The sequence below is a fragment of the Bos mutus genome, chromosome 9, assembly GCF_027580195.1.
Source record: "Bos mutus isolate GX-2022 chromosome 9, NWIPB_WYAK_1.1, whole genome shotgun sequence".
In the NCBI taxonomy this organism is placed as follows: domain Eukaryota; kingdom Metazoa; phylum Chordata; class Mammalia; order Artiodactyla; family Bovidae; genus Bos; species Bos mutus.
In genome coordinates this window covers 74,772,575-74,916,753 of record NC_091625.1, presented here as the reverse complement: position 1 = coordinate 74,916,753, position 144,179 = coordinate 74,772,575, and the positions used below count along the sequence as shown (strand labels likewise).

The 144,179-nt window shown below is 40.3% G+C and overlaps 2 protein-coding genes across 2 annotated transcripts; both read right to left on the bottom strand.

Annotated features, from left to right (window-relative positions):
* Window positions 1-54,349: 54,349 nt before the first annotated feature.
* On the bottom strand, window positions 54,350-57,572 carry SLC35D3 (solute carrier family 35 member D3). Its single transcript, XM_005899099.3, has 2 exons — window positions 57,074-57,572; window positions 54,350-56,076 (listed from the first exon to the last, which is right to left on the bottom strand). The coding sequence occupies exons 1-2, from the start codon at window positions 57,513-57,515 to the stop codon at window positions 55,247-55,249; spliced, it is 1,272 nt and encodes a 423-aa protein (XP_005899161.2). The 5' UTR covers window positions 57,516-57,572; the 3' UTR covers window positions 54,350-55,246.
* Window positions 57,573-63,284: 5,712 nt separating this feature from the next.
* PEX7 (peroxisomal biogenesis factor 7) lies at window positions 63,285-142,140 on the bottom strand. The gene is made up of 10 exons (XM_005899100.3): window positions 141,864-142,140; window positions 140,039-140,096; window positions 138,451-138,601; window positions 127,649-127,726; window positions 127,154-127,262; window positions 115,264-115,370; window positions 113,267-113,380; window positions 111,244-111,299; window positions 83,448-83,547; window positions 63,285-65,132 (listed from the first exon to the last, which is right to left on the bottom strand). The coding sequence occupies exons 1-10, from the start codon at window positions 141,991-141,993 to the stop codon at window positions 65,064-65,066; spliced, it is 972 nt and encodes a 323-aa protein (XP_005899162.1). The 5' UTR covers window positions 141,994-142,140; the 3' UTR covers window positions 63,285-65,063.
* Window positions 142,141-144,179: the final 2,039 nt, after the last annotated feature.

Here is a 144,179-nt window from a genome sequence, read left to right as displayed (position 1 = left end):
GTCACCATCCCTGAGGGATCCAGGCTGTGCCTGTGTCTTGTTCTTGGATGCCAGTAAGATGGCATCTACTGTATTTTTATGAAAACTTCCCTATTGTTAGACACTACAGGATGCCCAGTCATTGTCCTTTCTCTCTTCTTTACTAAAAGAAAAGTTATTCTTTTCAGGGGAACCACATGCCACCTCCCAGAATTCCTTACATCTAAAGGTAATTATGCAACTCAGAGCCAACAAAGAGTAATCAGAAGGCTGCTCTTCCTGATACACTTATGGCGTTCTTTCTGTTCCTCTTATTCTTACCAGGAAAGTATACCTGAGGCTGGAGGTAGAAAAGCCATCTTGCAATCATGAAGCAATTAGCAAGAAGAAGGTAGAACTGAAACACAAGAAGAAGCTTTACCAACCCCAAACCGTTAACTCCTGAATGTCCTATTGTATTAGAAACATAAATTCTTTTGGTTAGGCACTGAATCTAGTTTTTATTATATGCAGCCAAATGAAATCATAATTGAGATATCCTTTTGCTTATATTAGCTTGGGTGGGTTTTTGTTCCTTGCAGCTTGCTAGTTTTGTACCATCCATAGCCTATCTTTTTCCTACACAAGGTGTTTTTACTCCTACCAATCATTACTTGCAGCTCTTAGTTACAAGGCTACTCTCAGTCTGCCCAGGCTGTTGGTTTTAAGAGCTGTAACTGCAGGGGAATTTACATCCCCTTGGTGCTATTTGTAACCTTTGCCTTACTCTGGATGGTTTACCTTACTGGAGGATTAAGAAAGAGTTATCCCCGTGAGATGTTCATAGAACACTCTTACACAATCCCATTGCCCAAGTTCTGCTGGGACATTTCCTAATAAACTACTTTTCCATGGATCCTTATCTCAGGGTCTACTTCTGGGAAACAGAACCTAAGATGCAGTCCAAAGATTCTGAATAGAATACATACTATCAAGTGCTATGGGCTGAATGTTTGTGTCTTCCGAAAATTCTTTTGTTGAAATCCTTAATCCCCAGTTTGATTGGTGGTGGTAAACAGGTAGCTAGACCCTAAGTGGGGAGTCCCCATGATTGGATTAGTGTCCTTATAAAAAGAAAAAGAGATGTGAGATGTCAATCTGTGTGTGTGTGTGTGTGTGTGTGTGTGTGCGCGCGTGCGCATACACGAACATGCCGAGAAAAGGCCATGTGGGGACATAACCACATCTCAGTCTCAGTTCAGTCATTCAGTCATGTCTGACTCTTTGCAACCCCATGGACTGCAGCATGCCAGGCTTCCCTGTCTATCACCAGCTCCTAGAGCTTTCTCAAACTCATGTCCATCGAGTCAGTGATGCCATCCAATCATCTCATCCCCTGTAGTCCCCTTCTCCTCCTGCCTTCAATCTTTCCCAGCATCAGGGTCTTTTCTAATGAGTCAGTTCTTGGCATCAGGTGGCCAAAGTATTGGAGCTTCAGCTTCAGCATCAGTCCTTCCGAAGAATATTCAGGACCTGATTTCCATTAGGATGAACTGGTTGGATCTCCTTGCAGTCCAAGGGACTCTCAAGAGTCTTCTCCAACACCACAGTTCAAAAGCATCAGTTCTTCAGTGCTCAACTTTCTTTATAGTCCAACTCTCACATCCATACATTACTACAAAGTAATGCAGTAAAGTTAGCAAAGTAATGTCTCTGCTTTTTAATATCTTTTTAATATGCTGTCTAGGTTGGTCATAGCTTTTCTTCCAAGGAGCAAGTGTCTTTTAATTTCACGGCTGTCGTCACCATCTGCAGTGATTTTGGAGCCCAAGGAAATAAAGTCTCTCTCTGTTTCCATTGTTTCCCCCTCCATTGGCCATGAAGTGATGGGACCAGATGCCATGATCTTCATTTTTTGAATGTTGAGTTTTAAGTCAGCTTTTTCACTCTCCTCTTTCACCTTCATCAAGAGGCTCTTTAGTTCTTTGCTTTCTGCCATGAGCGTGGTATCATCTGCGTGTCTGAGGTAACTGATATTTCTCTTGGCAATCTTGATTCCAGCTTGTGCTTCATCCAGCCCAGCATTTCACATGATGTACTCTGCATATAAGTTAAATAAGCAGGGTGATAATATACAGCCTTGACATACTCTTTTTCCTATTTGGAACCAGTCTGTTGTTCCATGTCCAATTCTAACTGTTACTTCTTGACCTGCATACAGATTTCTCAGAAGGCAGGTAAGGTGATCTGATATTCCCATCTCTTTCAGAATTTTCCACTGTTTGTTGTGATCCTCACAGTCAAAGTTTTTGGTGTAGTCAGTAAAGCAGAAATAGATGTTTTTCTGGAACTCTCTTGCTTTTTTGATGATCTAATGGATGTTGGCAATTTGATCTCTGGTTCCTGTGCCTCTTTTAAATCCAGCTTGAACATCTGGAAGTTCATGGTTCACATACTGTTGAAGCCTGGCTTGGAGAATTTTGAGCATTACTTTGCTAGTATGTGAGATGAGTGCAATTGTGTGATAGTTTGAACATTCTTTGGCCACCCAAGATGAACGGGTCTTGGTGAAGAGTTCTGACCAACCATGGTCCACTGGGGAAGGGAATGGCAAACCACTTCAGTATTCTTGCCTTTAGAACTCCATGAACAGTATGAAAAAGCAAAAAGATAGGACACTGAAAGATGGACTGTCCAGTCGGTAGGTGCCCAGTATGCTACAGGAGAAGAGTGGAGAAATAACTCCAGGAAGAATGAAGAGATGGAGCCAAAGTGAGAACAACAGCCACCTGTGGAAGTGACTGGTGTTGGAAGTAAAGTCCAATGCTATAAAAAACAATATTGCAAAAGAACCTGGAATGTTAGGTCCATGAATCAAGGTAAATTAGAAGTGGTCAAACAAGAGATGGCAAGAGTGAACATCAACATTTTAGGAATCAGTGAACTAAAATGGACTGAAATGGGTGAATTTAACTCAGATGACCATTATATCTACTACTATGGGCAAGAATCCCTTAGAAGAAATGGAGTAGCCGTTGTAGTGAACAAAAGAGTCTGAAATGCAGTACTTGGATGCAGTCTCACAAACGACAGAATGATCTCTGTTCCTTTCCAAGCAAGCCATTCAATATCACAGTAATCCAAGCCTATGCCCCAACCAGTAATGCTGAAGAAGCTGAAGTTTAATGGTTCTATGAAGACCTACAAGAACTTCTAGAACTAACACCCAAAAAAGATGTCCTTTTCATCACAGGGGACTGCAACACTTCACATAACCATATAAACCCTCACTAAGAGTATGACAGGCTTCCCTTGTGGCTCAGCTGGTAAAGAATCCACCTGCAATGCAGGAGACCTGAGTTCAATCCCTGGGTTGGGAAGATCCACTGGAGAATGAAAAGGCTACCCACTCCAGTATTCTGGCCTGGAGAATTCCATGGACTGTACAGTTCATAGGGTCTCAAAGAGTAGGACATGACTTAGAAACTTTCACTTTCACTTTCAAGGGTGTGCCAGCACCCTGATCTGGAACTTCTAGCCTCCAGAAACATGAGAATTAAACATTTTTGTTTAAGTCATCTAGTCTATGATACTCTGTTATAGCAAACTAAGATACTAACAAATTTAAAAGTAATTTAAAAGCCAGTCAGTTTTGATGTTTGTTATACATTCAAGTCTTTAGTGGGAATAAAGATATCCTTCTTTACATCATGCATAGCTCCATCCCTCTTCACATATCCCGTCTGATAGCAGCCCAGGAATTTTTAAATACTTCAAATATAATGTGATACTCCAAATAAACATATATTTATTAGTTTGAAATTCATAAAAATATCAATAACCTCAGATATGCAGATGAAGAACCTTTTGATGAAGGTGAAAGAGGAGAGTGAAAAACCTGGCTTAAAACATCAACATTCATAAAATGAAGATCATGGCATCCAGTCCCATCACTTCATGGCAAATAGATGGGGAAACAATGGAGACAGTGACAGACTTTGTTTTCTTGGGCTCCAAAATCACTGCAGATTGTGACTGTAATCACCATGAAATTAAAAGATGCTTGCTTCTTGGAAGAAAGCTATGACAAACCTCGTCAGCATATTAAAAAGCAGAGACATTACTTTGCTGACAAACATCCATCTAGTCAAAGCTGTGGTTTTCCAGTAGTCATGTATGGATGTGAGAGTTGGACTATAAATAAAGCTGAGCACCAAAGAATTGATGCTTTTGAAGTGTGGTGTTGGAGAAGACTCTTGAGAGTCCCTTGGACAGCAAGGAGATCAAACTAGTCAATCCTTAAGGAAATCAGTCCTGAATATTCATTGGAAGGACTGATGCTTAAGCTGAAGCTCCAATACTTTGGCCACCTGAGAGCCAACTCATTAGAAAAGACCCTGATGCTGGGAAAGATTGAAGGCAGGAAGAGAAGGGGATGACAGAGGAAGAGACGGTTGGATGGCACCACTGATTCAATGAACACGAATTGGAGCAAGCTCCAGGAGATAGTGAAGGACAGGGAAGCCTGGTGTGCTGCAGTCCATGGGGTTGCAAAGAGTCAGACATGACTGAGCGATTGAACAACAATTTCATAAGAAGCAAATGTCACTATTTTGATACTGAAAAGATGAAGATAAAATAGATGATAGCCGGGTCTTCCCTGGCGGTCCATTAGTTGGAACTCTGCACTTCCACTGCAGGGGACTCAGCTTCAATCCCTGGTCAGGGAGTTAAAATGCCACAAGCTATGCAGGTGGCAAATAAATAACGTTAAATTAAACTAATAGATGTCAGTCAAAGTGTTGATCGAGGGCTGTCTTTCATACCTCACAGCCACTGCAGTTTGTGGGGAGCACTCCAATCTGGCACTGGCTCTAGAGGGAATGCAGCTTGTTACCCTTAACCTCCTCATCACCTCCCAACACCATACTTTCTTGATCCTAAACTTTGCTGCTCTTTGTTGGTCATTGTTGGCGTTTTAGACTTTTGTTCTATGTGTAAAAGAAAATTGAATAGCTTTATTCACAGCCTGATTCTCTTTTACCTTGATGCATGGGTCATGCCCTTGAAAGGCTGGGGATTATTTTTAAAGGCCTGAATCAATACTCTCATTGAGAAAACTGGACCATGTGGGCTTGCAAGCTCAAGATGAAAAGCTGAAACCCTTTCCAACAGCTCAGTTCCTAAGGCTGAGAGCAGGGCAGATGGCTCAGTGTCCCTCGATATGATTTGATTACCAGCCACTGCCAGATGCCCTGTCTAGGGTACGTGAAGAAAAGCACAGACAGATCACTGGATTTACACGGTTTAGGAAGCAGATACTCTTTCAGTTCAGTGACAAAGAAGCAAAATGCTGCTTCAGGTTTTAAGAAAACACAACTGCCACTTCTGAAGAGTCAGGAGCAAAAGGAGGGTACTGCACACACCCCCAACATGCAACACTACCTAAGGGACTTCCCAGGTGGAGATAGTGGTAAAGATTCCACCTGCCAATGCAGGGGACGTAAGGGACTCAGATTCAATCCCTGGGTCAAGAAGACCCCCTGGAGGAGGAAATGGCAATCCACTCCAGTATTCTTGCCTGGAGAATCCCATGAACAGAGGAGCCTGGAGGTCTACAGTCCATGGGATCGCAGAGTTGGACACAACAACAGCAACAAGGGGTGGGCAGATCATCTAAGTCACCCCCCTGGCCGGACCTCTGGACACATCCCTATCCTCACCCCATAAAAGTAAGAAGTAGTGAGCAAGCAAGGGAACTGTGTTTGTTCTCGCTCGTCCTGACTGTAGCAGGGGCCCCAGTAAAGCCTGAATTTTTTGTCTGGCCTCTGATCACTTCCTATTGATTAAGGAGGCCAATTGGGTTTCCCAGGTGGCAGAGTGGCAAAGAACTCACTTTCCAATGCAGGAGATGAAAGAGACACAGGTTCAATCCCTGGGTTAGGAGGGGTTAGGAGGATCCCTTGGAGCAGGAAAACCCACTCCAGTATTCTTGCCTGGAAAATGAAATAGACAGAGGAGCCTGATGGGCTACAGTCCATGGGGTCACAAAGAGTCGAACACAATTGAGCTCATACGCACACAAGGAGGCCAATAACTCTGGTCAGTAACAAGTCTTCTAGGGGCATGTATACAGATCGTCCTGCAGAGATAGTCAATATGTTTTGACTCAGCACTTTTCTGACTTTTGCTTTCAGCCTGCCAGAGACCTACCACTGAAGGGAATTTAAGGCAATTTAACATGCCACACACCCCATTAGTCTGGGGTACACTTGGCTTTCTGCTTTACCCTCCTGTCTCCGTTTCTCCACCCAGAATAATTACTTGATTTTGGAACATAGGCTTAGCTTTTTGCAGTCCTATGTCCCTTGCTATCAGGTAGAGCCAGTGGGAAGAAATGAGCTTCTGCTTATGGATTTATATTTAACAATTTATATATGGTCAACTAGCCTAGTGATGCCATTTGACTATATTAATTATATTCCATCAAGGCAAGATCTATGAAGCTTATGAGACAAATAGTAAGTAGACAATTTGCAAATAAAATGCAAATCTACCCCAACTCAGTCACAAACCAGGAACAGTAGATTAAAGACACTGAAACCCTGAGTGTAGTTTATTTTACAGATCAAAAGGGATGGTAGCCAATTTACTCCAAATTTGGTACCCTCTAATATACAAGAATAGTTTCTTTCCTGTATTTGGTCACTTTGCAAATGGCAGGCACAGTGAATTGGGACAACTTCATTCAAAGAACCATTGACCTTTTTTGAGGAGTAAAGAGAAATTAGAATAATGGCAATGAAGATTATCGGAAAATTTTTTCCAGTCAAAAAAAAAAAAAAATATCTCCCCACCCTCTATACAACCTACACACACACAGCATCTTACAAGCAAAAATTCCTTAGGCCTTCATTTAAGATACTATCAGAGATACACACCAGTGATTAGGTGACTAATTGCTTTGCTTTTATATTCCAGCCAGATGTACTAGAGAGGCAAGAAGAGGCAAGAAGATTCCATTATTGAATCTTATGGAAGAGAAGAGAAAAAGATCACCTTAGAGTATTAAAAAGTCCCCCAGGTTGGAGGAAGTCATCTAAAAGCCAAATCCTGCCTGGAGTCTCAGTCTGCATATTCCTGACCCTGGTTCCCACAATCTGAGATTCTCAAAGAACTCTTGAGAAGCCAAGCAACTTAAAGGGCCCATTTAAAGCATCAAAACTAAAGCTGGTGTGTACTATTTGCTCTGAAAAAGAAATTCAGAACATTCAGATATGCAATAAAACCAATCATATTACACACGTATATTGCCAAGATACTAGCAGTCTCTTGAGCCAACTTTGTCATTTTTGGATTTATGTTACATCAGTTTAGAAAACTAATTTAGTATACTAGGGCTATTATTCTACATTAAGCAAGTCAATTTTAGCAATCTATATTTACAGAAAAATAAATTAGAATGGGTAGCCTTTAAAAGAAATTTTTTATCTGTGAAAATAATACATGTGTAGTGGGTAGATACAGAAAATAAATGGTAGAAAATAAAAATCAACAGTAATTACAGCAGCAAGGGAAAACCCATGTTGACATTTTGAGGTATTTATCTTCAACTCTTTAATGCTCATATATCTACTCATGTATGTTACCTAGAGCCAGACATCCTGGAATATGAAGTCAAGTGGGCCTTAGAAAGCATCACTATGAACAAAGCTAGTGGAGGTGATGGAATTCCAGTTGAGCTATTTCAAATCCTGAAAGATGATGCTCTGAAAGTGCTGCACTCAATATGCTGGCAAATTTGGAAAACTCAGCAGTGGCCACAGGACTGGAAAAGGTCCCAAAGAAAGGCAATGCCAAAGAATGCTCAAACTACTGCACAATTGCACTCATCTCACACACTAGTAAATTAATGCTTAAAATTCTCCAAGCCAGGCTTCAGCAATAAGTGAGCCGTGAACTTCCATATGTTCAAGCTGGTTTTAGAAAAGGCAGAGGAACCAGAGATCAAATTGCCAACATCCGCTGGATTATCGAAAAAGAAGAGAGTTCCAGAAAAACATCTCCTTCTGCTTTATTGACTATGCCAAAGCCTTTGACTATGTGGATCACAATAAACTGTGGAAAATTCTGAAAGAGATGGCAATACCAGACCACCTGACCTGCCTCTTGAGAAATCTGTATGCAGGTCAGGAAGCAATAGTTAGAACTGGACATGGAACAACAGACTTGTTCCAAATAGGAAAAGGAGAACGTCAAGGCTGTATATTGTCACCCTGCTTATTTAACTTCTATGCAGAGTACATCATGAGAAACACTGGGCTAGAAGAAGCACAAGCTGGAATCAAGATTGCCGGGAGAAACATCAATAACCTCAGATATACAGATGACACCACCCTTATGGCAGAAAGTGAAGAGGAACTCAAAAGCCTCTTGGTGAAAGTGAAAGAGGAGAGTGAAAAAGTTGGCTTAAAGCTCAATATTCCGAAAACGAAGATCATGGCATCTGGTCCCATCACTTAGTGGCAAATAGATGGGGAAACAGTGGAAACAGTGGCTGACTTTATTTTGGGGGGCTCCAAAATCACTGCAGATGGTGATTGTAGCCATGAAATTAAAAGATGCTTACTTCTTGGAAGGAAAGTTATGACCAACCTAGACAGCATATTGAAAAGCAGAGACATTACTTTGCCAACAGAGGTCCGTCTAGTCAAGGCTATGGTTTTCCAGTGGTCATGTATGGATGTGAGAGTTGGACTGTGAAGAAAGCTGAGCACCGAAGAATTGATGCTTTTGAACTGTGGTGTTGGAGAAGACTCTTGAGAGTCCCTTGGACTGCAAGGAGATCCAACCAGTCCATTCTAAAGGAGATCAGCCCTGGGATTTCTTTGGAAGGACTGATGCTAAAGCTGAAACTCCAGTACTTTGGCCACCTTCATGTGAAGAGTTGACTCATTGGAAGAGACTTTGATGTTGGGAGGGATTGGGGGCAGGAGGAAAAGGGGACAACAGAGAATGAGATGGCTGGATGGCATCACTGACTCGATAGACGTGAGTCTGAGTGAACTCCGTGAGTTGGTGCTGGACAGGGAGGCCTGGCGTGCTGCGATTCATGGGGTTGCAAAGAGTCAGACACGACTGAGTGACTGAACTGAACTGAACTGAACTGATGTACAGTTATCCTATTGTTTTTGCAGGTCTTACATTTAAATTTATTTTTGAATGTGTAAAACATACATTTGGCATTAAAGTCTAATTAAAGTACACCAACTGTTCAGAATTTTTTACGTTTTTCCTATTGTTTCTTTAGTGCTTTTTTATTGATATTTGCGGGGAGCTGCCCGTGAGAATGGGGTCCTTTGTCTGAAGGACACAGCTCTGGGAGCTGCCTCAGTCCTTGAGGGTTTGCTTGCAAACATAGCTCTCTGTCCCCCCACCCCAGAGATTAGGCGCTTATTTACTGCAGGCACCTGGAGTTCCGTGCAAACTTCTCATGCACAGGGAAATGTTATCTGGTGTAAGAAATAGTAACAGAAAAAAAAAAAAAGAAATAATAACAGGGAGCCATTCCCATGCTCTCAAGATTTCTTGTGACTCTTTGTAAGATGTATAGGTCAACCAAGAAAAAATGTCAACTGTCTTGTCTTTCTCACGCTTCTCTGTATAAATATAAGATGCTGAATAAAGTTGGTGTCAGACTGCGTCCCTTTGTGGAGACGTGTCTGAACCTCTCGACCCCATCTTTGTTGTAGTCTCTTGCTTTAGTTTCTTTTTTAGCCCCGCCATGCACATTCTCGGGACCTGATCGACTTTGCCGGCAGGCACTGGCAGATATTGAAGAATTCTGCATATGTTTTTCATTTTTAGTACAAGTCTTTTCCCTGTTTAGAATTTATTTGATCAACTTTTTTAATTTTAAAGGTTTCTAACAAATTTAGACAAACATCTACTACTGCTTCTATAGTTAGAGTCTTTGATCTCCTAGGATGATCATTTTTCTTCTATTTTTTTATTTTACTTTTTCATATTTTACATTTAATTTTAATCCATCTGAAATTTATCTGGGGCTAAGATGTACAGTATCCAACCAACTTTATTTTTTGAGTAATGGTTTCTTTCCCTACAATTTTATGATACCATCTTTTATGGATTGAAATGTGTCCTCCAGAAAGCTATGTTGAAAGTCCTAAGCCTCAGTATTTCAAAATGACCTTATTTTAAAAAAATAAGTAATTGCAAACCTAGTTAGTTAGGATAAGGTCATGCTGGAGTAGGGTGGGCCCTTACTCCAGTTTGAAGAAAAGAGTAGACGCAGAGAGAATGCCAAGTGAAGACTGTGAGGAGACTCCATGCAAAGGTGGGACCGGAGACGGGAGTCAGGTTGCCACAAGCCAAGGAGTACTAAGCATGGCCACCAAGTCTCAGAAGCTAGGAGGAGGCAAGGAAGGAAACTTCCTCAGAAACTCCAGAGGGAGCATTGTTCTGCAGATACCTTGAATTTGAACTTCAAGCGTCCAGAACTGTTAGACCATAAATTTCTGTTGTTTTAAACCACCCAGTTTGTGGTGCTTCATTACAGCAGCCTTTGGAAATGAATGCACCCTCTTCAGCAGATATAAACCTCTTATAAACTAGTATTTTGGGGGGGGGGTTCCATTGATTTATGTCTATTACTGTATGAATATAATGCTATTTTATTAAGGTTTTTGATTTAATATTCTGTATCTTTCCCCTCACTACTTCATCTTTTCTGAGCTTTCTTACTAATCTTACAAATTATTCTTCATAGTAAGTTTTATTTTTAGAATGAAAGTGTCAAGTCCTATTTCTTCCAAAATACAAACCTGATAATTTTTTATGTACAGTGATTCATCACTTAACAACAATAAAAATTCACACTCTGATTACGTTAAGTAACAAAATCTCCAGCTTCTTTGAAATAGGATTTCAATTTTTAAAATTGATTTACATTTAACAATTTACATTTATTCCAGAAAATTGGACCAATATGTGATCATAAAACAATTATAGATCTTAAAGAATAAAAGTCTTCCATTGCATACAGTTGAAGGAAACTGTATTTTTAAATAATAATCTTATTATTGGACAATAAAGCCTGCCTTTGATTTTCACATTATTTTAATGTTTAAAAATTCTTTGCCATCATTTAGTTCAGTGAACAACATAACAGACATTCCGCCTCAAGGATGTTACCACATTCACCACCTACCCAGCCTAATGTCTCAACTCCAATTATAAATGTTTTTCTAAAATCCTTACCCACCTTCCCCGAAGTCTTCCCCCTCCCTATATCCTGAATGCTTAGATTCTATCAGTCCTTCAAGTCGCCCTCAGGAGTTGCCCGTATCTTAGAGCCTTGAAATCACCTTAGTTGGAAGCACTGTCTTCCTATTGCTTAACTAGTCGCTTTCTGCCCATAGTTCATCTTACACTGTGTATTGTGTAACAGTTATCTTTTATCTATGTGTAGGGTTTGAACTATGATTTATTAAGTCACCTTGTTTGAGCAACATATTTTGTTACAATTCATACTAAACCCTTTTTGAAAAATCAGATTGGCTAATTCCATGTACTCCTCCTAAATTCGTGCTTCTAAATTACCTGTTCCTTATGTAAGAAACTGAAAGAACTGGCCTCACCTAAGACATTTTTGTGGAGGGGAACGCCCAGCATCTACAAGGTTTCTCTATGTAGGTCAGGGTTGGCCCCTACATGTGTGTCTCAGACATCAGTGCTACAATTACGTTCTCCAACAAAACTTCACACATCACGTTCTCATTGTGATGGGATCAGCACTGGACAAAGGGTCAGAAGGACTGGATTCAAGTTCTGGCTTTGTTCTCATCTTTCCTTCTCTGGGCCTGTTTGTTTCTTCTTCTGTATCACGATGTTATTGCAAGGGGATCACTGGGAAGTGGGAGGTTTTTTGTTGCGAGGTGGATTTGCCGTTAGGTTGATTTTTGCTTTGTTTTGTTTTGATTGCAGCAGCAGTAAAGACTTTCAAAAATTAAAGTGGGAGGAGGGGCAATAATTGATTAAAAAAAAAAGAGCCTCCCTGGTGGGAGCTGGGAGAATGGCTGGAAACCTGTCTTGACCTTTCCCACTTCTCCCAGCAGCCTTGGAGGCTCCTCTGTGGCCTGAACACCAGGGTGGTTCCTGAGAACACACTCTGAAACCATTAAACTAGGTCAGGGTTTCCTAAGCTTCAGGCATCCACGTACCAACTTGTGATTTTTACCTGAACCAGCAGGTACCAAGTGCTACTTATTCTTCCATTCATCCACTCAACAAAGATTTGTTGAGACACATTACACTTAGCTCAGATGTTATTTTTCTAACCTACCCACTTGTTTAACTTAAATAATTTCCTTAGCCTCATTCTAAGCAAATAAATCTAGTATAGAACATCAGCTATGTATTTCTAGCATACTTGAAAATACGTACACAACAATTCCATTTGGAAATGTTTCTCTTCACACTTAAGTCATTTCAGCATCCGTATAGTATGTGGGACACATTTGGGAAACATAATTGCCTTCATTTCCTCTAGCATGACCAGGCCGTGCTCTGGTCAGATGCAGTGGAAGGATATCATTTTCCTCTGTATAATGTTGTCATTACTATCCATCTTCAGAAAATAGTCATCAAGTGCTTAACTGCTGCAGTGTCTCATATCTAAGGAATGGCCTGCACTCATTTCTTCATCATCCAGATGATCATCAAAAGCATGTGTATGTACCAATCTTCTTGATCCATTCCTCTGCTGATGGACATTTAGGCTGCTTTCATGTCTTGGCTACTGTAAATATTGCTGCTATGAACATTGGGATGCATATATCTTGTTGAATAGAGTTTTCTCCAGATATATGCCCAGGAGTAGGATTGATGGATCATATGATAGCTCTCTTTGTAGATTTTTAAGGAACCTTCATACTATTCTCCATAGTGGCTTCACCAATTTATATTCCCACCAACAGTGTAGGAAGGTTCTTTTTTCTCCACATCCTCTCTGCTGCTGCTGCTAAGTCACGTCAGTCGTGTCCAACTCCGTGTGACCCCAGAGACAGTGGCCCACCAGGCTCCCGTCCCTGGGATTCTCCAGGCAAGCATACTGGAGTGGGTTGCCATTTCCTTCTCCAGTGCAGGAAAGTGAAAAGTGAAAGTGAAGTCACTCAGTCGTGTCAGACTCTTCTCGACCCCATGGACTGTAGCCTACCAGGCTCCTCCATCCATGGGATTTCCCAGGCAAGAGTACTGGAGTGGGGTGCCATTGCCTTCTCCCCACATCCTCTCTAGCACTTACTATTTGCAGATATCTGAAGATGGCCATTCTGATTGGTGTGAGGTAATATCTCATTGTAGTTTTGATTTGTATTTCTTTAATAATTAGTGATATTGAGCATCTTTTCATGTGTCTGTTGGTCTGTATGTCTTCTTTGGAAAAATGTCTATTTAGGTCTTCTGCTCATTTTTTGTTGTTGTTAATTTGTGTGTGTGTGTGCTTTTCTTTTATGTTAAGCTGTATGAGCTGTTTGCATATTTTGGAAATTAAGCCCTTGTCAGTTGCATTGTTTGTAAATATTTTCTGCCGTTTTGTATGCTGTTTTTTAGATGTGGTATATATACAATGGAATATTAGTTAAAGTCGCTCAGTCGTGTCCGACTCTTTGCAATCCCATGGACTATAGCCTGCCAGGCTCCTCTGTCCATGGAATTCTCTAGGCCAGAATACTAGAATGGGCACCCGTTCCCTTCTCCAGAGGATCTTCCCAACCCAGGGATCGAAGCCAGGTCTCCCACATTGCAGGAGGATTCTTTACCATCTGAGCCACCAGGGAAGCCCACAATGGAATATTAATCAGCCATAAAAAGAATGAAATAATGTCATTTGCAGCAACATAGATGAACCTAGAGATTATCATACTAAGTGAAGTAAGCCAGACAGAGAAAGACAAATATCACATGACACTGTTTATATGTAGATACTGAAAAAACCTAAAAAAACAATACAAATGAACTTATTAATGAAACAGACTCATAGACAAGAAAACAAACTTATGGTTAAAGCAAAGAGATGAGGGATAAATTAGGGGTCTGGGGTTAACATATACACACTACTATGTATTAAATAAACAAAAAGGATCTAATGTATAACAGAGAAGTATATATAATATCTTGTAATAACCTATAAAGACAAAGAATCTGAAAAAGAACATTATGTCTACAATTACTTTGCTTAACACTTGAAACTAACACATTATTGTAAATCAACTATACCTGCTTATTTAACTTCTATGCAGAGTACATCATGAGAAATGCTGGGCTGGAAGAAGCACAAGTTGGAATCAAGATTTCCAGGAGAAATATCAATAACCTCAGATATGCAGATGACACCACCCTTACGGCAGAAAGTAAAGAGGAACTAAAGAGCCTCTTGATGAAAGTGAAAGAGGAGAGTGAAAAAGTTGGCTTAAAGCTCAACATTCAGAAAATGAAGATCATGGCATCTGGTCCCATCATTTCATGGGAAATAGATGGGGAAACAGTAGAAACAATGTCAGACTTTATTTTTGGGGGCTCCAAAATCACTGCAGATGGTGACTGCAGCCATGAAATTAAAAAACACTTACTCCTTGGAAGGAAAGTTATGACCAACCCAGATAGCATATTGAAAAGTAGAGACATTACTTTGCCAACAAAGTTCCGTCTAGTCAAGGCTATGGTTTTCCAGTGGTCATGTATGGATGTGAGAGTTGGACTGTGAAGAAAGCTGAGCACCGAGGAACTGATGCTTTTGAACTGTGGTGTTGGAGAAGACTCTTGAGAGTCCCTTGGACTGCAAGGATATCCAACCAGTCCATTCTGAAGGAGATCAGCCCTGGGATTTCTTTGGAAGGAATGATGCTAAAGCTGAAACTCCAGTACTTTGGCCACCTTTATGTGAAGAGTTGACTCATTGGAAAAGACTCTGATGCTGGGAGGGATTGGGGGCAGGAGGAGAAGGGGATGACAGAGGATGAGATGGCTGGATGGCATCACTGACTCCATGGACGTGAGTCTGAGTGAACTCCAGGAGTTGGTGATGGACAGGGAGGCCTGGTGTGCTGCGATTCATGGGGTTGCAAAGAGTCGGACACAACTGAGCGACTGAACTGAACTGAACTATACTTTAATTTTAAAAAAGAAAAAAAGGCACCCAAGATGTGATGAAACCACTTGCCCAGGTCAGGCCGGCACCTTGACAAAGAATAAACCAATACATGGAAAGCTGATAGAACATTAATATCATATATTGCTTTAGAAGGACTTTTCAGGGTTAAAGACAAGAGTAGGGTCCTGTGAAGCTGGCAATGGGAGCTTCAAGTTCAGATCACAAGTAGTCCCACTCCTGTTTCAAAGGCCTGGCTGCTGTGTAGAGAACCCTGCAAATGCTCCCTTTCTCCTGGCTCCATTGTCCCCACCCCCCCTCCGAGTCAAAGCCTGAGGACTCTACAAAGGCAAGGAGGGTCTCGAGTGAGGGGAGCCCAGGCTGGAGACTCCCTAGCCTTCTATTATGGAGAAGCACATAAAACTGGTCTTTTCTAAAGGCCAGCTCTTTCCTGGGGCCTGCCTTTCCAACTCTCACTTCACCCAACTACACACAAACTTTCCAGCACCATGAATTACCTGCCAATTATTGAAAGAGTCCCACAGAAACCACACAGAAGCAGAGGATCTTAGCAGTAAACGCAGAGGTTTTCTAGTGGCTGGGCTGCGGCCAGCCCTCTGTGCAATTCAGGATCTCTGTCTACAGACATTCAGTTTCTGCTTCAACCCTACACGGAGGCTACCACCCGCGCTCCCCCCACCCCACATCCAGTACAGCTTTACAACATGCTGGGTGGCCATATTTGGGTATAGTTCAAGGTCAGTGTTCTTGTCCTGTCCTGGCTCTATTACTGGCCAGTTGTGTGACAGCAGACAAGTGTCACCCTCTCAGCCTTGTTTTCCTCCTTTGTAAACTGGGGAGTGTGTCCGATGGGATGTCTAAGGTCCCTTCCATAACTATCATTTGACTGATCTGATTCTAACCACCTCTCTTCCCCATGACAGCCCTTCAAATATATAACTGCAGCATCCATGTCATCTCCTCCTCAGCAAACATTCCTTTTCCTGTCCACGTGTCCCTGTCGTGCCTGGTCTCTGGATCCCTCTCTGCTCTGGTCATCCTCCTCTGGAAGGGGGCCAGCTCATCAGCTCGGTTCAGATAAGGGGCACAGCAGAGCCTGCCTGGGACTTCTTCCAGAGCACCTGCTCATTGCCAGAACCAAGACTGTCTGCCTCAATTAGAACATCTGGTCACCTTCCCTTGTCCCCCTAATCCCATTGCAAACCCACTGGCTTCACTAATACAAGAAGTTAGATTTTAAATACTGGCTGTTAGGAAAAGACAGAAGAGTCATATGCTAATGCATAACCTCATTTTTTTCCAAGGAAATGGCAACCCACTCCAGTGTTCTTGCCTGGAGAATCCCAGGGACAGGGGAGCCTGGTGGGCTGCCGTCTCTGGGGTTGCACAGAGTCGAACACGACTGAAGCGATTTAGCAGCAGCAGCAGCAGCAGGCCAGTAGAGCACAGCCAAGAAGATGCTGCTGCCACCTTGTGGCAGCAGTTATCACATTGCATCTCTGTTCATCAGCAGGACTTAGGGACGAATCACTGAGCAACACGCATGTCCACTGGCTTTCATATTAGGAATCCTGAGACAGAGAAAATAAATAGAGATGAATCACCCAGATTCCTGACCCTCTCTCCATTCTTTTCATCTTTCAGACCAATCGGCTTCCTCTCATCCCTCCTCCATCAGTAACCAGGTGAGCTTTGACAAGACCCCTGCAGCATGGTGTCCACTCCTAGGTGGAGGACAGCATATCTGTGACCGCCCACCTGGGACTCCCAAAGGCTGGACAGTTTCTGGACCACAGTGGCTGGCACTCTCTCATCTCCTTGCTGCTGCTGCTGCTGCTAAGTCACTTCAGTCGTGTCCTACTCTGTGCAATCCCATAGACGGCAGCCCACGAGGCTCCCCCGTCCCTGGGATTCTCCAGGCAAGAACACTGGAGTGGGGTGCCATTTCCTTCTCCAATGCATGAAAGTGAAAAGTGAAAGTGAAGACACTCAGTCGTGTCCGACTCTTAGTGACGCCATGGACTGTAGCCTACCAGGCTCCTCTGTCCATGGGATTTTTTCAGCCAAGAGTACTGGAGTGGGTTGCCATTGCCTTCTCCTCTTATCTCCTTGCCCCTGCCTAAAAGTGATACAGGCAATAGCTGATTCCTTCAAAAATTCTCCACATTCCTCCCAGCTTGTTTAACCCCTTGACTGGTGCCTCAAATAATACCAACGAGGAGCAAATGTCCATAGTTCATTAAGTGTGGCCCTGAGTCTCTGCAGGGAAGATGAGTTAGTGCATGCACAGTTGCTTCAGTCATGTCTGATTCTTTGTGAACTTATGAACTGGCAGGCTCCTCTGTCCATGGGATTTCCCAGGCAAGAATACTAAAGTGGGTTGCCAAGCCCTCCTCCATGGGATCTTCACAACCCAAGGATCGAACCCATGTCTCCTGCATATCCTGCATTGCAGGTGGATTATTTACTGCTGAGCCACAGGGAATTCCCTAGGGAAGATAAGCCTCCTCCACCTTTTAGTATCATGGCCATATGACAGGTGCATGGTCTCCATCTTCCACCTAGAGATCTGCATGCCTGAGCAGGTGAGTCTTGGGCACACAGCCAGGACTCCAGGCTGGATGGGGACACTGGCACAGATGCCAAGTTTGGTTTCTCCAGACTCCAAGTCCCCACGTGCCTGTCTCCATTAGTCAACACCACCAGCTTCTCCTCCCACAAATATGTCCCCCTTTCCTCCCAAATGTGCTACTGCTGGGCCATGAAGGGGTGGCAGAACCAATGTACACGGAGTGGGACGACAGTGCATATCTAGTCTACTAATAATCCCCGGAGCTGACTTCAGGGAGTTTGTCAACCTTAAAATAACTTATTTTCTCCATCACTAGCTCACAAGTTCTATTCCTGATGAAAAAGGTGCTAAAAGGGAGAAGGCAGTCAATAAATCTGTAGTAGAAAACTGCTATCTTAAGCTTATTTTACAGCACACGCTGATATTTACCTAAGAACTTTCCCCAGGCCGCGACAAAAAGAACCGTTGCTACCCTAAAGAAAGAAAGGGACCCAAGTGATCTGGTTAAAAAGGAATGAGGAGAAATGGTGTAAAGAGGGGAAAGGGTGGAAAGAGAAACCAAAAGGAATACGGTGAATATTCAGTGCAGAGAACCTCCTGCACACTGGCAACCTGCAATTTATGAGAAGGATTTGCAAACCAGCCAGTTACCAAGTGGAGCTGCTTAGCTACAAACAAGATGCGGGTTTGTGTCACGGCAGGTCGTCCAGGCACGGGGCCCCGGCTGAGGGCACTGTGCTGATCCCTCCGGGGCAGCGGTGAACAAACAGTCACCACACCCATGCAACACTGAGAGTAAGACCTGGAAAGGTCCACGCCAAACTGTGACTGCAGTTACATGTCGGGGTCAGGACAAGAAGAACAGGAATAAAGAGGATTAGTAGGAATATGAAGTTGTAATATCTTTTTATTTTTTTGCAAAAAGAAGGAACTGTTTTATCACCTGTATAACTTTAACAATACATTAAAATATATTACAAAAATCCTGTCAACGGAGCATGAACATAGGTGGCAAACTGGGTTTAAGTGTCAGCTCTATCTGTACCTAACTGGTGTCTAACTTTGGGCCAATCACTGAGACACTTGAGCCTTAGTTTCCTTGTCTGTAAAACGGAGGCATTAATACGTAATCCACATAGTTGTGTGTTGCTTGAGACTGAAATAGGAAGTATTTAACATCCAGTTGGTCCTAAGTAAATAATCTTTAAAAAGAGAGAGATGATTGCCCAGACCAGAGGTAACACAGGCTTATGAGGACAGTGGCAAAGAAAACAAAAAAGAAGACAAAAATGAGAGACAGATTTCATAAACACAGCAGAAAAGATGATTTGCCAACAAAACTGAGACTTCTGACTCAAAGCCTGTTTCCTATACCCGCTCCCCACCCCTGGCTGTCCTTCGGTTCTGCTTTTCTTCTTTCAGGCCAGAAGGTGGCTGTGGTGGGAGAATATGAAGGGGAAAGAGAGAGGGAAAAAAAAGGAAGAGTATGAATTTAAGACCCGATACAGTCCAAGAGAGTTCCAGAAAAACATCTAATTCTGCTTTATTGACTATGCCAAAACCTTTGACTGTGTGGATCACAATAAACTGTGGAGAATTCTGAAAGAGATGGGAATACCAGACCACCTGACCTGCCTCTTGAGAAACCTATATGCAGGTCAGGGAGCAACAGTTAGAACTGAACATGGAACAACAGACTGGTTCCAAATAGGAAAAGGAGTACATCAAGGCTGTATATTGTCACCCTGTTTATTTAACTTATATGCAGAGTACATCATGAGAAACGCTGGGCTGGAGGAAGCACAAGCTGGAATCAAGATTGCTGGGAGAAATATCAATAACCTCAGATATGCAGATGACACCACCCTTATGGCAGAAAGTGAAGAGGAACTCAAAAGCCTCTTGATGAAAGTGAAAGAGGAGAGTGAAAAAAGTTGGCTTAAAGCTCAACATTCAGAAAATGAAGATCACAGCATTCGGTCCCATCACTTCATGGCAAATAGATGGGAAAGCAGTGGAAACAGTGGCTGACTTTATCATTTTGGGCTCCAAAATCACTGTAGATGGTGACTGCAGCCATGAAATTAAAAGATGCTTACTCCTTGGAAGGAAAGTTATGATCAACCTAGATTCCATATTAAAAAGCAGAGACATTACTTTGTTAACAAAGGTCTGTCTAGTCAAGGCTATGGTTTTTCCAGTGGTCATGTATGGATGTGAGAGTTGGACTGTGAAGAAAGCTGAGCACAGAAGAATTGATGCTTTTGAACTGTGGTGTTGTAGAAGACTCTTGAGAGCCCCTTGGACTGCAAGGAGATCCAACCAGTCCATCCTAAAGGAGATCAGTCCTATGTGTTCATTGGAAGGACTGATGCTGAAGCTGAAACTTCAATACTTTGGCCACCTGATGCGAAGAGCTGACTCATTGGAAAAGACCCTGATGCTGGAAGGGATTGGGGGCAGGAGGAGAAGGGGACGACAGAGGATGAGATGGCTGGATGGCATCACTGACTCAATGGACATGGGTTGGGTAGTCTCCAGCAGTTGATGGACAGGGAGGCCTGGCATGCTGCAATTCATGGGGTCTCAAAGAGTCAGACACGACTGAGCAACTGAACTGAACTGACAGTCCATGGTCATATTGTTAAAAATGTGTGTGTTGCAATGAGTATTTTGTGAAAGAATTTGCTGTGTCCCTGCTTTCTGTGAGTGCATGGGTGCTCCCATCCTGAGAATGTTCTCATCCTAACAGTCCTTAGCATGACTGCTTGCTTCCATCTTGGCCTCTGAACCATTCTCAGCGGAGGCAATATCACTCCCAAGGAGGCAAAAATTGCTTCTTGGGAGTGTGTGTGGGGGTGGGGGGACAAAAAAAACGTGTTGTTTTAATGTATAAAGCTCAGAGACAGATAGGTATTACACACACACATAGGGCATTTGAAAAGTGTATCTATAAAAGGCTCTTTAGGGGCATGATAATGGAAAAATGTTGGAAGCCTGCTCTCAGCACTCTAGGGGCTGGGATTCTGAATTCACATTCATCTTCCACGTTGAGGAGGACACCTGTGGATATCAGAGATTAATAACAATATATTAGAGGGGAAAGGGGGGCCAGGGAGGGAGGGGAAGTGGAGGGAGGCACTCCTGGGCTACAAACAGTGGACTTAAACTATCCACCACTGGCTCACTTCGTTGTTAGCTCTTGGGTAGGTAGTGAGATGCTGCTGCAAATCTCAGTCCTGATAAAATAATCTTAGACAGAGAGCATCTTCTGAAAATTTGCCCCAGAGCCTCCAACAGTCTTCCCCTCGGGTCTCATTTGACTGTCACATGACTTTCCCGAAACCAGTCAAGGACAAGGAGGGTGTGGACCTCTTCTTAAACCTGCAGGGATAAGCTCTGGAGCCGGGAAAGGGTCTAGTCTACCGAGGCACAGAGGGGCAGAGAAGTGGCAGGAATTCAAATACAACTGGGGTCTGTAGGGAAGGAAGAAGAATCGGGTGGAGCCTGGTTGGGGAAACAACAGAGTCTACTGAGTTAATGCCAGATGTTCCTGAGCAGTTTTATTAAGAGAAATGGGTTTCCACCATGTTCCTGCCATATTTTAGTAGCTCTTAACACAGCAAACATCCTTTATTTTTTAATTGAAGTATAGTTGACTTAAAGTTTTAGTTGAATAACAACCTGTAACTATTTCAGTATATATTAACTATTTCAGCTTAACTTTTTTGAGTTAAGTGGATGACATCAAGGAAGTCCTTCCCTCTCTCACAGCTTTGGTTTACTCACTTGTGAAATAAACAAAAGATTATCACAGTCTCTGCCATCTCTAAGGGTCTGTGTCTTGGAATATGCTCTACTATATTATAGATTATAGAAGTTTGTGCAGTTTTACTTTTATAGGTGTTTTGCCAAATAGTTTGAATCCTGTTTACATTTTTTTTTTTTTTTGGTATTTGCAAAGAAGCAAGCTCTCCATTATAACGCCATTTTGATAGGAAAATATCATCCATTTAACCATAAATCATGTCACCTTATGGTTTCCAAGAGGGAATATTTGTACCTACAGAAGAAGCCTATTGTGCACAATTTTAAATGACCACGTTCAATCTTTTGGATGGATGGTTGAGTTGACGGACAAACACAGATAACTGAATGAACAAATGATCTTGCAGTCCAAGATTAGGTATAAGTCACTAGTGATATTGAGGCAATTAAATGGCAGGTGTATGTCCTTCTACAATTCAGGGCACCAGACACTGTCCCTATTCTAAGAATAGGTCTATGAATGGAGCTTATGTCCATGTCTGTCACACACTCTGTTTGCCAGCTTCCCAAAGAGCTTACTGGCATTTTCGTTAGACTGTCCACTTTCTTTCTATTACTCATCTGCACGCTTTGTTGCCCTTGCGGAAAGAAGCCAATGACTATACTAGGTCTGCAAAAGCAGGCAACATCTCTCCTCCTAGCTCCCTTTTTCTGGTCCTTTCCCTTAAGAATTATGAGATTTACAGGTTGCTACTAAAGAGTCAGAGTGAATTTTCTTCTTATACAATTTTTCATATAAAAATTTAAAAATAAATATAAAAACACCACACACCTTCAACCACTTCCAAAGTTAGGAGAATTTTTAGATTAAGAGCACTTAATAATCAAGTCAATTTCCCAACTACAATAGCTTGTTTTGAAACCATGTTTCAGGATATATGAGTTTATAAAGAGGACAAATCTGTAAATAAATTACCACAATAAGGGAATGTTTTTAATTCTACACCTTGAAAGTCAAGAGTTAAACAGAATCAAGAATCAAAGATAAACTTATAAAGCAACTTGTTAGAAAGTACATGTATTTACCTGATCAATATGAAGTAATCTACAATACATTATATGGTAGAAATGTGTTAGAAAATCTCTATTTGGAGAAACATCTTGTCTTCTTTTCATTGTACTCCAAATAAGTTTATAAGCATGTAATTTACCTTGTTCATATTTATCAGTTAACAGGGTTGCCTACAATTAAAAGATGTTTTCAATACTTGAAAGAAAAAGAAGAGCAGTGACAAATTACCAATGTTTCTGGGATGAAATTTCAATCTAGGAGTACTTCTTTAAAAGCACTTTTCTATCTTGGCTCAGTAAATGAACAGAATCAAGCGAACGCTACTATCCGAGGCGCAGATGCTCCCTCCTGCTCCCCATTCAGCTGAAGACCTGCCTGTCAACACTGCTCGGTGATTGTGGCTCTCCCGGCCGCTTCCTGCAGCTGCCATCTGGCTGATTAGAAGGGTGAACGCCTACGTGACAAGCCCTCAGGGCATTGCTCCAACCCTTTGGGAAACAGAACCAGGAACCACTAATAAATCTTTCAAGCAGCCTTCAAGAGGAGAGGGCATTGGGTTTGGAAGAAGTTGATCCCTTCATGGTCCACATTTCACCTTTAGTGCCCTTCTTTCATTTTACAGAAGAGACTCCACGCACGCACGCCCGCGCCCTCCTCAGCCCTAGCCCAGCTCAGCGCGGGAGAAGGGGAGGAGGGAGGCTTCAGGGTTTCCGGGCCAAACTTCATCGTCCCAGGGGACTTCACTTCTTGTCGTTCAGTCGCTCAGTCGTGTCCGTGCAGCCCCATGGACTGCAGCACGCCAGGCCCCCTGTCCTTCACTATCTCCCAGAGCTCGCTCAAACTCATGTCCATTGAGTCAGTGATGCCATCCACCCATCTCGTTCTCTGTCGTCCCCTTCTCCTCTGTCGTCTCCACTTCAGAGCACAAATTCAAAGATAAATCAGAATGGCAAAATAGCGATAGCAGAAATTGGGAGTGCGGGTGGGGGATGGGGGCTTCTGGGCGCGGGACCGTAAATGACCGCACTGGTCGTTCGCCCACGTGGACAGCCCTGCCCCAGCTCCTCTCTGGCTGGGAGCACTGCCTTCTTTCCCGAGCACGGGTCTGCCTGCAGTGTGCCACATTTATCTTTTTTCCTCCTGTTCCTACTACCCCAGCACACCACCACTAAGCTGGTTGCGATAAGCACACCCGGGGGAAACCAGGACGCCCTTCTTTCTGTGCGAGGTCTGGGAGAACACCGGAAATGCATTCCACTTAGTTACCAGGAGAAATTCTCTACGACTGCTTTTGATACTATTCCTAGAACCAATTAGTCAGACCTTCCATTTAGATGCAACTTGAAGATGCAAAAAAAGAAAAGAAAAAAAAAGCTGTAGTACTGTATTTCAACAGCTTAAACAGCTCCATTTGTTTAGCTTAAACAGTGGAATAGCTTTCCAGAAATACACAGAAGAGCAGCCCTTTAGGCCTGCTGAAAAGCATAACAATGACAGCTGCAAAGTCACAAAGGAAGTACCATTTAGGTGGCATTTGCTAATGAGTTGTGTTCAATATTTGAAGAGAGAAAGAAAAAAAATGTGAAAATAATGAAAGTTAAAGGTGAAATAGAGACCTCATCTACTTTATTTTGTGAATTAGCAGCTGGATCATCAGTTGGAAATATGATCTAGTTGGCATTAGGCAGGAGAGTGTTATATAAAACATTTAATAAGGAAAGTTCTGTCTCAAAAGTCTTTTTTGACTTATTAAAACAGAAATCATATACACAGGATATTTTTATACCTGTGTGACTGTAACATTTGCTTTTATCTTGTAAAGATATATTTTAACAATGAAACAGATACATATACTTGAGTCATATTTAGAAAGTACAATTTCTACAAATAAACAGGTAAGTTTTACAATTCCAGTTAAAATCAGTGCTAAAAAATAACATTTTCAAATATTTTCTTCAATTTTAACCTCATGTGTTAAATATAAGTTCACAAAAGAGTCTCATGAACTTTGAATTCAAGCAAAGGTTTAAAAAATTAATCATTTCTTTTCATCTGTTCATTCAAAAATAGTTTTAAAAACTTAGCTTAATGAGTTTTCCACTTGAAGAGCGTAATCTTAACATAGGTGATTTTGGATTAACAATGTAAACCTGATAGCAAACATTTCCCAGAATTGATGCCGACCTGTCAAAGAGAAATGGCCTGTTTCTGAATGACGCTCAACAACATTCATGTATATTACACACAAAGTAAAGGTTACACACAAATAAAGACACTTAGCAGTTTTGAAAGGACCGAGAGATGGTATACTCTGGTTGAAAGATAACTCAACTGCATTATTCCAGCTCTAAGGACATTAAAATTTAATTTGAGAAGAGTAAGCAACATCTGCTGCTAACAGTGCTAATGACACAAACCAGGGACACAAAATCAGCCTGACCAGTCTTTATCTTAAGTCCTCTCTTCTTTTTCCCAATTGTACTCTTTCTATCTTCTAATCTTCACCCATTTTGTAAACCACTTATTCTAATATCAGTTCCTTTCTTGACTGAAACTGTGAATAAAAATCAGCTCATCCAACACACACAAGACAAAAATACCAGGTTCTAAATCTTGTGCTGGCTAGGGTGAGTCAATGCCCAATATGTGACACAGAGGGGCCAGTGACAGGTAAAGGGGGATTAGCCCTTTTCTACCCTTTCAGCTCTCCCCCATTTTCCTGCTGGGCTGGTACTGCCTTCCTCTTCCCCACTGCCCTCTGCACACCCTCCTCCACCCTTATCATCCTATCGTTAGAAATAGTTCTTATCAACTCTTTCATGAATGTGCATCATGCTGTATCCCAGTGGTCCTCAAAATGGGCACAGGTAGTATTATAAGAGTCAATTCTGAGATCCTTAGCATCCATATAAGCTTGTTATTAAAACCATTCTCCCTGAGAAACAGCCTGTCATCAAAGTGTCCTTCTGGATCTCTGTTCCTGTCTCCTCTTTCATAGGTACCCTTTCCTCACCTGAAAAAAAAAAAGACAAAGAAGGTATACCTCTCAGCTATCAGGACTCAATTCAGTGCATTACCAGAAAGCTTAAAACTCTCTGAGGCACTCAAAAATAAAATCAACTTAAAATAGTAGTGTTGGATGGAAAACAGTTTGGAGGATCCTTAAAAAACTAAAAATCGAGTTACCATGTGATCTGGCAAACCTACCCTTGGGCATATGTCTGAAAAAGATGAAAACTCTAATTCAAAAAGATCCATGCACCCCAATGTTCATAGCAGTACTATGTACAATAACCAAGATGCAACTTATATGTCCATCGACAGATGAATGGATAAAGGAAGCTGTGGTACATGTATACAATGGCATATTACTCAGCCAAAAGAAGAATGAAATAGTGCCATTTGCAGCAACATGGATGGATCTGGAGATTATCATACTAAGTGAAGTAAGTCAGAGAAAGGCAAATATCATATGATATTCACTTAATATTCCACTTACATGTGGAATCTAAAAGAGTGTATAATTGAATCATTTTGCTGCACACCTGAAACACTGTAAATGCACTATATTTCAATTTGAGAAAAAAAGGTACTAGCATTGGTGTTGTGACTCTAATGACTGGCTAACAAATCCTTTTGCAAGTCAAGTACTTTCTTATTCTTTTGAAAAATGGGCTAATAAATCATTAGAAATAATTTTGCACAGTAGATCACTATGTGGTTTTGTTGGGATATATCTTGGAGAAGTGAGTGGCTTTCCTAACAACAAAACTCTTTCCATTACCACCCACTTATTCAGTGAACAAAACTCCTCAACACACCTATAAACATGGCATAATGAAAATTAGAACTGAGCCCTGTCTTTTTCTGATCATAAGTAACATTCACTCATGAATTCATGAAATAACTTTTTAACACTCCATTTATCTCATTAAGAGATGGAGTTCTAATAGAATTTTATTTTTATAATTAGCAGCTATCAACATTTGTAATATATTTCTGTTGAGAACCCACTGAGTCCTGATAGTAATCATATTGATAACTCAATTCTAGAAGACAATCCTTACAGTTAGGATCCTGTTGGTCAAAAAATTAGCTTCAATTGCATACATACTTTTGTTTAAGAAAAATATTTAAGACTTTCAAACACAGAAGACACTAGAATAACATTTCTATTAGAAAGTAGAATAAAAATACAGTTTCAAAAGGTTGAAGCAAAAAGAGAATATCAAGTTTCCCCTTGTCTATGCCCACATCTTTCTTATCATTATGAGATTTAAGCTTTGTTGACTACATTAAAAATTATGTATCAATTTATTTTATTTTATTTTTATTTATTGGCCATGCTGACAGGCATGCAGGATCTTAGTTCCCCAACCAGTGAGCAAACCAGAAATTAAATCCTTTGCAACTACATAAATTTGAAAACTTTTAGATATCAACTTAAACAGATGCAAAGAAGGCATAGCTTTTGAAACTTATTCTAATCCACACCTCTCCCTCCCTAGCATTACCATCCAGTATGCTTTGTGTATACTCTGGACCACTACACCATAGAGGGTTAAAGTAGGGAACATGCAGAGTATTTAGCAAAGTGCCTGTCTGTGGTCACTAATCAATAAACAGCAGCTATATTCTGTCTCCAAGGAGAGTATCTTATAAAACAATTCATAATGAGGCAATAATCACTCAAAGATTTAAAGGGTTATTATTCTCAGAAGGTTTGATTCTAGCAGGCTCATGGAAAGGCAGTATTTTCACACTTGTGCACATGTGCCCAGTTGCAGACACACACATGTGCACACAGAGAGCCAGGTGGCTCACAGGTAGAGGTTTCCCCCTGTCCTCTGTCTGTCCTCCCCCACTGCCCTCTGACCTCTGTTACACTGTGCTGACATTCCCTGCTCAGGAATGTCCCTGTCATTTACTTTTTAAAAATAATATTTATTTATTCATTCCTGCCTTGAGAACCCCATGAACAGTATGAAAAGGCAAAAAGATAGACAATGAAAGATGAATTCCCCAGGTTGGTAGGTGCCCAGTATGCTACTGGAGATCAGTGGAGAAATAACTCCAGAAAGAATGAAGGGATGGAGCCAAAGCAAAAACAACACCCAGTTGTGGATGTGACTGGTGACAGAAGCAAGGTTCAACGCTGTAAAGAGCAATATTGCATAGGAACCTGGAATGTTAGGTCCATGAATCAAGGCAAATTGGAAGTGGTCAAACAGGAGATTAAAAGAGTGAATGTTGACATTCTAGGCATCAGCGAACCTAGATGGACTGGAATGGGTGAATTTAACTCAGATGACCATTATATCTACTACTGTGGGCAGGAATCCCTTAGAAGAAATGGAGTAGCCATCATACTCAACAAAAGAGTCCGAAATGCAGTACTTGGATGCAGTCTCAAAAATGACAGAATGATCTCTGTTCATTTCCAAGGCAAACCATTCAATATCATGGTAATCCAAGCCTATGCCCCAACCAGTAACACTGAAGAAGCTGAAGTTTAACAGTTCTATGAAGACCTACAAGACCTTCTAGAACTAACACCCAAAAAAGATATCCTTTTCATTATAGGGGACCGGAATGCAAAAGTAGGAAGTCAAGAAACACCTGGGGTAACAGGCACATTTGGCCTTGGAGTACAGAACGAAGGAGGGCAAAGACTAATAGAGTCCTGCCAAGAGAATGCACTGGTCATAGCAAACACCCTCTTCCAACAACACAAGAGAAGACTCTACACATGGACATCACTAGATGGTCAACATCAAAATCAGATTGACTATATTCTTTGCAGCCAAAGATGGAGAAGCTCTATACAGTCAGCAAAAACAAGACTGGGAGGTGACTATGGCTCAGATCATGAACTCCTTATTGCCAAATTCAGATTGAAATTGAAGAAAGTGGAGAAAACCACTTGACCATGCAGGTATGACCTAAATCAAATCCCTTATGACTATACAGTAGAAGTGAGAAATAGATGTAAGGGACTAGATCTGATAGACAGAGTGCCTGATGATCTATGGACAGAGGTTCATGACATTCTACAGGAAACAGGGATCAAGACCATCCCCAAGAAAAAGAAATGCAAAAAAGCAAAGTGGCTGTCTGAGGAGGCCTTACAAATAGCTGTGAAAAGAAGAGAAGCAAAAGAGAAAAGGAGAGATATCCCATTTGAATGCAGAGTTCCAAAGAATAGCAAGGAGAGATAAGAAAGCCTTCCTCACTGATCAGTCCAAAGAAATTGAGGAAAACAATAGAATGGGAAAGACTAGAGATGTCTTCAAGAAAATTAGAGATACCAAGGGAACATTTTATGCAATGATGGGCTCAATAAAGGACAGAAATGGTATGGACCTAACAGAAGCAGAAGATATTAAGAAGAGGTGGCAAGAATACACAGAAGAACTGTACAAAAAAGATCTTCATGACCCAGATAATCACAATGGTGTGATCACTCACCTAGAGCTAGACATTCTGGAATGTGAAGTCAAGTGGGCCTTAGGAAGCATCACTATGAACAAAGCTGGTGGAGATGATGGAATTCCAGTTGAGCTATTTCAAATCCTGAAAGATGGTGCTGTGAAAGTGCTGCACTCAATATGCCAGCAAATTTGGAAAACTCAGCAGTGGCCACAGGACTGGAAAAGGTCAGTTTTCATTCCAATCCCAAAGAAAGACAATGCCAAAGAATGCTCAAACTACCGCACAATTGCATTCATCTCACATGCTAGTAAAGTAATGCTTCAAATTCTCCAAGCCAGGCTTCAGCAATACGTGAACCGTGAACTTCCAGATGTTCAAGCTGGTTTTAGAAAGGGCAGAGGAACCAGAGATCAAATTGCCAACATCCACTGGATCATTGAAAAAGCAAGAGAGTTCCAAAAGAACATCTATTTCTGCTTTATTGACTATGCCAAAGCCTTTGACTGTGTGGATCACAATAAACTGTGGAAAATTATGAAAGAGATGGGAATACCCGACCACCTGACCTGCCTCTTGAGAAATCTGTATGCAGGTCAGGAAGCAACAGTTAGAACCAGACATGGAACAACAGACAGGTTCCAAATAGGAAAAGGAGTTCGTCAAGGCTGTATATTGTCACCCTGCTTATTTAACTTATATGCAGAGTACATCATGAGAAATGCTGGGCTGGATAAAGCACAAGCTGGGAGAAATATCAATAACCTCAGATATGCAGATGACACTATCCATATGGCAAGAAAGTGAAGAAGAACTAAAGAGCCTCTTGATGAAAGTGAAAGAGGAGAGTGAAAAAGTTGGCTTAAAGCTCAACATTCAGAAAACTAAGATCATGGCATCTGGTCCCATCACTTCATGGGAAATAGATGGGGAAACAGTGGAAACAGTGTCAGACTTTTGACACTTTTGTTGGGGGCTCCAAAATCACTGCAGATGGTGATTGCAGCCATGAAATTAAAAGACGCTTGCTCCTTGGAAGGAAAGTTATGACCAACCAGATAGCATATTCAAAAGCAGAGACATTACTTTGCCAACAAAGGTCCGTGTAGTCAAGGCTATGGTTTTTCCAGTAGTCATATATGGATGTGAGAGTTGGACTGTAAAGAAAGCTGAGTGCTGAAGTATTGATGCTTTTGAACTGTGGTGTTGGAGAAGACTCTTGAGAGTCCCTTGGACTGCAAGGAGATCCAACCAGTCCATCCTAAAGGAGATCAGTCCTGGGTGTTCATTGGAAGGACTGATGTTGAAGCTGAAACTCCAATACTTTGGCCACCTGATGCGAAGAACTGACTCACTGGAAAAGACCCTGATGCTGGGAAAGATTGAGGGCAGGAGGAGAAGGGGATGACAGAGGATGAGATGGTTGGATGGCATCACCGACTCAATGGACATGGGTTTGGATGGACTCAGGGAATTGGTGATGGACAGAGAGGCCTGGCGTGCTGTGATTCATAGGGTCGCAAAGAGTTAGACGCGACTAAGCGACTGAATTGAACTGAACTGAATTCATTTATTTATGTGACTGCTCCTGCTCTTGGTTGCAGCATGTGAGCTCTTTTAGTTGCAGCATGCGGAACCTATTTTTAGTTGTTTCATTTGGACTCTTAGTCGTGGCAGGTAGAATCTAGTTCCACTGTAGTTCAGTTACTAAGTCATGTCTGACTCTGTGACCCCATGAAATGCAGCACACCAGGCTTCCCTGCCCTTCACTATCTCCTTGAGTTTGCTCAAACTCATGTCCATTGAGTTGGTGATGCCATCCAACCATCTCATCCTCTGTTGTCCCCTTCTCCTCTTGCCCTAAATCTTTCCCAGGATCAGAGTCTTTTCCAATGAGTAGGTTTTTCACATCAGATGGCCAAAGTATTGGAGCTTCAGCTTCAGCACTAGTCCTTCCATGAATATTCAGGGTTGATTTCCTTTAGGATTTATTGGTTTGATCTCCTTGTTGCCCAAGGGAATCTCAAGAGTCTTCACTAGCACCACATTTTGAAAGCATCAGTTCGTCAGCGCTCAGAGTTCCCTGACCAGGGATCAAACCCCGGCCCCCACATTGGGAGTCTTAGCCACTGGACCACCAGCAAAGCCCCCTGTCTTTTAAAAGAAACCTGAAAAAGAGGGAACTTACCTTCCCTTTGTGCATAGATATAAGCACTTAATCCACAAAATACTTTAAATAGAATATAATATAACCTAATAACATGGTCTTCAAAAAGGTATTATTAGTGAAAATACTCAAATCTTCAGGTAGGATGGTTTCCACATGGGTACAGTGGAGAATTCGGTAAGAAGCCTGGTGAAGATTGGCAAAGTCTTCCTTTCCTCTCCTGGTTGTCTTAGTCTATTCAGGCTAAGACAACAAAAATACCACAGACTGGGTGGCTTATAAACAATAGAAATTTATTTCTCGCAGTCCTGGAGAATGGAGAATGGGAGATATCAGCAGATTTGATGTCTGGTGAAATCTGTATGCAGGTCAGGAAGCGACAGTTAGAACCAGACATGGAACAACAGACTGGTTCCAGATAGGAAAAGGAGTACGTCAAGGCTATATATTGTCACCCTGCTTATTTAACTTATATGCAGAGTACATCATGAGAAATGCTGGGCTGGATAAAGCACAAGCTGGGAGAAATATCAATAACCTCAGATATGCAGATGACATCACCCTTATGGCAAGAAAGTGAAGAATTAAAGAGCCTCTTGATGAAAGTGAAAGAGGAGAGTGAAAAAGTTGGCTTAAAGCTCAACATTCAGAAAACGAAGATCATGGCATCCGTTTCTATCACTTCATGGCAAATAGATGGGGAAACAGTGGAAACAGTGTCAGACTTTATTTTGGGGGGCTCCAAAATCACTACAGATGGTGACTGCAGCCATGAAATTAAAAGACGCTTACTCCTTAGAAGGAAAGTTATGACCAACCTAGACAGCATATTCAAAAGCAGAGACATTACTTTGCCAACAAAGGTATGTCTAGTCAAGGCTATGGTTTTTCCAGTAGTCATATATGGATGTGAGAGTTGGACTGTAAAGAAAGCTGAGTGCTGAAGTATTGATGCTTTTGAACTGTGGTGTTGGAGAAGACTCTTGAGAGTCCCTTGGACTGCAAGAAGATCCAACCAGTCCGTCCTAAAGGAGATCAGTCCTGGGTGTTCATTGGAAGGACTGATGCTAAAGCTGAAACTCCAATATTTTGGCCACCTGATACAAAGAGCTGACTCATTTGAAAAGACCCTGATGCTGGAAAAGATTGAAGGCAGGAGGAGAAGGGGATGATAGAAGATAAGATGGTTGGATGGCATCACTTACTCAATGAAGATGAGTTTCAGTAGACTCTGGGAGTTGGTGATGGACAGAAAGGCCTGGTGTGCTGTGGTCCATGGGATTGCAAAGAATCGGACACGACTGAGCGACTGAACTGAAGGCCTGCTTCCTGATTCACAGACAGCATCTTCTCACTGTCCATTTGCACAGTGGAGGGGTCAAGGAAGCTCTCTGGGGTCTCTTTCCTAAGGGCACTAATCCCATTCATGAGGGCTCCAACCTCATGACCTAAAGCCCCCATCTCCTAATACCATCATATTGGGCATAAGGTTTCAACATAAATCCCAGGGTGGGGTGGGGGAGAAGGAAGGGAACAGAAACACTCATATCCTTTGAGTCTGCTTGTAAGACTTAGTTCTACCTATAAGCATCTCATTACCAACACTAAGTGTGGATTACAGAGGGTACAGTTCTGTGCTGGATACAGAGATGAGTAGACACAACACTCACCTTCAGTTGGATTTAAATTGAAAGGGTATATTTGATTTCCTTTCTTTGCAACTCTAGCCTCACAATATCAAAACTAGTATTTATGCTTGTTTGTTAATATGTTGAGTCATGCCCAGAGTCAAAGAGATACAAAATGTTCGTTCAACCCTTTTATGTAAGATAATTTTATTCAGTCAAATATGTATTCATCAACAAGTGTTTTGGAGTGCCAGGCAACTGTGTAGGTACAGAGGATACAGCAGAAGCAAAATAGAAAAAAAAAATCCCTGCTCTCAAGACTCTTTTGAGACAGGTGAAGTAGGGAAGTATCTCTTTTAGTAAATTGAAACCCAAACACTCAAAGCTTTGGCAGCCAGGGAGATCTCAGCCTGTTTCCTGAGCTACCTGTGCCTTCTGCATCTCTTACTTGGCTCCTTCTGCCACCATTACTTTGGCCCTCAGGGATGGGTCATACCCCCTTTTCTTATCCACAGCATACTAAGGTCAGTGGGCCAATGACAGCTTACTGCCTATTTTTTGTAAAGTTTTATTGGAACCCAGTCATGCTCATTTACTTATGTGTTGCCTATGGCTGCTTTCACACTATAATAGCAGAGCTGAGTAGTTGTGACAGTCACCATTGGCCAACAAAACCTAAAATATTTACTATCTGATCCTTTAGGGAAAAAAGACCAACTCCTGGTCTAGAGTGTAACCCAAGTCTATATCTTTTCCCTTAGTTCCCTTAACATATCTGGAAAAAAAAAAAAAGCTCAAACTTTCAAAGGGATTTTACTAAATATTTTCAGAAAATAAAATATAAAGGAATACAGAGAATAAAATAAGCAAAAAATATTCTGACACTGGACTTTAGTATCTGACCCTGCCAGTTGACTCAGCATAGCACATCAGCTGCTGCTGCTGCTAAGTCGCTTCAGTCGTGTCCAACTCTGTGAGACCCCAGAGACGGCAGCCCACCAGGCTTCCCCGTCCCTGGGATTCTCTAGGCCAAAACACTGGAGTGGGTTTCCACTTCCTTCTCCAATGCATGAAAGTGAAAAGTGAAAGTGAAGTCATTCAGTCGTGCCCGACTCTTCTCGATCCCATGGACTGCAGCCTACCAGGCTCCTCCGTCCATGGGATTTTCCAGGCAAAAGTACTGGAGTGGGGTGCCATTGCCTTCTCCAATAGCATGTCTAGTCTCTGCCAACTAATCCAGCCCCAAAGGCAAATTGCAAACTGCAGACTCCTGGCCTTTTCTACTCCCAGCCTAGTTCTTGGTCCACATTGCCACCTTACGATCCAACATTTGGGAACTAATTCCCAGACCTCTTGAGACCCTCTGGTCAAAACTCCAATAGATCCTCCCAATTTCCATAAGCATCTAAGTGCTGCAGATCTTCCTCAAATGACTGAGCTAGTAAGAGACCTCATCCTTCAGACAAGGGTGTTGTTTAGACAACAAAACCAACAGTCTAAAAACTCACAGTAAATTCGATATCCCAATGAGGGTCAGTAAAGAGATGGCTCTATTTCTTAATTCCCAACTTAAGAGACCAGATCTCCTAGAGAATATATAAATTACTGGAGGTAATCAAACCTACTGATGGCCAATAATCTGAAACGGACATGAGAAAAGTCTGTAAATAAGCATAGATATGAATGTAGTTGCTGAAGGGTATGGAACCAGAAGAACTGGAGGGAGAGGCAAGAAAGACCTCTGGAGGGATGGAATTTGGAAGAATGAAGGATAAGAGCAGACAAGGAAGATCTGTATTACTAAGAGTCCCTCTGTGACAGGTTGCCCCCTCCCAACCTCCCCTCTACATTGTTTCCTCCCTGGTAAATTATATCATGGCTTCCCCAGTGGCACAGTGGCAAAGAATCCACCTGCCAGTGCAAGAGATGAGGGTTGGATTCCTGGGTCGGGAAGATCTCCTGGAGAAGGAAGTGGCACCCCACTCCAGTATTCTTGCCTGGGAAATCCCATGGACAGAGGAGCCTGGTGGGCTACAGTCCATGGAGTTGCAAAAAAGTCAGATATGACTTAGTGACTAAATCTTAAGAAATTATTTCCAGAGCAGCAGATACAGCAACAGGTAATGAGGGGCAGGGGGCTTGTTCAGAGTAGCTGAGGCGTTAATGGCTGGGTTCCCTGGTGGCTCAGAGGTTAAAGCATCTGCCTGCAATGTGGGAGAGCTGGGTTCGATCCCTGGGTTGGGAAGATCCCCTGGAGAAGGAAATGGCAACCCAATCCAGTATTCTTGCCTGGAGAACCCCATGGACAGAGGAGCCTGGTGAGCTATATACTCCATGGGGTAGCAAAGAGTCAGACATGACTGAGCGACTTCACTTCACTTACTCAAAACAAAACAAAATAGAGAGGAAGAGAGCGATTGAGAGGGAATTTGAAGAGATCTTAACTCTGTAGAGAAACAGACTCAGTCATCAGCCATAAAACACACTGCTCAAACAATCACTCTTATATTCCCATTTCATAAGTAAACATCCACAAAAAAATGGAAGAAGTCTGTGACTAAATAGTAATTCTATGTCCCTCACCTAAGCAGAATGAATTTTTATAGCTGTAAGGGAGCTATTTACAGATATTGTTGTCCACAAAAGATAACAAATTTCCTCAATATTGCATTCTCTGTCTGCCCAATAATTTTTTAAACTCAACAATTGTCTTTAATCACAGGGTCATGGAATAAAGATTATTTTCCTTATGAATTAAGATGATATAGACTTTGAAATAACAATAAAGACACTTATCAATAAAGATAAGATTGAGTTTGATCATTTGTCTTTGGATTTTTATCTTCTTTTTTTTTTTTTTTTTGGATTTTTATCTTCTATACTAGCATTCCTAAGGAAAAATGGATGAGGTCAAAAACACTATAATTAGCATTTAACTTCAAAGGAACAAACATCTTTGTTTCTGTGGGATTGATCATTGGGCTCCTGATCAGCATCAATTTCATTCTAATGGACACTCTGTTTTCTGTTTTACAATTTACACTTGAATTCCAAGTATTTCCCTTTGATACATTCCTGAAAGAAGATTCAGACAAATTGTCTGTTTTTTCTTTTAAGTATAATATTAAAATCTCCTTCTCTGCCACCCCTCTGGATGCCTCATTAAAATTTTTTATGAGCCATCACCTTCCTTCTATCCATGGAGGTTTTCGACGGGAGAGAGAGGTTGGAACAAGATGAAGAGGATGTTTTCATCAGAGGAGGATTGTTCCAAGATGAAAAAGCTCACAGGAATAAATGATGTGTTTCAGAAGAAGGAAGGGAAAAGCAAAGATTGGGAAGATTCTGCTCCTGTGGGTGTCAGCCCCGCCAGAGACACTGCTCACGAGTGACATGTTTCAGATCACTTGACACGGTCATGCAAGCAATAGAAAGTTATATGGTTTTTAGTCTTCAGGTAGCATTGAAATGATAATGTGGGTGGATGGGGTGGGGGGGGAGTGAACTTCTCATTTTGTATTTAAATTACTTTTGAGCTAGTTCTAGACTGTGGAGGAGTCGATAAGCTAACCAATTCATACACACTCACACCTCCCCTCTCCTCCACAGCCTCACCAAAGTTTCCCACAGACTTACTGTAGCCAATTCATCACTCACTCAAATTGCATTTATGGAGGGACTGGTACCTGTGGGCATCATGCTATGCCCTGGCAAAACAGATGAAAGAACACATTTCCTGCCTCTAATGGGAAAGTCAGACAAGGAACCAGATAACTACAATACAGAGAGGGAAGTCTCCTGTTATGAGATGGACGCTATGTGCCAGGCATCCAACCCAGCTGGGGAAGGAGTACAGAAGGTGAAGGAGAGGGAATTCTTCCTGGAGTTGACTGTTTTGAAAGATGGATAGGTGTTGTTCAAGAAAAAGGAAAGATATTGCTAGCAATCCCAGTTGTACAATACCAGGATGTAGGATATGAACTGAAAAAGTTAAATTTGGAAACAGGAACTGGGGCAATCATAGAGGATCTTGAAGGCTACACTACGAGTTTGAACTTCATTCCAAAGTTGATTGGAAGCGATGACTAGTATTTTTAAGAAAGGATTACCCTGATTAGCGGTCACCTCCTCTCTAAATGACACCAATCAGGAAAACTAACTAGGATAAAAGGCAGGGCCAGAGCAGTGAGTGTGAGGACCAAGAAACAACAAATGGTTCAAGAGGATTTATAGGAAAGAGGGGTACCAAAGCTGTTGATGGATTGGCTTCTGGTAGAGACAGAAAAGTAAAACACAGCATAATTGGTGGTACAATTCAGGGCTCAGGAATATGGAAAATCATAGACGAGGAGGAAGCGAAGAGAGTGGATGCAGTTGAGATGATTTCACTCAATGAAACATTCCACGGGCGACTGATACAGAGATGTAGAGCTCAGGAGACAGGGCAGGTTAGAAAGGCACATTTGGGTGCCATGTGGCAGGTAGGAGAAGGCCAAGGAGAAACAGAGAGCCCAGAGATCACCTGCATTTCAGGAACCCTAAAAAAGAGACTGAGAAAGAGAAGGCAGATGGACAGAACGAAAACATAAGAACCATGTAAAAGCCAAGGAAGGAACATGTTTCAGAGAGAGTGACGGATGGGGACAAATGCCACAGAAAAGTAATGAAGATCAAGCTAAAGAAGGAACTTGGCCCTTGTAAGCACAACATCTTTGAGGATCTCTGCAGAGCAGTTGTAGCGCAGTGGTCAGGCTAGAATCTAGACCTCAAAGACTGAAGACAAAATGGGACAAGGGAAAGCAGAAACGACAAAGCAGACCCAAACTTCAGGAGGCTTAGTATAGAAAGCTAGTGGAAAGAAGGGACAGAAAACAAAAGACTCAGGTGCCCAGGAGGAGTGTGTGTGTGTGTGTGTGTGTGTGTGTGTGTGTGTGTGTGTGGAAGGGTAGGGAGGGAGAGAGAGGTGAGTTTTGCTTTAAGAAGGTGCTGTCCCCTTTTATTTCCTGCCCACTGAGAACTCTGGGACTAATCTAATCCAATACTCAGGTTTGAAATGAAAGAAGAATCATATATGTGGTGCAGGAATTTATAGAACACTCGCTGCCATCAGAGCTTTGTGTGTTTTCTCCCCTTTATCATCCCAGCAGTTCTACAGCATGGGCATTATTATATTCTCTCTTTAAACTTCTCAGGGAACTGAATCAGCAAGGTCCCTTGGTTTGCCCATAGCCCAGGGTATGTAAACAACTGACCTGGAATTTGGTTCCATTTCTGTGTGAATCTAAAGCACCAAGGCCCTGGGAGTGAGAGGGTCAGCCCTTCTCTAGCAATTTCACCTCTAGGAGCCTGGTTCCTTCTCTGTGAAATTAAAGCTTTGGACCAGGAGCTCACAATCCTGTCTTGCTTCTAGGCAGTCAAGACCCAAGAGTTCTGTCCAAGAAGCAAACGGCTCAGTAAGCGAACGATGTGAAAATCCATCTATTTATCTTCTTGCCACTTTAACTCCCATCTACACACACCTGAGCACACAATTCTATTCTTTTCAAATACCAATTTGAGTCTAGGAGGAATTGAGTTTGCTGCAACCTAAGCAGCTGGCTCGGCAAGATGAAGGCCCACTACACTAAACACAAAACCTTTTCCTGGGTAGTTTCAGAAAAGTTACTCTGGAAGGAGATCTTTCTTCTTTCTCTTTATACCAGGTTTCTTAATACAGATATATTTTTAAATGTTGACTTACCATTGATATGTACTATACATTCACAAAGATGTACATACCCAAAGTATGCAGCTTTATCAATTTTCACAAGATGAACATATCCTTGAAACCAGCACCCAAATGGCTGCCACTTTTTGAAAATTATTTATTCATTTCCACAGTTATAAAGTTTCCTTGGTAATTCAACTCTCTACCTCAGAGTGAATTTAGAAGGGCTAGCTAATTATAGCTTTAACTGTAAAACACTTTGACAAACTTGAAGTAGCTAGAGAGCTGCTTAAATTGATTATAATGTCACATGGCTTCTACTTAAATTATTTCACCTGGGAAAATGTCAAACTGTCCTCATTAACAGATCACAAAGGAGATGTGTTTGAAATTCATTTTAATGGAGACTTGTGCATTTTTTAAACTATTGTGAGGCAGCTAGTAACCTGAAATATTCCTGTTTGAGTTTTGAGTCAGTCTCCTTCCCTTCTCATAGCTCTGTCTACGTTCCTTTTTCTGTAGCTATGGGAAATCTTGTGTTTGAAAGTAATAATGATTTCCCCAAACCTTCATGTATTACAAGTTGGTCATATGGTTGGTTATCACTGGTCCTTGGCTTCAAGTATTGGTTTGCAGGCATCATTAATAATATTTTGTACAAAGCCACATTCATATTTTAACCTTCTCCAGGCATGGGCCACCTTTCAGAGTCTGATCTCAATCTGTGCTGTGCTGTGCTTAGTCATCCAGTCACATTTGATTCTTTGGGATCCCATGGATGGTATCTTTGTGACCCCATGGACGGTAGCCCACCAGTCTCTTCTGTCCATGGGGATTCTCCAGGCAAGAATACTGGAGTAGGTGGCCATGCCCTCCTCCAGGGCATCTTCCCCACCCAGGTATCAAACCCAGGTTTCCCGCACTGCTGCTGCTGCTGCTGAGTCACTTCAGTTGTGACCCCATAGACGGCAGCCCACCAGGCTCCCCCGTCCCTGGGATTCTCCAGGCAAGAAAACTGGAGTGGGTTGCCATTTCCTTCTCCAATGGATGAAAGTGAAAAGTAAAAGGTAAGTCACTCAGTCATGTCCGACTCTCAGCGACCCCATGGACTGCAGCCTACCAGGCTCCTCAGTCCACAGGATTTTCCAGGCATAAGTACTGGAGTGGGGTGCCATCGCCTCCTCCGCTCCGGCACTGCAGGCAGATTCTTTACCATCTGAGCCACCAGGGGAATTCTAGGTTATTTCTAATCTGGAGGGGCATGGTTTGAAACCACTCAGGAGGACTCATCTCAGTGTGGGACAAGTAAGCAGAAAAGCAACTGGTCTCTTTTGAGGATGATGCTATCTCCTCAAGGGGAATGGGGGAGGGAGAACCCCCTATATGACAAAGACTCTGACAGTAAAATCTAGAGAATTTCAGAGTGAGCAGCAAGAAGAAAGGATAATTTAGCTGCACAAGACTTTGGTCCCAGAAAGTCAATAAATAGTGCACCAGCTATTGTGGTTATTCCACAGTGATATGAATGGAGGAATAAAAATGCTTTTTGTGGCATAGAAGAAGGAATCTCCTTAATATTATTTCTATTACTGATGTTTGGTGTCCAATCATTCCAGCCTGACTGGGAATTGCTAATATGATTGGTCCCCTTTCCATTAGTTCTTTTGATAAATCTAGTCATTTCACATTACCTCTAATAAATTTGTTTTTCTTCCACTTGCCAACCTGTCTGAAAGATCTGGCTCACAATCTAAACTTGAACTATCTGTAGACCAATAGTTCTCAGTGCCAGTCTGTACACCTCTAATATTTTACAGTTAAAGCTATAATTAGAATTAGAATTTAGCCCTTCTAAATTCACTGTGAGGTAGAGAGTTGAATTACCAAGGAAGATTTATACCTGTGGAAACAAAGAATAAATAATTTCCAAAAAGAGGCAGCCATTTGGGTGCTGGCTTCAAGGATATGTTCATCTTGTGAAAATTGATAAAGCTGCATACTTCAAGTGTGTACACTATTGTGAATGTATAGTACGTATTAATGACAAGTCAACATTTAAAAATATATGTATATTAAGAAACCATAAAAAGATCGCCAGGATAAGGTGATTGAAGATTCATACCCTGAGGATTGAAACTTCAAGACAGGAGTAGCAAGACAATTAAGGAAAGAGGCTGGGCCCTGCCCAGATCATATATTTCTCATTCTTTAAGTCAGGAGACCTCCCTGACCACACAAGCACAGAAAGCCTCTTTAGAGGTCAAAGTGGAGTGATGCTAACTAATGCCAGGCTACCCATAGGCCTTAGCGGTAGAATCCATCTTGGCTAAGAGATGCATGCACACACATGGGAAGATACTGAGATATACCAAATGCGGACTGTGAATTAGGCAAATCAGAATTTTTGGCCAAAGGAAATCCAGAAGGCATGCCTCATATCAGTGATTTAAACTGCCACGAGGGGGCAACTCAGGGACTATCCCTCTGAGTCTGCCCATGTGTCTATCCACATATACTGTATTATTTTTCCTCTTAACAAGTACTTATTTGCATCAATACTTTCTGTCTTTGTGGAAATTCTTTTCTGCAAACCAAAGCTCCAGGGCCCTTGTCACTGACCACTGATCCAGTAGCTAGGATTTGGTGTTTTCATGCTGTGACCCAGCCCCTATCTCTGGGAATCCAAGCCCTACTTCAAGACTTGCAAGCTGAGGCCACTGAAGATCAGGCTTACCAAGACAGTAAAATTTAATCCAGCTTTGGTAGTTACCAACTTTATTCTGCCTTGGAGTAAACATCTAGAGTTGGCAAGTGAATAGTCTGTTGCTTTGCTTTGCTTTTGGTACTGATCTATGTACTACTTTGGACTGTTAGGTCACTCACCATGTACATGTCTTATCTTTTCAAGGAGAATGTTAGCTCCTTAAGAGCAGGAACTAAGTCTCACTTACATTTTTTTGTGTGCCCAAAGTATCTTACTCAACATAGTGCCTAAGAATACTTGTTAACTGGATGATTGGTCCAAGAAAAAACCTGAGAGATCATATTCATATTTTTTAAATTTAGAAATATACTCTCTAATTTTGATCTGTCATAGTAGTTGTAGAAATCCAGTCTTTTTCAAAATTAAACTACTGTTGCAGACATTAAACAATTCAACCATCCAATAAGGTTGAATATCACTCAGAGAGATTAATACCTTTCCTTTATTATTTCTAATAATCACTTCAGATGAAAGTGAGAGTCGCTCAGTCATGTCCGACTCTTTGTGACCCCATGAACTGTAGCCCACCAAGCTCCATGAAATTCTCCAGGCAAGAATACTGGAGTGCGTAGCCATTCCCTTCTCCAGGGGATCTTCCCAACTCAGGACCAAACCTGGGTCTTCCACACTGCACGCAGATTCTTTACCATCTGAGCCACCGGGGATCCATCATAATCCATCTCAGAAAAGATAAGCCTTTTTTCCCATAAGCAGCCAACAAAAGCATCACAAACAAACTAAATGCTGCTCCACAAAATACTTTAGGTCATATTCTTATTCTCAGCTTTGCCAATGTGTACAGTCTCAGGAAAACATCATTTTACATATCTGACAACGAAAATTATTCTCTCAGCCACGTGCAACACCTCTTAAGCAACTCCATGAGAATGACATGAATAGCAGGAAATAAGAAAGGTGCTTTGGGATGAATGGAAATGAACAATGTAGGGACTTCATTGACCTTCTCAGAGAAGACAGTCTTTATAAATCTTGAATAGTGGTATTATTAAGTATTTCATATGCAAAAATATGAATATATCTGTTTTGCTAATTAAGATGTCTGTTTAACACAAGTATTTGGCACCTCATTTAAATAATTATCTACTGAGGTGCCTTGTGCTTCTGTGTTGTATATTAAAAGTGTTCAATCAGGAGAAATTCTAGCCTGCGTAAGAATGTTTGTTAATTAACAAATTTGGAGATTTAATCAGAGTACCTCCGGCTTTGGAAAAATCCTCAAAATTAAGCTAACAAAAATTAGAGCTTGCATTGTTCATCCAGAACTAATAGGCTCTGGCAGGCATTTGAATTTATCCTCAGCCTTAGTTCCATTGATTAAGCCACTTTTAGAAAGCCACCTTTTCTATCTTTCCATAGCTGGACTCTTCCTACTCATCCTGCTTTCCTAGTTTCCCAGAGGATCTTTTTCCATTTTGAACCTGCAAACAAAACAACAAAAACCAAATTCTTTGTCTGTGAATGTCCAGCTTGAGTAACAATGACTTGCACAGATTTGAGGACAACATAATTTGCAAGTAAGAAATGCACGGTCAAATTAGTAAAAAAGGAAGAATAATTAACTAAATGTCTGTGGCATAATTTGGTTTTTAATATTGTGACAACAATGCCATAGCAGGAAATTGAAGGAGGATTTTTATTGCACCACTGCTTTTCAATGTCTGCCTTTGAAGGGCCTGTAACTCCACATTTTCAACACAGAAGGAATTCATGCATTGAGCAAGCACTTACTAAACACATACTAGGTGCTAGAAAGAACATGGTCACTAGAAATACAAAATGAACAAACCCAAACCCTGCTCTTTGGAAGTTGGAGACTCAAATACAAAAACATAAATAAGAACATAACTTTGGAAGATGCGAGGGGAGAGTCCTCTAACAGGTGTTGATATGGATCTTACTAGGGGAGGCTAAGGAAGTTGAATAGGTTCTTCCAGTGTAGATGTGGTAACTTTATTTTTTAAAAAATATTTATTGATTTGACTGTGCTGGGTCTTAGTCGCAGCATGTGGGTTTTTTTAGCTGTGGCATGCTAGCTCTTAGTTGCGGCTAACATGGGATCAAACCCAGCCCGCTGTGTTGGGAGCGAAAAATCTTAGCCACTGGACCACCAGGGAAGTCCCCAATGTGGTAACTTTCTAATCTAAACAAACCATTTTAGAATCTGTAAAGCAAATCATTGATTTTGTTTTTAATCAGATTTTGACATGTTAAGCCCTTAAAAATAACCAAGGTGTATACATAGCTCTTAAAACAACAAAAACAAAGAAACATAAAACATTACTGAATCTCTTTGATTATCCCAGTTTTCAAAGAGGAAATCTGAGGCCACCCTGGGTAGTAATGGGAGCCTGGTATAAAGCACGGGCTCCTGCCTTGCAGTTAATTCTTCACACACCTCTTTAACGTCTTCCTAATGTTGAATGAAGACTTGGTAACTAGATGTGATTTCTATTTCAGGAATTAGTCAATTGTCTTCTAAAGGGAAAGACCTCCTTAACTTTTCTTATTGAACCATTAAACCTTAAAATTCTACTGAAACCAGAATTTCTATTAGATTCTGAAACAATACCTCTAACAATATGCACCTTCTTCCTTGCACTTGAGTTGGTGACTACATATTTCTCTATTTATCATCGTGTTTTAATCAAAGGTTCTCTTGGCTGTGACTTAGATTGCGTTAGAGCTGTTTGTAATACCTATGTATGCTCAGTCATGTCCAACTCTTTGCGGCCCCATGGACTGTAGCCTGTCAGGTTCCCCTGTCCATGGAATTCTCCAGGCAAGAATACTGGAGTGGGTCGCCATTCCCTACTCCAGGGGATCTTCCTGGCCCAGGGATCAAACCCTCATCTCTTATGTCTCCTGCATTAGCAAGAAAAATTTTTTTTTCCTTTTTTTCATTTTTTTAAAATTTTATTTTAAAACTTTACATAATTGTATTAGTTTTGCCAAATATCAAAATGAATCCGCCACAGGTATACACCTGGGAAGCCCAGAGACACCTTTGAGGTCACTGGTTTACTGCCAATATCAGCAAACTCTTCTGTTGTCCTTAAAAAAGGATCCTTTGTCAGCACCAAGAGAACAATACCATTAAGAAAATGGGACCAAAGACCTTAACCAAAGAAGGTATACAACTGGCAAATAAGCATATGGAAAGAAATCCCACATCACATGTCATCAGGGAAATAACAAGTTAAAACAACAGTAAGATAGCACTATACAGGTATTACAATGGCCAGGACCTGGAACGCTGAACACCAAATGCTAGTGAAGATATGGAGCAGCAGGAGCTCTCACCCATTTCTGCTGGAATACAAAATGATATGGCCACTTCGGAAGACAGCTTGGCAGTTTCTTTCAAAACAAAACATATCCTTACCATACTATCCAGTAATCATATTCCTTGGTATTTACCCAAGCAGTTGAAAACTTGAGTCCACACAAAAAACTGCACATGCGTGTTTTTGCAGCTTTATTCAGAATTGCTCAAATTTTGAAGCAACCAAAATATCTGTCAGTAGGTAAGTGGGTAAGTAAACTTTGGTCTATCCAAAAATGGAATATTATTCAGCACTGAAAAATAGGAATATCAAGCCAAAAAAGGACATGGAAACTAAAACGCATATTAAGTGAAAGAAATCAGTCTGAAAAGGCAAATTGCAAAATGTAAAACTTTTCCCTATTTGCCTATCCAATTCATTTGAAAATTGAACATTCCTCTTGAAAGAAAAACAGGAAACTAGTCTTTTGAACTGGGCTGCTTGCAATGGGCTTCTTTAAGGCTAAGTATTCTATCATTCCAACTATGTAACATTGGAAACAACCAAAGGATCAGTGTTTGCCAGGAACTGGGAGTGTGTGAGAGGAATGAATAGGCAGTCCACAGAAGATTTTTGGGGCTTGAAAATACTCTATGATATTATAATGATGGATGCATGTCATTATACATTTGTTGAGACCCATAGAATATACAGAACTGTAATGTAAACTACAGACTTGGGGTGATAATGATGTGTCAATTTGATTAATCAATTGTAGCAAATGTATTGCTCTGTGGGGGAGGATGTTGATAACGGGAGAGGCCATGCATGTGTGGGGCAGAGGATAAGTGGGAAATCTCTGTGCTTTCAGTTTCACTGTGAACCTAAAAATGCTCTAAGAAAATAACGGTTTTGCAAAAAGGCATCTGTTTTCTGTTTGTTCACTCTCTTCCATGGTTCCTTCTTCCCTTACTCACTAGGTGCATTTTCTCTCTTACTAAAATATATATACATATATTTATTTATTTATTAATATTTGGCTGCAGTATGTGGGATCTAGTTCTGGGATCAGAATCAAACCCAGGCCCCCTGCATTGAGAGCTTGGAGTCTTAGCCACTGGACCACCAGGGAAGTCTGCTAAGCTCATTCTCTTGCTCTTTTTTAGTGTTATCCTTGAATGTTACCTGGCTTCCTTAAGATAACAGTGCTGAGTAGCCACTAACTGTTCTGTTAAGACCCACACTTCTCCAAACTCAGGGTGACTGGTATCTCAGGATGTCTTCTTCTGTGGTCCCATTAGGGAGATTGCTGGCCTCCAATGAGCTCAGTCTAGTCATTTCCTCTTTATTAGTTATATTGATCACCACCCCCAGAGGGATGACAGAAACCCTGGCACAGATATTAACTCCACAGTAGAACACATTTGTTCATCAGCCAAGAGCTCTTTCAAACACTGTTCAAAAGATTAAAGAAAGGCCAGGACGACTTCACTCTTCATTTTTTTGTGTGACCTATTTCTATCTTCCCTGGCTGAATTGTTAACAATGTTCTATATTATTTTTCAAGACAAGCATCCTAGCCAAAAAAAAAAAGTTTCTTTATGAACATTTTTTATTGGATTGAGCCACAACAAGTCTCCTAAAACCTGACTGCATGGAGCCCCGGGGCGCCAGAAGTGCTGGGCAAGAGCTCCTTCCTTGCAGAGCAGACCTCCAAACAGTGCACCAAAACTTCCTGCCTCTGCCTTTATGCAGAGACTACACAGCCAATGCCTTATTCAGCAGATTCAATTTACAGCATTTTATTTTTCAAGAATGGCACTTTAGGGAAATCAGGCTTACCAATTGGGCCATCTTAAAAGAGATTATAATTAAATGAGAAAACTGAAGTTGTGTTTTGACTTTTCCTGACTTGGCTTTCTTTTGTCAGTCAGTCAACAAATATTAATTGAGTACTAGACTGCGTTCTAAGCAGAGTGCTGGGCAGTGGGAAAGAGGAGGGCAGATAAGACAGTGGAACACCTGCCTTTGTGCGGTGAACTGTCTGGCCTACTGGCCCCCTTTCCACAATCATCTCTCCATATGGTGATGGAATTAAAGGGGACGGTGTTTACTTACAAAGCCATTCACATTTATCACATGGAAGAGGTAGTGCCATCCTATGATTACAGCAGTGCTCTGGAAGGCTTAGGGAATATTAGGTAAAGTGAATTTCCCTTTATACCATCACAATGACAGTAAGTGCCTACTGAAATGGCCGCTTACCAAGTCGGTAATAATGTTTACAAAATATATTGCAGATTTTGGAAGACAGCCACTAGGCAAATTGCAAAATGTAAAACTTTTCCCTATCTGCCTATCATTTGAAAATTGAACATTCCTCTTGAAAGAAAAACAGGAAACTAGTCTTTTGAACTGAGCTGCTTGCAATGGGCTTCTTTAAGGGTAACTGTACACAGCAATTATTGATGAGAAAGAATGGTAGCCCTCCAGAGAACTGGGCAATCAGTGTGAAAGCACTCCACATACAGTCAAGACTTTTGAAATTCAGACATGACCTGTGTTAACTCCCAATAATCCAAGGCAGGGGTGCTATACAGCAGAGATTTATAACTGGTATTATTTTATTCAATCACACCATAGATTAGCACTCTAGATTCGTCATAATTATACAAAAAGCCAGTCCAAGACCAATAGTATCTCTCACCCACTGAGAGACATTTGATGCAAGGACACATACACACATATGGCATGCATGATGCCAAATAGCCAAGCAAAAAGCAAGAAATTTGGTCCACTGTCCAGACCTCTCTGAATTAGGTCTTCTGCATCAAGATAGAAAAAAATAAAGATTATCAGGTTTTTCAATTTTTCAACGTGTTTTGACATTTTAGCATCAAATAATTAAAATCAAATTTTCTCTCTCCCGTCACATCACAGGAAAAGGCTGATCCAGAGGCAGAAAAGAACCAAACATATTACAGCATGTGAAGAGATAAAATCAAACACTTGCCCTTGATAATAAGTTATTGTTCCTTCTGTTGCATCAAGTGTATTTTATGGATTATTTTCAGAATATATCACTGAAGTTAATCCATTGTTACATTCTGGCAAGTTCTGAAGATCTATCAAATTAGTTTGCCATAAAGGATGGATTTCAGAAAAGTGATGGTTCTACTCACTTGCTTTTGAGTTCCAAAATCTTTTCTGTAGTGAAATCAAAGAAAGAAATGATAAATAGACATTACTCAGATAGCTAAGGAAAAAATGATTTTTCTCATTTGAATGCACTCGATATATTCAATTGATTCTGTTGGTGTAAACCATGAACTAATTCTTATTTAAGTTCTACTACAGAATATTGTGCTTCCTTGATGGCTCAGCAGTGAAGAATCCACCTGCAGTGCAGAAGACTCAGAAGACGTAGGTTCAATCCCTGGTCCAGGAAGATCCCCTGGAGAAGGCCATGGCAACCCACTCCAATATTCTTAGTTGGAAAATCCCATGGACAGAGAAGCCTGGCTGACTACAGTCCAAAGTGTCACAAAGAGTTGGACATGACTAAACATGCAAAGAATATTGCACTCATTGAATTCTATCTGCTGCTAAGTCACTTCAGTCGTGTCCAACTCTGTGCGATCCCATAGATGGAAGCCAACCAGGCTCCCCCATCCCTGGGATTCTCCAGGCAAGAACATTGGAGTGGGGTGCCATTTCCTTCTCCAATGCAGGAAAGTGAAAAGTGAAAGTGAGGTCGCTCAGTCGTGTCTGACTCTTAGCGACCCCATGGACTGCAGCCTACCAGGCTCTGCCGCCCATGGGATTTTCTAGGCAAGAGTATTGGAGTGGGAATTCTATCTATTGTTAATGAGATCAATGGGAAAAATGGATACTAGTAACTTACTTTATATATATATGGCCATCCCTGTGGCTCAGTCAGGAAAGAATTCGCTTGCAATGCAGAAGACTGTTTGCAATACAGTAGCCCTGAGTTCAATCCCTGGGTCAGGAAGATCCCTTGGAGAAGGAAATGGCAACCCACTCCAGTATTCTTGCCTGTAGAATCCCATGGACAGAGGAGCCTGGTGGGCTACAGTTCATAGGGTCATAAGAGTCACAAGACTTTGTGACTAAACCAGCCACACTCTTATATACAGTCCTGTGCCTTCAGTAGTTCTGTAAATTAAAATGATGTAGCGAGTATAGGAAGTCTGGAGTCCTGGGACGTTACACACAGAGTGTTGGTCAGGATGACAGTGAGAAGGAAGAGAAGAAAAAGAGTAGGAGGAAGTCCTCATTCCCTGCCTCTTTTTTTTTAAATCATTCTTTCTCACTGTGACAAGTGAGATGACAGTGTTTTTTGGTGAGAATACTGGCTAAACTGCTGAACTAAAAAGGAGCTTGAATACAAAATCTCAACAAAAGTGCATTTCTCTCTCATAATAATCTTAAAGTAGGGGTGGGGTTGTAATGGTAGAAACCCTCACTCACAGGAATATTCAGTTTATCAGTTTTCTTCTAAAGACACTATAACAGGATACTATAGACTGGGTAGCTTAAACAATCAACATGTATTTCTCACAATTCTAGAGACTGGGAACATATGAGACGAAGGCATCAGAAGATCCAGTGTCTGGTGAGGGCCTGATACCTGGATTGCACATGGCCAGCACCTCTTTATGCTCACCTGGCAAAGAGCAGAGACAGGAGGCACGTTCACCTGTGTTTTCTTATAAGGGCACCAATCCCAGGTAAAAGAGCCACACCCTCATGACTTAATCACTCCAAAGGCCCAGTCTCCTAATACCAATGCCTTGAGGGTTAGTATTTCAACATATGAATTGGGGGTGAAGGAGGGAGACATTAACATTCAGCCCATAATAATGTACATTGTTTATTATCTGTTTTCTTTTCTGCAGAGGTGATTCTAATCTGCTTGCTCACGAACAAAACTTCCGTTCCAGCAGCCTCACTGACACAAATGTTTTCACTGTGGGTTAATTTGCTTTTTTCCTATTTAAATGAGGTTGGAGTTCTCTGATGGCTCAACAGGTAAAGAATCCACCTGCAGTGCAGGAGACACAGGAGATGAGGGTTCAATCCCAGGGTCAGAAAGATCCTCTGGAGGAGAAAATGACAACCCACTCCAGTATTCTTGCCTGGGAAATCCCATGGACAGGGAGTCTGGCCGGCTACTCAGTCCATTGGGTAGCAAAAAATAGACATAACTGAGTGATTAAACACACAAGGATCCTTTCACTGTATAAGAGCAATTTGATCTCCTTCGCTAAACACTTTTTGTTGACACTTTTGCCCCCTTTTCATCTTTCTGGATCATTTTTTTTTTAACTCTTGGTGACTATGGGAAACATTGTCCAGTTATGTCTTTCAGATAAACTTTAGAAGATAAACCTTAGAGTTTTTATTGCCCTTAACAAAGAATGTTTGGCTAGTCTTCATCCTCAAATTAGCCCTTTTGGAAGTAATCCTTCATGTATAAAGAAATCACCAATTACATTGACTATAAAGAAATAGTTTTAAAAAGGAAATAAACTGTTCAGAAGTTGGTATATAATATTTACTTATTTAAGTGTTTGTTGAATCAAGGAATAAATTATAGGTGGATGGATTAAAATTGATGTTGCAATGAAAAAACATTTTGTTTTTCAACTGTATTTTCTTTCTGATGCAAAATTAACTATCAAATTTAAATTTAATATCAGTTGGGAAGATTTGGCTTAAAGAAAAAGAATGCCCCGCTACAAGTGACTTTAGAATAGGAATTTGTCCTCTCCTGTAACAAGACGCCTGAAGTAGGCAGTTTCAGTGCTGCTAAATGAGCAGCACAATGAAGGCATCAATAAACAGGCTTTTTCCCTCATTTTCTTGTTTGCCCTGAACACATCACTGTTCACACTAGGATTGTCCACTTGAGGCTGCAAAATAACTGCCATAGTTTCAGAAATCACATCCCTACCAACTGCATACAAAGGCAGGATAAAGGGTTAAGAGCATCTTCTTATCATAGAGAACTGGCCCAGAACCCCTTTCCTAGCATACTTACTCATTCATCTCCTTCTCTAGCTGCATCACAGGCTCTCTGCTAAGCCAATCATTGGCAAAGAGCTATGGGTCCTCCATGAAGGCTTTAGAAAAATGATGATTAATCCAACAGGGGGTTGACCCACCTTCCCTGAGCACATTGCTGCTTGTACTCAAACAAGTTTAGAGTTCTGTGTTCAAGGAAGAATGTGGGAGGGGCTGGGAGCCAACAGGTGGGCCGATAGCCAACTTTGCATTAGCTACAAACTTTTCCAGAATAACTTTCTCTATCTATCTAAGCCTCCTATATGTGTGCATGTGTGTGTTTTGTGTAAAAAAAATTTAAAGCCTGTTTATATTTTTGGCCACACTGCATGGCATGTAGGATCTTCCCTGCTACCAAGGATGGAACCTCTGTCCCCGGCAGTGGAAGTAGAGTCTTAACCACTGGACTACCAGGGAAGTCCCAGGGATGACATTTGTGGATAACTATGGCTTTTCCACATTCTTGGAAGAGAAGAATTATATTGTCAAATGATTTCTCTTTTGTTTTAGTGCCACAGCTCTTCCAGGTACTTCTTCAGAAAAATAATAGGAAAATAAGCATCTTGGGGGCTTAAGCCTAGGGTAGGTGTGACTGTGGGGAAGGCACTGTCCTGGGCAGGAATGGGCCCCACAGAGCAGCAGGCAGGGCCCAGGTGACAGAGGACCACTCAGACCTCAAGAGCAGAGACTTCCGATACCGACTTTTAAGTTTTCCTTTCCTGCACTGAAATGTCCTTAGGATAGGTAGTTGTAAGCATTCAGTAAATCTTATCAACTGCATCCCAACATCAACTTTTTGTTATTAATAGCAGTAGCTGGTGTTAAAAACAAAAAAATGGAGCACAGGAGCAGGTTAGGGAGAACAGCTTGAAAGAGCAATTTCAGGACAGCAGAAAGCATTTAACCAGAAGAAGCAAACTCATAGAGGCTGAAAGTTGGTTAGCAATGCTGGGGGCTGGGAAGATTCAGGGAAAATAGATAGTGACTTCTAACGGGTACAGGATTTCTTTTCAGGACAATGAAAATGTTCTGGAATTAGACAGTGGTAACAGTGGTACCATTCTATAAACATGCTAATGACTATCATGCACTTAAAATGAGCAAATTTTATGGTATGTAAATTATATTTCAATAAAGTCTTTTTTTTAAATGATCAACACAGCATCTGGGAACAGGAAGTAATCAGCAACACTGAGCATGCTCAGTGAATCCTCAGAAACACTAGTCTGAAGGTCTGTACCTCTCAGGGTTATTTAAGGTGAAGGATTAAGTTGACTTGTTTGAATATTAAATGAATGATGGACTGGAAAGTCTAGAGATCTTGGGGACTTGGTTATAATAGCAATAGAACCCCTTTCTTGATTCTGTTTTCATGGTACCTCAACTGCTCTCTGGGTCCCTTAGTGCTCACAAACAGGAAACTGTTCATACACACACACATATAGGTTGTATCCTTTTTCTTTCTGAGGACAGCAGACTCGATGGTCCTCACTGAGTTGCAATGAACAAGCACTGGAACTACCCACCAGCACTCCCACATTCTCCAGCTTTATGATGTCAGGTTGAATGTATCTCACCAAGAGGCAGGATAGCATAATGGTGAGACAGACAGGCACTGGAGTCAGACTGCCTGGGTTCAAATCAGCTCCCACATCTACAGGTCACCAGCTAAGAGGTCAGGGAAAGTTCCTTAGCTCTCCACACCTCAGTTTACTCCTTGTATTATTGGGATAATATTAATGCCAACATGTAGAAATACTGTAAGAATTACATGAGTTAGTCCATGTAAAACACTGAGAACTGCACCTAGCACCTAGCAAGGACTATAATAATAAACCTCAGATATTATTTATAATAGTGTGCAATACAAAACATTGCTCCAACACCCAGTGAGTTTGAGAAGCATGAATGTAGGATTCAACTGAATTGTAAACTGAAGACAAAGATGATAGGTAAAACCATGGTTTGTTTAAGACCATGGGTGATACAGAGTAGATGGTAATTTTTAAGAGACCAGAGTGGCATATCTAATCCCTAGTCAAGGGTAGGGGTAAAAGCTTGTGTTGGTGAAAAATGAAAAACAAACAAAATAAGCAACAAACAAACAAACAAACAAAAACCTCTTCTGGTCCTTTTACCCCACCTTGTTGCTAAAACCCAGTCATTTATATTTGTGTCACTTGTTATTCTTTGTTATTGAAAGTGGCAGAAATCTCAGTGACTAAAGCAAATAAAACAATAAAAAAAGACCTTGTTTTATATCTGACAATCTGAGGTCTAGTGCTAACTTACAGGAAAGTCATCTGAATGCCAGGGCCCTGGGAAATCAGGACTCTGGACTCAGTCTTTCTCTCTCTCCCACGCTGGTCCACCTCTCTGTGTTGATTTTTCCTGTTGTATCTTTTCCTGGCGGTAAGATGATAACAGCATGTCTGCCCCACCCCCACCCCATCCTTCTGGGTTCAAGTCCAGTGAAAGGAAAAATGTTGTTGTGTTTAGTTGCTTAGTTGCATCTGACTCTTTATGACCCCGTGGACTGTAGCCCACCAGACTCCTCTAGTCATGGGGTTTCCCAGGCAAGAATGCTGGAGTGTGTTGTCATTTCCTTCTCCAGGGGATCGTCCCAACCTAGGGATTGAACTCACATCTCCTGCACTGGCAGGCAGATTCTTTACTGCTGAGCCACCAGGCAAGCCCAGAAAAGAAAAATAGGAAACTTAAGTCTTACCAAAAGTACCTTTGCACCTCCTTGGCTCCGACAGTTCCCATGACCATCCTTGAATGAATGGAGTTCATCCATCCAAGTAAAGGAAATGCTTCCACTGGATTGGTTGGAGTGTCTCTACAAATGTTTCTACAAGTCTATTGACAGAAAAGAGTTAATCTTTTTGTAATAAATGCAAACCCACAGTTTTAACCAAAAGGGAATTTTTTCAGTGAAAAACAATCATTTTATTGATTTGTCTGATAGTGGACTTAAAAAATATATACTTTGTTCGGTTTTGCTGCTTTTCACAAATTCTCAGCTTCACAGAGTAGCTACAGGATGTTGCCTTCTGGCATGCTGGCATTACCTTTAATGCTTATTTTGAAAGAAGTCATTATAACTCTAGTCAACCATTTCTAACTGCAGCCATATGACAGCTCCTACCACTTAAATGGCTTCTAGAGGTGACTACGGAAACATCAATTGCTGATGAAAACAAGCAAGCCAGAACCAATCATAAACCGTCATGATGACACTTACCAGCTTGTAGAGAAAAACTGATGCCTCTGCTTTTTGCTTGGTTTTCATCTTTGGAAAATGAAGAAAAATAAAGTCTCAGAAACATGCTGGCAAATGATGAGTGTCTTCACCTTCCAAGTACACTCTGGGAGGGGCTGACAGGAAGACTTCCCCTGGCTTCCCGCTTTTATTATGTTTCAAACTCCATCTTAACTGAAGTCAGATGTGGATGGCTCTCATAAGGCAGCATGAGGCAGGACTTAATTCTACTTTACCTTTCCTTGACTGGAAAATGAGAGTGTTTTTGATGTGGTTGTTTGAAACCAAACTGCCATGCTAATTTAGAAGTTCCTGATGGAGGGTGCGCCCTGTGCCCCAGATACTAAACACCACTCATAGGGGGCAAACACAAGCCACACAGCAACAACAGAACACAGGTGTGTCTAAGACAAATTTCTAACAATATACCTTTTAGTAGAGACTCATACTTTATTTTGACAAATTTAAGATAGAAAAATATCATAAAGTGAATATAGCAGTTGCTCTTTTTGTAACACGGTTTAGGATGTGCAGTGCGACTTGAAAGGCCTAGCTTAACTGAACGGTCTCATTTCTGTTTGGGTTTCAGTTAACACTGAATTATACATCAGCCATTGCATTTGCTTGAAAGAATACTGGACACAGTAAAACTGTTTTTTAAAAAGGTTATGGCATTCAATAACAAATATTACAAAGCAATGAACTAAAAAACCTTTCAAATATTTTTAATTACTAAAAGCCAACTTTAAACTTCATGATTAAAGCTAAGAATTCAGTTTCAAAATAGTTTTAACATTTTCTACCAATAGAGTAGAGCACTTATATATTTTTTGAAAGTAAATTAGAGTAAACATATTTCTGGTGACTTTAAACAGTAAACATTAATTCAGTGTATTTAAATATGTCATTTCAATAATATATTCTTCCGAAGTGGCCATAAAAACTATAGTTCAAACTATCGTCAAAAAGGTGCCCCTGCATGTAATCTTTGAACTTAATTAAGTGCTGCCATCATCTCTATGCTCCATCTTTGGAGGGGGTGGTTGAAGGACTCTCCATACATGCAGATATTTGGTTATGGTCATAATGACCAAAAATGTGCTAGGAATCTGCAGCTGAAACCCTGCCTTTGTTTCTTAGTCACCTTCACATTCTTTTGCCTCTCTGATGCCTCTGGTATTCTCAGGCTAAAAAATTCACGCGGGTACAACATTGTTGCAGTCAGGCATTTCAGCTTCTTTCTTTGCTCCCCTTCCCCACTCAAAGCATGAAACTGGGCGGCTCCTCATTAAAATATGTCATCTTTCACATATAAAATAAGTGTATGTACATATATACATACGTGCATTTCCTTTTCAAGGACTGGGTAACTCCTCATTGTCTATCAAATAATCCTTCTTTACATACTTGGCTCCCCTAACTAACCTCCACACTTCGAGGTAAGCATCCTTTAATGAACTCCTGCCCACTTCTTCAGGGCTGTCTGAGATCTGCGAGCTCCTAGCCATCAGCGAAACCCCTCTGGGGCTGCCCCTAGCCTCTTGCCCATCCCGTTGAGTGGAGCCACCTGCTGCCTTCCCACCTTCCGACCCGCCATTTCCACCCTCTGCGGGCAGCTCCTCCATGACGAATGGCAGCTGATCTCCACTTGGCTGCGCCTCCTCTCCCCCCGGCTGTGTTTCCAGGTCCTCGTAGTTGATCTGCTTTCTAGTTTCCAAAAATTTGGCCGCACAGTAAATGATGGAGCCCAGGGTGTTCACCACGACGCCAGCAATGAATAGAGAGGTGGGCTCCACGTCGCTGAAGGCCACCATACCCACAGTGATGGTAGCGATGCTCTTCACCACTCCCACGAAGCTGGTGGTCACCGCCGAGTTGATGTAGGTGCAGTGCAGCGTGGTGAAGTTCATGGCACAGCCGATCAGGATGCACGCCACGAAGATGGTCACCATGGCCGGGTCCTTCCAGCCGGGGAAGGTCCAGGCGTGGATCGAGTCGGTGCTGGCAAAGGATAAGACGACCAGCAGCGGGGTGGCGGACACGGCGATGACGTACTGCGCGGTGAGCGGCCCGTGCTCCGTGTCTGCGCTCGCCTTCTGGATGAGCACCAAATAGGCGGCGTGCACCAGCACCGCCAGCACGCCGGTGACGTACCCGATGGGGTCGCCGGTCAGGTCACCCGCTCCTGGAGTGCATCGAGAGAGGTCCGAGGAACGTAGGGCAGGAAGGAAACAGAGAAGACACTGGGTTAGCGGGAGTTGGTATCCACGGGGGGCAACGGCGTAGGCTGGAAAGTAGGGTGTGCGCCCTAGCTCTACCCACGCGTATCGAAAGGAAAAGCGAAGTACAGTCAATTGCCCAGTTCAAGGCAGGAGAGGCGCGCCCTCCCTTCCTTATCCTCGGGGGCGTCCCGTCTACCTCTCTCCAAGACAGAGGCTCAGGACAGCACCGATGCCCTCGGAGTAGGCGCTGTGGCTTCCCCGAGCTGGCACGGGTGTCGCCTGGGCACGTGGTACGACTGCCGCCTCCGTGGGGCACAGAAGAGAGAGGGGGGTCCCGGCTTGTGGCTTTCCCCGGGCAGCGTGGGCATGGGGAGACCCTCGAAAGAAGGTTGCCCGCTCCGCAGGCACCCATCTCGCTCAGTCCTCCACGCCCAACCTACCCGAGTCTCAATCCGCCCACCTCTGCCTAGAGTCTGCAGCCCCCTGCGCGGCGCCGGAGATCCCAAGCTAGCCTCGGGGCTCAAACTTGGCTCGCATCGTCCCTGCCCACTCCGGCCCCGCGTGACCCAGGGAAGTTCTCGACCCCCACCTTCCGTCTCGGTCTGGGGGCTCTAGCTCCCAGGCTAGGGCGGCTCGCCCACCCCCTCCCGGAGGAAGGAAGAAATAAAGGGGGAAGACGGAAGGGGGAGGGCGAGGAGGGAAGGGCTTTAAAGAGCGAGACAGGGGCGGGGGTCGGAAACCCGGACTAGTAGTGGGAGTGAGGGCTCTAAAGGAGGAGGCCGGAGCGCAGAGGAAGACTCGGCTGGGTCTCAGGGGTCCCATCTGCTAGCGGAGCCACCGCGTTCAAAGCTCCCTGCCTCAGTCTCCCCATCTGGAAGTGAGGGCTTTGCACTGAGTGATCCCTGAGGTCACTGGCTGGTGGGGCGGGGTGGGCCGGGGGTCCGCGCGGGTCCAGCTCACCTGCCAGAGCCGCGCCGCAGGTGGTGATGAGCACGGCCGCGAGCACCCCCGGCGAGGGCGCTCCGTTCTTGAGCACCAGGACGCCGATAAGCATGGTGACCAGGGGCAGGCAGCGCTTGAAGACCACGTACATGGGTAGGCTGAGGCCGCGCAGGGACCAAAGCGTGAGGCTGGACTGCAGCGTGGAGAGCACGGCGACCCCCGCGAAGGAGCGAGCCAGGTTCAGGCCGAAGGGGGGCACCGCGATGAACCCCAGGCGCCGCAGCAGCTCCAGGCTCAGCGCCGCGGTGGAGCTGGTCAGGCACTGCACCAGGGTCAAGAAGGAGAACTGGTAGCGGCTGATGAGGAACTTAAGCAGGATGTTGAGGGAGCCGGAGAAGACCCCGTGCGCGATGGCCACCGCGATGCCCAGAACGCGGCCCCGGCGGCACAGCTGTCGCATCGCGCCTGCCCCGCCGCACCCGGCTGTGGCGAAGCTACGGGACCGGCTGGAGGACAGCGTGGAAGAAGGCCGGGATGAGCCGCTGAGCGAGGGCGGTAGGGGCGCCCGCCCAACACCGCGGCGAAGGGCAGGGGGCGCCGGCTCGGTTGCGGAGAGAAGGCAGCTCAAGGCAGGCGTCCTCGCGGCTCGGCGGTTCCGCGTCCGACTGCCCCGCAGCTCCGGGGAGGCAGAGACGGGGGCGGGGGACTCCGAAAAGTGGCAGAGGTGGGGGGCTGGTCTGAGAGGAGTGGCGGGAATCCTAGCGACAGCGACTTGTAAGTAGGTGACGAGCGGCGATGGGTTGTGTCCCACGCGGTTTCACCGGCAGGGAGGACGCTCTGCGGCTGGAAACCTCGGCAGCTGCCGCGAGGGGGACCGGACCTGCTCCCCTCGGGCGCCCCAGCACCCACCCGGGTCGGGTGTCGGAGCGCGGGCCCCTCTTCTCCTGCATTGCCAGCCGCTCGCGCTCGTCCCTCCTTCCCGGATCCCGGCTGGGGGATCGCGGACACAGCTAAAGATTTTAGAAACAACAGCGTTCCGGGGTCGCGCCGCGTTTATTAGCCTCAACGAATGAGAGCGCCCTCAGCCCCCTTCCCCGCGAGATGCAGCGGCTTTTCCACCCACGGTTTCTCCCGGCGCAGCCGCGGGACTGTTCAGCTGCCGGCCAGGGAAGAGAGAAACTTCGGTTCCCGCGGGTTTCGGGGCTCCCGGATGCTCGGATGCCAACGCCCCACCGTTGAAGGAACCCAGAGTCCCCCCAAGGACGCCACCGGGGCGTGCTTCACTTAGGGCGCGAACCGGTCCCTTCCAGTCTCAGGCGACGCGCTCTCCAGTCCTTGCTCCTTCTACGGAGGGACCTGGGATTACGCTCGCGGCTAGGAGCGCAGGGATGTTACGGGGCGCGCCGTGGCCTCGCGGGGCTGCAAAGCCTGGGGGCCGGGGGCATGGACGTCTATTGCAAGCGAGGCAAAGATGTGAAATAAACCAAAAAGCAGACTCTGAGTCCAAGTAGCGTCTAATGGTTCCGGAGGATCGCCGGGGCGCCGGTTCCCAGGGGTGAGCCGGGAGCGACTGGAGGCTCTAGGGGTTGCGGGCGTGGAGGCTGGGGAGGGCACAGTCCCAGGGGCGGGAACCCGGGATGAGACTTGATAACAGCTTTCTCTGGATCCGCGCAACCTACAGCCCGCCACTTTGGAAAGCAAGACAACCCCTACCTCGTGGCTCCCCGGCCCAGGAGATGTCCGCCTCCCACAGGACTGGTGGACTGTTTACTTCTTATTTGACTCAGAGTAAAATAATGAAATTCTTAATTTCTGCAGGTGCAAGACTTGTGTGTCCCATTAATCTGAATTAAGTTTTCTGTAAAGTAACGTCCGGACCAGTAAACTCAGCATCAGAGGGGTTCGCCCAGCCGAGGTTACCGCTAAGAGTGAGCACAGTTTAGTTTTCGTGCTACTTAAACAGGATAGGCTTGACCAGGGCTTGGGAGCAAGGAAGAGGGCTCGAGATCGCGGCGCCCTACCTCTCCGTTTCCTTCACTTCTGTTACCCACCAGGATCCCAATCTTCTAACTACGACAATAACCTAATACACACGATACATTTCCCCAGCAGTTCCTTTTTTGTCCTCCACACTTCCACCGCATCATTTCCAGTCCAGATGTTGAAGCCACGATTATTATTGGTGCCGGAAGGAAAAGAACAGTTTACGTCGGGGATAGGTACCATCATAGCGATCTTTCATCTTAGCCAGCTTTGTGTGTGCTGGGAGCTCACGTGGGTGGGAGAGACAGACCTGTCTCTAGCTGGGATGCCCAGGGCCTAGTAAGGCCACCTCCCTGCCCCCCCACAGGTGAGTGTATTCAAGAAAATGTTTTCAGAATGGCCCATGTGCCAACTTTCCCGGAACAACACTGGATAGTATTATAGTTACATGCGTGCTTCCGGTTCCCTGGGGAATTCGTGGGTTTCTGGGTGGGTTTTTTTTTTTTTTTAGCTACAATCTTTGGTTACACACCATTGGCTATTTCAGGGACTCTGTTCTTCAACTGTTGATGTTATTTCTTTAGAAAATGAGGTTTGAAGCAACAGTTGAAATTTGTGTGTGTAGTATAAGCCTATATTTAAAGTACACTCATAAAAACTTTTGAAAATTAATTTTTTAAAGACAACATCAGCAAATACCACTGTTCTACTTCTGGGGGCTGTTCCAATCAAAGAATGGTGGTTTTAAGCCATATTAAGTGAATATAAAGAATTGTCTGCACAGACCTAGTTTTGGAATGATTCATTTCTGCCAGCAATTATAATTGCTTCCATTTGTGATGCTAACATTAAGTAAAAGATTTGAGGCTGATTCAGCTATCTTACTCTTCTCATTTAGGCAAGAATATTTAGCTTAATTTGAAACCTGCATTGGCATGGAACAGTGCATTTTCTCCACTTTACTGCAGATAATTCTTTTCCATTAGGGCTTTCATTTTTTACAAAGTTAATACCATCTCCCACACCAGTTACTAGATAAGCTCCTAAAAGAAAAAATGGGAAATCTCCTGAAGAAAAATGGGGGGTGGGTGGGAATAAGAATACCATTTTTAGCAAGGTTAATTGAACATAAATGTCAATCTGAAGGTCAAAAACTTATTTGACCTACTGGTATCTAGGGTCCATTTTCTTTGGAGCCACACAATATATTTTTACAATATTAAATAAATCCTTTAGTTTGTTTATTTGGTGAATATATCCAGCTAGTGTTTTGTACCAGGCCATCTCTTAGCCACAGAGGATTCAGAGATAAACGCCCATCTTAGTCCTTAAGGGATTCACAGGAGGAGATAAGGTAACACAATGACACTTATACAACAGTGGGGGCTTGTGCCAGAAACAGGGGAGTACCAAGGAGGGCAGCAACATCAGCCTGAGAAGTGCATCAGAGAAGGCTTCCTGGAGAAGAAAATAAGGTCTTATTTCATTATTTTAATTGCAAAAATAAGGCATGCTCATTATACTATGTAAGAGGAAAACAAAATTTATAAAGAGAACTTGCTGTTTCCCATAGTTCCCACCCCCAGCCCCACTACAGAGTTGGCTACTGTTAAGAGTTTGACATGAACATTTCAGTTTTTCTTGTGCATATATGGATGCATACAAGCCCTCCTTCAAAAAAAAATACACTTAGGATATCATACACACCTGTCTATAAAAGCACACTGTAACCAGCCTCTACGAGTCCCCATAGATTGCTGCTTCCGCATCTTTACGCCCTGTGAGCCCCTCCCACGCTCTAGAATGGTTGGTCTGAGTGGCCGCGACTGACAGGAGGCAGCAAGAGGTGATGGCCTCATTCGGAGATGAGTATGTAAAAGACCGAGGCTTCCATGTTGAATTTTCTCTTTCTCTTGTCTTAGTCAGTCTCATGGAAAGCCAGATGCCATGTTTCAGGGACACTCAGCCAGTGGAGGGTTCTACACGGTGAGTATCTGAGGCCGGCTAAAAATCACCTGAGTGACTTTGGAAGCATTATTTGCATGGGGAGTTTGTGAGCACGCTGGTGTTCCTGGGGCACAAAGTTGTGACAGTGTGGAGAGAAGCAACGCTGCAGATAGAGGCAAGGGCTAGCCCCAGAGGACCTTGGCTGCCTGGTTAGTGAGCTTGAACTTTTTCCTGTAGGCAATCCTATAAGCAGAGAAAGGTTTTACACTGAAATTGATGTAATCAGATTGCATTTTAGATCAGCCTCCGGCAGCTGTGTTGAGAAGGATGGCTCTGAGGGCACAGAACTCGAAACAGACACATCACTTAGGAAACTGCAGCGATTGTCCAGAGAAAAGCTAATGAGGGCTTGAACTAGGGCAGTGGTGTTTGGATTGAGGAGAAGAGACAGAGTGGAGAAGTATTTAGGGGGTAAAAGGGATAGGACTTAGTGACTGATTTGATGTGTCTTGGAGTGGAGAGGTGGGAATAAGGAAAGGAGCAAGGATGGCATTAGGAGTTTAGCTTGAGCTACTGGGTGGACTGTACTGACAACAAATGAAAAACACACGTGCAGGAGGAACCCATGTAGTGAGCAAGATGAATTTGGTTCAACTGGGAGACCCAGGCGGAGAAGGTAGGAGATTCAGGAGTAGTCAGTATGGAAGTCAAGAACATATAAATAGATTATCTCTTTCAAAAAAGAGGCCTATTAAGTAATAAATTAATGAGTTCATTTCTGGAAGAGCCAAATTATAGCTAAGATACACAGAGAGGGCTCACTGCCAAAAGCAGAAGGGACAGCTGACCCTCAGCCTGAGTCTTCCCAGATGAGACATGCTTTAGGAGGGTCACCCACGGTGTTTCTTAGCTCTTTAAACTTGCAAACACAATCTTGTCAGTTTAGACTTGGAAACAATTCTCTTAGGAATGAGGAGGATCTAGTTACCAGAGAGTCCCACAACTTCCTGTTTCTCAGTGGGCCAATTTCTGTTATTTCTAAGAAAAAAGCCACGTGGCAGGACCAGATCGAGTCATAGCTGATTTCAAATTCCAGCTCCATACTTCCTGGCAATTATGGCCTCTGAAAGCCTTTGTTTCCGTGTCTGGAAAATGGGAGGGCTTCCTTGCAGGGATGTCATAAAGATTAAAGGGAATAAGATACAGAAAGCATCTCATGTGATGCCCAGGTCACAGAAGATACCCAGTGACCTGAGTTCCCCTTTCCTGCAGTCACTCCTCAGTGCTGTGCTCTCACTGCAGGTACAGGAGGAACTTGGGAGAGGCAGACGGGGATGAAACTCAAGAACTCAGCTGCCAGGAGACAAATTCTGATTTTCCAGACCTAGAGGGAAGGACTGGCTGTCCTCTCAAAGTCCAGAGGCTGCTTGGTTTGTGAATTAGTAAGAATTCAAAACTCTTGTGCATTCTCTTTCAGGATAGAATCCAGCTCCTTTCCCTCTAGCTTGACAATCCTAGCTCAAGGAACTCACTGAATAAATGTTCCTCCACCCTCCTTCAGATTAACAGACCCCAAGCACCTGAGGTAAGTATTATTCTAAGGTATTCTGAGGTAAGTAGTGTTCTAAATAGCTCTAACATCTCCAAAACAGAAGGGGGTGGGGGGAATCGAGAGGGATATTAGTTTTTAAATTACCAGTGTCTGTTTCAGATGATACACGGTAAATTATTTTAATAAAATCTCTTGCATTTTAAAAGGAAAATAAGTCATTTCCTTTCACTGTAAACATGATCTGGGTTAGGTATTTTAGAAGGTCTATTATAAATTCTGCCCATACAGAGCTGTGAACCTGCTTTTACTGAGCTGCATACACTTGGTTCAACAGTTTGTCTTTCTTACGGAGGGAGGCAACACAAAAGCAGTTTATGAACTGAACTCATCATTGTGCCAGCTCTAAGGACGTGCTTGAGCACCTTGGACCTTACAAGACAGTCATGTGAAGCAGTGTCCTCTCTATGTGGGCCTCTCAAAAGCAGCACTGATTGGTCTAAGAACCAAAAAGAGTTAATACTTTCTGTGAGACCATTCATTCATTCGACAGATATTCACTGAACACTTTCTATGTGCCGGGCATGGTGCTAGGGCCAAGCCAGAATGAGGTCCTTGCCCTCAGGCCTTGGCCACTGCATCCTGTACCTGACCAGACTTCCCATTTACACCTCCAGTAGCAACTTTCTAAAACTTATTCTTAGAATACATATATTTTCAAGCTCACGCTTTGCTCCACTTTATGTTTCCTTTTGTTTTTTTTTTATTTTTGTATCTTGTAAGGCATCTGGTTTTTCTGTAGAAACTGGGAAATACGTAAATTAGACAATATACATATATTTTATTTTTGTTCTGATAACTACGAATGTATTTTTCTCTTTAAAAATTCTCAAAAACTTGTTAAAAATTTAATGACAGCTTTGGCATTTGTAACATTTTTAATTTATTCATTTTTTAATTGAAGGACAATTGCTTTACAGAATTTTGTTGTTTTCTGTCAAACCTCAACATGAATCAGCAATGTGAAAGTGAAAGTTGCTCAGTCATGTCCGACTCTTTGCGATACCATGGACTATACGGTCAATGGAATTCTCCAGGCCAGAATACTGGAATGGGTAGCCTTTCCCTCTCCAGGGGATCTTCCCAACCCAGGGATGGAACCTAGCTCTCTCACATTGCAGACGGATTCTTTACCAGCTGAGTTGCAAGGGAATCAGTCATAGGTGTACATATATCCCCTCCTTCCTGAACAAAGTTGTCTATTCTACTACTTTTTCTCTTTCAACCTAATTTTTTATGGATCATCACACCTTAAGGTTTTTCAAGACCTAAGGAGGTAGTGAGGAGGGTTTATGGCATTAATTAGGATATTTCATTATTAGTTATGAATTAACTAAGTATTTCATTACTTAGTTTTAAGGTAATTTCCTGAAACCTTTGTAGGACCTAAGACTTTTTGCCCAGTGACCAGTTTTTCAAAAATCTGATTATAGAGAAATAGGAAGAGAGAAATATAGGGTCATGGGTATAATATCCAAAAATATTTGAATAAAAGTAAAATACATGTAAGCTCTTAACTCTCAGCATCTTTTTTTTTTTTTAATAATTTTATTTATTTATTTTTGGCTTGCTGGGTCCTTGTTGCTGTGCAGGCTTTTCTCTAAAGTTGCAGCGAGTGGGGTACTCTCTAGTCGTGTGCACGTTTTTTAATTGTGGTGGCTTCTCTTATTGCAGAGCACAGGCTCTAGGCATGTGGGCTCAGTAGCTGTAGCTCCCAGGCTCTAGAGCACAGGCTCAAAAGTTGTGGCACACGGACTAGTTGCTCTGCAGCATGTGGGATCTCTCTGGACCAGGGACTGAACCCGAGTCTCCAGCATTGGCAGGCGGATTCTTTACCACCAGGAAAGCTCCCATGTTCTTATGTATGACGGACACCAGGCCTTGAGAGAATCTCATTCATTCTGTGTGTCAAGCACGTAGTAGATGCTCAATAAATAATCGCTGAATAAATCTGCAGTTACTAGAGCCCTGTTACTATAACCATAGATGTATCAATATTATATAGTGTTATACATATGTACTGTATTAGAAAAAGTAACCTTGGTAGGGGTGTCATAGAATCATAAATGATCAAGAGATACCGTTTTTGTGATTTTTATCAATAGCAGTCATTATATTTTAAATCAAAAATGACAAATTAAAAGTGAAATATATCACTATCAATATAATCTACAGAGCTCCCATATTTTAATCCATTTTATAATAGGTTATACTTTAATAGATACTATAAGATACACCATATACCATAACTTCAATTATTCTTAAGATTTTTAAGAAATATGGCTTATGTACCAGGCTTTAAATAGTGAACCAAAGTCTTTATCAGCTGCCTCAAAATTGATTCCAAAATGAATTTTTAAAATTTGAAATATGAATAGTATATAAAAACATAAAATCTATAGTATAACTTATTTCCTGCTAAGCAGTTCTTCAGTCAGTCTCCTTTGTTTCTGAATGAAGAAGCTTGTCTCAAGCCAGCATGGTAAGACAAACAGGATCATATATCTTTATTGTTTCATCCCAAGCACAGTCAGCCACCTGGAAAACAAAAAGGAAGTGAGAAGAAACAATCCACAAACATTCAAAACTGGAAGAAAAAAGCCTAAGTCACTTGGAGTGTAAGTAGATCATCCACCACTGAACAGATCTTTAAATAGGAGGAACACAGGAACACATTTCTGGAAAAAAGTCTATTTTCCCTTTTTAAGATACACTTTGGGGCTTGTTTCCAAGTGACTAAAGTTGCCTGTAAGGGTTTCCCACCAGAGCTACATAATTCCCTACGGGTCCTGAGATAAATGTTGAAAAGGTACATTCCTAAACTGTGAACCAAGACACCATACCAGCTATTATAGGGATAAAAGAGAAGGAAAAGCATAGTGCCTGCCTTCAAAGAATGGCTCATTCAAAACCAAAAGTGGAAAGTGCTCTAATAGACTCTCAGGGAAGCAATTCTTTGACTCTAGCTGGGAAAGTGTCAGAAGATTTCACAAATGCCATTGCATTCACACTGGCCCTCTTTAGGGGCAGATATAAGGTAGACATAGACATTCAAGTCTAAAAAGTCACATAAAAACATGAAGCGAAAATAGTTCAGGGTGCTCAAAAATGTGTGTTAAAAAACTGGTAAGTACAGCAATATCTCAGGGTATAAAATCAACTGTATTTCTGTATACCAACAAGAGAAAATTTTTAAACTGCGAATAAAAAATTCACTTAGAATAGCATCAAATAACAAAATACTTAGAAACACATTTAACAAAAGGTATGCAAAACATCCACCCTAAAATGCAGCTGAGAGAAATTAAAGATGGCCCGAATAAATGGAAAAGATACCATGTTCATGGGTTCGATATTTATTAAAAAGTTAATTTTTCCCCTAAATGATGTATAAAAAATTCATAATCCCAGCAAGCTTTTTAATAAAAATATAGAAGATGACTTTTAGTTTATGTAGAAAGAGGATCTAGAATAGCCACAAAAATTTTGAAAAAGAACAACAGAGTTGTACTGTTTATACTACTGGAGTCAGGACTAATCATAAAAGAAAAGCAATCAACACAGTGCAAAACTGGATAGGAATATACAACAGATCAAAGGAACAGAACACAGCTCTGGAACAGACCCAACACTTGGACAGCTGCTTTTTAACAAATGTTCCAAAACAACCCAATAGGAAAAGAAAAGTCTCTTCAACAAATGGTGCTAGAACAGGATGGCCATATGGAGACATAAGAATTAGAGCCCGACTTTACACCAGAAAACAAAAGTTCATTTAAGATGGATGGGTCACAGACTGAAATGTAAAAGCTAATGGTGTAAAGCTTTTAGAAGAAAACACAGGAGACATATAGTCTCAATCCGAGGGCAAGCAAAGATTTCTTAAACAGGAAGTAATAACCATAAAGATTAGATAACAGACTCAATCAAATAAAACTTGTGATCATCCAAAGACACCACTAAGAAACTGAATAAGCAAAACACAGAGTGGGAGAAAATTTTCACAAAACAGACATCTGGCAAAGAATTTGTATCCAGAATATATAAAGAATTACTATAACTCAGTAATAAAGACAACCCAATTAAAAATGAACAATAGACTTTATTAACAGATAAAAAACATATAAATGATCAATAAGCACATAAAAACATTCAATAATCATTAGGCATCATGGAAATGCAAATAAAAACCACAATGAGATACCACTACATATGCACAAGAATGGCTAAAATTAAAGATGTGCTGTGCTGTGCTTAGTCATTCAGTCGTGTCTGACTCTTTGTGACCCCATGCATGGAATGTAGCCCGCCAGGCTCCTCTGTCCATGGGGATTCTCCAGGCAAGAATACTGGAGTGGGTTGCCATGCCCTCCTCCAGGGGATCTTCCCAACCCAGGGATCGAACCCAGGTCTCCCACACCGCAGATGGATTCTTTACCATCTGAGCCGCCACTGAAGCCCAAGAATACTGGAGTGGATAGCTTATCCCTTCTCCCGACCCAGGAATCAAACTGGGGTCTCCTGCATTGCAGGCAGATTCTTTACCAGCTGAGCTACCAGGGAAGCCCCCAAATTAAAGACAGACAACATCAAATGTTAGGAGGGATGCAGAGGAGCTGTCACTCTCAAGTGTGTTATGTGTGTTAAGCTGCTTCAGTTGTGTCTGACCCTTTGCAACCCTATGGACTGTAGCCCGCCAGGCTCCTCTGTCCATGGGATTCTCCAGGCAAGAATACTGGAGTGGGTTGCCATGCCCTCCTCCAGGGGATCTTCCCAACCCAGGGATGGAACCTGTGTCTCTTATGTCTCCTGCATTGGCACACCGGTTGTTCTTTACCACTAGCGCCACCTGGAAAGCCTGTGTTGGTATAACCACTGTGGAAAACTGGCTGTTTCTTATAAACACACACCGAGTGATTTCACTCCTAGAGGGGCTTCCAACAGAACTGAAAACATTTTTACAAAACAGTGTATATAAGGATATCCTTAGCAACCTCATTCACAATAGCACACAACTGGAAACAAGCATAACACATACAAAAGAATGGCTGACAAACTAGTAAATTCAAACAATAGAACAATGCTAAGCAACACCACGGAGGGAACTACTGGTGGTGGAGGGAGCAACATGGATGAATCTCACAGACAGTGAATGAGTGAAAGAAGACAGAAACCAAAGAGCACATATAGGAGATGCCATCATGTAAGTTCTAAAACAGGCAAAACTAATCTAAGGCAAAATAAAAATTAAGGAAATGGTTGTTTTGTCTTTTCAACTGGAGGGAGGTATGGGGCCAGGGAGAGTCTGGAAAGGAGAACAAGGAAATTTGAAAGGAAGATGTAATTGTTTTGTATTGAGATGAGATGTAGATTACACAAGTATATCTGTTTGTCAAAAACCTATATATAAGATTTGTATATTTCAGTGTACAAAAATGACACCTAGAAACAGTAAGAATAATAATGACAATAATAAAAATTGAATGAGGACATGAGTTGAGAAATAAACAAAACAAGAATGTTGGTAATTGTCAAATCTGGATAATGGAATTATATTATCCTATTGTTTACTTTCGGAGAAGGCAATGGCACCCCACTCCAGTACTCTTGCCTGGAAAATCCCATGGATGGAGGAGCCTGGAAGGCTGCAGTCCATGGGGTCGCTGAGGGTCGGACACCTACTGAGCGACTTCACTTTCACTTTTCACTTTCACGCATTGGAGAAGGAAATGGCAACTCACTCTAGTGTTCTTGCCTGGAGAAACCCGGGGACAGGGAAGCCTGGTGGGCTGCCGTCTATGGGGTCGCACAGAGTCGGACACGACTGAAGTGACTTAGCATAGCATAGCATTGTTTACTTTCTATACATTCGAAATTTTCCAGAAGTAAGAGAAGGAAATAAAAAAAATGTAGACAGTAACATTAAGGATGAAGCAGCAAGAGAGAGATTTGACCAAAGTTATTTGAACTATATTTCCGGTCCTTTAATGGTTGCAAAGGTTGAAAGTTACAAAAGGGAACTCAAAGTCTCAGTCAGTCAAATTACCTGGCTGTCACTATAGAATACAGGAACTGCAGATTAATCAGAACTTGAAGTAAAGTGAAAGTTGCTCAATCGTGTCCAACTCTTTGGAATACCAATGGACTTTACAGTCCATGGAATTCTCCAGGCCAGAATGCTGAACTGGGTAGCCTTTCCTTTCTCCAGGGGATCTTCCCAACTCAGGCATTGAACATAGGTCTCCTGCATTGCAGGCGGATTCTTTACCAGCTGTGTCACAAGGTAAGCCCAATCAGAACAGATCAACTCCTTATCATTCACTAACAATATCTCAGCTCATAATTCAAGCTAGAGAAAGCATTAGAGACCTTTTAATCAAACTTTTTTAATTTAAGCATTAAAAACCAGACTCTTCAAGATTTGGTTGCTACCTACTTCTGTTTCTCAGTGCACCAGACTCACAAGCTCAAATCCTGGCATCTTGCTCATGCCTCTGTGCTCGTGTGCTCTCACTGATCCCCTCCCCTGAATAACCTTTCTCCCTCCCTTCCTCTCTGGCCCTTATCTTGCTTTGCCTGGAGATGACACCTCTTTGCAGAAGAATCCATTTAAGCATTACCTCCTCTGGGAAGTCATTCACTGTACCTATAATATATCAGCTGTGCTTATTTATTAACAAGTGTTTCCAGCTCTTTGAGGGCATGGACCATGTTGTGCTATAACTTAACAATGATTCAATAAAGTTTAGCTCAAAGAATGAGTTTTATAGATTAAGACCGCAGAGCTTAACTTTTTCTCATATTCACACTACGGCAGCAGAAGTGGAACCAGAACCTAACACTACTGAGTCTGTTCACTGAAAACCGTGGCCTCACAAAAGGCTGATCAATACTCATTATCTGCCTAATCCTGCAACTGTAAATTTTTATACTCCAAAACACAAAGATTATTACACAAATTTATTTGTCTCATTTATGTATATAGTTTTTCAAGTGCTGGGCCTTTCTGTATGTTGTGTCAACTATTACAGAAAAGAGAATCAGAGAAATGAGACTTAAGCTTCTAATATAACATATCTGTAACTTATGTTTCTGAATCCTTATTTAGCACTCTCAATCCAGCTTCTTACCTACTAAGAACTTATATATATATATATATATATATATATATATATATATATAACTAACAAATGTCAAGGCCACTGAATCAGCAAATGTTTGTAACTCTATACACTAAATTAATTGATAATATGAAAAAGAACTAAAATTGCAAGGATACAGAATCATGACTAGATTATGGGCTTCCCAGGTGGCGTGAGTGGTAAAGAATCTACTTCCTAATGCAGGAGATGCATCAGACATGGGTTTGAGCCCTGGGTCGGGAAGATCCTCTAGAGAAGGAAATGGCAACACATTCCAGTATTCTTGCCTAGAAAATCCCATGGACAGAGGGCCTGGTGGACTACAGTCTATGGGGTTGCAAAGAGTTGGATGTGATCAAGCATGCATGCACAGCCAGTATTCCTGCCTGGAAAATCCCATGGACAGAGGGGCCTGGGGGGCTACAGTCTATGGGGTTGCAAAGAGTTGGACGTGACCAAGCATGCAAACACAGCCGTATTCCTGCCTGGAAAATCCCATGGACAGAGGGGCCTGGGGGGCTACAGTCCAAGGGGTTGCCAAGAGTAGGACATGACTGAGCACACATGAATAGATTGATTCAAATTAATGCAAACACTCTTTACCCATTAACTAATTAATTAACTAAAATTAATTAACTATTTCATTAAACCCCATCTAGTGCTGGGCTTCTCCAGTGGCTCAGTGGAAAAGAATCCTCCTCCTTGCTAATGAAGGAGACACAAGTTCAATCCCTGGGTCTGGAGGATCCCCTGCAGAGGAAAATGGCAACCTATCCCAGTATTCTTCCCTGGGAAATCCGTGGGACAAAGAAGTCTGGCGGACTACAGTCCATGGGGTCACAAAAGAGTCAGATACAACTGAGCGACTAAACAACATCAAGTGCTGTGAATTTTAAAAAGCTAACAAGTAAAAATAATAATAAGGTAAGAAAGAAAAGCACTTTACTAAACTAACAACAAGGCTCCAGATTCTCCAAGAGAGGCAATGTAGAGATGAGACTTCCTGATAAAGAAACATGACCATGAGGTCGCTGCGGGTCCGCAGTGGGACGCTCATTAATTACCATCACAACTCCAATGGCCTTGAAGGGACCACGTAGTTCTATAAATTAGGGTAAACAGGGCTTTTTCTTAATGTCCCATGCTACCTATCTGAAGCCAGCCTAAAAGACTTTGCTAAAAATTAGGGTTAACAAAAAGACCAAAAAATAAGTAAGTAAATCAGATGATATGGTAATAAATACTCTTGTTTTACTGGATGAGATCCACCCATTGCAGTAGCTTGTCCAATACAGCAAAGAGTCTTTCCCAGCCCTGGTCCTGCTTCTCCGTGGCAAAGCCATCTTTCCCTCCCACCCCCAGGAATTCACTCCTGAACACATAGACTCCTTCAAGGCCAGATGACTCACGACAGAGAATGAGAAGACAATAACAGGATATCTCCTTTCTCATCTACCGAAGATCCTCTTTCTCCATTTCAGGCTCCTATACGAGGACTCATTTCTTTGCCTGTTACCTTGCTGTCAGGAAAAACTGTGAAAGGTTGCAATCCGCAGATAGACTGCTGGGTGTTCTTGCAGTGGAATGCTGGCATTGTTCTAGAGTCTCACAGGATTACTGGGATCTATAGGGGTCTTATGCCTTCCACTGGCTCTGACTGGATTATTTTACAACTCTAAAGTTATAGAAAACTGACAGTAATCAAATGATTCTCAGCCATTAAAATTGCAAATGAAGGCTGTCCTATAGAGACACAATCGATGCCTTGTCCTGTCTCCTGAGAGATGATTCTAATCATTAAGTGTTACTGTCCATGGATACTGACTAGTTCTGCATCTATTAGTAAATTCATTCTCACATTCATCAGCTGCCTATATGTGTTGGTTCTTTGGTTCCTTTGAGCTAGCTGTAAAATCCTTCACAAGTTACAAAAGGTCTTTGACACATGTTCATATTATACTTGTATGAGAGCCATGATGGCCATATTGAAAATTATCCTTGAATGTGGCCACAGAAAAGCCATTTCATTAAAAGAACAAACATGAAATGGGAATAAGGGGCTGATAATCATCTAGAAAAAGGAGACTAGGAATAACTGCTAAAATGGGATATGAAATTGAGCTCTATCTACACATTTTGGCAGCAAAGGTGAAAAAGGCAAACAATAATCTAAGATACACAAATACAATGAATTTACCAGTTCATCAGGGGAGATAAAGTCTTTTTTTCTAGAACTTGACAATAAGAGAAATATATAATAGACCCCTGTCACAAAAAGCAATATAATGCCAAAAGAGTAGATTTAAGAGAGATAAAAAGTCAATCTTCAGAAGGCTGCTTTAAAAATAAACATCTCAACCCTCAAATAAGACAAAAGCACACTGTTAAACTTTAGTTTCCTAGAGGCATTTCTACTGTGCAGTGGTCTCAAGCTTTGGCGTACATTAGAATAGCTTCCCAGGTAAAGAATCTGCCTGCCAGTGAAAGAGATGCAACAGACGTGGGTTCAATCCCTGGGTCAGGAAGATCCCCTGGGGTAGGAAACAGCAACTCACTCCAGTATTCTTCCTGGAAAATCCCATAGACAGAGAAGCCTGGCAGGTTACAGTCTATGGGGTCGCATAGAGTCAGACATAATTGAACGACTGAACTGAAAACCTGTGGATGGGGAACCCATAGTACAGAAGGTTTATTCTGTATCAATTAACTGGGCTTTCATCCTGTGCACTAACCTGGAGTTCTGAGGAAGTACTTTATTTGCAAGAATTTTTGGTTATCAACTAAAAGGAAATTTAGCATTATTGAAAAAAATCTTTCAAAGGAAGATTTATCTTCTGATCTTGAGGAAAAAGAAGAGGTTAATTTGCCACTAATAAAATGGAAAACACCCCGTGCCATATTTTTACATTTTTATTTAGAATCTAAGTTTCAAATCTGGAAGGCTGATATGTGACGGGAAGACAGTAAGTTGTGAGGAGGACTAAGAAAGAAGACACACTGAACTATCTTTAAAGAAAATCACTGGTCTTACACCTGAAGCATTCTTAACCGAAAGTTTATGGAGCTTCCAGACCTGATTCTCCATAAGTAAGAATCCAGAATTTCTACTTGAACACATTACAAAATTCTATTACTCATTTAAACTATGGTGAATAACAGTATTTTTGTGTTACTTATTTTATTTTAGATTTGTACCCTGGTGAGTTCTAAATGGGTTAGAACAGTTTATAGATAGACCCACAGGGCCAAATAAAGTAAATACAGATTTTAAAATATCTGTTCTAAAGGGAACAAATGGGCAAAATCTTTCAGGTGTCAAAGCTAATCATACATCTGCATAATAAAATTGGGCTCTTTGCTTCACAATAACTATGGAGAAAATGAAAGTATTCTGGGTAATATAGCTTCTGTTTTCTAACAACATTCGCATATGGATGGAAACACTTTTGTACAAGTACACCTAAACAGGATTTTTTTTAGAGTCATTGATTATGTGTCTTGGCAGAATCAGGAAATTATACCCACTATCTTACAATAACCTATAATAGGATACAATCTGCAAAAATACTGAACCACTATGCTATACACCGGAAACTACCACAATGTAAATCAACTAATACATCAGCAACAAAGAAAGAACAAATGAGGAACTAAAAAGTTCTAGCTTAAAGGCAACTAAACTGCATTATAAGTCCTCTGACAAAACCCTTAATGTTTTAAGAGAGGCTTTTTCTGACTCCTGACTCCCGTCTAGGATTTCTGAAGGCTGGCTGCCAAGGCCGACCTTGTTTGACCCTCTCCTCTGAAGGTGAGTGTGCATGTGGACACCATAGCATAGGCTGACCTCCAGGCTCTGCATTGTCTGCCCGGGGATATTCAAGCGGAAAACCATTTCTTACCTTGCAGGCTCCCATTGTTGTACATTTCATCCCTATGTCCTCTAAACTTCCTTTAATCTGAGATCAAAACACCAACCTTTTCAATAAAACTCAGAATGAAAATTATCATTACAGGAAAAATGGTTTGTTAGAATATTTTATATTTGTTTAATGTAAAATTGAAAGAAAAGATTAATCTTTTTCATTATTATTTTTAAAAGCTCTTATCTTCTAGAGCAGTGAAAAATAACCAATAAGGTAAGAGCCCATACAAACGTCTGTTTTTTGTTAGTTCAATTGTACTTTGAACAGCGCGTTCGATATTTCTAATTTTAAGAGTAAGCACATTAATTAGAAATATGAATTTCTTGATATTATCCTAGCATGTCAATTTCTTTAAAACATGTAAAGAAGCATTCTTGAAAAACAGAATAGAAACTTATTATCTATCAAAAAAGCTTATTAATTTCTGAATTCAGCTACAGCATATACATCATGACATCGTACATGGAATGCTTAAGAGCAACTGTATTAAATATTTTACCATTTTCTATGTGTAAAGTACTGGGCTAAGTTCCACAGTAGACCCAAGGATATTAAAGAAACAAATTCAGTCAATAAGGAGTTTATAATAAAAATTTATCACTGATGGATCAAGTAAGATGTGTTATAAACCATCATCAATAATAATGATCCTATAAATGCAAATTTTGGAAAACATTATAATAAAAACATCAGATTTTATATACGTGTGTAATTTATAAATGATTTATATTCCTAGTTTATCAATGTTGTCCATTTTATTAAAATGTTTACACATGCCATTGATAAGGTAATTTATTTCAATTGATTTAATATGGGTGTTAATATAACAAAGACATCCTACAGATCAACCAAAAGGTTTACTTTACTGACAAATTTTCCATTTCTTATTTATCATTATACTCTTTCCTCTCAATTTTGTGTACAATTGTTTTTGCCCTTGGGAAATTTGTTTAATCTATTATAATTATCTGTATGATAATTATATATCTTTAGCAAAAATGGACAAGAGAAATAAGCAGAGGAATGTAAAGAAAATGAAAGAAATCACAAAGAGTCAACTCTAAATTTTAAAAAGCAGCGCAGATAGTATATTGCAATGTATTAAACTACAGACTAAAGAAAACACGTTTTATTTACTCAACCAGCTTCCCAAAGGAAGTGACTGCAGAGAAGAATGTAGTTTATTATGTTAATCAGCATGGGGTTTAAGTAAAGGTAAGAAAGTGTATGCAGGTCAGGAAGCAACAGTTAGAACTGGACATGGAACAACAGACTGGTTCCAAATAGGAAAAGGACTACGTCAAGGCTGTATATTGTCACCCCGCTTATTTAACTTATATGCAGAGTGCATCATGAGAAACGCTGGGCTGGAAGAAGCACAAGCTGGAATCAAGATTGCCGGGAGAAATATCAATAACCTCAGATATGCAGATGACACCACCCTTATGGCAGAAAGTGAAGAGGAACTCAAAAGCCTCTTGATGAAAGTGAAAGAGGAGAGTGAAAAAGTTGGCTTAAAGCTCAACATGCAGAAAATGAAGATCATGGCATCCGGTCCCATCACTTCATGGGAAATAGATGGGGAAACAGTAGAAACAGTGTCAGACTTTCTTTTTTTGGGCTCCAAAATCACTGCAGATGGTGACTGCAGCCAATAAATTAAAAAAAGCTTACTCCTTGGAAGGAAAGTTATGACCAACCTAGATAGTATATTGAAAAGCAGAGACATTACTTTGCCAACAAAGGTCCGTCTAGTCAAGGCTATGGTTTTTCCTTAGTGGTCATGTATGGATGTGAGAGTTGGACTGTAAAGAAGGCTGAGCGCCGAAGAATTGATGCTTTTGAACTGTGGTGTTCTTGAGAGTCCCTTGGACTGCAAGGAGATCCAACCAGTCCATTCTGAAGGAGATCAGCCCGGGATTTCTTTGGAGGGAATGATGCTAAAGCTGAAACTCCAGTACTTTGGCCACCTCACGCGAAGAGCTGACTTGTTGGAAAAGACTCTGATGCAGGGAGGGATTGGGGGCAGGAGGAGAAGGGGACGACAGAGGATGAGATGGCTGGATGGCATCACTGACTCGATGGACGTGAGTCTGAGTGAACTCCGGGAGTTGGTGATGGACAGGGAGGCCTGGAGTGCTGCGATTCATGGGGTCGCAAAGAGTCAGACACGACTGAGAGACTGAACTGAAGTGAACTGAAGAAAGTGTTGACTAGTATACTAAAAAAAGGGTCTTTTCATTCATCCACTCATTAATTCATTCAACATTTATTCAGTACCTACATATCAGGGAGTTTATGTAACTTCTGGCAAGGGGCTGGCACTCAAATATTTACTGAAGCAAAAAAAGGGAAAGGAGAGAAGGGAGAGAAGACTTTGGCCAGGACTTGGAAAGGCAGAGATACTTTGCACAAGCAGAAGTGGAGGACAGAGAGGGAAACAGTGGCAAACACATGGAGATAACAAATAATAAAATATAATTGGTATAAAATAGGGAAATTACATAGGATAGTGAGAAGTTAAATCAGATAGCAATACAGATTACATTGAATCTTGAAAGTAAGATTAATAGTTCAGACTATTCTGGAGGTAATAGGCTGCCTCTTGAAAGGTTTCTGAGAGGACATGATGAAGAGGACAATTTAACTATGTTGATTTGTAAATTAAAACTAGTACATAACTAATATGGCAGACAGTTAATGGTCAGAGTCCTTAAAGAGCAGTCACAGGAATGGCTGACCATGTGTTCCAGATGAGAAAGATCTATTAGGAGGCTTTCTATCTTTCTCTATTATGAGAAAGATAGCCAAAAGAAAAAAAGAGAATATTCTGCTGCAAGAACATGATGTGTCTGTTCATTTATTCCAGTCTCCAGTCATTTTTTAAGGTCCCTTAGTAAAGGTATATAATTTTCTTTATCTAGAGTCCTGCACATTTAAAAACTTTTATTTTTCTATGTATCATACATACCATATACACAGTTGTTGCCATGTAAAAGTAATTTTTCTATTTTACTCTTTAACTGATGATTATACGTATCCACATGGCATTCATTTTTTACATATTTTATTGCTTTTTATTGAACTCATTATTTTTACTGGGTTTAAAATTGAGGTTCTTAGATTATAACACTTGACAATTGTATGAAGTACAAAGATAAAATTTTCTACCTTTTAAAATTTTTCTACCTTTTATATTCCATTTTGTTTTCTCCTATTACTAACTGGTGACAATTTTAGAACCATGTTGATTAACAGTAATAATGGTGGCAAATCTCATCTTGTTCTTGCCTTCAATGGGGCCATTGATATATTTAAGGTCAAGGATGAAGAAAAAATCAGATTTGCATAATGCAGAGCTCTGCCAATAAGCAGTACTGAGAAATCAATAGAATGATGGAAAGAGCTTAGAGACCGGTTAGGAGATGATTGCAGTCATCCATGACAGAGATACTAATAAATGCTTATCTAAGGCAGCAGAGCTAGAAGAGTATGGCCCACATTTCAGAAATATTGCTAAGGAAAAATCCATAAGCTTGATGCCCACTGAATTTTAGGGGTGCAAAGAGAAACAAGAAAACTAGGATGGTTTCCCAGGTCTTGAGTCTGGCTCCAAGGTGCAACATTCAGTTCAGTTCAGTCACTCAGTAATGTCTGACTCTTTGCGACCCCATGAACTACAGCACGCCAGGCCTCCCTGTCCATCACCAACTCCCGGAGTTCACTCAAACTCATGTCCATCGAGTCGGCAATGCCATCCAGCCAATGCAACATTAGGAATATTGAAAGAAAAGTAATGAAACATCTGTTGAGATCACACAGCAAAAGCAATTGGACAAATGGGTCAAGCATCACTGACATATAATTAAAGGCCAGCTTAGAGAAGAAGGTGTGGGAAAGTAAGAGGACTAACACTTGTATACTGGAGAACATCTGCTTTTGGAAGGATGGTAAGGAAGAAACTGGCATAGGAGATGGAGATATTTAGCAAAGAAGTAAGGAACAACTGGTTAGCATGGTTTACATTAAAGCAACAGGAGGGGAAGATTTTTCTTTTATAAAAATTATATAGCTAAAAAAAGAAAAGTCCGAGAAAAGGCTAACTTGGTTTTCAGAAGCTTTTACTGGTGACCTTTTGGGGCTTAACTTCAATTGAACGATGAAAGGGAGACAGGTACAGGGGCTAAAAAGAGAGTGTTGACTTTGAGAAGTAAAAGCAACAGTTAAGCTACTAATTCTTGATGTCTAATAATAGAAGAGAAACTAAATTTACTGGTAGGGAGGTAAGACAGTGGGGTCAAGTGAGTTTTGAAAATAGAGAAAAGAACTGACTGGAAATCTACAACAAAATCCCACAGTGGATTATTGAGGAAGCAAAGATCTGAATGAAAAAGCCAGTGAGAAAATTAGGAACCTAATGCAAAGGGGGAAGAAACAGAGCTGAACATAAATATTTTGAGGTCATAGAACTGAAAGAAGACATTCATTCTTGTCTGTTTATACAATAAGGTAGGAGGTAAGGACAAATGTTCAGAGTGTTAATGATGTCGCAGAAGGCTGAGGGAAGATATGGAGAATGGGCTGGAAAATCAAAAAGACTTCAGAGGCAAGTTGAGTAGGACCAAGAGCCTAAATGAATTTTTTTTTTTTGAAAAAGTAACTTGCTGGGTGTTGTCAGCATTTTTGCTTGTTTTTTAAGAAGCAATGCACCATAGTCTAGAAAAAGAAAAATGAGTAAGAGAGTGAACGACTGATTCAGGAAGGGAACCCAGAAACAGCAGAGGCTAAGGTGGGAACAATTTCAGAACCTCTCACTGCAAGGGCTGTTCAAGGAGTGCAGGGGCAATAGAAACAGGATTACAGCAAGACCCTGCAGAGCTGGGCCAGGGGAAGGCTTTGTGGCTGGGGGAAAACAAGCACTTGTTATACAATTTTAAGTTAAATGTTACACAATTATGAAAGCCTTGAAGACGCAACAACAGAGCCTAATGCCTGAGAACACTGGGCGCTTCTGGCACCTGTTCTTTTCAACTCTAAAGCCGGTCTATGACAGAAGCACAAAATACCACTTCAGACTAAAGCTGAACAGGACATGTATATCCCATCTACTGACAACGCTAGTTGTCTTCTAAAATCTGATTTTCCAATCTCATACTGAGAGTTTTAAAATATTTTATCTACTGTCAACCTTTAAACTTGGTATCTATGATTGTAGGACTAGGGATCTCAATCAAAACATGAGCTGAATGTTTTAATGATAGCCTAATATTTGTTGGTTTTTTATTATTTTATTTTAACTGAGATAGAACTGACATGTTAACATCAGTTGCAGGTATACAGCATAATGATTATATATATATATATATATATATATATATATATATATCTTATACATATATATATACTTACACACAGAGAAACAAATCTAACCATCTTTCACTGACACCAAATGAAAATACACAAAATTTCTTCTGCTTTATTTTAAGGAAAAATCTTGTTTCCCTGGTGGTTCAGACAGTAAAGAATCTGCCTGCAATCCCATGGACAGAGCCTGGTGGGCTACAGTCCCTGGGGTCACAAAGAGCTGGCCACATCTGAGCAACTAACACTTTCACTTTCACACTTTATAGTACCTACATGTTCATGGACAGACTAGAAAATTCACTCATTAAAGATTATGACTACCAAGGACTGATATTTTGGAGTCCCGGAAGATAAATGCATACATGTGATAAAATCACAACAATGAAAACCATGTACACAAAATGACTGGAAGAGTATTTACCTTTGGGAAGGAGACAGGGGGTGAGATTTGGAAGGAAGCATGACTAGGCTTTTTGAGATGCTGGTAGTGTGTTCCATACTTAACCTAACTGGTTGTTACACAAGTGTAGTTACTTCTTGGTAACTTACTGAATTACACACTTAAAATACGTGTGTTTTCCAATGTATGTATTACACTTCAAATAAAAATTCCTGGAAAAAGGCTGAAAAGAAATAAGTTAATATGGTATAATACAGATTCTTTCTAGAGTGGCAAAATCATGGATAATCTTTATTCTTTCTTCTAAATATTTCTCAATTTCATCAAAGGAAAAACTATATATTTATTAAACACACAGATGAGGTATCTTGGAATGAACTAGTAATGTCTGCTTTTTAAAAGAGAAATAACTATCTTCCAAATGCATAATGACACATAAACCTATACCCAGCTTATAAATACTAAACTAAATATCAATGAGCAGAATTGATACTGAAGAGACAAAGTCAGGGATTCTACAAATACATTAATACAGAAAATTCAATTATACCAATGGACATATATTACAGGTCTAGAATCATTAGCCTGAAAAGAGAAAAAAGGTTTCCAATTTAGAAATAATAAGGGTAAGAGAGAAAAGAGAAAATGCCAGGACTATACAAATCAAGATCAGAGGGAAAAAATTCTAAGAAAAATGTTCTGAAGTAAAAGATGATTTCAGCCTGGTTAACAAGAGGGCATAGAGTATTTCTTAGCAATTATCCTTAAAGAATGACCCCAGACACTTATTTGTCAAGTTTTAAACTTTTAAAGACAAGACCTTACACTCAGTCAGAAAGAAAGGAGGTTATAATACAAGAATGTCTTTGGATCTCATTTTTCAGATCTCTAAGAAGGGAGAAGCTAAAAAGAAAATTATAAATACAAGAAAAATCTCTTTTAAGACAGGGAATATATTAAAGCACGGAAGCCCAAAAGTACGTCAGCAAAGTCTCGTAGCTGTTAGAATCAACACAAGAGATGACAAGTTTTTGAAAGAAGATTGAAAGGTACTCTCTAAGAGGTGAGAGAAAACTACTTTCTAAGAGAATAAACTATGAACAAAGAGTGAAATTAAATTAACACGCAATCAGTAATCTTGAATACATATATATGAGAATAAAGGATAAATATATGTTAAAAATAACTTAAACTACCAACAAAAGGTTAATGTGGTAGATTTAAAATGGTTACCAATTCTTTGCACCTACTTCCAACAAGAGGTGGAGTCTCTCTGTCACTCTGAATCTGACCTGGCCTTGTAACTTGCTTTGCAACAGAAGGAATGCAGTGTGACTTTGAAGTCTAGTCCTGAAGACACCTTGCTATCACCCTCCTGGAAATCTACAACTGCTAGGTAAAGAAGCCTGGGCTCATCTGGAGACACCTGGCTCAGAAGAAAACCAGTGCTATACTCTATGTATTTGTGTGAAGCCATCTCAGATCACACAGCCTTGGTTAAATCACTAGATGACTGGAGTCACGTAAGTGACCCCAGGTGAGATCACAGAATTAATTGTAAGCAAAGAAAATTGTTGTTTAAACTACCAGCTTGTAAGGAAATTTGTTATATAGCAAAAGATAACTGAGATAAGATAAGTGAGAGAAAGACAGGGAGGTGAACTAAGAACTTGATGCTTATTTCCCCTAGAAGGGAGTTTAACGTTATTTGGTAAAACTATACATTAATAATATAAATAAAACAAATGCCTGCATTAAAATGTGATGATTTTAGATATGCTCTTTTTAAAAAAAATGTTGGTTTTAAAAAAACTTAGTTTGAAAGTAAAGTTTAAAGTCCAAGACAGAATATAAATAAAGGGAAAAAGATAAATTTACAGGGAGAAGAAAAGTATAATCACTGAAAATGTTAAATCATATGAAACATCTAGCAATTTATTCTGAATCTTTCCATCTTTACATCTCTAGTCATACCTATGGTTTGTTCTCCCACAATAGCCAGAACAATCTTTAAAAACACAAATCCCTGGACAGCCATGTGCAGTAAGAATGAAACCGGACCACTATCTTACACCATAAACAAAAATGAAAATGGATTAAAGATTTGAATGTAAGACCTGAAACTATAAAACTCCTAGAAGAAAACATAGGCAGTAAGCTCCTTGACACTGGTCCTAGTAATAATTTTTTGGCTCTAACTCCAAAAGCAAAGGCAATAAAAGCGGGGAAAAAAAAAAAATCAAGTGGGACTACATCAGACTAAAGATTTTGCCCAGTGAAGGAAATCATCAAAAAAGAAGATAACCTACTGAGTGGGAGACTATGTTTGCAAGCCATATATCTGATAAGAGGTTACTACTCAAAATATGTAAAGAACTTGTATAACTTAGCACCAAAAACAAATAATCTGATTAAAAAATGGGCAGGAGAAGTGAATAGACATTTTCCAAAGAAGCCATACAGATGGCCAACAGGTATAATATATGAAATGGTGCTCAACCTCACTATCTATCAGGGAAATACAAATCAAAACCACAATAAGGTATCACCTCACACCTATGAGAACGGCTCTTAACAAAAAGACAAGAAATAATTAGTGTTGGCGAGGATGTGGAGAAAAGTGAACCTCTATATACTGTTGGTGGGAATGCAAATTGGTACAGCCACAATGGGGAAAAAAATGAAGATTCCTCAAAAAATTAAAAATAGAACTACTATATGATGCAGGAATTACACTTCTCGGTATTTATCTGACGAAAGTGAAAACACCAGTTTGACATTTGGCACTCTCCAAGACCTGGCTGAGGAGCTGCCGTGCCTCACGGACGCATATGTACTGCCTCAGGCCACAGGCTGGGGATTGTAGAGATGGGTCAACAGAAATATACGAGAAGGAAAATATCTAATTTAGGGTCCCTTTTTGGGTATTGTCATGGTTCAATAGGCACATTACAACATTTTTATAAACTGGGATAGCAAACAGGTATGATTATTTTATTAAAAACAGCTTCTGTGATAAATGTTTTTCTCAGAAAAGGAACCAGTATATTTAAAACACATTGTATTTACGTTAAGGATCATACCATTTTACTCACCACTATTTCAACTAAGTCATTTTCAAAGCTATTCTAATGCTAATGAGAATATTTTAACGTACAATGAGAATATTTTAAACTCAGAATTATGTCTTGAACTTCTAAAATAAAAATAAACCCGTGTATTCATTTAAATTTAAGCACACTGTAATGAGAAACAGAATTTGCTTTGTGTTTAACTTCTAAAAGTTCTCATAAATGCATAACTTCTTAGTCATACAGTAGAATTTCCACATATTTTTTCAGTAACAGGATGGTATTTTCACATAGCCTGCATTATTAAAGTATCTTATCACTCAACGTAGTCAAGTGTTTCTGATCTGAGTTTACAATTTCCAAAACTGAAACTGCTTTATTAAAAACCTGAAGAATATTTTAAAAAGTCCTCAAGAAAACATAAAGGGGAAAATATGAAGTTTGGTAACTAAAACAGTAGCCACTCTCCTCTACTTTGTTCCCCATGCGGAGCCTCTCTTCCAACCTGGGAGGAGGTGAGGGACACAGTCCTGAGAGGGTAATGGCGGCCCTTAATCTCGACTGCTCAGCGGGCAGCTGAATCCAGGACCACACACGCTTGACTTCCATCCGCCTGTGGGGCCAATCCTTCCGCACTCCATTCTTCTCCTGTTACCCTTTCCATTAGCAGAGTCTACAAGTTAGGCACAATAATCTGGGGGAAGTTTCCTTTTCCTCTCAGCAAAGTTAACCCTTCGAGAGGAGAAAAGTATGTCAAGTTTCTGGATACCTCTTCTTCCCTAGTATTTCAAACGCTCAAGTTTACACAGCGAAAAAGGTCAGGTTTCTTAAGTAAATGTACTTTACCTTGCCCTAAAGGCAGGAATTTTGTTCATAAAAGCAATGCATGCCACACGTAGAGCTATTTGTAAACTGTATGGGTAGGAAAAAATATGAGGAGATTGATCCATTACCTGAGTAGGACTCTGAAGACTTAAATCTAAACCACAAGTAAATTCTGTATGATGTTCCACTGTTTCAAGAAGAGGGTCAGGCTTTGAAAAGTTCCAGAATCTGTGAATATAAAGAAAAAGAAATAATTTAAATATTAAAACTACAAAAAAACTTTACGAAAAAACAGATATTAAACATAGCAAAGATTTTATCAAAACAGGCTCAACCAAACATAAATGCAGAGCCCCATTACTAATCTACATAAAAATCTAATAAAGAAAAAAATGTGTTTTCTAGTGTATATAAAAAGACAAAACCCAAATGGAATTATTAATCAATGCACTTCTGTAGAAGTTTATTGTATTCCCATTAGTATACTTTATAGGCCAGAAGTAAAACTGTCCAAGGACATTTGAGATGAGAGATACTAGGCTTTTTTAGCAATTCTAAAAGCATTCATGGCTGTAAAATAAGGATATTGGATTACATGAACTCTTAACATTTTGTGTTTTTAAATACTACTTCATTTCTCAACAAGTGACGTGAACAGATTGTAGGTTTAATTTACATTTCAACAGCAATTCAAAGTCTTTAAAAAGAATCTGTTCTCTTATGAAAATCTCTGTAATTCTGAAATTATGTTTTTTCTGAGGCAGGGCCTTTCTTATAGATTCCACATCAATGTAATTTCTAGAGGCAAGAAAAACTGAAATATGTTTTCCTCGGCCAAAATTAAATATTCTATTTATCCTCTATAGACTGGAAGTGGTAATATTGATCATAATATATCTCTGATTTCTACTATACAGAGAAGAATTTTGTCCTGTTCTCAATGCACAAAATAGTACTTTATGTCTGAAGCTTTATTTGCTCATCATCTTCATTATTTGACTCTATACACACCACAAAAATGGCATATTCAGAATCACAGAGTCATACTAATTCAGCTTGCCTAATCATCTACAACATGGGACACACTGAAGGTTTAGCAGATCTCTTTGAAAGAGAGTAAATACACAGAACCAACAGTCAGTTTGTTTAACCTGGTGGTATTATTTCCCTAATAAATACAGAGTTGGTCTTATTAAGTTTGAAAAGGACTGTTGCTATGGATAATCCACTGTGGGGTACCACAGAGACAATGAATAAACAGCCCATTTATCAGATCACTGAAATCTACACAATATTTAAGGAGAGTCATTTTACTTTTGAAAAATATCTTGTCTAAACAAATGAGGGTACAGGCTGTGGTCTTTCTAAGAAATTATAATAGCAGTCTCTGATGTTTTTGAGTATTTGTTCATTTGGATCTAGAGACAGAATTGTACTGAAATCTAATTTTCCAGATCTTGATAATGTTTATAACCAAAAGTAAATATATAATTGTATAATTTCATTCATGAAACATGGTTATTCACTGATTTGCATTATTTGAGTCAATAATCAAATGATTTTGTACATACACACTTTGTTCCAAAAAATATTAAAATGGTTTTTAAAATATGCATTTAATACGGCAAAAAATGTATAAGTTAAAGGAAAAGTAGGGATAGGAAAGTCAATTCAAACCTGTAATGAGACTGGTAAAAAAATATATATATTCATGAAGTTGTATATACTTGACAGGAAGGACCTTGGGATGCTAAGCCTTTCAGCAGTCAAAGCAGAATAGGAGACAAGACCAGGACCTGAATTCATAGTGTCTACATCCAAATTGCTCTTGGAAATTTCAGAAGGAAATTCATCCTTGGGAATTCACATTACCTAATCCTATACTTGGGTAATGAAGGCATTCTCAACATTCCTTAAGGAAACACAGAGATGTTTCATGGGTTATTCCTCATGAGTCAACAGCATCATACCAAACGGTGGTTTAGCAGAATCCTTCTACAGGAAGGTCATTTAATCCAGGTAACAGCTCTCTGACTTCATTTGAGATTTATATTTATTTTCAATAGAATGAATTAAATACAAACCATAAAAATGGTTTTAGAATTTTTTTAAAGATAACAGGAAAAGGAGTACGTCAAGGCTGCATATTGTCACCCTGCGTATTTAACTTATATGCAGAGTACATCATGAGAAACGCTGGGCTGGAGGAAGCACAAGCTGGAATCAAGATTGCTGGGAGAAGTATCAATAACCTCAGATATGCAGATGACACCACCCTTATGGCAGAAAGTGAAGAACTAAAGAGCCTCTTGACAAAAGTGAAAGAAGAGAGTGAAAAAGTTGGCTTAAAGCTCAACATTCAGAAAACTAAGATCATGGCTTCTGGTCCCATCACTTCATGGGAAATAGATGGGGAAACAGTGGAAACAGTGGCTGACTTTATTTTTCTGGGCTCCAAAATCACTGCAGATGGTGACTGCAGCCATGAAATTAAAAGACGCTTACTCCTTGGAAGAAAAGTTACAACCAACATAGATAGCAATATTAAGAAGCAGAGACGTTACTTTGTCAACAAAGGTCTGTCTAGTCAAGGCTATGGTTTTTCCAGTAGTCATGGACGGATGTGAGAGTTGGACTGTAAAGAAAGCCGAGCGCCGAAGAATTAATGCTTTTGAATTGTGGTTTTGGAGAAGACTCTTAAGAGTCCTTAGGACTGCAAGGAGATCCAACCGTCCATCCTAAAGGAGATCAGTCCTGGGTGTTCATTGGAAGGACTGACGTTGAAGCTGAAACTCCAGTACTTTAGCCATCTGATGTGAAGAGCTGACTCATTAGAAAAGACCCTGATGCTGGGAAAGATTGAGGGCAGGAGGAGAAGGGGACGACAGAGGATGAGATGGCTGGATGGCATCACTGACTCAATGGACATGGGTTTGGGTAGACTCCGGGAGTTGGTGATGGACAGGGAGGCCTGGCATGCTGCGGTTCACGGGGTCACAAACAGTCAGACATGACTGAGCAACTGAACTGAAAGTGGATTTGTTTATACTCTCCTGACAAGTTTCTGGAAAACAATTTTTATTGTTCTTTTGTTATTTTAAGCCAGTTAAAGGATAAGGCAGCACTGAGGACAAGACAGGTGGCCTTAAGAAAATTTGGTTACTAATAAGGGCACGTGTGTGAAATCATCCAACTTTAGCTTGAACAAGTGTGACAGAGAAAGTCACACATGCAGGAGGGCTGAAATTCTACTCAAAAAGTCAGTTTGAATTTGCTCTAATACACAGTTTAATGGGCGGTCATGGCCCCACCCAGTTCCACACCACAGATTCATACCATCCTAATTTTAACATAGGAGAAACTATCAAGTATTACTGTGCATTTTGCAAAACCCTCATGAAACAAATGCATGCTAACACTCTACGGTTATTATTTGGTGAAAGGTGGGCTAGTCTAGTGAATGTCATAATAGCATTATTGACTATTACACCATTTCACAGCTCCAATGTAATTATGAAATTATGTAACATATAAAGTGTATATTACAGTGCAAAAACAATGAGACATTCATTCCTAGCAGAATGGCTGACTAGGTGCCTAGACCAATACTCTTGCTGGAAAAAAAACCCAAATCCTACATAATACAGAAAAACAAACAAACACCAGAAAAACTTCATAAAAGCATCAGCAAGGAACACTCAGGTAAAAACCATGTCAACACTGAAACCCAGAAATGGATGTGGAACAATGAAGCCAGTTTTTGCCTTGAGAGGATCTGCTAAATAGAGAGAACCAAGCTTCAGATTGAATTAATATTAATAATTTTCACCTAATTAAAATGTCTTAACAAAAACATCAAGTTGAATACAGTAAACTGCATAAGCTAAATCAGTTGAGAAAACCAAAAGTGGAACAATGTGACTATACACTGTAATTTCTTAATCGCAAATGGCTCTTTCAATAAATAACAGAAAGAAATGTATTTTTCTTCATTCCCACCCTCCAATGGCAACCACTGTTAACAGTTTGATATGTATACACTGCCAGAATTCTTCTGTCTCCATTCATGTTGCAACAGGAAGGGGTGAACTCTAAGGAGGAGGTGAGCTTTTCTCCAGGTTTTCTTGCAATTGATGGAGGGAGTGGGCAAGTGCTCTTCCTGCAGTCTTCCTCTGGACTCTAGGGCTCCAGATCATGCCAGTAAAATTGGCTCCTTTTAATTGGGAGAAGTCAGGCCACATGTATCATTAAGTGGTCAAGTAAGACATATTATTTTAAGTGAAATGTTTGTTTTGGTCTAGCACATATACTACTTGGTGCCTTTTTGTCTCTTTACTGATGAAATCACTGACTCATGGGAAGTAAATATACTGGAAAGGCCTCCAACAATTAAAAATATTACAGAACTGTAGGAACATTTTTCATTTAAACTGGAGATGGAAAAAGAAAAATTCATCATAGTACAATGTCTGGGTTGAGTTTCTTTTCGCCTCTGACTCTACAATTCATGAACATAGCAAACGTGTAGTACTGTGTCTAAACAAAACATCAAAATTATTTCAAAAATTAAGTCGAAATTACTTTTTACTTTATTTACATGTAATTTGAAATCTCTATACTAATGCTTTTGAAATTTAGCTTATAGGTGAGCTCAGCAGGTTTAAAATATTTTTCAAAGTTCTTTATTTTCCTTTTCTGTTTTCAACTTTAGAGTTATTAACTCTTTGTCTTTCCTAACTTCAAAAAAAAAGATGGGGAAATGTTTTGGCAACTTTTCAATGTCTTAGATGTACATTAGTTTTAATTAATTAGAATTAGTTAATTATGAAGCCTTTGTTTTCAAACTGCTCGTAATTTAATTTTTTAGGGATCAGAAGACCACTCATGGTCTTCTCGTGTTTTTAAAATTTTAAGCAAACTGCACCATTATAAGTCCCTCTGTTTGCACTGTTTGGGTCTAAAAGACTCTAGAGTGATGAGCAAAAATGTCACAACATCTTCTTTTCTCATTATTTAATTACTTATTTATTCAACAATTTGTAAGTCCTGGAATATGCCAGGTACAAGCACGAGAAGCAAGAGAGCTGACCTCAGACTTCCTGCAGCTCATTGTCCAGTGGGATAGACTGACATTTAAAAAAAAAAAATGACAATAACACAAATGTAATTGCAATTGACAAGTACCCCCAAAAGACAATGAAGAAGGATGTAAGAATGAACTTAGGAGTAAAGTGACCCTGAGCTGAAATCTGAAGGTTGAGGAGATAGCCAGGTGGAAAGCAGAAAAAGCAGCTTGGATTTAAGGTGCTACAAGTGATGATGAAGAAAGGCCGGGAGGATGGAAATAAATCTAGGCAGAATTAACAGGACAGAAGAAATCAAGACTGACTCCCACGTTTCTGGCTTCCAGCATAATACTTACAATGCTTCCACTATACATTTATTTACAGATCTACTGTCCTCTAGTGGGGCTTCCCCGGCACCTCAGCTGGTAAAGAACCCGTCTGCAATGCAGGAGACCCCAGTTCAATTCCTGGGTCGGGAAGATCCCCTTCAGAAGGGACAGGCTAACTCCAGTGTTCTTGGGCTTCCCTGGTAGCTCAGATGGTCAAGAATCTGCCTGTAATGCGGGAGACCTGGGTTCGATCCCTGGGTTGGGAAGATCCCCTGGACGAGGGAATGGCAACCCACTCCAGTATTCTTGTCTGGAGAATCCCCATGGACAAAGGAGCCTGGCAGGCTACAGTCCATGGAGTCACAGAGTCAGATGTGACTAAGCACAGCACATTTTCCTCTAGTAGCCTCCTTGAATTCAGGGACAGTATCCTATTTGTATCTCTTGCATGTATAAAAATGTCTGTCTGACACATGGGCACCCGAAGAATGTTTCATGAATGGATGAATAAAAAAATTAAGTGAGGATATAAAGCACAAGATAGAGAAATAACAAGGGCCAATCTCACAAATAATGTAACATTTAAATCACCTTTAGACCTGGTTCCCAAATGATGGACCAAAAGCTCCTTATACCAGACATTCAAAAAATAAACACTTCCCAGCTTTGCTGAGGAATTTTTTCCTGAAAATTCTGAGTACATCAGAAATGAACCTAGAAAGCTTTCCCCAGGAAATAATGTTGCTCAACCAACTAGGTTTGGGAATCACCATCCAAAGCAGTACTTCTTAAGCTTATTTCAAGATACCAATGTGACAAATTCCCATTAGAAACAGCAGCGATCTTAGGCAGAAAGGAGGCCGTAGGGCAGTGGTTCTCAAACCTGACTACTGGAATCATTTGAGAAACTTAATTCATCTGAGGTGCAGCTCAGGCACTGGAAGGTGCAAACATTCTCCAGGTGATTATAATGCACAGTACAGATTGAGAACCTCATGACCTCATGAGAACTGTTATTTTGAGAAATATTCCCTTTATATTGAAGCTAGCTCAAGACTGTTTGTTTCACACTTGCACACACGCACACACACATGCAAGCACGTGCACACACACACAAACACAGGATCTAACAGTGGAGAAAGAAAAGGGACGCTACTGAATTTTGTTTTAAGATGAAAACAGATGAATAATTACTGGTTTTTATTCTCTGTATTGTCTTCCTCTATTTCTTTGCATTCTCTATACAGTTCAATCTATTAGGTCAAACCTCTAAGAATTCAATTTTAGAACATTTAGTGCTGGCACATTCTAGACTAGGGTAACAGGACAGACCCCAAGGGTGAATTATTTATCCCCGAGTTCTCAGGGAACAGAGTAAACTTCTAACAGCTGACAGGTAGTACCCCGTTGTTCAAAATAAAGACTTACTATGCATGCAAATAACTAACAGGAGAAAACACTGAGATTCTCTCTCTATAACCCTGTTCTTAAAAATGATAATTGCACAGATTAGAGTCCATTACTTCTGCAAAGTTCATGACAAAGAGCAGATGCTTCCTGATGTACCTCCTCAACCCTTCACCTCAGAGGCAATCACTTTAAATTCTTTTAGCTGTTTCTCTGATATTTTATTCCATATTTCTAAATAATACACAGAAATCACTGATTATTTTCATTTTTAGATTTTTATCTTTTGACTTCCTACTACAGAAGATGAGGCAAAGCAACATCTACATTAGATGTTGTATAAACATACACAACAAAATCCAGTCAGTTGCCTTCCTGACACTGCACAACAGAATTTTTAAATTATAATGCAAATTAACTGACAAAAATCCATAAATTTTCTGTTGGAACTAATCAGCACAATTCAAAGTTCAAAGCGGTGACTTTTACTGCATTAAGCTAAGGCTTAACATTCCTCACTCCTTTTAGATCTATTTCTTCATGCACTTGCATTAGGTTATGAATTAGACATGGATTTGGTGATTCTTACAGAAAAATGTTAGTAATAAATAATTCTGGAAAATGTTCTGCAGTTATGAATCAAGGTACTTAAAATTTGAAGTCTTACAAGTTTTTTTTCCTAATTAATATGGTGTTTCATTTTATAGGAAATTATTTTCATTGTTTCACCCAGCATTTAACTAGCAAATTTATGCTTCACTTCATCAAAAGATCTTTCCAGTATGACAATAATTACCTTAAGAATTTTCTAATTTAAACAAGTCAAATGGAAAAAATCTTTGGGAACATACTAACAAACTCGAGAGATACTGGTTTATACCTACAAATATCTTAACCATTAGGTATATAAAGTTTAAAGAGAAATAACAGTAAAGTGCATATTACAATTAACTGTAGAAAAAGACAAAAATATATTTCTGTAACTTCAGTTAACAATCAGGATACCAATAAAAAATTTCAAATTTGTTCAATAGTAAAATTTTGCAATCAAGTCATTAGTGACTAAGCACACATACATGTTAAACACAACAGCAAGTTTTCTCTTTGATAAATATCATTTTTTTATCACATTATGACTTTCTACTTTAAATTCAGTTTTATGAATTACTACTTAAAACACAAAGTGAAAACCTAATTTATATACAACTGCTTGCAGGCTCTTAAGGTCAGAGTGACCAAAGGATATCATAAATTTTCATATAATTTAAATTCACTTGTATTTATAAACAATTATGTTAGTATATCCACGCCCCAGGTGCCAGGGACAAAATGAAGAAAGAGATGAGTCCTACCCTGTAATCAGACTACATGCTTTACTAACACAAAATATATTCAGTACTAAAATATCCTTGCAAGAATTAAAGAAACTTGTGAATGCATATATTCTCATTATTAAAAAAGTAAACCAGAGATGACTACATTAAGGTGCTTTCTTAATACCAGGGATGAAGTTTAGTGAACCTTTGTCACAAAGCAAAAAATGTGATGAGTGATGAGAGTTACAAACATATTTATACCTAAGATCTCTGAAAGGCACGGAACATTCAACAACTCTGATCATTTTAAGAATCTGTTCCGACAAACTAACAATTAGCATCCTATGGTTAGCCACACAATTTCTTGTGGTTGGAGGAACAAATGTAGAGGAACTAAAAGCAACTGTCTGAAAAAGATGAAGTAAAATGATCATGTGAAGCTGCACAGGCGTTCACGTTCAGCTCCTCACATTTCTCATCTATTTACTTTGACTGACCTTTTTTTTTTTGTGAGTAAGGGACTGGGTAAAGTTGAAATGAAAGGTTTGTGAGACAGAGTACATATTCAGCTATACTATCTGTTTGCTTTGGCTGACCTTTTTTTTATGGGGAAGGGGAAGAAAGAGAAGTATCTGCTCGTGGAAATCTCTGTGCTAATAATCATAAGGATAAAAAAAAAAAAAGCCTGTCATGCACACCAAAGTTAAGACACTTACTGTATGAAGGCAAATCCCCGGCGAGTAAATGTGACAAAGATAAAAGGTATTTCTGTGTCTGCTGCTTTGTTAGGCTTTTAAATTTACTACAATTCACCTAAAGGCTGTTTTCATGCTTATGCAACATAATAAAGCTATTTATCTTATTTTACAATTAAACATTATAATTATCACATTTATTAGAAGGTATTGATAATAAACATTTTCAGAATTTTATTTTACATGATCAAACACTGTTTATTTTTCTCTCAAATGTTTTTATTTTGAATTACCAACCCACAGAAAAAGTCAAATAATATATATTGAACATCCATATACTCTTCATCGAGATTCACCAGTTCTTAAGATTTTGCCACATTTGCTTTTTCTCCCTCTACACATACGCATATAAAATAATCTCTGCTGAACTATCTAAAAATAAACTACAGACATCATGAGGGCTTCCCTGATAGCTCAGTTGGTAAAGAATCTGCCTGCAATGTAGGAGACCCTGGATCAATTCCTGGGTCAGAAAGATCCACTGCAGAAGGGACAGGCTACCCACTCCAGTATTCTGGCCTGGAGAATTCCATGGACTGTATAGTTAGTCCATGGGGTTGCAAAGAGATGGACACAACTGAGCGACTTTCACAGACATCAGGATTTGAGTGTTTCTGTGATTCTGCTAGTTTTTAGCAATTTTGATCAGAAATAAAAGAACCCTGGGCTTACAAGAAATTTTCAGGTATCAAGTAATATAAAAAGACTGGAAATAGAAGGTCTAGGCTCAAGTTTGGGTCTATTACTTGCCACCTATGTGACATCAGTCAGTCTTTCCATCTGCGTCAACTGTCTTCTGGATAAATGGGCACACCCTCACAGTAGTAGTGTTGTGTGAAAATACTTCAAATGTAAGAACAGATACTGATGTGGAAGGATTTTTGGCATATAAAGACTTAGCTACTCTTGGCCCTACCCCACTAAAAATCGGAGCACTTTTGACACTGGAAGAAGGGGAGTCAATTCATAACTGTAAGGACTGTCATGACCACTGTAGGACCTTATGCATGGTCACTGCCAACCAAATGCCGGTAGTGTCGCCCACCACTGCCACACAATCAATTATGTCCCCACTAAGAATTAATAAAGGTGTAACTTCAGAGTGCAAATATAACTAGGAAAACATACACAGTAAGCCTCAGGCCCTATTACCTCCATGGGAGGGTAAGAATGTTCTTCTGAAAGCCTAGGGAGACAATATGAAAGTTCTAGAAATCTAAGATGCACTGCAGGGAAAAAATATTCTGCCCAGCGGGCAGAAAGCCACTGAAAGGAAAGGAGGTAGAGAATGCTTGAGTAAAAGTTAATCTGGTGTATACCTTTCCTTTTCAGACATTTTGCAATGAAACGGAATATACATTGGGTTGGCCAACCCGGTAATTACAGAAGTTTTAAAAAGTCAACAATTATTAAGACAGCAATCGTGGAGGTCTCGGGCCAGCCCCAGTGGAGTGTACTGGCTTGTGAGAGCTGGTGTGCATGTCTCTTCTTGACCCCAAGTTTACCGACATCGTATCATACTGGTAGCTTGACCCTGCCTTGTGGGGAGTACTTACACACTGAACTCCTACTTCAAACACTACAAATCAGGCTCCCCCTGCTCACCTAGAGAGCTGGTTGTTAAACACCTATCACCACACCACTGGTCAGCCCTCCCTACGTTCTATGTTGAATAATAAATTGTTAATAAATTCAAATGCTGTCATTACCAGGTCTACACAAAAGAGAAGCACAGATAAAAAATACTATAAAAATACTATTACCTTGTGTATATATATATTTAGAACTCAAGGCTAAAACTCTGTATTTCAAAGTTATGTACCAGAGAACATATTGACAAGTTTCACACTGTTTCACTGCAAACCGAACTCCAAGGATGCAGACAGAGGACCACCAAAGGTCAGGTTGAGGCTGACTGTGTGGGCGTAAAACAAAGATTATTACCTTACCCTTGAAGACTAGACCAGGAATCGGCCTCAACCCCAAACAGATGCTCTCTGTCATCATCCATTCAACACTAATAATGACTACAGTAGCAAAAACTTATGCAGTGTCTGCTATGTGCCAGCATTTGTGTGTATCACTCACCTACTCCTCACAACCATCTTAACATAGTAAGTACTATCACTATCTCCAGTTTACAGATGTTTACACTTACACAGGAAGTAAAGAACAATCTGGCTCCATAGTCTGTGGTCCTAACTCCTATGTTACCTGGGAACGTGCCAACCCACAGTTAGTCTATTCAAGATATAGTTCAGTTCAGTTCAGTTCAGTTCAGTCGGTCAGTCGTGTCCGACTCTTTGCGACCCCATGAATCGCAGCACGCCAGGCCTCCCTGTCCATCACCAACTCCCGGAGTTCACTGAGACTCATGTCTATCGAGTCAGTGATGCCATCCAGCCATCTCATCCTCTGTCGTCCCCTTCTCCTCCTGCCCTCAATCCCTCCCAGCATCAGAGTCTTTTCCAATGAGTCAACTCTTCGCATGACGTGGCCAAAGTACTGAAGTTTCAGCTTTAGCATCATTCCCTCCAAAGAAATCCCAGGGCTGATCTCCTTCAGAATGGACTGGTTGGATCTCCTTGCAGTCCAAGGGACTCTCAAGAGTCTTCTCCAACACCACAGTTCAAAAGCATCAATTCTTTGGCGCTCAGCCTTCTTCACAGTCCAACTCTCACATCCATACATGACCACTGGAAAAACCATAGCCTTGACTAGACGGACCTTTGTTGGCAAAGTAATGTCTCTGCTTTTCAATATACTATCTAGGTTGGTCATAACTTTCCTTCCAAGGAGTAAGCGTCTTTTAATTTCATGGCTGCAGTCACCATCTGCAGTGATTTTGGAGCCCAAAAAAAGAAAGTCTGACACTGTTTCCACTGTTTCCCCATCTATTTCCCATGAAGTGATGGGACCGGATGCCATGATCTTCATTTTCTGAATGTTGAGCTTTAAGCCAACTTTTTCACTCTCCTCTTTCACTTTCATCAAGAGGCTTTTGAGTTCCTCTTCACTTTCTGCCATAAGGGTGGTGTCATCTGCATATCTGAGGTTATTGATATTTCTCCCGGCAATCTTGATTCCAGCTTGTGTTTCTTCCAGTTCAGCGTTTCTCATGATGTACTCTGCATAGAAGTTAAATAAGCAGGGTGACAATATACAGCCTTGACGTACTCCTTTTCCTATTTGGAACCAGTCTGTTGTTCCATGTCCAGTTCTAACTGTTGCTTCCTGACCTGCATACAGATTTCTCAAGAGGCAGGTCAGGTGGTCTGGTATTCCCATCTCTTTCAGTATTTTCCACAGTTTATTGTGATCCACACAGTCAAAGGCTTTGACATAGCCAATAAAGCAGAAATAGATGTTTTTCTAGAACTCTCTTGCTTTTTCCATGATCCAGTGGATGTTGGCAATTTGATCTCTGGTTCCTCTGCCTTTTCTAAAACCAGCTTGAACATCAGGAAGTTCATAGTTCATGTATTGCTGAAGCCTGGCTTGGAGAATTTTGAGCATTACTTTACTAGCATGTGATGTAAGTGCAATTGTGCAGTAGTTTGAGCATTCTTTGGCATTGCCTTTCTTTGTGATTGGAATGAAAACTGGCCTATTCAAATATATCTTTCACTATCCCACTTCTGTTTTTGTGACTACCTATCTGCCACTATGCCAACACAACTGACAAGCTTCAGGTTCCTTTGTGAGCTTCTATTTCTCTTTAAGTCTTTGCTTTTATCATTTTCTCAGCAAGATAGTCCAAGCTGTTTATTACAATAGCTGGCAGATAACAGCCATTCTGTAAAATATGCCTAAATTTTAAAAGCACAGCTGTACCATTTTATATCCAAAAAGGAGCTGAACAGTTCAGTTGGAAACATTAAAATTGCTGGTATGGGCAAACAGTTTCATATAAGCTGTGGATAAGTACAGTTTGAAAACACTGGAATTAAAATTCACTTCAAATTTTTCTTGCAAAAACAATCTATGTCCAAAAAAGTCTAAAAAACCCCTTCTGTTTGCTTTATTGTTATCAAAGTGCACTGATTTTAAAATGTTTTAAAAGTTAGAATATTTATAAAACTCTCCTGAAACAGGAAAAGTGTTACTCTGTTTGAGACTAATAATTTTAGCTTTATCAATTTATGAAATTTATATCTTTATGTGGGAAGTATTTGTTATATACATGGAAGAGACAAAACGTCCTTCCTAATGAAGGAACATAATTAAAGCAGCTTTTACTTTTGCCTGGATTCATACATATCTACTTTGTTGATTTCTGCCTGTGTCTATGAAATGATCTATAGGTATAAAACCAAACACTAGCATTTAGAACTCAAACCATACTTATGTGTGGCTGATACAGCAAACATGTCTTGGCAGAAAAAACAGTAACTTAATGGAGAGTATATCAGAAGAAAGATAACAGACTAACATCGATGATGATAACATTCATAAAAGAATGTAAATAATTCACTATTAAATATTTTAAAATTAAGTACTATTCTGAGTGAAGTTTAGAAAGAACCAATGTGCATTTCTATAGAATATACTGCCTATCAGCTGAAGGGAGTTCTGACATTTTTTCCAAAAGGTTGGAGTTTTTATTTAACCTAAACTATACTAAATAATTTCAAATCTATGTTATACATTACTTTTTTAGATCTTTATTACTTAATTGATGAAACATAATGAGCTACTCTACAGGTAAAGAAAGGACTTAAAACTTTTCCCAGTTAGATATGATAATCTACCCACATAAAAAATATAGAACTTGAATTTTATAAAACTAAAATATCTGCCATAGCATCAGTTTTGATATAATGCCCTCCATGTAAACTGTTTTAAAAGCTTAAAAACTGAACAAAATATAAATTGATAAGTAAATGAAAATATATATTTGAAAACTCTATGTTAGAGAAACCAGCCACACAGAATCTACAGGGCTATCTATAAAATTACCAGTGCTAAAAACTAAACAGTTGACTGCTCGTCTTATGTCTTATATCTTTTTTTGTTGTTGTTTTAAAATAATTTTTCTGTCACTAAAAATATTATCAATCCAATGAGATTTAAAATTCTTCAGAGGATAAATTTAACTAATAGCACATGGAGTAAAAATCTACCCAAAATGCACCTTTCCTGACCTTTCCAATGAGTGGTCACCACTCACAAGTAATGAGACAAAAGTCAAACGACGAATTAGTACAATTAAAAGTCATACTTTTAACATGTGTTGAGAGTTACAAATGTGCATACATATATACACACATTCAAAAATTAAAAGTTTTTCAAATGATTTTGATTTCTTTTTGTATTCATTTTCCTTTACATAAAGAAATCTTTGATAACCCTATATTGGAATATATGAATAGCAGCCTCTAGTTACATCTTGTATGAAGATGGAACAGTAGTAGCTATGTAAGCAGGCTAAGTTGCTTCAGTCGTGGTCTGACTCTGTGATCCTATGGACTACAGACTGCCAGGTGCCTCTGTCCAGGCAAGAATACTGGGGTAGGATGCCAGTCCCTCTAAAATTATATGTTAAAATTAAAATCCTATTTCTGGAAGAAAAATGATTTTGTCTCTATATACTGCCAGTGAAGAAACTGGGTTTAAAATTTTTTTTAACTCCACTTCATATTGGGAAAGTGTTTCTCAATTTTATAGAAAAAAAGGAGAACTCCAGGGTTTAGACCTGACTAGGGCTACTGTTCTCAATAACTGAGACAAATAATGTAGAGGAATATGCAAACCTTGCAGAGTGAAGGAAGTGAAGAAATAAAGAATGAGATGCCTGTGTGGACACTCAGGTGCCTGCATCCAGCAGCGAGCTGAAGAAGTGGGCCTGAGCTGGGCAAGAGAGGTCAGAGCTGGACAAGGGGGTGGGCAGTATCGGCTAGAATGCATATGTAAAAGTATACTGAGCCAGAGTTTACCAAGTTTAAAGGGGAGAGAAAGAGATTCTATGATGAAGTACAGAAAAGAAGGGCTGGGGAGGGTGAGAAAATAAAAACAAAAAAGAACATGGAATCCCTAAGGTAAGGAGTTTTAACAAGGAAAGACTGATCAACAATTTGAAATACAGCAACAAGGTCCAGTACGACAAGTGCTGACAAGTGGACTGGATGTGGTATTATTGAGGTCACTGATGTTTCTGCCAGAGTAATTTCAGTAAAGTGGGGGTAAGCCAGCTTTAGACTTAGGAGTAAACGGACACATTGCCCTAAGTGCGTAGGACTATAAGCTTTCAAGGATCTACAAGAATGTCTGAGAGCTGAAAATTAAACTCAATTTTTAATTAACTACATATAAATTTAACATTATTAATTGTTAAGTGTTGTATTTAAACATTTCATTCCATTTAAAAACAATTTTTATGTTGGATTTTTTTACTTCACAAAAATTCCTAACTAAGCATAATGATTGCCAAGAAATCATAATCCATCACAAGTAAGCCACTTATTGCAAGATGACTTCAAAAGCCAAAGCATAAAAATCTTTCAAGATAATTAGCCCTGTTGAATCAGTGATGTGGATCCATTTTATAGATTCAAATGAGATAGGGTAAGTTAAGACCTCCAAGCAGAGCTTTTATGGCCTTGGTGACTAGAGCTTCAGGGGACTCTAAAACTTGGCTAGGGCTTCCCAGGTGACTCAGTGGTAAAAACAAATCTGCCTGCCAACACAGGGGACAGGGGTTCAATCCCTGATTTGGGAAGATCCCCTGGAGAAAGAAATGGCAACACTAGTATTTTTGCCTGGGAAATCCCATAGACAGAGGAGTCCGGAGGGCTACAGTCCATGGAGTTGCAAAAAGTCGGACACAACTTAGCAACTATAAACAACAACAAAGCTTGGCTAAGAAAGAAAAGAGCACTTAAAGGAAAATACAGGATACAGGAAGAAGTTACAGGCTGAGGAGAAAGTTGCAGACTGATGATACAACACAAAGAAGGCATGGAAAAAAGTGCTGAAGGACATACAAGTGTATGGGATTAAAACCACTCATGTGCACAGGTTCTGATTAGCACAGAAGAAATGGCTAGGTACAGATTTAGATAAATTTACAGGTTTGCAGTGAAAATTAGGGCTTCCCTGGTGGCTCAGATGGTAAAGAACCCGCCTGCCAATACAGGAGACATGAGAGACATGGGTTCGATCCCTGGGTTGGGAAGATCCCCTGGAGGAGGGCATGGCAATCCACTCCAGAATTCTTGCCTGAAGAATCCCCATGGAGAGAAGAGCCTGGCGGGCTACAGTCCATGGGGTCACAAAGAGTCGACTGAACGACTAAGCACAGCACAGAAAAAATTAAGATAATTTGTGTTTGAGCCCTACAATTATTTTTTTTTTAAGAAAGAGATAAGGTGGTTTGCTTAAAGTGCAGGGAATAAGACAGGGGGGGACTTAAGAAGAGAAGTAAAGATTGGAAACCTAGGTAAAGAATTAGCACGGTATTTTCAAGTATGTCCTTTTACGCAGTTCTTCAATCACTACAAGCTTGTGAGGACATTCCATTTTTATAGTAAAGAAACCTAAACTCTAGTTATATAGACAAAATTGCCTATTTGAAGTCTTTTTCAACTATGTTAAAGATCTCACATTACCTAATTATGATCATAATCTTGCCAAATGTTTACCAGTGATGTTTTTGATCTTGCAGTATGTCACAGAACCAAGACCTAGCCATCTCTCTCTCCCCAGAAGCACTGAACATCTATCTCGCAATCTCTAGTCCTGCTCAGGATTCAGGAAAAAAGCAGAGCCTAATTCTTAAAAGTGGAGAGAAAAAAGAATCTATAAAAGGAGTGAATCACTATGAAATACACCTGAAACTAATACAATATTATAAATCAACTATACTTCAATTAAAAACTGAAGGGAAGACTCTGTGCCACAAAACTGCAATGATTTCTGAGCATAGTTAGGTACCTACAAGATTTTAGAGTACTACAGTTTGCGTTCAAAAGCCCAATCTGGACAAATATTCCTGAGATAAACCTACATCAACAAAAGTGAGGCATCCCCCAACTGTGTGTTTAGGGATACTTAAGTATATAGATGGGCTTCCCTGGTGGCTCAGACGGTAAAGCGTTTGTCTGCAATGCAGGAGACCAGGTTTAATCCCTGGGTTGGGAAGATCCCCTGGAGAAGGAAATGGCAACCCACTCCAGTGTTCTCACCTGGAGAATCCCAGGGACGGGGGAGCCTGGTGGGCTGCCGCCTATAGGGTCGCACAGAGTCGGACACGACTGAAGCAGCAGCAGCAAGTATATAGATAAAACAGGGACTGGTCAGTAAAATTAAGATCATAATGACAATTCTGAAAAGCAAGAACAAGTAGTCACTAGGTTTTCCCCTTTAATTAGAAAAGGTCAGTGAAATGGATTTAAGATGTCCAAAGAGTAATGCCCCCACTTCAGTTTTCAAGCCTTTGGCAATCAGCTTCAAACTCCAGAAGAGATTCTGAAATCCAGGAACTGGATTCTATATTTAGAAATCTCCTCTGAGCCCACAAGTGACACTATGTAAGAGAGAGGATCCCAAGCTCACTCTTTGTCTTGTTTAGCCTACCTGGAGGATCTCACATTACGTAGGCCACCCACGTGTGGTTGACATCTTCGCCTGCAGTTTCTCTGACATACTACATGCTCGGAGGTCTCCTCTTGTTTTGGGTAACCTATTCCCTTCTTCCTTCCAACATTAATTCCCTCCTAGAGATTGTTTGTTTGGCTTGCTCTTCTTTCTCTAAACTTATCTCCCTCTGATTGATGCATTCTTCTGGACTAAACCATCTAAGTTAACGGCCTTCAAATCCATACTTACAGCCCTCACCTCTAGCCCATGATTCAGCTCCACAGATGCAGTCTGGAAGAGCCTGGGGAGGGTGGTGAACAACTGATAGGTTTTCCTCCTGTCTACCATGTTGCCATTTTTTGGCTCCCATGCTAAAAATTCTATAATCACTCCATACTATTTTATACAGACTATTACATAAAAAAAAATTGGTCATGGTATCCTTTTAATTGAGAGCTGGAAGATTTAGTGTGATTATGCTCCCCAGCGTGTCTGCCTGCTTGTATTGGATCAGTCCAAAAAAACTGAGTTAGGGCATGTAATTCCTCCTCAGGCATTGTTGTAATTTATTCTATTAGAATTACATTCCACACAAACAAAGTTACATAGCTTCTGCCATATCAAATACTGACTTAGAAGTAAAGGAGAAAGGAATACTGGGTAGTTGAAGTAATGAGGCCATGTAAATCCAAACCTCTTAGTGTATCCTCACAGAAACCAATACAGAACAGCAAAAAGAACAAATAAAACTCAGGTCTTTAACAAATCCCAACTTGTAATTACATGTAAAAAGAAGAAAATCAGAATCTCAGTGTGCATTCTCCCATGTTCTAGATCTAAGCTTTACTGAACAGCAAGGGGAATTTAGGAAAAACTGAATAGAACAGAGAAGACCTAGGATCAGGTCAAAAACTGATTTAAAGCTACCACCACAAAGAGAAAGCCCATCCTATGAGTGAAAATACTGAAAAGCTTAGCATAGAATGGAGTACAGATTTTAAAGTGCACAGGACACAAGGTGGTATTTTAGGAAGTTAATAGTTTAAAGGGAAAAGAAGACTAAAAGGAAAGAAAGCTACCAGTCCTAAAGCATCAATCCTGTACACAGACATGTAGAAACATATAGTCTTACTCTATTGTCAAAAAAACAATTTTTTAATTGATGTCATAAACTCAAACAATTCACCTGAGAAAATATCACCTCAAAAAATTAAATAGCAAAGTGTAAGAAAACTGTAATATAACATTCTAAATGGAATTAGTATCTCCAAACAAGCATTTGGAGACACAAAGAAAAACTTGACCTAGATCAGTATAACACAATAAGAATGATATTTGATCTTTACCTGCAGTTCCTGGCACAGAGCTCCTAAAACCCCTGGAAATTCCCAAAGGAAGAAGTGAAGTTGCTCTGTCGTGTACAACTCTGCGATCCCATTGACTGTAGCCTACCAGGCTCCTCCGAGCATGGCATTTTCCAGGTAAAAGTACTGGAATGGGCTGCCATTTCCTTCTCCAGCAGATCTTCCTGACCCAGGGATCGAACCCAGGTCTTCCGCATTGCGGGCAGATGCTTTAACCTCTGAGCCACCAGGGAAGCCCGAATAAAGGAATGTATTTGTTTATAAGGACTCCCTCTGGAGCACACCTGAGGTTATGCTAATAAGGTGACTTAAGATGGAGTCCTTACATAGTCTCATGTGACTAAAGGGATGGAATTTTCAGCCCGATCCACTGAATACCCAGAGAAGAGGAAGGGCTGGAAATAAAGTTCTATAAACCTATTGAACAAGATTTGATGAGCTTACTGTTGAAAGTATTGGCAAGGATGGGAACCACAGTGCATCACTGGTGGAAATGCAAATTGGTGTAGCCACTATGGAAAACAGTAGAGAGGTTCCTCAAAAATTTTAAAATAGAATACCATATGATCGAACAATTTCAGTTCTGGATTTTTATCTGAAGGAAACCAAAACATTAACATGAAAAGATATATGTATCCCCATGTTCCTCACAGCGTTATTTACAATAGTCAAAATATGGAAGCAACCAAAGTGTCCATCAACAGATGAAAGGATAAAGAAACTGTGGCATATGAATACAATGGAATATTATTCAGCCATAAGAGAAGAATGAAACTGTGCCAACTGCAACAATATAGACAAAAACCAAACAAGCTTACAGAAACAGAAAACAGAGATTAGTGGTTGCCAGAGTCAGCAGATATGAGAACTGAATGAACTGTTCTGTTTTTTTTTTCTTTAAATGTAAATAAAATAAAGGGAATAAAAGCATTACAAAACTTATAAGACCAAAGGCAACCACTAAAACAAAGCAAAAAAACTTACTTAAATATAATTTTTTTAAATAAAAGAGCAAAAAAATCAAAATACAACACAAAATATATCACATACAGGAACAATAAACACAACATAAGGCAGAATAATCATAACAAAATACAACAGACTTGCTACCAAATGTATTTTTCTCAAGAAATATGAATAAGTTAAAGCTTCCCTGGTGGATCAGTTGGTAAAGAATGTGCCTGCAATGCAGGAAACCCATTTGATTCCTGGGTGGAGAAGATCTCCTGGAGAAAGAAATTGCAACCCACTCCAGTATTCTTGCCTGGAAAATACCATGGACAGAGGAGCCTGGCAGGCTAGAGTCTATGGGGTCACAAAGAGTTGGACGTAAGTAAGCAACAAACTGACTGTGAGCTCACTGTGGCTCAGATCATGAACTCCTTATTGCCAAATTCAGACTTAAAGATAGAAGGGAAAACCACTAGACCATTCAGGTATGACCTAAATCAAATCCCTTATGATTATACAGTGGAAGTGAGAAATAGATTTAAGGGTCTAGATCTGATAGATAGAGTGCCTGATGAACTATGGAATGAGGTTCGTGACATTGTACAGGAGACAGGGATCAAGACCATTCCCATAGAAAAGAAAGGCAAAAAAGCAAAATGGCTGTCTGGGAGGCCTTACAAATAGCTGTGAAAAGAAGAGAAATGAAAAGCAAAGGAGAAAAGGAAAGATATAAGCATCTGAATGCAGAGTTCCAAAGAATAGTAAGAAGAGATAAGAAAGCCTTCCTCAGTGATCAATGCAAAGAGACAGAGGAAAACAATAGAATGGGAAAGACTAGAGATCTCTTCAAGAAAATTAGAGATACCAAGGGAACATTTCATGCAAAGATGGACTTGATAAAGGACAGAAATGGTATGGACCTCACAGAAGCAGAAGATATTAAGAAGTGGCAAGAATACACAGAAGAACTGTACAAAAAAGATCTCACGACCAAGATAATCACGATGGTGTGATCACTCACCTAGAGCCAGACATCCTGGAATGTGAATTCAAGTGGGCCTTAGAAAGCATCACTACGAACAAAGCTCGTGGAGGTGATGGAATTCCAGTTGAGCTATTCCAAATCCTGAAAGATGATGCTGTGAAAGTGCTGCACTCAATATGCCAGCAAATTTGGACAACTCAGCAGTGGCCACAGGACTGGAAAAGGTCCGTTTTCATTCCAATCCCAAAGAAAGGCAATGCCAAAGAATCTTCAAACTACCACACATTTGCACTCATCACATATGCTAGTGAAGTAATGCTCAAAATTCTCCAAGCCAGGCTTCAGCAATACATGAACTATGAACTTCCATACGTTCAAGCTGGTTTTAGAAAAGGCAGAGGAACCAGAGATCAAATTGCCACATCCACTGGATCATCGAAAAAGCAAGAGAGTTCCAGAAAAACATTTATTTCTGCTTGATTGACAATGCCAAAGCCTTTGACTGTGTGGATCACAATAAACTGTGGAATATTCTGAAAGAGATGGGAGTACCCAACCATCTGACCTGCCTCTTGAGAAATTTGTATGCAGGTCAGGAAGCAAGAGTTAGAACTGGACATGGAACAACAGACTGGTTCCAAATAGGAAAAGGAGTTCGTCAAGGCTGTATATTGTCACCCTGTTTATTTAACTTCTATGCAGAGTACATCATGAGAAACGCTGGACTGGAAGAAACGCAAGCTGGAATCAAGATTGCCGGGAGAAATATCAATAACCTCAGATATGCAGATGACACCACCCTTATGGCAGAAAGTGAAGAGGAACTCAAAAGCCTCTTGATGAAAGTGAAAGTGGAGAGTGAAAAAGTTGGCTTAAAGCTCAACATTCAGAAAATGAAGATCATGGCATCCGGTGCCATCACTTCATGAGAAATAGATGGGGAAACAGTGGAAACAGTGTCAGACTTTCTTTTTTGGGCTCCAAAATCACTGCAGATGGTGACTGCAGCCATGAAATTAAAAGACGCTTACTCCTTGGAAGGAATGTTATGATCAACCTAGATAGCATATTCAAGAGCAGAGCCAACAAAGGTCCGTCTAGTCAAGGCTATGGTTTTTCCAGTGGTCATGTGTGGATGCAAGAGTTGGACTATGAAGAAAGCTGAGTGCTGAAGAATTGATGCTTTTGAACTGTGGTGTTGGAGAAGACCCTTGAGAGTCCCTTGGACCGCAAGGAGATCCAACCAGTCCATTCTGAAGGAGATCAGCCCTGGGATTTCTTTGGAAAGAATGATACTAAAGCTGAAACTCCAATACTTTGGCCACCTCTTGCGAAGAGCTGACTCATTGGAAAAGACTCTGATACTGGGAGGGATTGGGGGCAGGAGGAGAAGGGGATGACAGAGGATGAGATGGCTGGATGGCATCACCAACTCGATGGACGTGAGTTTAAGTGAACTCCGGGAGTTGGTGATGGACAGGGAGGCCTGGCGTGCTGCGATTCATGGGGTCGCAAAGAGTTGGACACGACTGAGCAACTGAACTGAACTCAACTGAAGCAACAAACTAAACTTGCATATTATAATAAAAAGATTTTTTATTTAGTTCACTGAGCAAAATCCAAATATATGCTCTATACGAGAGCCATACCAAAACAACATGGATCAAAAAAGCTAAAAGTACAGAAAAAGGTATCTGGAAGATGGAAACAATATGAAAGCAGGAGCAATGATATCAATAAGTGATAAACTGTAATTAAAACTAAAAGCAATTAACTGTGTCAAAGTTAGACTCTCTTTTATGTCAAAAGTTTCAGTTCACTAAATGTATATTATAAATATCTATGCACCAAATAATACAGCATATGTCCTTATGAAGTCAAATCTAAAATAGATTCAGGGAGACATAGATAGAGGCCCACTGATAATAGGATTTTTAAATATTCCACTCTTGGTACAAAACAGATTACGTGAACTAGGAGTAAGAAAGGATACCGATGATCCAAATAACATAATTACTTAGCAGAGCTTATGGTTATAAGGTGGCACTAGTGGTAAAGAACCCGCTTGCCAACGCAGGAGATATAAGAGACCTGGTATCAATCCCTGGGTCAGGAAGATCCGCTGGAGGAGGCGTGGCAACCCACTCCAGTATTCTTGCCCAGAAAATCCCATGGACAGAGGAGCCTGGTGGGCCACAGTCATTAAGGTCACAAAGTTGGACACAACTGAAGCAACTTAGCATGCACATATGCATAGTTATATATTTAAATTTACAAAGTGAAAGCAGAGATTAAACCTTCTCAACTGCATATGTAACATCCAAAAAATTGACCTTTTATTAGGTTCCCCCCCTTAAAACAGAATGACTAAAATATAGTATTCTCTGATCACAATGCAATAAAACTAGAAATTATTCACAAATTTTCAAAAATTAAAACGTATTCTCATATGGAAATTAAATAACTTCCTTCTAAATAACTCTTGGAAGAAACATGAAACACAAATAGAAGTTACATATTTTTTAACAATAATGAAAATATACGTATCAGAATTCATGGGTTACAAATGAAATAAAAACTAGAAGAAAATTCATATTATTAAACACTTTATTAACATGATGAAAGAATAAAAATAAGTAAATTCTCAGTTCAAACCGTGGAAAAGAACAAAGTAAGCCCAAAGAAAGTATCAAGAAGGAAATAAAGGCAATAATTAATGAGGTACTGAATAGAAAAACAATAGTTCTCATTAACAAATCAAAATTTTGTATGCTTAAGAAAAAAATAACAAAATAAACATACCATTAGATAAGTTAAAGTAGAAATCACAAATATACAAAATCAAAAATAATAGAGAAATATCACTGAATCAGAAGAAATGAAAAAGTCATGACACTATAGACATTTATATAAATAAATGTGAAAACCCATAAGCAGAGGATAATTTTCTAAACTGATCACATTAGAGACAGGAAGTTTAAAGAGAAAAATTCCCATAGAATAAATAGAGTTATCAGGAAGTACTCCACAAAAAGACCCATGCCCAGATGGTTTCACAAAGAAAGTCTATCAAAGCTGCAAAAACCAAATATCCTCTATATTGCAAAAACTGTTCAGAAGCTTAAAAAATGTAGAAAAACTTAAATCCCTACATAAACCCTGTGTGGTGTGGGTCCAGGATTAGGGGTATGATTAGAGATATGCATATGATTAGCAACACATATAGGCCAAAATCACCTCTGAATATTGATATAAAAGTTCTAAATAAAGTACTACCAGACAAAATCCAACAAAATATCTTGTTCTATGTGTAAGAAAATGATATACAAAGAATAGGAGAGTTGTGGTCTAAGAATGCAAGGCTGATTTGATCCATTAATAAAACACATCACACAAATAGCTCAAAAAAGAAAAATCATGATCATCTCCATAGATGCTGAAAAAGCCTTTAACAAATCTTAAGACCCATTCCTGATTCTAAAAAAAAACACTCAACAAAACAAGCATCAATGAATACTTTATTAGCATGATAAATATACTTTGTTTTAAAGTCAGCATCCTTCTTTAAACAGGGAAACATTAGAGGTATTTTCACTAAACACATGAATTAAGACATTCTCTTTAACACTTGTCTTCCCTGATAGCTCAGTTGGTAAAGAATCCGCCTGCAATGCAGGAGACCCAGATTCAATTCCTGGGTGGAGAAGATCCTCTGGAGAAGGGATAGGCTACTCACTCTAGTATTCTTGGGCTTCCTTTGTGGCTCAGCTGGTAAAGAATCCACCTGCAATGTGGGAGACCTGGGTTTGATCCCTGGGTTGGGAAGATATCCTGGATTTACCCACTCCAGTATTTCAGCTTGGAGAATTCCATGTACTATATAGTCCATGGGGTCGCAGAGAGTCAGAAACAACTGAGTAACTTTCACTTTCACTTCGGTTCAGTCGCTCAGTCCTGTCTGACTCGTTGTGACCCCATGAACCACAACACGCCAGACCTCCCTGTCCATCACCAACTCCTGGAGTTTACTCAAACTCACGTCCATTCTGTTGGTGATGCCATCCAACCATCTCATTTTCTGCCCTCCTCTTCTCCTCCTGCCCCCAATCCCTCCCAGCATCAGAGTCTTTTCCAATGAGTCAGTTTTTCACTTCAGGTGGCAAAGTACTGGAGTTTCAGCTTTAGCATCAGTCCTTCCAATGAATATTCAGGACCTGATTTTCATTAGGATGGACTGGTTGGATCTCCTTGCAGTCCAAGGGACTCTCAAGAGTCTTCTCCAACACCACAGATCAAAAGCATCAATTCTTCAACACTCAGCTTTCTTTACAGTCCAACTCTCACATCCATACATGACTACTGGAAAAACCATAACTTTGACTTGATGGACCTTTGTTGGCAAAATAATGTCTCTGCTTTTTAATATACTGTCTAGGTTGGTCATAACTTTTCTTCCAAGGAGCAAAGGTCTTTCAGTTTCATGGCTGCAGTCACCATCTGCAGTGATTTTGGAGCCCCAAAAACTAAAATCTGCCACTGTTTCCCCATCTATTTGCCATGAAGTGGTGGGACCAGATGCCATGATATTTTCTGAATGTTGAGTCTTAAGCCAACTTTTTCACTCTCCTCTTTCTCTATCATCAAGGGGCTCTTTAGTCCTTCACTTTCTGCCATAAGGGTGGTGTCATCTGCATATCTGAGGTTATTGATATTTCTTCTGGCAATCTTGATTCCAGCATGTGCTTCATCCATCCAAACGCTTTATCATGAGCATTTCTCATGATGCACTCTGCATGTAAGTTAAACAGGCACAGTGACAATACACAGCCTTGACGTACTCCTTTTCCTATTTGGAACCAGTCTGTTGTTCCATGTCCAGTTCTAACTGTTGCTTCCTGACCTGCATATAGGTTTCTCAAGAGGCCAGTCATGCGGTCTGGTATTTCCATTTCTTTAAGAATTTTCCACAGTTTGTTGTGATCCACACAGTCAAAGGATTTGGCATAGTCAATAAAGCAGAAGTAGACGTTTTTCTGGAGCTCTCTTGTTATTCGATGATCCAACAAATGTTGGCAATTTGATCTCTGGTTCCTCTGCCTTTTCTAAAACCAGCTTGAATATACGGAAGTTCATGGTTCACTTGTTGCTGAAGCCTGGCTTGGAGAATTTTGAGCATTACTTTACTAGCGTGTGAGATGAGTGCAATTGTGTGGTAGTTTGAGCATTCTTTGGCGTTGCCTTTCTTTGGGATTGGAATGAAAACTGACCTTTTCCAGTCCTGTGGCCACTGCTCAGTTTTCCAAATTTGCTGGCATATTGAGTGCAGCACTTTCACAGCATCATCTTTTAGGATTTGAAGTAGCACAACTGGAATTCCATCACCTCCACTAGCTTTGTTTGTAGTGAGGCTTCCTAAGACCCACTTGACTTCACATTCCAGGATGTCTGGCTCTAGGTGAGTGATCACACCATCGTTGACTATCTGGGTCGTGAAGATCTTTTTTGTATAGTTCTTCTGTGTATTCTTGCCACCTCTTCTTAGTATCTTCTGCTTCTGTTAGGTCTGTACCATTTCTGTCCTTTATTGTGCCCATCTTTGCATGAATTGTTCCTTTGGTATCTCTAATTTTCTTGAAGAGATGTCTAGTCTTTCCCATTCTATTGTTTTCCTCTATTTCTTTGCACTGATCAGTGAGGAAGGCTTTCTTATCTCTTCTTGCTATTCTTTGGAACTCTGCATTCAAATGGGTATATCTTTCCTTTTCTCCTTTGCCTTTCACTTCTCTTCTTTTCAGAGCTATTTGTAAGGCCGCCTCAGACAACCATTTTGCCTTTTTGTATTTCTTTTTCTTGGGGATGGTCTTGATCCTTGCCTCCTATACAATGTCAAGAACCTCTGCCCATAGTTCTTCAGGCACTCTATCAGATCTACTCCCTTGAATCTATGTGTCACTTCCACTGTGTAATCATAAGGGATTTGATTTAGGTCATACCTGAATGGTCTAGTGGTTTCCCCTATTTTCTTCAATTTATGTCTGAATTTCACTTCACTATAACACTATTTAACACTGTAATAGAGGTATCTGTCAAGGCAATCAGATAAATCAATTAGGGGCATCAGAACCTGAAGATGTAAAACTATATTTATAGATGTTATGATCATGAACTTGGAAACCCCTAAAGAATCAATGATCCTTAGATGGTAGAGAAACAGGTACTCTCAAACACTATTGCTTAGAATGGAAACTGGAATATTCCTCATGGGTAGGAATATACAACGAATATATATATATATAACAAAACAGAAGATATATATTTATATCATTACCTTTTAATTTAGCAATCCCACTTCTGGGAATATATTCTGAAGCTAATTCTCTAGTGATGTGAACATATGCACATACAAGGTTATTATTCATTATGGCACTGTTATTTATAAAATACTTGAAACAAGTTAAATATCCATATATAGGAGAATAACTGAATAAACTATAGTATATGTACATAAAGGAGTTATTATGCAGAATGAAAAAGATCTTCATGAATTGATACAAAGTGATTTCCAAACTACTTTCCTAGAATTCTAGAATAGCAAGTAAGTAAAAATGTTGTAAATAATAAAAAACAGGAGTTATAAATCTGGAAAAGGAGAAAAAGTAGAATGAACCCTGTGTGGTGTGGGATCAGAACTGGGGCTACGATTAGAGATACATATACACATATTCATACATAGATACACATGTATACACACATACATACAGTCATCCACAAACATACATACATTCATGTTGTTTTTTTAATATAAATTTTAGCCGTAAGATTTATATAATTAGACCTAAGCAAATAAGATTTCACAACTTTTGAAATCTAAATTTAAAAAGGTACTAGCTAGTCAATCTATGGCATAGGAAGATATTACTTTAGGAAGAACAGTCAGGAAAAAAGACTTAAATAGAAAGATCAAGCAAATCTTGAAATAATAAAGAATTCATTCATCCATGTGACTAGATCATAAAAACAGGAAAATAAAATATTAATCCCAGTAGAAAATATTCTCATGTTCCCAGCTCAGATTATTTTTATATTAGCAAAATAAACATATCCTTAATAAAAGTTATAAAGATACAAATGGTACTTGGTATTTTACAATGAAACATATCAAAAACCACTGTACCTTACAGTAAAATCATAGGAACAAGAGGCCAGCACAGAAGCATGAAATGGTGAAAACTACAAAAGAAAACAAAAAAGTCCTTTTTGAGGTTAACTGTAATTATAACACGGTACTTCATAAGATCATTCCCATGAACATTATTACAATGTCTAGACAGGACTGTCAGAAGAACAGACACTACTATATGTCAAATAGATAACTAATAAGGACCTACTATATAGCACAGAGAACTCTACTCAATACTCTGTAATACTGTATATGGGAAAAGAATCTAAAAAAAGAATGGATATATGTATATGTATAACTGATTCACTTTGCTGTACACATGAAACTAACACAACATTGTAACTCAACTATACTCCAATAAAAAAAATTTTTAAGTATGCTTTTCCAAACCTTATTATGCTTTAATTTGAGGCAAAAATCCTTTAGTCTTTTAAGTATCCACCTACAGGAAAAATGGTTGTTTTTACATTCTTCAAAGAAAGTCATTTCTCAAGCTTTTTAAATCTTATTTAGAATTAAATATTCCCTAAATGTTGCTATTCTGGAAAAATTAAGCACAATTTCATATTGGCTATCCAAAATTAACTTCTACAAATCTAAAGGACATAAGTGTATGACGATTCACACATATAATTATATAATTTACCAATCTTGTAAATATATTTTATGACTGCTATTAGGTACAAGCATCAAACATTTAAATGTTAAAAGTTTTAAAATAATTTTTATGCTATTTGTATATCACATCTAATGATATCAAGGTCAAAAATTACAAATTTTAAAGACAGGTAATATACAAGTATTAATATACATCTTTTAACTGGCTGCCCACTGTAATTTTATTTCCTCAGCGTTTTTCTTACCAGTACTTTAAATGTTTATAGACAAATATATACTTACATTTGAATTTCTTCACAGTTTGCAAAACACTTTCACTATTTCACCCTATTTCATTCTCAGAAGAATTATGAAGTATATACAGAAAACATTTTTTAACTACCAAAACTTGTGTGCCATTCAAAAAAAATCTGGGCACTGGGTCTCATATTTTGAGTTATAACCAGAAAAATTTTAAATATTAACTGCAATTTAGAATTTTAAAAATAGGAATAACATAACTATCTTAATTAAAAGATCAAAAAGGTACTTATCTGTAATGTAAAAAATCAAAAATTAAATTGGGAGATGTCCCTTAATAAGATGTTTTCCACAGTGACTTAGCAAAATTTACCTAAATAAAAGCTGGGAAGGACTTCCCTGGTGGTTCAGTGGTTAAGAATACACTTGCCAATGCAGGAAACACATGTTTGATCCCTGGTCCAGGAGGCTACCCACATGCAATGAAGCCCATGCACCACAAGTACTGAGCCGGCGCTCTAGAGCCCGCTGGTCCATAAGAAGAGAAGCCAGCACAGTGAGACGTCCCCGCCTGCCGTAACCAGAGAATGCCCCGTGGAGTAACAAGGACCCAACAAACCAAAAAAAAAAAAAAGCTGGAAAACTAACGTTGGTCACTTTACAACCTGACAAATTCAGGAGAAGCAGAAGAAAAAAGTTATCTCTACTATTTACAAAGTGGAAATTTTTCTATACTCTATAACTTTTGTGAACATTCATATATATAATCATGTTAGGGAAAAGAAAGAATTAACCACCTCTCTGTACAAGTTTCAACAAAATAAACTTTTCCACTGAATGAAAAATTATAAAGACTATAATACTAAAACTAAATTACAATAAAGTTTTAACAGAAATAGTAGCATGGGGATGACAGAATGAGAAGAACATTTTTATTCACTCCTGAGTACCACCTGACTATATTGTTATAAGTCACTCAATAATCATTCCAGTGTTTTACCTAATTTTAGCTTTCAATGTTTACTACCATTCACTGGGTAACAAAACGCAAAAAAAAAAAAGAATCAATAACCCCATCCCTTAAACACCTTTTAAATGTACTTCATTGACAGTATCTATCTTTTTGTTCTGTGTAGAAAAAGAAAGGATAAAAACTTACTTTCACTCTCCTAATAGCATAGGTGTGACCGAGAAGTTCAAACACAGGTTGTTGTACATTCCTCAAGTCCCAGCCTCTCAAACTACAATCAACCGCCCCTGTCACCACCAAATTCTGAAAACAATAAAGCAAGGTTAAGTGCGACTCTTTACAATTATGCAGTAGCCAAGCTTTCCTACTGGAAATATTTCCTATTTTCTGGTACTTATTTAATCTGAACCCAGGAGTCATTCTTGAAAAGTTACATAACATTATAGAAAGGAGTTAAAATATACATCAAAAGCAAAACTTAGTATGACTTGAAAGAAAAGGAACTCAATATGCCTTAGGTATATAAAGGAACACAGTGCACAAGAGAAAAAGGCATAGTCTCACATTGTAGCTTCTCCCGTCTACTTTTAGGGATACTAATAAGAACACAAGTTATTAAAAAGTACACCTGGCAAAAGAGCCCACCTGTCTCTTCAGCATCCTCTGAGGTTTCTACCAGGCGTTAAAAGGCAAGAGACTGCTAATTCACAAATATTTGAATGGGCAAAGGTATAGATTACATGTTGTTTTCCTAATCAATCATTGCTCCTAACTCTCATGGACCATGTCTTAATGTAATAGCTAACTCTATCTGAGAATTTATGCAAATAGTGGGTAGTCTCCTATCTAGAACCCTAGGTGAACCCAGAGTTCACGGCTGAATAAGCCAAAAGCTGGGTCCACACTCAGCCCTACTTCACATGAACCAGGGCAGTAATCCATTGTCTGACATTTTGGACTTCAATATAAGCTCATTTTTAAAAAGCTTCAGAGATTGTTTTTAAAACATTTTTTAGAGTATTCTCAAGTGTATATCCGGAGAAGGCAATGGCAACCCACTCCAGTACTCTTGCCTGGAAAATCCCATGGACGGAGGACCTGGAAGGCTGCAGTCCATGGGGTCGCTAAGAGTCGGACACGACTGGGCGACTTTACTTTTACTTTTCACTTTCATGCATTTGGAGAAGGAAATGGCAACCCACTCCAGTGTTCTTGCCTGGAGAATCCTGGGGACGGGGGAGCCTGGTGGGAGGCCATCTATGGGGTCACACAGAGTTGGACACGACTGAAGCAACTTAGCAGCAGCAGCAGCAAGTACATATCAGCATCTTTTTTAGAATTCCCGAAAGTATAACATATAGTCCACAATTTTATTTTCTTATTCGGAAAAATCATGGGTGAGATTTGAAATGTAGTCATCGGCACTGAAAATTTTATTAAAATCAAGTATTATTTGAATATGTTCTATATCTTCTTTTAATTTATTTTATTTCTTTCTAATTTAAAAACTCAGCCAATACAATGTTCCCTTAATTTTCATTGACTAAAATTGGGGAAAAAAACAAAGTATATGTTATGCTTAACTGTCACAGTCAACAGACCACTTCAGGTAGATAATATATTTAAATGGCATATCAAAACATGTTTAATCCATTTCTATTTCTAATTCATATGCCCGTATGGTTAGCTGAAAGTTGCAAAAGGTTGCAAATGGACACTGCTATCTTCCAGAAACATGAAGCTTGGTTAGGCTTTTAAGAGAAAATGAAATAGAAAATTCCTAAAACCAATGGACTGTCAAAGTAAAAATCAAGTTACAAATAGTTCAGCAGCCTCACTAGCAAAGTGCACAAGAAATGAAGGCAAAAGATGATACAAATTGGCAGGGTTAAGAGCAATAAAGTAAAAAATTATATATATTATAAAGCAGTTCCCCAAACAAACAAGTAAGGCTGCACTATTGAACTTTTGAGAATTTCTGTTTCTTATTCAGCCTGTTTTATGTGCACTTAAATCCAATTAATGCTAATGCAGGTCACTCACAATCATCAATTAGAAATGAAAGGGACTGAATCTAACTTAATGGCCCGTAAACACTATCCAAGTCCACATGAACAAAGATAAAATCTAGAACATTTCAACGTTAGGAAGGGCTCGGTAGCTAAGGATAGAACCAGATAGGGTACCTCATTGTATTTACACCAGTCACAGCTCAAAATTTCTGCCTGATGTGCTGGAACCACAATTCTGACTCCTGTTGTCTTCACGTCCCAAATTCTCAAAGTCTGATCGCCTGGTGAAAGAGGAAGACTTGATCACTCTTTATTACACCACTTGGATGCTTGGTACCCATGATGACAAGTCGGGGAAAACACACCACTTCCATTATCAGGACATTGCCATCTGTATGTCATATACACTAGATACATTGTTTTATACTGTAATAATATATAAGAACTACTAAAAGTGACAACTACAAAAAATAAGGCACCATATTAAGTTTTTAGATCTACTCAAAGCAGGAAAACCTGAATCTCACACTGACACAAGCAGAACAGTGACTAAGCACACACCCAATGCATTTTTCTTCAGGAAAGGAAAAGGCTCTGAAAATCCTCGTTTCTCGTAAGTGAAGTTAGCACCCTATACCAGTATATTCTACAGGAAGCAAAATGGTAACAGTTTTACTGTAAAATGTGTGCAAAGTCCAAGTCAGAATGGATAATTTCAAATCTTAGCTTTTACATTTATTACATTTTAAAGGGCCATCCAGAGGTATGGATTTCACCTTGAAAGAAACAAGCAGAGAAAATGTAAGGATTATATGCTGAATTACTACAAAAATAATTTATACCACTTAGCTGCACAGAGTCAACCCTGATTAACTGTTTTAGATGCTGTTTGCCTTCAATTTTGTAAAATATGAGGAAACAACAAAATGACCAGATGAAAAATTCTGAATATATATATATCTCCATCAAAAGTAAATTACAAACAATAACTGATCCTCTGAGAAAGCCAGTTCAGGTTAATGTAAAAAAAAAAATGCTGTGATGGTCTTGATTCCATTTAGTAGTTGTGTGACCCTGCACAAGCTGTATAATATCTCTGAGACTAGTTCCTCAGAATGCCTGGACGGAGGATGGTACAAAAACATTTAGTGTAATAAAGTTTCTGTAAAGCGTTAGCATGGTCTCTAGCATATAGCAGATATGCTAATAAGTGGCAGCACAAGCTGGAATCAAGACTGCTGGGAGAAATATCAATAAGCTCAAATATGCAGATGACACCACCCTTATAGCAGAAAGTGAAGAGGAACTAAAAAGCCTCTTGATGAAGGTGAAAGAGGAGAGTGAAAAAGTTGGCTTAAAGCTCAACATTCAGAAAATGAAGATCATGGCATCCGGTCCCACCACTTCATGGGAAATAGATGGGGAAACAGTGGAAACAGTGTCAGACTTTATTTTTGGGGGCTCCAAAATCACTGCAGATGGTGACTGCAGCCATGAAATTAAAAGACGCTTACTCCTTGGAAGGAAAGTTATGACCAACCTAGATAGCATATTCAAAAGCAGAGACATTACTTTGCCAACAAAGGTCCGTCTAGTCAAGGCTATGGTTTTTCCAGTGGTCATGTATGGATGTGAGAGTTGGACTGTGAAGAAAGCTGAGCGCCGAAGAACTGATGCTTTTGAACTGTGGTGTTGGAGAAGACTCTTGAGAGTCCCTTGGACTGCAAGGAGATCCAACCAGTCCATTCTAAAGGAGATCAGGCCTGGGTGTTCCTTGGAAGGAATGATGCTAAAGCTGAAACTCCAGTACTTTGTCCACCTCATGCGAAGAGTTGACTCATTGGAAAAGACTCTGATGCTGGGAGGGATTGGGGTCAGGAGGAGAAGGGAATGACAGAGGATGAGATGGCTGGATGGCATCACTGACTCGACAGACGTGAGTCTGAGGGAACTCCGGGAGTTGGTGATGGACAGGGAGGCCTGGCGCGCTGCGATTCATGGGGCCGCTAAGAGTCGGACACGACTGAGTGACTGAACTGAACTGAAAAACATTAACTTTTAAACATTTGCTTTAGTTACCTACATTTAATTTCCTATCATCCCAATTCTAAATTATTTGTCATTTAGCTAAGTCCAATAATTTCAGACAATTTTTTTCTGATTTCTTTGTCAGTTAAGAAAGATAAGAATTATACTGCTTGTGGTAATGAAATGTAGAGTTTAAGAATAGGGACTTTGGAGCTTCAGAGCTTAGCTCTAGTCCAGCTCAATCATTTAGTAGTTGTTGATGTTCAGTCAAGTTACTTAATGTCTTGAATTGTCATTTTCCTTACCTACGATAAAATATCTGCCTCATACGGACCCACAGATACAGGGAACAAATCAGTGGTCACCAGCTCAGTGAGAGAAGGACAGGAGGAAAATACAGGGGTAGGAGATGAAGAAGTACAAACTATCACGTATAAAATAAGATACAAACATATATTGTACAACAAAGGGAATATAGCTAATATTTTATAATAACTATAAATGGTGTATAACCTTTAAAAATTGTGAATCACTATTTTGTATAACTGCAACTTAACGTAACTTTGTAAACCAACTATACTTCGAAAGACACAAAAACATATCTGCCTTACAAAGCTGCCCCTGGCACAGCTAGACTGGCCAAAAGGAGATATACGGGATTTCTCTGAACTATAATTGAAAAAATAATGCTAGTCCCCCTCACACAGGAGAATTTACAGGTTACAAAACTGAGGAATTGTTGGTGGCCATGTGTTTCACTTTATGGAGAAAGTTGACCTGCACAGTCAAGTCAGCCAGCAGACAAAAGTCCAGATTAGAGACAGAGAATGTGTCCTGAGGTTGTTTAAGCATCCCTTCCCCTTCTGGGGTTGCTTTTCAATAAATTCTACAAAGACCTACAGCTGCTCAAGTTCTACTGTTACCACCTGTAGGCAGAGGTGATTCCTTATCATCATGGCAGCAGTGAATGGAATTCACCTGAAGCTTCAGACTCTCAAAACCTGCTGCTGCTGCTGCTGCTGCTGCTAAGTCACTTCAATGGTGTCCGACTCTGTGCAACCCCACAGACAGCAGCCCACCAGGCTCCCCATCCCTGGGATTCTCCAGGCAAGAACACTGGAGTGGGTTGCCATTTCCTTCTCCAATGCATGAAAGTGGAAAGTGAAAGTGAAGTCGCTTCGGTCGTGTCCGACTCTTAGCGACCCCATGGACTGCACCCTACCAGGCTCCTCCGTCCATGGGATTTTCCAGGCAAGAGTACTGGAGTGGGGTGCCATCTCCTTCTCCATCTCAAAGCCTAGCTCCAGAGAAAAAGATTAAATTCATCACAGGGCTTCCAGTTAAAACACAGGAAATGTTTAAATGATGTACACTAGATTTCATAAATTTATGTTATATCAAGTCTGATATAACATATAACATGGGTCATGGTGGAGAGTTCTGACAAAATGTGGTCCACTGGAGAAGGGAATGGCAAACCACTTCAGTATTCCTGCCTTGAGAACCCCATGAACAGTATGAAAAGGCAAAAAGATAGGACAGTGAAAGATGAACTCCCCACGTCAGTAGGTGCCCAATATGCTGGATATCAGTGGAGAAATAACTCCAGAAAGAATGAAGAGACGCAGCCAAAGTAAAAACACCACCCAGTTGTGGATGTGACTGGTGATGCAAGCAAGGTCTGATGCTATAAAGAGCAATACTGCATAGGAACCTGGAATGTTAGGTCCATGAATCAAGGCAAATTGGAAGTGATCAAACAGGAGATGGCAAGAGTGAACATTGACATTCTAGGAATCAGCAAACTAAAATGGACTGGAATGGGTGAATTTAACTCAGATAACCATTATATCTACTACTGTGGGCAAGGGAGTAGCCATCATAGTCAACAAAAGGGTCCGAAATGCAGTGCTTGGATGCAGTCTCAAAAACAACAGAATGATCTCTGTTCGTTTCCAAGGCAAACCATTCAATATCCCAGTAATCCAAGTCTATGCCCCGTCCAGTAATGAAGAAGCTGAACAGTTCAATGAAGACCTACAAGACTTTCTAGAATTAACACCCGAAACAGATGTCCTTTTCATTATAGGGGACTGGAATGCACAAGTAGGAAGTCAAGAAACACCTGGGGTAACACGCAAATTTGGCCTTGGAGTACAGAATGAAGCAGGGTGAAGGCTAATAGAGTTCTGCCAAGAGAATGCACTGGTCATAGCAAACACTCTCTTCCAACAACACAAGAGAAGACTCTACACATGGACATCACCAGATGGTCAACACAGAAATCAGATTGATTATATTCTTTGAAGTCAAAGATGGAGAGGCTCTATATAGTCAGCAGAAACAAGACCGGGAGCTGACTGTGGCTCAGATCATGAACTTATTGCCAAATTCAGACTTAAATTGAAGAAAGTAGGGAAAACCACTAGACCATTCAGGTATGACCTAAATCAAATCCCTAACGATTATACAGTGGAAGTGAGAAATAGATTTAAGGGACTAGATCTGATAGAGTGCCTAATGAACTATGGATAGAGGCTTGTGACATTGTACAGGAGATGGGAGCAAAACCACCTCCAAGAAAAAGAAATGCAAAAAAGCAAAATGGCTGTTTGAGGAGGCCTTACAAACAGCTCTGAAAAGAAGTGAAAAGCAAAGGAGAAAAGGAAAGATATACCCATCTGAATGCAGAGTTCCAAAGAACAGTAAGGAGAGATAAGAAAGCCTTCCTCACTGATCAGTGCAAAGAAATAGAGGAAAACAATAGAATGGGAAAGACTAGACATCTCTTCAAGAACATCAGAGATAACAAAGGAACAATTCACGCAAAGATGGGCACAATAAAGGACAGAAATGGTATGGACCTAACAGAAGCAGAAGATAATTAAGAAGAGGTGGCAAGAATACACAGAAGAACTATACAAAAAAGATCTTCACGACCCAGATAATCACGATGGTGTGATCACTCACCTAGAGCCAGACATCCTGGAATGTGAAGTCAAAGTGGGTCTTAGGAAGCCTCACTGCAAACAAAGCTAGTGGAGGTGATGGAATTCCAGTTGTGCTACTTCAAATCCTAAAAGATGATGCTGTGAAAGTGCTGCACTCAATATGCCAGCAAATTTGGAAAACTGAGCAGTGGCCACAGGACTGGAAAAGGTCAGTTTTCATTCCAATCCCAAAGAAAGGCAATGCCAAAGAATGCTCAAACTACTGCAGAATTGCACTCATCTCACACACTAGTAAAGTAATGCTCAAAATTCTCCAAGCCAGGCTTCAGCAATAAGTGAACCATGAATTTCCATATATTCAAGCTGGTTTTAGAAAAGGCAGAGGAACCAGAGATCAAATTGCCAACAAATTGCTGGATCATCGAATAACAAGAGAGCTCCTGAAAAACATCCACTTCTGCTTTATTGACTATGCCAAATCCTTTGACTGTGTGGATCACAATAAACCGTGGAAAATTTTTAGAGATGGGAATCCCAGACCACCTGACCTGCCTCTTGAGAAATCTGTATGCAGGTCAGCAAGCAACAGTTAGAACTGGACATGGAACAACAGACTGGTTCCAAATAGGAAAAGGAGTATGTCAAGGCTGTATATTGTCACTGTGGTTATTTACCTTATACGCAGAGTACATCATGAGAAACACTGGGCTGGATGAAGCACATGTTGGAATCAAGATTGCCTGGAGAAATATCATAACCTCAGATATGCAGATGACACCACCCTTATGGCAGAAAGTGAAGAAGAACCAAAGAGCGTCTTGATGAAAGTGAAAGAGTGAAAAAGTTGGCTTAAAGCTCAACATTCAGAAAACTAAGATCATGGCATCCAGTCCCATCACTTCATGGAAAATAGATGGAGAAACAATGGAAACAGTGGCAGATTTATTTTTCTGGGCTCCAAAATCACTAAAGATGGTGACTGGAGCCATGAAATAAAAGGACACTTACTCCTTGAAAGAAAAGTTATGACCAACCTAGACAGCATATTAAAAAGCAGAGACATTACTTTCCCAACAAAGGTCCATCTAGTCAAGGCTATGGTTTCTCCAGTAGTCATATATGGATGTGAGAGTTGGACTATAAAGAAAGCTGAGCACCGAAGAATTAATGTTTTTGAACCGTGGTGTTGGAGAAGACTCTTGAGAGTCCCTTGGACTGCAAGGAGATCCAATCAGTCCATCCTAAAGGAAATCAGTCCTGAATGTTCATTTGGAAGGACGGATGTTGCAGACACGACCGAGCAACTGAACTGAACCGAACCGATCAGGTCTGAAGGGCTCCCTTGGTGGCTCAGATGGTAAAGAATCCACCTGCAATGCAGAAGATGTAGGAGACATGGGTTCGATTCCTGCATCAGGAAGATCCCCTGGAGTAGGCCATGGCAACCCACTCCAGTATTCCTGCCTGGAAAATCCCATGGACAGAGGAGCCTGGCAGGCTACAGTCCATGGGGTCACAAAGAGTCGGACATGACTGAGCGACTTCACTTCACTTCAAAGCATTGTTTAAAGTTCAGTGAGCTCATGTTCATCCTAATAATTACATTCTATGGGTGTATGTGAATGCTTTACAATGTCGAAACATTACAATAAATGTGGACTAGGAGTTAAGAAGTAACTAGTAATTTTAGCAACAATATGGATGAATCTCACAAAACATAATGCTGAGCAAAAGAAACCAAGACAGCACAACATAAAAACAGGTAACATTAATCGATGCTATTAGGAGGCAGTTCAGAGGTCACCCTCGAATGGACAGGGGTGGGTAATGACTGGAAGAATGTAAAAGGGGCCTCTGAGAACATTCTGTTTCTTGACCTGGGTCCTGAGACCCCAGGTCTCCGGAGTCTCCCGCATGCGCAGGCAGACTCTTTACCACTAGTGCCACCTGGGAAGCCCCAGTACACAGGTGTGTTCATTGTGAAAATTCATCAGGCTATAATTAGGCTCTGTTCTGTGTGTGTATTATATACTTCAACAAAAGATTAAACAAATAACAACCACAACGGCTGGGTGGATGCCTCTATCAAATTTCTCTGACAATATTCTGGTTCTTCACCAGCATAGTCAGGCAAAGTTTTTTTTTTTTTTTTTTAAAGACTATGGTTTAGGTTGTCCCCTCTGGCAGTTAACTTAAAGAGCACAAAAAGAGTGAGAAGTGCTCTGAAGGAGCCGAGAACTCCTCTTCTGCTGCACACATTCGGCACTTCCTCCTCCTCATTTCATTTGCCAGGTAGGGGAGAGACCTTCTGGCCAACTGGTACCATGACTCATTCAACTCTTTTAGCCACCAGGACATCTATATTTATATTGCTTTTTTAATTGTATTTTCCAGACAACTGGCCTTTCATTGTCAGCCAGACGTTTACCAGGGCCCTGGGGCAGTGCCACAGACCCACCTGAATTACCAGCTTCTCTTATCAGTTGCAGACTCACCACTGGCAACAAAACCAGTGAATTTAAGTGCATAATATGGTACAGGAAGTGCTGGCTACTACCATGTCTAATTCAAGTTGTGGCATTAAGAAGAAGCTGGGTAAAGAGAATGAGTGTAAACGGTGAATCTGAAACCAGGAAGTGAAATGAACAGCAAAAGATGCATATTGGGCCCAAATAATTTAATTTATTTGAAATGCCAGATGCCTATCAGATGACTTTTTTCTTTGAGTAGAATGATGTTTTTTTCAAACTGCTGGACTCCACACATTGAGGCATGGCTATGATTTATGCAATTATATGGAGTCGGTAATAGCAGTAATTTGGTTTTCTTGGTTCAAAAGAAAGTTTACTTCATATTAATCCTCCTCATGTAAAGAGCTCAAATATTCTTCCCTTCCATCTCATATAATTTGGAAATGTGAATTATGTAAGAATAAAACTTTAACGAACTAAACAAAACCAATGCCCTTAGAGAAGTCTGCTATGGAAGATCTGAATGTCAAAGTACTACTTCCTTTTGGTTTGTCTTAACTTAGCTAATGACAAATTTAGTATTACAACTTTGAAGGTGATCAAATTCTTGGAAAAACTTAAATATTATATTCTCATGCAAATGAAAGTGTTAGGTGTTCAGTCGTGTCCGACACCTTACAACCCCATGGACTGTAGCCCGCCAGGCTCTTCTGTCCATGGAATTCTTCAGGCAAGAATACTGGAGTGGGTAGCCATTCCTTTCTCCGGGATCGTCCCAACCCAGGGAATGAATTCAGATCTCCTGCACTGCAGGTGGATTCTTTGTCATCTGAGCCACCAGGGAAGCCCATGTTATTATATACTATCTTAAAATATAAACTGTTATAAGCAGTTGAATGATATAGTTAGCTATATGCGTGCCACAGGATTAGACATAAAACTATGTCTTGACTGCCAATTATATAAGCTGCTTATCATTTTTAATATTTGTGAAGACAAATATTTTACAACTTTGTGTTCCTCAACCATGAATTTTACAGCTGAGATGATTTTATGCAAATATTATAGTATGTTTCATAGCAAACTCTTGTCTATAAGCAAGAAAACAAAGAGAATTAATGGATAAAAGACTATAATATAACTCAAACTATAACTGACAAAACTCAGGAAAAAAACTAAGTTCTCAATCTTAGGAAACCACTTCTTTGAATTCAACACTGAAACCATTCTGTAGAGTTTTTAAAAGACAAGTATATTTCTATTAAAAATAAACACAAAATTTCCATTGAATCAACAGAAATAAGCTACTCATTAGACATCTTAAACAGAGCAACATCGCAGACTAGTACAGTGTTTCCCAAATCAGGCTCATCACTAGACTCGGCTAGGGTGATTAAAACATACACCTCTCAGAGGCATCTGATTCAGTAGGACTAAGATGAAGGCTAGAATTCTGTTGTTTTTTAAGCTTCCTCTTCCTTGGTGGCTCAGGGGTAAAGAATCTACCTGCCAGTGCAGGAGACGTGGGTTTGATCCCTGGGTCAGGAAGACCCCCTGGAGAAGGAAATAGCAATCCACTCCAGTATTCTTGTCAGGAAAACCCCATGGACAGGGGAGTCTGGTGGGCTACAGTCCATGGAGTCGCAAAAAAGCCAAACTCGACTTGGCGACTAAACAACAGCAACAGACTTCGATGGTGGGCCAGGTTTCAGGATCACTGGATAGGTATGTTATTATACAAGCAGACATTTCAGATTCTACCCAGAGCAAGTTACCTGAAACTCGGTTCCCAGAGTTTTAGTTCCCAGGTAAGCACTGACTCTCAATCCTTATAGCACATAATACATGCAAAGATCATTCAAATCTTCCTCCAACATGCCATATACTCTCCACATTCATCCCTTTACTTCCCACTTCTCATTTCCTCATCTACTTGTTCATAAGGTAGCAGCTGAAACACTATTTCCTTAGGGAAGTTGCTCTGACCAGCCAATTTTGACAAGCTCAAGCTCAAAGAACCCTTTGTTGTGTTCCCACGGATCCTGAACATACACGGTAATGACAGGAGGCGCCACTCAGAGAGCCCTTATGCTGTGCCAGGCACGGTTCTAAGCCTTCAAGTTTGTATTTGAATTAATCCACTTAATCCTCATCAAAACTCCTCAACACAGGTTATTATTATCACTCTTACTTTTAAAATGAGGAATGAAGAGACAGAGGTTAAGTAGCATGACTGAAGCCATGTAAGGGCAGTGAAAGGAGAATCTGATCACAGGAAGTCCAGCTCCATAGTCCATGTCCCTAACCACTGTGTTGTGACCTCTTTCTCAAAGAACTTCACGCTCCTCATCATTGCTGTCCCTAGGTTTTTTTTCTTAGCAGCTCTTTTTCCCACTGGACTACATGCTCAGTGTATCTTCAGTGCCCAGACAACAGCAGACATTCACTAACGATCTGAATGATTCACCAACAATATCCCTTTCGACAATCAAAATTAACCTTAAATATGTTTTTAAAAATTTGATAATATGGTTATTTCCATAGCTTATATAATAGTAATCAAAAAACTGTAGTGTTTGCTTGTGTAAGGCACTCAGCTATGTTGAAGAAGACACATGCCCTATAGGAAATATAGGAAAACAATTCAAGCAAAGAAAATATGCAAAGAAGGGCACTGCAAGTACACAACTTGGGAAGCAAATTTTCTTGTCTCTCTTGAAATGGCAAAGGCACAGTGAGAGTTTTAGAGCTTCCCCCAACTTTTACTATGCCACAACCCCTCCTTTTTTATTAATCAGCTCAAAGATTAGAAAATTTTAAATTCTAATAAACGCTTTAGTATAATGTTTTTTGAAAAGAAAACTAGCTGTCTAACTGAAAAGCAAGAGAAGTATGTTCTAGAAAACAAAAAACTTTAATATTTTGGAATGGGCATAGAGTTTTTATGGAGGAATACAAGAAAATGTCATTAACAGCAGTTCTATAGGAGAGGGGGGATGAGCACGCACTTTTTATTTGGCATGTCTCTGTGTTGTCTGAATTTCTTTACTATGTATATGCTCAAATAGAAATTTTCAGGGATACCATTTCTGTTTTCTCTTCATAAATTTACTTTTTGATAGTTATACAAGAAACAAGAAATAAAGAGTGCTGATATTATCTTGTCAATCACGATAAACATTTATGATTAATTAACACATGTTATACATTACTGTAACTGTTACTCAGACTTAGCAACCTTATTCTGATCAACAAACCAAAGGTAAAGCCATCTAAGCCAAAGCAGCTCAGTAACTAATAAAAGGAGCTAGACTGGTTTCCAACTTGGAAAGATTCATAACTGGTTATGACCTACCTTAGACAGATCATGAATTAATCGTTAATTAAATCATATTTGTTCATTAATAGTTGTGGTTGTCAAATTTACATTATGAAAAGTCATGGTGTGACAGATATTATGATATTACTAAGAATTAATATTCCATTCTAAACCACATGAATATAACTCTGACTTCCAATGTACTATTTCCCCACTGGGAATGACTCTACCTTCTAACCAGGGACAGAAAGGAAAATTGTTCTTGCTGTCTCAGGCCTCTTCTCCCCCTCACCCTCTGGGAGGACCTTGCCACTGAACTTGTTCATGTAAAGCCAGGACCACAGAAGTATGACAGGCTAGGCTGGTGGGAAAAAAGGTAAAAGAAAGAAAGCACAAGCGCTGTGAGGGCCGGGCGCATGCGCTGTGAGGGCAGGGCTGCAGGGTGTGAGAGAAAGGCACACAGCCAGGCGAGAGGTGCTCTGGAGCAGCCAGGGGCGAGTGAAGATGCGGACCAGTATTTCCATGACCATTTGGCAGGTGGCCCATGTTGTTTTAAATGGACTGCAGACAAGCTGTGCGATGTTTCTCTACAAATTATGTATGTTATATTGTTCAGATTATACATGATTTATGAATCAGCCTAAAAGAACCAAATTTGTAAACCCTCATGCAAACAGTACAAAGTCTAATTTTTAAATGTCTGTAAAAGGACTTCTCTCCATTAAAAAATATAGAGATATATAAATGTATGTATCTCCTTAATCTTAGAATTGAAGACATACATTAAAAGCAAACAGGAAAAATGATCATACTAAATACAGTCTTGCTATGGCTTAGTGGCAATGAATTAAAGAGAATATTCCTAAAAGAGGGGTAAATATCAAGCAAAGGAGGTTAACTATGTGCGAGACATTTTGTATTTCCTTATTTCATCCTGTGAACAACTCCACAAGTCAGACATTCTTAGCCCCATTTTACTGATGAGAAAAGTCATCACATCACCCTGAGGTCCCACAATCGACCACTGAAGAGAGTTTCCAAATTCAATCAAGTTCGATGTCAGAGTCCTCACTTTGTTCCTTACCTCTCATCTCACCAAAAAAGTACATGTTAAGGGAAAAGGTTAGAAGCAGGTTGGCTAATTCTTGTCTAGAGACTAAGAAAGAATGAAATAGTCTCAAGAGTTCAAGTAGGAATGCTTACTTCTCCAAACCTAAGGTACACAGCGCCACCTTCTGGGGAAAGTGAGGTCACCATTCATCACAAACAAGGTTTTTGGTAAATGTATTATTTACCTGAGGATGAAGCAAAGCAGCCAGGAATGTGGGGAGACCAGATGGTGCTATAAATGACACTTTCATGGCCTCTAAAAGTGCACAGAGACTTTCCAACAGTTGGATCCCACTACAAATAAAGGAACAGATTAATTACTTAACAGAAGTAAATTAAAATGTATGCATTATATATACTATATATGATACATCATATATATATATTAATATGTATATACACATACAATATACACAAATGTCTCAAGGATTTATGTAAAGTGTATTTTTATATAAAGCAATATAGTATTTAAGAGGCCAAAATAATCAATGCTGAGCTAATTATTTATAGCTCAAAGATTAGAAAATTTTAAATTCTAATAAACGCTTTAGTATAATGTTTTTTGAAAAGAAAATTAGCTAACTGACAAGCAAGAGAAGTATGTTCTAGAAAATAAAAAACTCGAGTGGACACTCTGAGGAAGGGACTATCTGGTTTTACATACAGTAATACTGACATACCAGTTTGACAGTTTGATCCCATGAGCCAGACACCACAAGCTGTTCACCTCTGGTTTGGCTCCAATCAACACTGTACACCTAAAACATTTAAAAGTGTCATTTATAAAGCGAAAGAGCTGGGGCGGGGGAGACACATGTATACCTATGGCCGATTCGTGCTGATGTGTGGCAGAAACCATCACAGTGCTGTAACTATCCTCCAATTAAAATAAATAAATTTTAAAAAGGAAAGAGCATCAAGTTCAACATTACATCTTATCTGTTTATAACAGAATAGTCACTCAGAACAACTAATTCACTTGGTTAAAACATCAAAGCTCTACAAATCTCCACATGGTGTCAGAGAAAGGTCATCGTGTCCATGTCCCTAGACTTACCCCTAACAGATAAGACTCTACTCTACAGAGTTGAGAATCCTACAGAGTATTTCTAAGACCTTTTCCACTAAAACAAATTATACATATGCTTAAACCTCCCAATAAATCACTGTCTGCAGCACCCTGAAGAAACATCAGAGAAGATTAGGAAGTTAGTCATCTAAAAACACTTGCCAGGCCAAAGTTTATCAGAAAGTATTAAAATTCAATTAATATCCCTGTTTTAGTCTTTCTTGATAAAAGCATAGAGGAACGAGGTTTTCCTTTCAGATCTCTTGGTAAACAGCTTCAGTTATCTAATGCTGCTCTCAGTAAACCACTTCAAGTGAATTATTTGAAAATGTATGGAAACTGTTTTAATCCTGTTATCAGATACAAGAGGTCATATACAGATCACTACTGGAAGCTAAGTTCAACTAAATTATGTGCATAATTAAACTTCACAAAAGCAGTCCTGCCCCAGACCCAATAATATGCCATTAAGTGTGAACAGCCAGCAGGTTTATCTTGAATCTAAAAACTCTACCATATTTATGTAGGAAGTATGACTGTCTGGGGTTTGTGGCAGCTAAAGTATGGGTTCCCTGTTCTCTGCTGCCTAATGCTATGCCTAGCCATATTGGAACCTGAGTTTAAAACCAAAAAAATTAGTAACACTGATTCTGCCTTTACTTAAAACTTTGATATTTTGCTCATTGTAGATTTACATTAAATTTGATTTCAAAAATACTGCATTAAGAGATTGTTCAGGGCTTCCCAGGTGGCGCTAGTGGTAAAGAACACACCTGCCCATCCAGGAAATGAGTCTGACACACGACTGAAGCGACTTAGCATGAACACAAGAGATTATTTATCTTGACTACTGAGCTTTTTGTGTACAGTCACTCAGTCCTGTCGGACTCTTTGCAACCCTGTGGACTGTAGCCTGCCAGGTTCCTCTGTCCATGGCATTTTCCAGGCAAAAATACTGGAGTGGGTTGCCATTTCCTCCTCTAGGGGATCTTTCTGACCAGGGATCAAACCCATGTCTGTTGTGTCTCCCGCATTGGCAGGTGAGTTCTTTAGCACTAATGCCACCTGGGAAGTTTTTTGGGGTGGCTCAGACAGTAAAGTGTCTGCCTACAATGCAGGAGACCTAGGTTCAACCCCTGGGTCGGGAAGATCTCCTGGAGAAGGAAATGGCAACCCAATCCAGTATTCTTGCCTGGAAAATCCCATGGACGGAGGAGCCTGGTAGGCTACATTCCATGGGGTTGCAAAGAGTTGGACACGACTGAGCAACTTCACTTTCACTTTACTTAAATTATATACCCAAGGTAAGCACTTCACCACTCTAGTTCTGGCCCAGCTGCAGCCTGTATTCTTAAAAAAGAGAGAAGAGCAGTTAGAACACCAAAGAAATCACAACCCAGCAACAGAGTAGCTCATAAAGTACACAGTGGGGTCAGCAAAATCCAAAGAGGTGCTGCAGTCATCTGTCAGTTACGGATGGAAAAAGACAAGCTTGGAGGCAACCAGAGAAGATCTTGAGACCGAAAGAGTCTGTGCTCATTGCAATATAATGATTTAAAAAACCAAATTTATCTCTACAACCTGCATCATTGCTAAGTAATTATAAAGAGCTACTGCTAACATCATTAGCTCAGACTCCTCTGCCCCTACACATTTCCAATGTGACACAGGACTTGAAACCTTATGACTTCTCATTTTTAAAACTTTAAGAGCCTCCATGGGCTCAGAGAAAACCCAGCCCCAAAGATAACAAAAGACAGGAGGTATGAAAACTATGCTGCTGCCAGTGCTGCTGCCAGCTCTGCTTTGTGACACAGGACAAAGTGACAAACATCAAGGTCTAGGACAACAAGACCGAGCATAGAACACACGTGGTGAGGTTTAAAATGGGCTAAAAAAGAAGGAGACAAAGGTGACTCAATCAATAAATACTTTTTGTTTGCTTTACTGTGTTTAAAATACTGGGACATGGAAACGTAACAGTGTAAGCCAGGATACTATGTTTAAAACACAAAAACTGTAGACCATGAATACAAAAGCTGATGGGATGGAAAATTCAGCTTGATGCCCAGAAGGGAAGAATCTTAGCGAGGCCCTGAAGGCTGGCTAAAATGTCAATAGCAGAAGGCAGAGGTGAAAACAGTGACCAGGAACTCCCTCAAAGACATAAATGGGGACATAAAGCTCCCTAGGGATGGGAACTAGTGAACGCTGCAAGATAAGACCAAGGTTTTGTGCCTGGGGACTGTCAGCGATGGTGGCATTCACACCACTGAAGACTGGAGGAAGAGTGATAATGTGTAATTTTAGACATGGTGAGTTTGAGGTGACAGCCTGATAGTCAAGTGGAAATGTCTAGGAAGGACAGGGTTTGGGCATTAACCTCAAGTCCTGAAAAAAAATGTACAGCAAGAGAGATGTTTGGGAGACAGCCAAAAAGGAATGACTGGATTCCATTATCCCAACCTCAAGTCAAATCTATTCAATAAATGTTTACTATGAACAAGGGACAAAGAGTATAGTGTTAGGCAAGACAGATAAAGTACCAGCCTTCGTGGATCTTATACTTTAGCAAGGGAAGATGCGCTATAAGTATATAATTTCAGGTTGCGATTAAAAAAAACTATTCAGAAAAATAATGCAGAGTAAGAAGACTAGAAAATAATAACAAGGGTCGGGAGGGGGACAGGTCACTGCTCAGTAAAGTCCTAAGTGAAGATGTCTCTGAACAGAGACCTGAGTGCAGTAAGACAGAACCCTGCAGATTTGAGAGGAAAGGTTTCCAAAGCAAAGAGCAAGCCTGAAGAAGGAAACAAGCTTATCACACCTTAAGACCAGCAAGGTCAAACGGTTCAGAGCAACAAGACTCCAAAGGGCCATGAGTTTGTATGTAATTTCTCTGAAGAGGCTACAACCATCAACCATAAGCGACCACCTACATTACAGGATGCTTCTGACTACTCCCTCCTCCATTCTTGTTCACCTCCAATCCATTACCCATTTGCTGTTGGTCAGTTGGGAAGTGGGATTTGACTCTGTGACCCCATGGGCTGCAGCATGCCAGGCTTCTCTACCTCCACTATTTCCCAGTGTTTGCTCAAATCCATGTCCACTGAGTTGGTGATGCTATCTAATCGTCTCACACTCTGCTGCTCACTACATGGCTCCTACAGCCTCCCATCTTCACTCAACAACAGATTCACTCATGCTGTTGCTTTTCAGCCAAAGGTCAGAATCATGCAAAACTATGCATGAATTAGGAGTGCATGTATATGCATAAAACTAAAAGGAAACATAAAGAAGATATAAATAGAAAATTCAGGATAATGGTTGCTCTTGGGAAAAGAGGAGGATGAAGGACTGACTCAGAAAAAAAAGAAGCTACAGGAAGGACAGAAGCAGTAACCAGGGGCTCCAATGGTACAGGTAATGTTTTATTTCTTAACCTAAATGATGAATATGTAAGTGCTCACTATATATTTTTCCAACTCACATATATTTTATATGCACGAAATGTATCATAGGGAAATTTTTAAATCTGCAGTATTCTTCCACTGATCTTATCATAACAGCCAAAATGCTAACTGCTCCAGGCACACAGACTCAGCCCTTCCCTTGCAAGCGAACACTTTCTTTTGCCTTGAACCCTGTCCTCTGACATCTCCACCTGAATAGTTCATTCCAACTGTCTCCCCAGACTCAAGGATGTCCTCCCGGTCCCTTCCCCCAGGCCAGATCCTCCCCTCTCGCAGCATTCTGTACATTCACAGCATGTATTACATTCCAAATTAGATAACCCAGCAGCTTAAGCCTCTCTTTCCTAGAGAGGGAAAGGACCTTGCCTGACGTGTTCATCTTCCCTGTTAGGCCTCATACAGTTCCTTGCAGACAGAGAGTTAATCTAAGTTTCTGGACTGAATGAGGAACAGAGAAACAATCTGGATGGAAAGCGTATCTCACATCAGTCTATGGTTCTATCTTTTCCCCAGTCCCAATTCCCGGCTCCACTCCCATTCAAAGAGCGGACATGGCAAATGATTAAGTTAAATATAAAAGGAAGAGCGATATGCAGCTATACTTTAAAAACAGGGTCCTCTGAAGGCCTATTTTATGAGATTACTCTTGGTAGTGGTGAAGAAAATTAATTGGGAAATTGCAAAAAGGAAAAAAAAAAACACTGAACAATACTTTGTGGGGCTTTATGAAATCTGAATCTCATCAAAACCACAGTTTGAGGAGGACAGATTCTATTACTGAATCCAATTCCCATAGTGCTCAGTTTTAATCTACTGCACAGTATTGCCCTTTTTCAAGTTGGCCTATTTAATTAAAAATCATCAAATAAAAACTGTATCCAGAATGTTCATACTTATCTGTATCAATACAAAGGAAAGGGACACTGAATTTTAAATTACTGAGCGATTAGAAAGGGCTGCATTTTTTAAATATTGAACAAATTAAAAAGTATTTTCCATTATAGATATTTTAAAATGCACATAAGAGCAGAGAAACCAGCATAACAAATCCTCAGGTATCCAACACACACCTTCCTTAATTATCAACATTTTACCCATCCTATTTCATCTGTTCTGTTACCAACTGAACGACTGTTGGAGTATTTTAACATCAGACTATTTCATTCACAAATACTTCAGAAGTAAGAATGTTTTCACCTTTTACATGAGCACAAGGCCATTTTCACACCTTAGATTAACAACAGCTCCTTAACATCATCTAATACTTAGTCCATATTCCTATTTCCCTAACTGCATCAAAAACATCTTTTCTGGTTGGTTTACCAGGTGGCGCAGTTGGTAAAAAAAAAAAAAAAACCGCCTCCCGTGCAGGAGATGCAACAGATGTGGGTTCGATCCCTGGGTCAGGAAGATCCCCTGGAGGAGGAAACTGCAACCCACTCCAGTATTCTTGCCTAGAAAATTCCATGGAAGGAGGAGCCTGGTGGGTTACAGTCCATGGGGTTGCAAAAAGTCAGTCACAATGGAGCATGCACACTCGAATCTGAACGAGAATCCAAAGTTCATATTTTATACTCAGCTGTTATGTCTCTTAAATCTTTTCTAATCTAAGAAAATTCCCTCCCCACCTTCGTTTTCCTGCCGCCTTACCCCACCAATGACATTTATTTGTTGAAGAAACAAAATTATTGGTCCTACGGAATGTTCTACATTCTGAATTTGACTTGTTTCCTCATGGTAGTGTTCAACTTTTTCCTCTACCCTTCTTATTTTATTTAAATTGGAATTTAGATCTAGAGGCTTGATTCCATTCAGTTCAGTCTTTTTTTTAGCTTCCTATTGTATTAGGAAGATTCTATTACAAGAAATTTTGCACACCAACTATTTGATTACACCACAATGAAATTCATATAGGAAAAGCAGGATAAATGCCTTGATTCTTTATTTATCAATTCATGATCAAAGACTTTAAATAGATCAAATATCTCTTAATTAAAGTTTTTCAGCAAACTGATATGCCTCACTATTTGACAATGAAGACAAACTTTAACTATTTTTAAAAACTGTAAAAAGCACACTGAGAATCAGATGTCGAAGTATTAAACTGAATCTGTCATCTTTAAAGTCACTTTTAACTCACTCTCAACGGCACTATGCTATAAGCCATGAGGTCAGAAACAAAAGTCTCAATTCACTCTTTTTTCTCCTTCTTGCTGAATCTTTTAAAATATTCTCATTCTTCCATTCCAATTATATATTCAACAGCAGGCTAAGCTAAAGGCATTCTATGGGGCTCAAAAGACATAATGGCCTCTACAGTTAAACAATACAGAGAAAAAGCAATTCCTGCTTTGATGCTAAGTTTAGAAGCCATGCAAAGGGAAAATGTCCATGCTTTTCTTTCTTTTCATGTCACCTTCATTCCTTTAGGCCTAAAATACATCTAGGTCTTGGATGTCTCCTTTTTGCTTCAGTGACTATTCATCTATCAGAAAACTAATGGCTAAACTTAATTTATTCAACACTGTTTCCTGAATATTCAACGAATATTTAGTAGCTCCTCAAAACTGTTTGGTTTTAAATCAGTCCTTTTAAGTATTTCTGCATACTTGGTGTAAGAGACAAACTTTAAATAAATGCTGTATTTCTCTCTAATGAAAAATGCCAGATACTTGGTATTTTAATACTGAGCTTTTAGGACGATCACCAGAAATTCTCTTAATCTCATGGAGGACGACTTTTCTGAGGGCCTGACAGTCCTCCACTCATTATCCTGCTTGGTGTGGATTGACTTTTACTAACCATCATGACAAAGACAAGAAGTAATATTGCAGCATGCACTGATGGGTACCTTCCCAACCACCAATCTCCCTTTCTCCTTGCTCAATGAATCACAGCTCTGTCCTTTAGGGAAAGCTCTGTCCCTTCCTCGCTCATACCATGGGTGAACTTACTCAGGTGATAGCACATGAGTGGTGGCTTGTTTACCTCACAAGTGACAGAGTTGAGACTGGGCATATAGTGAGATGATACTAGGCTGGTGCAAAAGTAATTGAGCTTTTTGCACTGTCGAAATGTGCCATTTGACACTGAAATTGATTCTTAAGTAAATGTGGTTATGTTATACATCATTTAAATGCACATTTCTCACTTTATGTTGTTTTGCTAATGACTTGTTACTTGCTGTTCATATGTATTTTAGACCATGGAAATGATGTTAGACAAAAAGCAAAGTCAAGCAATTTTCTTATTCAAGTTCAAAATGGGTCATAAAGCAGCGGAGACAACTTGCAATATCAACAATGCATTTGGCCCAGGAACTGCTAACAAACAGACAGTGCAGTGGTAGTTCAGGAAGTTTTGCAAAGGAGACAAGAGCTTTGAAGATGAGGAACATAGTGGCCAGCCATCAGAAGCTGACGACCACCAATTGAGAGCCATCACTGAAGCTGATCCTCTTACAACTACACAAGAAGCTGCCAAAGAACTCAATGTCGACCATGGTCGTTCAGCATTTGAAGCAAATTGGAAAGGTGCAAAAACTCAGTAAGTGGGTGCCTCATGAGCTGACCACGAATCAAAAGAAACTGTCTTTTGAAGTATCACCTTCTCTTATTCTATGCAACAACAATAAACCATTTCTTGATCGGATTGTGATGTGCGACAAAAAGTGGATTCTATATGACAACGAGCCTTGACCAGCTCAGTGGTTGGACTGAGAAGCTCCAAAGCGCTTCCCAAAGCCAAACTTGCTGCTTGGTGGTCTGCTGTTGGTCTGATGCACTACAGATTTCTGAATTCCATTACATCTGAGAAGTATGCTCAGCAAATGGGTGAGACCTGCCAAAAACTGCAACACCTGCCTCTGGTGTTGGTCAACAGCAAGAGCCCAATTCTTCTCTATGACAACGCCCAACCGCACACCACACAACCAATGCTTCAAAAGTTGAACAAATTGGACTACGAAGTCTCACCTCACCCACCATATTCACCAGACCTCTGACTAACCGACTACCACTTCTTCAAGCATCCTAAAAACTTTTTGCAGGGATAACACTTCCACAGCCAGCAGGAGGCAGAAAATGTTTTCCAAGAGTTCACTACATCCCACCAAAGCACGGACTTTTATATTACAGGAATAAAGTTATTTCTCATGGCAAAAATGTGTTGATTGTAATGCTTATGTTGATAATAAAGTTTTTTGTTTTTTTTTTTTAGAGTCTAGTTATAATGATTTAAGACTCATGGCCCGAAACCACAATTACGTTTGCAGCAAGCTAATAACTGGAACCATAGAAGTGTAAGAATAAAGAAATCCACTGAGGAGAGCAGAGTGGAAAGGTGGGAGAAACCTGGGTATTTGATGATACTGTCAAGCCTAAATTAACCAAACCTGGACCCATGCCACCTCCATATGCCTGGTTATGTGAAATAATACACTCTGATTGTTGAATGCACTTTTACTCAGGTTTTCTCTTATTCTAATGGCCAAGGCATCTGATACAAACGTTTATAAAAAATTGCATTTGAAAAGAAAATTAAGAAGGACAACCTAGAATAAAAGTCTGAAAAAACAAGTAATAACATGTCTTCAAAAAATTAGTTATATAATTATAGAAAAAAACTTGTAAACTACTAGTTTAACAGTAACTCAAACAACAAAGATAAAGGTACTTTTTTCAAGTTAACTAAAAGTAACCCAGTACTACAACTTGGCTCAGGAAAATATTACAACCATTTTAAGCAATATTATTAGAACTACAGGCTTAAGATCATGGTGGCAAAGTCATAAAAAGCTCAACACTGATAATCATATTTCTGGAATAAATTAGGTTTACAACGTTAAAAGCAACATTGTAAAACAGGAGATTACCCAAAGGAGTTTACCAGGAGGGTGAAAGATAAAGAGACTGCATGACCTGAGGACAGGCCAAAGGAATTATTAATACAAATGCATAGTCTGGAAGACAGAAGACTTAGAGAGGGCATGATGACTACTTCCAAGGGTTCCCCTTGGAAGCGGGGACAGGACTTGGTTTCATCATGTCAGAGAAAGGCATTAGAAGCAATAGTGGGTTGATACTGAAGATAGATTTGGTTTTAAGAAAGCAACTAACCAACAGAGCAATCAAAAAGCCAAATAGGGTCTTCCCTGGTGGTTCAGTGGTTAAGAATACAATTTGCAACGAAGGCAAAACGGATCCCTGGTTGGGGAAGATCCCGCATGCCACAGAGCAACTAAGCCCGTCTGCCACAACTACTGAGCCCATGCACTGCAGCTACTGGAGTCCATGGCCTAGAGCCCATGCTCTGCAATAAGAGAAGTCATGGCAATGAGAAGCTTGCACATCGCAAAGAAGAGTACCCTGCCTGCTGCAACTAGAGAAAGCCTGTGTGCAGCCATCACAGCCAAAAAATAAACAAGTAAATCTTAAAAAACAAAGCCAAATAAGTTATCATATAAGAGAGTGAAATTCACTTTCACTGAGATGAAGTAAAGATGGAGTTGCAATCACAAAGAACATTCTAGAACAGTATTTTTCAGAATTGTAGCAGTACACACACATCACTGGTTGTACAAGACATGATTTTAACTGGTACCTACATTTAATCTTATTATGTATTTATTTTACCATACATTAAATAAATGTACATACTAAGCCATCAGTTCCATGGTTTCACAAATATATGCTGTTTTAGGATAAGTGAAATAACAATGTAAAGTTCATTTAAAGGAAAACATTAAACCAGTATCTCAGATTTAACATAACTGGATATATTACTTTGTGATTTGTTAGTTACAACCCTAGAATTTATACAGATAAGCAATACAAGGCCCAAAGATTTAAGAAAAAATTTTTGAGAGGGAAAAATAATTTTAAAAAAGAAAGAAAAAACATTCAGTTAACTATAAGTAATACATGGAAATGGCAAAAATTATGAAGGTACCACAAAAACAACTTAATTCTGGACATGCTGCTTTGTGAGGATTCTTGCACTGAACATCCTAAAACTAAAGTTTCTCCTTTATCAAAGTTGTCTTGGTGTTCAGTGGTTCTATCAAAATACAATCATTCATAACTACATCTACTCAAAGATCCTCCTTCACAATAAAATGGAAGAACTGAAATTTTCTATTATTTTCATCACAATCTCAGAAATTATGATTTTTAATAGCTAGAGCTATAAAAATGATGTCTAGAATCTTCACGTAACTACTCTGTTATTACAAAAAACTAACACTCTTGCATCTATTAAGCATTTACTGAAGCCAGGAACTGTGCTGGACACAAATTTGAAAGTAAATTTGCAAGTATTCATTTGAAGGATCTACTGAGAAAATTTTTAAAACACACCCAAGGAGAAAATTTTTACTATCATGTTCAGTAAAAGTATATATGTATTTTAATATGACTGAAGGCCAAACTATTTTCTATGCTACCCATACACACAGACAATATCTAATACATGAACGAGATTTAGTTTTAAAACTTATTTGGTAAGCTCTGCTTTATATTCAGGATTTCATGCTCATGCTTAAATATATTCTGAAAATCCTTGGTGAAGCCCTAAAGGCAATCTCACAACGTCTGGGTGAAAAGTCTGCCTACCTCTATTTTAAGGCAGTGTATGGAGGCATAGCCTTTCTAAAGCCTAAAGAAAGTAATGGGCCTCTGGAGGAAACAGTGCCACAGTATACTTCCTACCAGAGGCGTTTTTACTGACTAATGAGAAGCCTGACCTTTTCTTCTTTCCCAGCTCCTTAGGCCAAGAGGTACTTGATGTTTGGATAATCAAATAACCAGTGACATCTAACATGTACAAGAAACACTAAAACTTAAACTTCGTGTCCCCTGAAGACATTTCCCCATGTGTCCATCCCCAAATGGATTTCAACCAAAGAAAAATAACTAGCCCAGAAAGATCTCCTTCCTACCTCCTGAGTGTGCTCCTTGAAGACCTGCAGCGGCCCTGTGGCCCTGGCGGTATCCCAGAGCTGTAAGGAGCCGTCGCCACTGCAGGTGACCAGCACATGCTCATTGTTCTCACTCCAGGTCACGTCAAACAAACCGTCATTCCAGTCAAAGCTACAGCAGGAAAATTAAAACCAGAAAATCTAGTTACATAGGCAGGTGAACATACAATAACAATCTTTTTTTTTTTTTTCAGTTTATCACATATTTTAACACAGCATCTCACAATGTCTTCACAAATATGGGAGATTTGTAGAGTAGGCACTTGATAGATGCAGAAACAAGTGCTGCTGCTGCTGCGTCGCTTCAGTCGTGTCCGACTCTGTGCAACCCCATAGACGGCAGCCCACCAGGCTCCCCCGTCCCTGGGATTCTCCAGGCAAGAACACTGGAGTGGGTTGCCATTTCCTTCTCCAATGCATAAAAGTGGAAAGTGAAAGTGAAGCCCCTCAGTCGTGTCCGACTCTTAGCGACCCCATGGACTGCAGCCTACCAGGCTCCTCCGTCCATGGGGTTTTCCAGGCAAGAGTACTGGAGTGGGTGCCATTGCCTTCTCCAAAACAAGTGCAGAGAACCTTAAAAGAACAGCTCACTCACAAGGCCAGAGAACTGCACAGCAAATTAACATCAGTCCATGGGGTTTTCCAGGCAAGAGTACTGGAGTGGGTTGCCATTGCCTTCTCCGAAACAAGTGCAGAGAACCTTAAAAGAACAGCTCACTTACAAGGCCAGAGAACTGCACAGCAAATTAACATCAGGGCTTCCAACTAGAAATAGGACACCATTTACATGAGAACACGCTGCCACACTTGGGTGCTCGCTGTCTTCTGTGGTTCAAAGGAGGGATCAGCAAGCACTTGAAAATATCAATTTAGATCAATAATTTCAGTGTTTCCCATAAATCTTTCACCTGAGGTATCAGCAGGTAATTATTTTCTGAGGAAATTTCCTTTCCTTTCTCTACCCTTGACTAACTCTGATGGAGGTGTTAATGAATCTAACAGTCACATAGATAAGAAAAGTACAGAATGAAGAAAGGGAAAGAGGTAATAATTAGTTCCTGAATGAGTAAAGCTAACCTACACTAAGACACAAAGGTGACTTTCCTGGTGGTCCAGTGGTTAAGAATCCACCTTGCAATTCAGAGGATGCAGGTCTGGGAACTAAGATCCCAGACGCCCTGCACAACTAAGGCCACACACCACAACAAAGGATTCCATGTGACACAAAAAATATCCTGTGTGCCACAACTAAGAGTTGATGCAGCCAAATACATAGATTTTTTTAAAAAGCAAAGACAGGAATGTCAAGCAGGATACCAACTAGCTCACATTTCTGTATGTTTAAGTTTTATCATTTATAAGTGAATACTGAACGACGAGAGATTTAGAAGAAAAATGACATAATCACAAGTTAATGGCAAAAATCAGTTCCACACTATGCAAATCCTGAAGGCTTTTTTATGTTACAAATTAAAACATCTTACTGATTACAAAGATTTAAAACCAAAAACAACAGAGAATACATATAATTTTAATAGAACCATCTTACCTTCTAAAAAGCCTAAGCCCAGATTCATTTTGATCCAATATTAGCAGAGTTCCACTGCCTAAAGGAGAAAAAAGTTGAGGTCAAGGCAAAGCGGTATTAAGAACTGAGAACAATACTACAGTCACAAATTCCTCCCTACAGTTCCTTGAGGCCACATAAACAAAACGATCAGGACCATGCTCTCCATTTCTGTCTCTCTACATTGTACTTCAATAATTAAATATTAAATTTACTGTCTCACCTAGACCTGGATTCCAGACACAGCTGAACAGGGAAGAGATATTTAAGTGCATCTTCTATGGCCAGGATGACATGCACACAAACCTCCCAAACATGTGTGATCATTCCTATTCACAGGTGAGAAAACTCAGGCTTACAGACACCAGGGACTGGACCTTCTACTATAATACATCACACTGCCTCCACAAAAAACCTAAAATACATTGTGTGTGATTTAAAAACACATACCTGGTGGATTTTACCACATACTTGGCAGTAAAGTGCTGAACACGATATACCATTACCTACCAAAGAGGAATTATTTTACTGAAGATCAGTGTATTTTAGAAAGTTGTATTTGTTACACAGTTGGAAGAAAAAAAAAAAAGCTGTATTTATACATGATTGACTTAAAAAAAACACCAACTCCTTTTAGAGAGATTTTTAAGGATTTAATTTAAAATATCATTACAAACTCAGGAGTCTTCAACCTTAAAGGTGGGCAAGTATTGCAAATCTGAATTTGCAACCACTAAAAGCTAATAGTGAAAACATAAAAAGCAAATATTTCTCCCCTTCTGAGTTGTAGAAATCACTTTTTTATCAACTGTATGATTCTACAAAAAAAAAAAAAAAAAACACCACCACCACTATCGCGATCTGATATTATGCAATGAATTGTTTCATAGAATTTCAGTGTGTAAACAAGACCTAGGAAATGAATTAAAAGAAAGTCCAAAATCAAGAAAGGAATCCTGCCTTTCAACCAGAGACAATTAACTTGAGCCTCTAACTGCCTGTATATGTCTGTATTCCTCCCAAGACAACAAAGGACTCAGAGCTTCATGAATTTCTCGCTCGTTCTTGCAGGGAAACTCCTAGCGTCTGTTCATTGGAAGGACTGATGCTGAAGCTGCAACTCCTATACTCTGGCCACCTGATGCGAAGAACTGACTCCTTGGAAAAGACCCTGATGCTGGGAAAGATTGAAGGCAGGAGGAGAAGGGGACGACAGAGGATGAGATGGTTGGATGGCATCACCGACTGGATGGATATGAGTTTGAGTAAGCTCCTGGAGTTGGTGATGGAGAGGGAGGCCTGGCGTGCTACAGTCCATGGGGTCGCAGAGTCGGACACGACTGAGCGACTGAACAGAACTGAACAGGGTGCATTCTTACAACGCACAGCCTGTGGTGAATGTGGTCCAATTAGCCGGTACTGGGGTGATCCTGCAGACCGTCTTCCAAGTGTTGTGGGTCCGGTCGGACCGGTAGGAGGGGCCAGTGGGGTTCAGCCAGCTCTCCGCAGAGCCACTCGTACCCGGCGGGGTGTGTGTCATGTGGGCGAAGGAGTTGGTGAGCTTTTTAAGAGTAAGGACTACGGGCACTAGGCACCTTACACATCCTGCCTCCGCACAGTAAGTGGAAAGGTGAGATACTCTACTCTAGACCAACTCCCCACACTGGACAAAAACGGTCAGGAAGCCAGCCAACTCCTTGGCTATCCTTGGCCTTCTTTTGCCCCGCCTTCTACTGTCGGAAGTGATTTCCGACCACGGGGAGGAGCTGGACCTTTGCTGGAACCCGCCCCCGCCCGGGGGGCTCACCCGCGATGCCGTAGTGCTGCGAGGCGGCGCAGGCCAGTCGGCCCGGCAGGTACGGAGAGAACTCGGCGGCGTAGCCGTGGCGGCCGGGCACCCGCAGCGTCCGTACCCCTCCGCCGGGCGTCGCGCTCATCCCGCCCGCCGCCTCCGGCCCTCGCCGCTTTGGCCGCCGAAGCCGTTCCGAATAAGAAGCGGACCGTCCGAACTCGCTAAAAGAGTTAGACTTTAGCAGCCAAGGCGGAAGTGAAGACACCGGGTGCCCTGAATGCTAGATTTCGATTGGTCCGCAAGGGAAAGGGAATTGACTCTGACGGAGGCCATACTTGTTTTGGGCAAAACATACGCTTGGCGCCGGCTGTAATGAATTAAACCTGAAGGTAGTTTTTCAAGGATTAAGTGGTGATTCTGACACCTTTTGTTTTTACATCTCAGCCTCCACCGCGGGCTATATGGTTCTTATTAATTCGTTGATCGATGAAAAACTGGCATCAGGGAATGACCCCATGGACTGTAGCCTACCAGGTTCCTCCCTCCATGGGATTTTCCAGGCAAGAGTACCGGAGTGGGTTGCCATTTCCTTCTCCAGGAGATCTTCTGAACGTGGGTCTCCCGCATTGTTCAGTTGAGCTCAGTTCAGTCGCTCAGTCGTATCTGACTCTTTGCGACCCCATGAATCGCAGCACGCCAGGCCTCCCTGTGCATCACCAACTCCCGGAGTCACTCAGACTCATGTCCATCGAGTCAGTGATGCCATCCAACCATCTCATCCTCTGTCGTCCCCTTCTCCTCCTGTCCCCAATCCCTCCCAGCATCAGTCTTTTACAATGAGTCAACTCTTCGCATGAGGTGGCCGAAGTACTGGAGTTTCAGCTTTAACATCATTCCTTCCAAAGAAATCCCAGGACTGATCTCCTTCAGAATGGACTGGTTGGATCTCCTTGAAATCCAAGGGACTCTCAAGAGTCTTCTCCAACACCACAGTTCAAAAGCATCAATTCTTCGGCGCTCAGCCTTCTTCACAGTCCAACTCTCACCGTCTGAGCCACCAGAGAAATCCACAAAATGAGACAAGTTTCAGCAAAGTCTGAAACCGTGCCGCGAGTCCGAAAGGCTACTGAATGATTTGTTGCTCAGGGAAACAAGGCGAAGTTAAATCCACCGGCGTGAGACTCAGGAAAGAGACATCATTAGCAACTAACTTAAAAAAAATTTTTTTTTAATTCTCATTATATTTATTGTATAGAATTAACTGCTCAGATGTTGGAGCTGATAAAGAAAAACGAAGGCTCATTCATCCATTCAAATATTTACCAGGCATCAGCTGGTTAAGAATCCGCCTGCAATGCGAGAGACCTGGGTTCGATCCCTGGGTTGGGAAGATCCCCTGGAGCAAGGAAAGGAAAGGCTACCCACTCCAGTATTCTGGCCTGGAGAATCCCCATGGACAAAGGAGCCTGGTGGGATCGCAAAGAGTCAGACATGACTGAGCGACTTTCACTTCACATACCAATATAGTGTGCTAAGTCGCTTCAGTCATATCCGACTCTTTGCAACGCAGTGGACTTTTGCCCTCCAGGCTCTTCTGTCCATGGGATTCTCCAGGCAAGAATACTGGAGTGGGTTGCCATGCCCTTCAGGGGATCTTTCCGGGCCCAGGGATCGAACCTGTGTCTCCTGAATTGCAGGCAAATTCTTTATCGCTGAGCCACTGGGGAAGACCTATACTATGTAGAGAGTGGCCATATAGTACTTACCTGCCAATAAGGCCCTTTTGAGAGTGAAAGAGATTGCAGTTAATAATTAAGCCAGGTCAACAGGTACAAACCTAATCATATGGCCACTTTAAAATATACACCACGTGCAGTGCTAGGCACTGGGGATTCCAAAGCAAGAAGATATAGTCCTATGTCATCAGTTAAGTGTAATCAAAATATTGTAGGTGCTATGAGAAATATATAGGGGCTATTTTTTTTTAAATAAAACTAATTGTCAGTACTGGAGGATGGGAGACAGGAGGAAAAGCTTCAGAAAGCAAATAATATTTGTGTAAATGATGATAAGTGCTAAGTTGCTTCAGTCGTGCCTGACTCTGTGACACCATGGACTGTAGCCTGCCATGTTCCGCTGTCCATGGGATTCTCCAGGCAAGAATACTGGAGTGGATTGCCATTTCCTCCTCCAGGGGATCTTCCCACCCCAGGGATCCAACCCGAGTCTCTTACATCTCCAGCATTCGCAGGCAGGTTGATGATAAGGTTTCCTTTAAATGGACAAGGAGATGGAGGTCATTACAGGAGCAGGAACAACAAGAGACCTAAA

Bases quoted from the DNA above. Each gene is read 5' to 3' on its own strand.
- SLC35D3 (XM_005899099.3), bottom strand. From the start codon at position 57,515: ATGCGACAGCTGTGCCGCCGGGGCCGCGTTCTGGGCATCGCGGTGGCC. The intron at 56,077-57,073 runs GTGAGCTGGACC...GATGCACTCCAG, and splicing joins CTGCGGCGCGGCTCTGGCAG to GAGCGGGTGACCTGACCGGC.
- PEX7 (XM_005899100.3), bottom strand. From the start codon at position 141,993: ATGAGCGCGACGCCCGGCGGAGGGGTACGGACGCTGCGGGTGCCCGGC. The intron at 140,097-141,863 runs GTGAGCCCCCCG...TTTCTCCTTTAG, and splicing joins GCAGCACTACGGCATCGCGG to GCAGTGGAACTCTGCTAATA. The intron at 115,371-127,153 runs GTAAATAATACA...CTCTTTCACCAG, and splicing joins CTGCTTTGCTTCATCCTCAG to GCGATCAGACTTTGAGAATT.